The 135,086-nt window shown below is 54.4% G+C and overlaps 8 protein-coding genes and 2 long non-coding RNA genes across 47 annotated transcripts in view; 7 read left to right on the forward strand and 3 right to left on the reverse strand.

Annotated features, from left to right (window-relative positions):
* Window positions 1–495: 495 nt before the first annotated feature.
* Window positions 496–10,605, forward strand: LOC145526567 (SEC14-like protein 6). 4 transcript variants are annotated; one of them, XM_081542545.1, is made up of 12 exons: window positions 496–595; window positions 2,858–2,933; window positions 3,673–3,716; window positions 4,975–5,034; window positions 5,124–5,312; window positions 5,648–5,743; window positions 7,123–7,183; window positions 7,300–7,383; window positions 9,087–9,193; window positions 9,268–9,407; window positions 9,501–9,670; window positions 9,868–10,605. In XM_081542545.1, exons 1-12 carry the CDS (start codon window positions 542–544, stop codon window positions 9,978–9,980), a joined length of 1,194 nt encoding a protein of 397 aa, XP_081398671.1. In that variant the 5' UTR covers window positions 496–541; the 3' UTR covers window positions 9,981–10,605. The 4 variants fall into 4 exon arrangements, with proteins under 4 accessions (XP_081398671.1, XP_081398674.1, XP_081398673.1 ...); XM_081542548.1 differs by lacking the exons at window positions 4,975–5,034; window positions 5,124–5,312 and having other exon boundaries at window positions 542–595; XM_081542547.1 differs by lacking the exons at window positions 496–595; window positions 2,858–2,933; window positions 4,975–5,034 and having other exon boundaries at window positions 3,705–3,716.
* Window positions 10,606–20,091: 9,486 nt separating this feature from the next.
* LOC145526568 (SEC14-like protein 4) lies at window positions 20,092–31,795 on the forward strand. Its single transcript, XM_081542550.1, has 12 exons — window positions 20,092–20,145; window positions 21,562–21,637; window positions 25,223–25,266; window positions 25,571–25,630; window positions 25,758–25,946; window positions 27,532–27,627; window positions 27,951–28,011; window positions 28,916–28,999; window positions 29,322–29,428; window positions 29,503–29,642; window positions 29,735–29,904; window positions 31,656–31,795. Exons 1-12 carry the CDS (start codon window positions 20,092–20,094, stop codon window positions 31,793–31,795), a joined length of 1,221 nt encoding a protein of 406 aa, XP_081398676.1.
* A 7,817-nt stretch (window positions 31,796–39,612) lies between these two features.
* LOC145525141 (SEC14-like protein 3) lies at window positions 39,613–54,116 on the forward strand. Of its 3 annotated transcripts, none has more exons than XM_081537995.1 (12): window positions 39,613–39,754; window positions 45,489–45,564; window positions 45,831–45,874; window positions 45,981–46,040; window positions 47,279–47,467; window positions 48,348–48,443; window positions 49,321–49,381; window positions 50,538–50,621; window positions 51,447–51,553; window positions 51,948–52,087; window positions 52,190–52,359; window positions 53,210–54,116. In XM_081537995.1, the coding sequence occupies exons 3-12, from the start codon at window positions 45,863–45,865 to the stop codon at window positions 53,329–53,331; spliced, it is 1,041 nt and encodes a 346-aa protein (XP_081394121.1). In that variant the 5' UTR covers window positions 39,613–39,754; window positions 45,489–45,564; window positions 45,831–45,862; the 3' UTR covers window positions 53,332–54,116. The 3 variants fall into 3 exon arrangements, with proteins under 3 accessions (XP_081394121.1, XP_081394120.1, XP_081394122.1); XM_081537994.1 differs by lacking the exon at window positions 39,613–39,754 and adding an exon at window positions 44,562–44,615; XM_081537996.1 differs by lacking the exons at window positions 39,613–39,754; window positions 45,981–46,040; window positions 47,279–47,467 and adding an exon at window positions 44,562–44,615.
* A 4,663-nt stretch (window positions 54,117–58,779) lies between these two features.
* On the reverse strand, window positions 58,780–62,046 carry MTFP1 (mitochondrial fission process 1). The gene is made up of 4 exons (XM_081537997.1): window positions 61,853–62,046; window positions 60,950–61,077; window positions 60,361–60,593; window positions 58,780–59,397 (listed from the first exon to the last, which is right to left on the reverse strand). The coding sequence occupies exons 1-4, from the start codon at window positions 61,917–61,919 to the stop codon at window positions 59,325–59,327; spliced, it is 501 nt and encodes a 166-aa protein (XP_081394123.1). The 5' UTR covers window positions 61,920–62,046; the 3' UTR covers window positions 58,780–59,324.
* Window positions 62,047–63,781: 1,735 nt separating this feature from the next.
* Window positions 63,782–77,084, forward strand: LOC145525144 (uncharacterized). The gene is made up of 2 exons (XR_014068034.1): window positions 63,782–64,388; window positions 70,675–77,084. It is a non-coding gene; the product is annotated as an uncharacterized LOC145525144 (long non-coding RNA).
* SEC14L2 (SEC14 like lipid binding 2) lies at window positions 63,843–86,801 on the reverse strand. 2 transcript variants are annotated; one of them, XM_081537992.1, is made up of 12 exons: window positions 86,673–86,801; window positions 84,495–84,570; window positions 79,580–79,623; window positions 79,166–79,225; window positions 78,435–78,623; window positions 75,686–75,781; window positions 75,488–75,548; window positions 75,015–75,098; window positions 71,350–71,456; window positions 71,126–71,265; window positions 70,809–70,978; window positions 63,843–65,438 (listed from the first exon to the last, which is right to left on the reverse strand). In XM_081537992.1, exons 1-12 carry the CDS (start codon window positions 86,724–86,726, stop codon window positions 65,308–65,310), a joined length of 1,212 nt encoding a protein of 403 aa, XP_081394118.1. In that variant the 5' UTR covers window positions 86,727–86,801; the 3' UTR covers window positions 63,843–65,307. The 2 variants fall into 2 exon arrangements, with proteins under 2 accessions (XP_081394118.1, XP_081394119.1); XM_081537993.1 differs by lacking the exons at window positions 78,435–78,623; window positions 79,166–79,225.
* Window positions 86,802–102,397: 15,596 nt separating this feature from the next.
* Window positions 102,398–106,584, forward strand: RNF215 (ring finger protein 215). Of its 2 annotated transcripts, none has more exons than XM_081542581.1 (9): window positions 102,398–102,826; window positions 103,085–103,228; window positions 103,726–103,797; window positions 103,880–103,965; window positions 104,404–104,560; window positions 104,978–105,097; window positions 105,188–105,331; window positions 105,574–105,676; window positions 105,766–106,584. In XM_081542581.1, exons 1-9 carry the CDS (start codon window positions 102,533–102,535, stop codon window positions 105,786–105,788), a joined length of 1,143 nt encoding a protein of 380 aa, XP_081398707.1. In that variant the 5' UTR covers window positions 102,398–102,532; the 3' UTR covers window positions 105,789–106,584. The 2 variants fall into 2 exon arrangements, with proteins under 2 accessions (XP_081398707.1, XP_081398708.1); XM_081542582.1 differs by having other exon boundaries at window positions 102,425–102,769.
* On the reverse strand, window positions 106,495–121,220 carry CCDC157 (coiled-coil domain containing 157). 26 transcript variants are annotated; one of them, XR_014068997.1, is made up of 15 exons: window positions 121,082–121,220; window positions 119,631–119,717; window positions 117,987–118,117; window positions 117,682–117,813; window positions 116,439–116,697; window positions 114,543–114,714; window positions 113,011–113,635; window positions 112,267–112,323; window positions 111,687–111,877; window positions 111,153–111,329; window positions 110,896–111,064; window positions 109,955–110,064; window positions 109,680–109,819; window positions 109,140–109,228; window positions 108,718–109,051 (listed from the first exon to the last, which is right to left on the reverse strand). XR_014068997.1 is itself a non-coding variant. In XM_081542569.1 (15 exons), exons 6-15 carry the CDS (start codon window positions 116,684–116,686, stop codon window positions 108,802–108,804), a joined length of 2,139 nt encoding a protein of 712 aa, XP_081398695.1. In that variant the 5' UTR covers window positions 116,687–116,789; window positions 117,147–117,318; window positions 117,682–117,813; window positions 117,987–118,163; window positions 119,631–119,670; window positions 121,082–121,220; the 3' UTR covers window positions 108,718–108,801. The 26 variants fall into 26 exon arrangements, 22 of the variants coding, with proteins under 22 accessions (XP_081398705.1, XP_081398706.1, XP_081398703.1 ...); XR_014068994.1 differs by having other exon boundaries at window positions 112,246–112,323; XR_014068995.1 differs by having other exon boundaries at window positions 112,246–112,323; window positions 117,987–118,163.
* Window positions 115,114–118,201, forward strand: LOC145526572 (uncharacterized). The gene is made up of 4 exons (XR_014068998.1): window positions 115,114–115,233; window positions 115,848–116,330; window positions 116,514–116,975; window positions 117,129–118,201. It is a non-coding gene; the product is annotated as an uncharacterized LOC145526572 (long non-coding RNA).
* Window positions 121,221–121,318: 98 nt separating the features above from the next.
* Window positions 121,319–135,086, forward strand: part of SF3A1 (splicing factor 3a subunit 1) — an 18,815-nt gene continuing 5,047 nt past the window's right edge. For all 6 annotated transcript variants that reach the window (XR_014068993.1, XR_014068992.1, XM_081542554.1 and 3 more), the window contains exons 1-9: window positions 121,319–121,475; window positions 125,110–125,231; window positions 129,352–129,559; window positions 130,675–130,932; window positions 131,943–132,017; window positions 133,062–133,212; window positions 133,534–133,727; window positions 134,564–134,681; window positions 134,943–135,086. The exon at window positions 134,943–135,086 is cut by the window's right edge and continues 42 nt beyond it. Coding sequence is in view for 4 of the 6 variants with exons in the window: in XM_081542554.1 (XP_081398680.1) it covers window positions 121,413–121,475; window positions 125,110–125,231; window positions 129,352–129,559; window positions 130,675–130,932; window positions 131,943–132,017; window positions 133,062–133,212; window positions 133,534–133,727; window positions 134,564–134,681; window positions 134,943–135,086 (1,333 nt within the window). In the remaining 2 variants the exon portion in view is untranslated. The remainder of the gene's footprint in view (window positions 121,476–125,109; window positions 125,232–129,351; window positions 129,560–130,674; window positions 130,933–131,942; window positions 132,018–133,061; window positions 133,213–133,533; window positions 133,728–134,563; window positions 134,682–134,942) is intronic.

Genomic DNA, 135,086 nt, shown 5'->3' on the forward strand with positions numbered 1-135,086 from the left:
AGCTCCAGGTGACACATCCGCCTGCTGGATCTGGGCCTGGGAAGTCCTCTCCTCACCCCTGAAGCCTCGTGCCCTCAAGGCTGTGATGAATCGTAGGCAGTTGCTCCGGACACATGGGGCGGCCACTGGAGCCCGGGACACACAGTGAGGTTCCAGGCCTCTGTCGGGGGTGAGTGGTGGCCTTCCTGGCTCAAGGAGGCTCCTGCTGGGAACACAGGAGCCGGGGGTGGGGGCCGGGAGGCAGGGTAGAGAGCAGCCCCTGTGTGTCTAACGACAGGCGGTGTCTCCTTTCAACATGCTGTGGGGCAAGCTTCGCTGTCCTTGCCTCACAGGTGAGGATGTGAATCCAAGCCGGTCAGGTCAAGGGTCAGCTCCCTAGGCGCCCGGCAAGGCATGACCTCAGCCAGGAAGAGAGGACAGGCCTGGCAGCAAGGGGTGGGGCTTCTGGGCAGGGGGCATGGCCAGGGCTACCAGCTCGGCAGAAGACGGGTGAGCCTGCACCCAGGACCAGTGAGCCGGACACCACACCGCTGTGGGCAGCATGAGTGGGCAAGTGGGTGACCTGAGCCCCTCGCAGGAGAGGGCACTGGCCCAGGTGAGTGTGGCAGGGGGTGGGGGAGGGGAGAGTCCTATACGGGCCTCGGTTTCTCCTTCTGCCCCAGGAGAGGTGGCCCCCAAGGCCCCTGAGGTCCCTCTGAGTTCTGTAGCCTCAGGTCTCTTCCCAACTCTGAGGGTTTGGAGGCCAGTGCCTACACTTGTTCTGTCCAATAGAAACATCATGTGAACCACTAATGCAGGCCACCTATGTCATTTCAAAATTTCTAAACAGCCACTTTAAAAAAGGGAAAAGAAAGAAGTGAAATCAATTTTGATAATATGTTCTGTTTATTTACTTTTGGCCGGATTGCAGGATCTTAGTTGCCGGACCAGGAATTGGGCCTGGGCCTCGGCAGTGAAAGCCGTGTCCCAACCACTGGACTGCCGGGGAGTTCCCTATAATATGTTTAACCCAATAGAGCCAAGTTGTCACCGTTGCAACATGCAATCAATATAAAAAGGATCGCTGAGACTTTTTTGGTACTAAGTCTTCAGAATCCTGCGTGTGTCTCGTACTCACGGCAGATCTCAATTTAGACTGGCCACGTTTCAAACATTAGCAGCCACTCTATTGGGCCCCCCAGGTGACAGCTGCTGGGGTGGCAGGTCGCAGCCTTAGCTATGACCTGGGGGATGCAGGAACCGGCATGCATTCTCCTTTTAGCTCGTTGGGGTCTTTCCCTCGTGGTTGAACATGGCAAGCGAGGGCTCCAGGCACAGCCGCTCACCTCAGTGGCGTGGAGGGAGTGATGGGGACCACCCATGGAGGCCCTGAATCCTGCCTTCCAAGAACTTTACATCTGAAAGAGGGCAGATTCCAGCTAGGCTGGGAGTGTAAGTCCTCTTACAAGATGACTGGGGTCAAGAATTAGGTCCAGGGACCTCTCTGGCAGTCCTGTGGCTGGGACCCTGTGCTTTTACTGCCGAGGGCCCGGGGTTAGATCCCTGGTCCAGGAACTAGGATCCCACAAGCCCCGTGGCTCGGCCAAAACAAACAAACCAAACAGAATTAGGTCTAGATCTTGGCAGAGCAGGTCATGGGAACCTCAGATTCCACCCCTTGGGGAATGGGTGTACTAGCAGTATCACCTCAGGATGAATCAAGTGGTTAGCTCAGGGCCAAACACTCCCTTGTGCTTCTTTCTTTAAATATGTGTTAAAAAAAATCTTTATTTCCCTGCGTCGGTTCTTAGTTGTGGCATGCTTGGTCTTCGTTGCAGCATGTGTGATCTCATTCTCTGACCAGGGATCAAACCCAGGTCCCCTGCGTTGGGAGCTCGGAGTCTTATCCACTGGACCACCAGGGAAATCCCTTTCTGTGTTTCCGAGGACAGAGGTTATCAGCTCATCTGGGGCTGGGGAGCCCAGAGCTAGTTCTTTGACCCTCCTATTTGGAGTCGAAGGAGACTGAAATGCAGGAAGAGGAGAATGACTCAGGCCAGACAGCACTGGGACTGCTGAGTCCTGGTCCAGATCCATGAGTCCTGAAAGCTGGTTGTGTCTCATAGTCAGTGACATTCACACAGAAGTGGCACCCTCAGCCCTCAGCCCCTGGAGAGGGCTGGGGCCCAGCTAAACTGCCCCAGCACCTCCTGGGGCCTGTCTGCAGAGGGTCTTCTCAGGCTGGGTGGAGTCACCACTCATTCAGACCTGGATGATGGGCTCTGGATCAGATACATGATTTGCCTCTTGCTGTGTGACACTGGGCAAATTGCTCAACTTCTCTGAGTCTAGACTTCATGTTGCTTACCCTCCCACTTGAATTGACCTGGGGGCTCCCTGAGGGTGGAGAGCTGGGCCCTTAAGAGGACCCACCCTGCCCCCATGGGTGCAAGGGAAGAGTCAGGCCTATAAATCTCATTTATTCCACATTTTGGGGAATTCCCTGGCAGGGCCAGAGGTTAGGACTCTGCAATCTCACTACTGAGGGCCTGGGTTCAATCCCTGGTTGGGAACTACGATCCCATGAGCCACATGGTGCAGCCAAAATAAAAAACGAAAAGAAAAAAAAAATCTACATTTCATCCTCTTTGGGCAACTGGTTCATCATTATTGTCCCACTTCCGAAAGGGAGGAAGGGAACTGTTGTGACTTGACCCAGGCCTCTGCTCCCGTAGCACAGGTGGGCCCCCTCTACTCAGACACCCTGTTTTCTGAGGGCAGGCGGGCTCCACAGGCCTGCAGGCACCGGTCCATCCCCTGCGGCCGTGGGGCACTGCGGAGCCCTGCCCACCCGGCTCTCTCCCCGCTCTGCCCTCAGTTCCGGGAGAACGTGCGGGATGTCCTGGCCATCCTGCCCAGCACCGACGACTACTTCCTCCTCCGCTGGCTCCGAGGTGAGGATGGACAGTAACGTGGGATGAAGGCCAAGGGCATACGAGGTCTCTCTTGTCTTGTCACAAGTTGCTGCGAATCACAGGCACTGGAAGCAACCGCAAATATGTATTATCTGTGTACACAGTTTCTGTGTACAATTTTAATCTCTAATCAAATACGTTATTAACAGATATAACCTAAATGAACAAAAATTCATTGGCATCCTCAATGATGTTTGAGAGTGGAAGTGTCTCTTGATTTAAATAATTTCTGGCTCTGTGATTCCACCAGATACGGAGGGTCTGATCTCTTCACATTTTTGGAGCATTAGGAAAAGAACTCTGGGCACAACGGGGTCCCCAAGGTTCTGGCAGTGGCCATGGGCGTGGCAGGGACTCCATGTGCTGTTTCTCTGTACACCTTCTCTTCCTAGCTTTCTCTTGGATAGTGCCTTCTTTCTCTACCTGCCACCACCAAGGCCCGTCCAGGGGCCCACCCACTGCCATCAGCCCAGGGAATCAGGGAGGCAGGAGGTGAGGGGGCCGGGGGGCCCTCCCAGCCCCCCAGGTAGCCACAGCCCAACCCTTCGAAGGCAGCCTCCAGCCCTGGGCACCCAGAACCTGCCTCCCTGAGCTCCTCAACTCCTCCCAGCACCTCCGAGTGGACAGTAGCCCAGAGGCCAGTAACCCACCGAGGGGCCCAAGCTGGGACTCACTGCCCCCAGGAGTCCACAACCACTGCCCTGTCTCCTCCTTGCAGCTCGGAGCTTTGACCTGAAGAAATCAGAGGACATGCTGCGGAAGGTGAGGGCAACACCTCCCCCGGCCCTGTTTCCTGTCCTTTGTGGCATCTTAGCTGCTGGGCCAGGGATTGAACCCGGGCCTTCGGCCATGAAAGCCTGGAGTCCTAACCACTGGACAGCCAGGGAATTCCCTGTCTTTTCTTTTTTCCATCCTTCTTTCTTCTTTCTTTTCCTCTTTCCTTCCTTCCTTCCTTCCTTCCTTGCTGCTGCTGCTGCTGCTAAGTCGTGTCAGTCGTGTCCAACTCTGTGTGACCCCATAGACGGCAGCCCACCAGGCTCCCCCGTCCTTGGGTTTCTCCAGGCAAGAGTACTGGAGTGGGTTGCCATTTCCTTCTCCAGGGCATGAAAGTGAAAAGTGAAAGTGGAGTCGCTCAGTCGTGTCCGACTCAGTGACCCCATGGACTGCAGCCCGCCAGGCTCCTCCGTTCATGGGATTTTCCAGGCAAGAGTACTGGAGTGGGGTGCCGTTGCCTTCTCCATCCTTCCTTGCAATCACCATTTATTGCACCTCAAAGCTGAGCCTCGCTGGTTCTCGCACCGCAGAGAGTGCAGTGGTGGAAAGAGTGAAAAGAAACCAGATAAATAAATAGACAAGGCAATTCCTGAGAGTGGAAATGCAGCCAAGACAGTAAGGCAGAAGGAAGTGAGGGAGGGCAGGAAGGCCTTCCTTCCCGAAGGGCGATGTGCTGGCTCCGGCACGAATGCCCAAAAGGAGGCAGCCGGGTGACGACTGGGGACAGAAGGCAGAGCCGTGCAAAGGCCCGGAAGTGCGGGTGAGCTGGAGTAACCCAGGCGCACAGGAGGTCATGCCCTAGAGAGAAAGGGGAGAGATGCAGCTGTGTGGGTGGCCCAGGCCCATCCCCGGGGACCTGGCTGGCCACCTAGGGAGTCTAGGTTTTTGACTAAGGGTGACTGGAAACTGGGGTTAGGGTTAGTCTGACCCCCGCTTGTGGGGCTCCCTGGGAAGCTGTGTGGGGGCTAGAGCCTGGGGACCAGGAGGGAGGACCCAGGGAGAGGCAGCTACGGATGTGGCCTTCACGTGGTCCTTTCTGAGTCTTTCCCTCCTCATCCGTGTCAGACCCCGTCTCCTCTGTCCCCCTCGCGTCCCCACTCTCAGTTCTGGGTCCATGGAGCCCGGGATGCCCTGGCAGGCCCTCAGTGGTTGCAGGCAGAGGGGCCTGGCTTGGTGTCCCTGGGTCCCTGCAGACCCTTTGGCTCAGGAGGGGTCTTCAGCTGTGCCCCCCACCCCTTGTCTCCAGCACGTGAAGTTCCGGAAGCAACAGGATCTGGACAACATCCTCACGTGGCAGCCCTCAGAGGTGAGCCCCCGGCGCCCTGCCCATCCCAGACCCTGGCTCTCCGTCAAACCCACCCCCCACCACCCAGCCCCGCTCTCTCATGCATCCAGGTGGTCAGACTGTACGAACCCAGTGGCTTCTGCGGCCACGACAGGGAGGGCAGCCCCGTATGGTACCACATCATCAGGGGCCTGGATCTCAAGGGCCTCCTCCTCTCCGTCTCCAAACAAGAGATGCTCAGATTCAACTTCTGGAGCCTGGAGCTGCTCCTGCGAGACTGTGAGCAGCAGAGCCAGGAGGTGGGGGTCCCAGGGCCCCTCCAAGCCCCGTGGGACACCGATATCCAGCCCCCTCCAAGGCAGCCCCCAGCACTGGGTACCCACAACCTGCCTCCCCGAGCTCCTTGGCTCCTCCCAGCTGCTCCAAGTGGACACAGTTCAGGCGACCTGCCTTCTCAGGGGCAGACGAGGGGAGGGCACCCCTTGGGACGGTCCTGTCTCCCTGCACCTGGCTTCCTGGCATGAAACCTCCACGCCAGGTGGAACCAGGATATGCCGGGCCCAGCCCCACCTCCTTTGGGCTGTGGGGGACACGGACCCTCCCGGGGGTCTCACCTCTCAGCATTCCCTTGCAGTTGGGGAAGAAAGTGGAGAAAATCTCGACTGTTTTTGATTTCGAGGGGCTGAGCCTGAGGCATCTGTGGAAGCCAGGAGTGGAGCTTGTCCAGGAGGTGAGGGAACCCCCCAGGGGGCCAGGTGTCCCCTCGCCTGGGTCTCTGCCCCTCGCTTGCTGGCGTGGGCTGTGTGTGGGGAGGTTCTCTAACTCCATCCGTAGTTTCGTGGCTCTTTTTTTTTTTTTAATATTTACGTATTTATTTATTTTGGCTGTCAGATCTTCTTTGTGGCACCCAGACTTCTCTCTAGTTGAGGCTCGTGGGCTTGGTTGCTCTGCAGCACGTGGGATCTTAGTCCCCTGACTCGGGATCCAACCCATGCTCCCTCCCGCGGAAGGTGGATTCTTGCCCACTGGACCACCAGGGAAGACCCTGCAGGGATCCTTTCAAACCCGAAGTCTCTTAGGGCTGTGCCAAGTCACAGTCATCACCCCAATATCACCACCTCACGTCCAGGAGGTCACAACCACAGGGCCTGTCCCCAGGCTGGTCAGGGTCCTCGTGGGTCCTTCCCCTCTCATACTCCCTCCCCGCTCACCCCTCTCTTAACTGGGAGGGGCCCTGAGGAAGGAAGGGAGACCCTGATAAGATCTGCCTTCCCCCAGGGGCAGCCAGCCTGCCTTTTCTTTCTGCTCAATTCAGGATAACAGAGAACCTAAAAATTTTAACATTTCAAGAACCACCAGGAGGGACTTCCCCAGCAGTCCAGTGGTTAAGATTCCATGCTTCCAGTGCAAGGAGCACAGGTTTAATCCCTGGTCGGGAAACTAAGATCCCATAAGCTGTGCATCGAGGTCAAAAAGAAAGAACCACCATGAAAACATACTAAATTGAGAACACCAGACACAAAAGGCCACACATATTCCCTTGATATGAAATACCCAGATTAAGTAAACCCATGAGACAGAAAGCACACTGGTAGTTAACCAGGGCTGCAGGGAGTGGGGAATGGGGTGACTGCTAATGGGTATGGGGTTTCTTTCGGCATGGTGAGACTATTCTGGAACTCGACAGTGGTGATGGTTGCACAACCTCGTGAATACACTGAAGCCACTGAATTGTACACTTTGAAAGGGTGAAATTTATGGTATGTAAATTATATTCCAAATAAGAGAAAAAAAAAAAGCCATGCCTCGCAACTTTGAATTTTATGCTGGAAGCATTTTGTTCCTGAAGCCACATGGAGGGGAACCTTCCAGAGACCTGACTGAGGGGGATTTTTTTTGGTCTGCAGGTGGGTTCATCCCCTGGAAATCTGTCTAGAATTTGCACTACTGCCTTTGGGGGGGCCTGTGACAGGGACCCAATGAACTGGACAGTGGGAGTTCCTCTCGTCTGGGTGGCTTTTGGGGTGTCTGGCGAGGCCTCAGGGGCCTTAAGGGGGGCGGCATTTAGGCTCCTGCAGCTTGTGCACTGACCTGAGTCTGACCCTACAGTTCTTCTCGGCACTTGAGGCAAACTACCCTGAGATTTTGAAGAATTTAATTGTTGTGAAAGGTGAGTGAACCAGTTCCGCATATATATAAGCGGGGGTGGGGGCAGTGCAGGGGACATGGAGGTAACAAGGCAGGGAAAGGAGACCCCGGGAAACCCTGAAACCGTCCCTGTCTCAGCCCCCAAGCTCTTCCCGGTGGCCTTCAACCTGATCAAGCCGTACATCACTGAGGAGACGCGCAGGAAGGTGGTGATCCTTGGAGGTGAGTGGGCAGCTCTCCGCGCCTCTGCAGCCCAGAGCCTGAGCTGAGGGCGGCCCCTCCGCAGACCTGAGGGTTCCCGAATGCAAGGGCACCAGGCTCGGGGGCACAGCTGCTCTGGGGGACCCACTCCCTTAGGCAGCAACTGTTGAGGCCAATGTGTCCACCTGCCGGAGGGCTGAGGGGCCAGGAGGGCTCTGAGAGACCCCTAGAGGCAGCATATGTGAGGACCCCCAATTCCGGATGGAGAGATGTGAATTTGAGGGGTGACTTTGCCTGTTATGAGCTGCTAGTGGGCTGAGTCACTAGCTCTGCCTGGGTCTCAGGTTCCTCAGGCTTCCCCTGTAAAATGGGGAGAATAAGACGCAGGTTTTCCAAATTACATGTGTGCTCAGCGGTCAGTCGTGTCCGACTCTTCGACCCCCTGCACTGTAACCTGTCAGGCTCCTCTGTCCATGGGATTCTCCAGGCAAGAATACAGGAGTGGGGTGCCATGCCCTTCTCTAAGGGATCTTCCCGACCCAGGGATTGAACCCCCATCTCTTGCATTGGCAGGCGGATTCTTTACAACTAGCGCCGCCTGTGAGCTGCAAAGGGCTGAGTCACCTGCTCTGAGTCTCAGATTCCTCAGTTTCCCCCCATAAAATGGGGAGAATAAGACACAGGTTTTCCAAATTACATAGCTGATAAAATTTGGAAATTTAGAAAAATACAGAAATATGTGAAGGAGAGAGAGTAAATCCTGTCACTCAAGGAACTGTTATTAACACGTACTGTCTTTTCATTTTTAAAAATGGGTTCACACCATGTTATACTCTTTTACAACCTACCTTTTTCACATACCATGTGATAAACTTTATTCTATTTTGGTCAAGTCCAAAATTTGGGTTGTTTGTAATTTATTATTATTATTATTTTTTACCATTAGGGGATAGTGAGGAGTGAAGATGCTTATAGATGAATCTTTGTCCGCACCCCTAATTTTTTTTCCATAAAATAATATCCTAGAAATGCAGAGTTCTTCTCCCCTAAAGGAGAATGCACAGGGAAGTCCCTTTCGTTTCTGTGTCCATACTGACCCCAGGGCATGCTGGGTGTTCACCTCTGCTTCCTCCTACTTTGTTCCCATAATGCTCTCATCCCTTTGTGGACCAACCTTGGCTTCTCAGAGCAGTGTTGGGGGAAGGGGGCTGATGCACTTTGCCCCCCAGTTCTGAGAGTGCTGGAGCTGCAGGAGCTGAGGACAGGGACTGACTGGAAGACTGAGTTCAGTCTCCGAGGGAAAGGGAAGCCCAGGGTAGAGCCAGCCTGTTCTCAGCCTCACGTTCCAGGAGACACTGATCTGAGTCCCTGCAACAATGGTGCTCCAGTGGTTAGGCTCAGCGCTTTTTTTGCAGAGGTCTCGGGTTTGATCCCTGGTCAGGGAACTGAGATCCCACAAACTAGGTGGTGTGACCAAAAAAAAAAAAGATGCCTCATGGGCCAACACCTGGACGGACAGGGGAGGGTACCAGGGCTGAAGAGGCAGGAACTGGTCACACAGACACTCTGGACCTAGATCTTCTTGGCTTCTGTCCTGGAGGCACTGAGAGGATGTGGGAAGTAGGGGGAGGCTGTCAGAGGCACAGGATGGCCCTGGGCTTGGCCCCGCTGCCCTGGCTCGAGCCTTCCCGACCCCCAACAGAGCCCCACTTTTGTCCCCACAGGCAACTGGAAGCAGGAGCTGCTGAAATTCATCAGCCCTGACCAGCTGCCCGTGGAGTTCGGGGGGACCATGACCGACCCCGATGGCAACCCCAAGTGCCTGACCAAGGTCTGGTGCCCAGAGGATGGGGAGGGAGGGGAGATGGCCGTGGTGCGGTGCCCACTCACCACCCTCGCCCACAGATCAACTACGGGGGCGATGTGCCCAAGCATTACTACCTGCGCAACCACGTGAGGGTGCAGTACGACCACCAGGCGACCGTGGGCCGAGGCTCCTCCCTGCAGGTGGACAACGAGATCCTGTCCCCGGGCTGTGTGCTCAGGTAGGCACAGTGCCCCACACACACACCTGGGCGTGGTCGGGAGGGGCTCGGAGCCCAGGCAGGTGGCAGTCAGTGGGGCCCTGTCCCCTGCAGGTGGCAGTTTGCGTCAGACGGAGGGGACATTGGCTTCGGGGTTTTCCTGAAGACCAAGATGGGGGAGCGACAGCGGGCCGTGGAGATGACGGAGGTGCTGGCCAGTCAGCGCTACAACGCCCACATGGTGCCCGAAGACGGGAGCCTCACATGCACGGAGGCCGGCGTCTGTGAGTGTTGGCAGGGAATGGATCCTCCTGGACCTGGGGGTGGGGGGCAGGTGCATTGCCGTGCATCAGATCCCATCAGGTAGGGGGCCCTGGTTCCAGGCTCTCAGGTGTGGCAATGGCACCCAGGTCTAGTACCTGCACAGGAGGGGGAGGTCCCAGGTAGGCGTCCTCTCTGAATGTCTGTTCCGTCAACGCAGACGTCCTGAGGTTTGACAACACCTACAGCCTGATCCACTCCAAGCACATCAGCTACACCGTGGAGGTGCTGCTCCCCGACCAAACCTCCCTGGAGAAGATACAGAAATTCTAGACAAGCTGCGCGGTTCCCACACCCTCCTCTGTGGCCTCTGGGTCCGCAGTGAGCTCACAGCCTTCCCTGGCCAGATCCCCTGCAAGCTCCCCAGGGACGGGGATCCTACAGAGCTGGTCTCAGCCCATCTGTCACAGTGGGTCTGCATCTTCGGAACTGCTGGGACGGTGGCGGCCAGCAAAGCAACAGACACTCTCCAGCCCCTGCGACTCAAGCTCTAAACTCCCCGCCGCTTTTCTGCCAACCGATACTGAGTCGTGAGTTCCCGTTCTGAAATATATTGTGTTTTAAAAAAAAAAAAAAAAAGGCGGGGCTTCCCTGATGGCTCAGTGGCAAAGAATCCGCCTGCCAAAGCGGAAGACACAGGTTTGATCCCTGATCCGGGAAGCTCTCACACGCCGCAGAGCAGCTGAACCCGTGCACCGCAACTACGGAGCCCGCGCTCTGGAGTTCAGGAGCCGCAACTACTGAAGCGTGAGCGCCCGAGAGCCCCTGCTCCGGAAGAGAAACCACCACAACGGAAAGCCTGCGCACCGCAACTAGGGAGTGGCCTCCCGCTCGCTGCAACTGGAGAACAGCCCCCGCACAGCAATGAAGACCCAGCACAGCCGAAAATAAATAAATAATAAATGTGAAATATAATATGACCCATAGAACTGGAAACAATTGCCATTGAACAGATAATGCATTACTCATAGTTCCCAAGAGGAGAGGGCATGGATGCCACAGGGGATCACCTGGAGAAACAGGGGGTGTGGGTGGCGGGGGTAGGCGGGTCATGAGATGGCAGGAAGGGGAGGACCTGTGGGCAAAAGTCTTTGTTATGGTTTCCCCGGGAAGGAATGAGTGAGGTGGAGTCATCAGGCCTAAAATTGACTATTTTGAGTGATTTCTGCAGGCTCTGGGGCCGAGGGGTTGTCCCATTTGTCTGGTACCTGGCTCTGGGTACCAGTTGCCCTGAGTCTGAGCCTTATCCAGGAGGAGGTTGGTGTGTGGGCTCCGTATTTGCAAAGCACACTCGTGGGCAACACTCTGTCTTGTTCATTCAGTCAGTCGTGGCCACCTCTTTGCGACCCCATGGACTGCAGCACGTCAGGCTTCCCTATCCTTCATTATCTCTCGGAGCTTGCTCAGACTCATGTCCATCAAGTCGATGATGCCATCCAACTGTCTCACCCTTTGTCGCCCCCTTCTCCTCCTGCCCTCAATCTTTCCTAGCATCAAGGTCTTTGACTCTCTCCCTAGGAGCTGGCTATCCCTGGGAGGGGTGGTCCCTCCAGGGTCAGCAAGGCCCCAGGTGTCAAAGCATCAGAACATAGAAAATAGGAGACATGGTTAATACAGTTATCTAGCAAGCAGCTATGCCACTGCCCATCTGAATACACATTCCTTCCCCATCCAGAAAGAACTCTTGGCTCACACACTCTCCTTCCTAGAGTGAGAGTATCTAAGAATTGGTTCACCCGCTCAGCCTCGACCCTCTCAGGGTCTCCCTCGGTGGTCCAGTGGCTAAGACTCTAACTCCGAATACAGGGTGCCTGGGTTCAATCCCTGGGAAGGGAACTAGATCCTGCATGCTGCAACTGAAGTCCCTGAATCACAACCAAGACCTAATGCTGTTAAAAAAAAAAAAATGCATTTTGTTTCAACAAAGTTGAGTTCAGTTTACGCCAGGCTCTCTTCCCTATTTCAATAGCTAATCCTTAATAAAATCCATCTTTACCTCTTTAACTAGCATTTGACTTTATCTTTGACATTACCGAGCTAGACACGGTCGATACAGGAAGTGTCCATCCTTGTGGAAAGTTCTGCTGAGCGGTGATGTACATCATGGGGTGTACAAGGTGGCCTTCTGAAGAGAGGACCACCAGGGACAGACTTCATCTCCTCAGAAGTCATGCCTCCAGAAAGCCCCACCAATAAGGCAGGCTAGAGAGAAATTGGACCAATGATTAATAAAAATAGGAAAGCATAGGAAGATATTTGAGAAGAAGGAAGGGGGCATTCTAAGTTGTAAACAAATAAACCATGCATAAAAAGTGTGCACTTTCAAAGTTTGATCGAGGTAACAAGTGAAGTTGAACTATTAATAGTAAATTCAGCCTGATAACCATCAGTTCGGGCTTTAATCACCTTGGGAGAAACCCCTAGATATCGGCTACCCAATCCAAAGTTAATTGGCCAATGACTCAAAGCTTTGATACCAAGAAATATCTAAAACATTTTTTACTTTTTCATTTGGATCTACAGAGATTTAAAGTTCCAACAAAACAGTGAAAAACAATTATTGAAATTCAAAGAAGTCAAAGAATACAGTTGTAACCCAAGGTCTACACCAAAGGAAGGTATGGAAACAAATATATGGTTGTTGTTTAGTCACTAAGTCGTGTCCAAGTCTTTTGCAGCCCCATGAACTGTAGCCCATCAGGCTCCTCTGTCCATGGGATTTCCCAGGCATGAATACTGGAGTGGATTGCCCCAACTCAGGGCCTGAACCTGCAACTACTATATTGGCAGGTCCAATACCTGCCAAAGGTATTCTCTGAGACACCAGAGGAGCCCAGGAAACAAGTATAGAAATAATCAATAAAGTAATTTCAAGTGGGATGTCTTTGGAACAAGCTTAAATAAAATTGTAGTAACAATTTCTGGATTCACTGGGCTTCTGTATTTGCTATTCGGGTATTTGAAGTGCTCAAAACCATCAGCTGTAACGAATTTGTAGTTTGCAGGTAGGGTATAATTCCCATGGCTCAGACAGAGAGTAGATCTGTGATAATTCCCCGAGCGAGGCTGTGACAGAGGTCTGCTTCAGTACAGAGTCAAGGCTCTGACCTGCCCCCGCCCTCTGTCTGCTCCTCCGCGCTCCCCGCCCACCTCCACCACAGATCTGTGCAATAGCGTCCTGACCAGTATCGCTTCTCTGAACACCTGCCCTTGCCAGGTCACCCTTCACACCAGGCCGAGGGCTATCTTCCTGCCACAGGAGGAATCACATCCGTGTTTTCTTTGAAAACTTTCAACAGCCACTGCCCACTCTGATAGCTGACAGGCATAGTCCCCAGCGTGGCCTGACCTCAGTCTTTTGAGCCCCTGCCCTTGGAGTATCCCTCTTCCCTCTTGCCTCTGGAGGCTTCTTTATGCAAACGCCTCCATCTAGAACATGTTCCTCCTATTCCTGTCTTAGAGGCCCAACTCAAATACCACTTCCTCTGGGGGACATTCCAAGACCTCCAGGGCCGTGGTCTTGCTCAGACTTCTACTAGAACCCTCCATCTTCAGGCAGCCAGGACAGATATTGGTTAAGGATACAGGACTTGGGTGCAAATAAGGGTTGAAACCCCGGTTCTGGCTCTTAACAGCCTGTGAAGTTCAATCCGGCACGTGTGAAATGGGCACATGGGTCCAAAGATGAGCAGCAAATATGACCCATACCTTCATGGGGCTGACAGTTAAGGGGGTGAGTCAAATATCAAACCAAGCCATGTCTGATGAAAACAATTGTCTGCAAAAGAGGAGCAGGGGTCTGCTGGAGCATTTAGGAGATGGGAAGGAGATGGGGAGGCACAAATAGGCAGTATGGGAGGAGGAGGGAAGGGAAGAGAGCTCAAGTCAGAAGGAATGGCATGTGCAAAGGCCCTGTGGTAGGAGGTAGCAGCAAGAGGAGACAGCTCCATATGCACACTATTTGGTCATTTGTGGTTTGGGAAGGCCAGGTCCCTTTTGTCTTTTGTAGGGGAAGAAAGATAGTTATCCAGTTATGGCCCCAGACTCCTAATCCACCTCTTTCCCTGGTCCCAGGTCTTTGGGGGTAGTTGGTCAGAATCCCCTTGGCCACCTCTCTCTCTCCCAGGCCCTTGTGGCCATCTCCATTTCTAGGGTATGGATGATAGTGGGGGTATGGTCATGTAAGGTCCTGCCTTTCCTGGGGTCACCCTGAGTTGGTTGGGGGAGCCAAGGAGACACTCCCCCAGCTGCTCTAGAGCCTAATCTCCATTTCCCAGGCAGGCCCAGGTGTGAGGCCACCCTGCCCTGGGCATCTGAGTCAGGTGGACCTTCTCTCTCAACCCCTCTACGCAGGGTGACCCAAGCCAAGCTCTACATTCCTGGAGGAACATCCAGTGGCATTTGTCCAGCCTAGACATCCACAGAATGGGATCAGTTTAGCCGTGATGGGGGGAAGAGTGAGCAGGGGCTCCTGGCAGAGCTGATCTCATCCCAACAATGGAGGTGCCCTTCACCGCATGGGCTTCCCTTCAGTTAGCAGGTTACAGATGTGAATGAGGACTGTGAGCAGGACTCCTGTGGCCACTGAGAGATGCCAGGAATTTTAGGAGCAGGTGGGAGGTGGGAGGGAGAGACTCCGCTGTGAGTGGGCAGGGAGGTGAGGAATCGGGGTCCTGTACTGTGACACAGCCATCATCATAGCCCGGCTCCTCAACCCATGGGTCAGGAGCAAAAAGGAAATGAGCCATGTTTCAGAAAGTGGGAGGAGACGGGCACATTACATAAGAGAGTATCTGGCTTCCTGGTGCCCAGGTGGGTAGAATGGAAGTCCTCCATGCTCAGCGATGGCTCAGGCTCAGGGCAGGACACCTGTCCTGCATGGGAAAAACAGGGACTTAACATGTGACCTGGAACCATCCTCGGCAGACAGAGGCTTAGCACTTGGCCCTGCACCAACTGTCTAGGTTCCAATCCTGGCTTTGCTGCTTCCCGACTGTGAGACCTTGGGGGGGGGGGTGGCTTCAGTTTTCTCACCCATAAATGGGAATAATTGTAGTACCAACCTTAGAACGTGTCTGGAGAATTAAATGAGACAACGCTGGACTGTCCAATACAGCAACCACTGTCCACCTGTATTAATTTGCTTGACTACCTCAACAATGTACCCAAACTGAGTGGCTCCAGCAGCGAGATTTATTGTCTCATATATCTGGAGGCTAGAAGGCCAAGATCAAGTAGTCAGCAGGCTTGATTCCTTTGAGGACAGAGAGGAAGAATCTATTCTCTGCTTCTCACCTAGCTTCTGGTGGTTTACTGGCTATCTCTGGTGATCTATGGCTCATTTATAGAAGCATTGCCCCAATCCCTGCCTTCATCTTCACGTGGCATTCTCCCTGCTGGCATGTGTGTACCCAAATTCCCCCTTTTCATAAGGACATTAGTCATATTGGATTAGGGGCCCACATTGCTCCACTCTGACCTCATTTTAACTAATTACATCTGTAAGGACCCTGTTTCCCAATAGGCCACGCTCTTAGATACTTGGAATTAGGATTTCAATGTATGAATGGGGGGGGTGGAGACAATGCAGTCCATAACACTACATGTGGGGAGTTCCCTGGAAGTCCAGCAGTTAGGACTTCTCGCTTTCACTGCCATGGGCCCGGCTTCAGTCTCTGGCTGGGGGACTAAGACCCTGCAAACCATGAGACGTACCCAATAAAACCAAACCGGAACAGACAAGGGCTTCCCTGGTGGCTCAGTGGTAAAGAATCTGCCTGCCAATGTAGGAGACATGGATTTGGTCCCCCGTCCAGGAAGATCCCCCCACCTTATGCCTCGGAGCAACTAGGCCTGTGCTCTAGAGCCTGGGAACTGCAACGACGGAGCCCACACGCCACAACTACTGAAGCCTGCGCCCTAGAGTCCACGCTCAGCATCAAGAGCAGCCACCACAATGAGAAGCCTGCGCACTGCAACAAGGAGTAGCCCCACTCGCTGGAACTGGAGAAAAGCCCACACAGCAAGGAAGACCTAGCACAGCCAAAAATAAATTAATTAATTAATTAAAAATGTAAAAACAAGCAAACAGAAGAACACCGTATGTGGCTGGTCCAGCATTTGAAATGAGGCTGCTTGGAGTTGAAATGTGCTACCCAAAATGAACGCTGGATTTCAAAGACTTTATACAAAAAAAGAAAAGAATGCATGATCAGTTCAGTTCAGTCACTCAGTCGTGTCTGATTCTTTGTGACTGCAGCATGCCAGGCCTCCCTGTCCATCACCATCTCCCGGAGTTTACTCAAACTCATGTCCATCAGGCCAGTGATGCCATCCAACCATCTCATCCTCTGTCGTCCCCTTCTCCTCCTGCCCTCAATCTTTCCCAACATCAGGGTCTTTTCAAATGAGTCAGTTCCTCGTATCAGGTAGCCAAAGTATTGGGAGTTTCAGCATCAGTCCTTCCAATGATTTTTCAGGACTGATCTCCTTTAGGACGGACTGGTTGGATCTCCTTGCAGTCCAAGGGACTCTCAAGAGTCTTCTCCAACACTACAGTTCAAAGCGTCAATTCTTCTGTGCTCAGCTTTCTTTATAGTCCAACTCTCACATCCATACGTGACTACTGGAAAAACCATAACTTTGACTAGACGGACCTTTGTTGGCAAAGTAATGTCTCTGCTTTTTAATATGCTGTCTAGGTTGGTCATAGCTTTTCTTCCAGGGAGCAAGCGTCTTTTAATTTCATGGCTGCAGTCACTATCTGCAGTGATTTTGGAGCCCCAAAAAATAAAGTTTGTCACTGTTTCCATCGTTTCCCCATCTATTTGCCATGAAGTGAAGTGATGGGACCCAATGCCATAACCTTAGTTTTCTGAATGTTGAGTTTTAAGCCAACTTTTTTGGTCTCCTCTTTCACTTTCATCAAGAGGCTCTTTAGTTCCTCTTCGATTTCTCTCACTATTAACTTATTGATGAAATAATGATTTCATTCATTAATCATATTGATTATACACTGAAATGATAATACTTCGGAGGCATTATGTTAAATAAACTATATTATTACAATTAAAATTTTCATGTGTCTACTAAAGAATTTAAAATTACCGATGTGTCTCCCATTACCTATTAGACAGCCTGAACTAATATTTACAAAGCCCTCAGAACAGAGCCTGGCCCACAGAAAACACTGGGAAAGTGTTAGTTAAATAAAGACTTCTCTTCAGAGGTGACTTGTTACCTGTGGCATTTAAAAAATATGACTCCCCAAGGACTGAGAAAAGTTGGGGACAAATCTCTTCTTGTGTCTGGCTTTTCTTTTATTTAGTGGATTTTGTTTTACATTCTGGAAGCATAGGGCATAGGGCTTCCCAAATAGCACAGTGGTAAAGAATCCGCTGCAATGGAGGAGGTGCGGGTTCGATTCCCGGGCTGGGAAGATCCCCTGGAGGAGGAGATGGCAACCCACTCCAGTATTCTTACCTGGAAAATCCCCTGGGCAGAGGAGTCTTGTGGGCTAGAGTCCATGGGGTCGCAAAGAACTGATCACGACTGAGCTCTGAGCACACACAGCACATGGCATTTGTCATATGGTCCTACCTTTTCCAAATTGTTTCACGGTATTTTTTCCGTGTTGTTATAAAGTCTTCATCCATCATATTAAGCACAGTGATTTTCTGAAAAATTGTTTCCGATATTCCTATTAACCACAAACAACTTCAAGCTGGAAATATTTTGTTAGTTAGGATTATTATTGGGTAACGTGGTAAACGATTGAAGAATTCTAATAATAGGTATTGTCTATAGTTTCTAGAAAAGCTGAAATGGATTTGCAGTCCTGACAGCAACATGTGAATGTCTCCATATCACCAACTTATAACGAAATTTATTATTGTTTTTAAAACAATTTTGTGTATGTGTATTTGTGTGTGTTTATTTTGTTTTGTTGATGATTTGTTGGAGGAAAAAGCATATCATTGCTTGTATACATATTCCTTTGGTGACCTGGAGGTTAAGCATTAACCACTTGATTATTGCCTCTGTACATTTTCTCTTCTGATAATTGGTGCCTTGCGTCCTTTGGCCATTCTTATCAATTTGCATGCCTTCTTTATAATGGCGTTTCCCAACCTTTTTTTGAACCAGGGACCAATTTCGTGGAAGATAGTTTTTCCACAGACCCCAGGGGGGTAGGGGGTGGTTTCAGGATGATTCAAGCCCATTACATTTATTGTGCACTTGATTTCTACTGTTATTACATCAGATCCACCACAGATCATCAGGCATTAGATCCCAGAGGTTGGGGACCCCTGCTTTATAAGGATATCAATTTCTGTCCTGTTTTATTTTTTCAAAAATTCACATTAGCCAATATTGACTTAATGCCTTAATTCCATTTCTTGTTTCACGGATTTTTGTATTTTTATATAGTCAAACCAATGGATCGTCCTTTGCGATCTCTGTCATTGTTTTTAAGTGCAGACCATCCCCTTCCAGAACCATGGTAAGCGTCGCTTTTACTTTCTTTTAGCCTTTGGTAATTTCGTTCTTTCTTTTTCCCTTAAGGTTTAAAATCCCACCAGGACAGTACTGCCCAAATGAAATATAATGCAAGCCACAAATGTGAGCCTTACATGTAATTTTAAATTTTCTAGTCATCACATTCTTAAAAAGTAAAAACAGAAAAGACAGAGAGCACAGAGGATTTTTAGGGTAGTGAGTTGTGAACTTATTCTCTATGATACCACGATGGTGAATATCTCATTATACATTTGACCAACCCATAGCATGTACAAAACCAACAGTGAACCCTAACGTAAACTATGGGTGATAACGTTGTAGATTCACTGATTGTAATAAATGTCCTATCTGGTGGGGGGCGTCCACAGTGGGGGAGGCTGTGGGGTGAGGGGACAGGGAGTATATGAAAGCTCTCAATCCTACTTTCTGCTCAATTTTGCTGTGAATACAAAACTGCCCTTAAAAATAGTTTGTTAAATTAAAAAATTATAGATTATTAAAAAGTGAAAAAAATGGTGCAATTAATGTTAACAATATATTAACCCAATATATCAGAAAATATTATTTCAACCTGTAATCTGTATAACAATGAATTAATGAACTATTTCATTTCATTTTGGGGAGTGCTATCTTCAAAATTTGGTGTGCATGTCATAGTTACAGCTCATATGCATTTGCACTAGTGACAAACCATATTCCCAATGCCCGGCCACACGGGGCTGGTGGCCACCAGCTTGGCCAGCGAAGCGCAGAACGTGGTTTGACCCCAAGTAAGGGCAGAGGGTGAAGGTTCCAGTGACCGGATTAACTGCCCTCTTCACCTTCACCTCCCACCTGCTCCTCTCCCTCGAAAATTCCTGCCCAGGCAACCTGGGTTTTCTCACCATCCTCGGTGACCTCTGCCTGGCTCTCAGATGCCGCCCTGGACACCTGTGTCAGCTGCCCAGCACCTTGAGCTTCCCAACCCCTCCACCACCCGCCTGGGGCTGCCATCTGTCCACTGCCACCTCCCACTCCCAGCCTTTGGGCTGAGGAGTTCACCCTGGGGAGGGAGGGTGTATTTTTAACTCTCTACCCCTGCAGGTCATTGCTCTGGTGACAGCCTCAACAGTAATAACTATGATTAGGAGCCCATCTTGGGTTGCCTTATGTAATCCTCCAGACTATCTTTTTTTTTTTTTTTTGGCCAAACCTCAGGGCATGTGGGATCCTAGTTCCCCAACCAGAGATGGAAGGAACCAGCACCCACTGCATCGGCAGAGCGGAGTCTCAACCACCGGACCACCAGGGAAGACCCTCCTCCAGGCTATCTTGAAGGCTGAAACCATTCTGCACTTACAGGAGCTCCTACGGGCTAGGGAGCACTAGCAAGCGTCCAGCCTGTGGTCAAGACCAGGGGAAGGTTGGCAGAAAGGCGTGAGACCGCCTGGAGGGGGTGAACCAATTTATTAAGTTTGTTGGGAAGGGGACCTGGTGTGACCTCCTGAAAGTTGCCCACGTGTCTCTGATGCCCCCCTGTCTTGCCTGTCCCTGGGGACCCTGTGGGAGCCCCTGGGGTGAGGTGGCCTGGAGGTGGGCGGAGCCTGGTGGCCCTCCCCACACCCCCGACCGCCCCTACCTCCGCCTGGAGTCTGTGCTCTGGGATCCCTCTGGGGCAGGTCACCTCCCTGCCCCCATAGGGTGTGCCTTAGCGACTATGGGAAAAGTCCCTGAGCGGAGGCGCAAAGCTGGCGGGACGGGGCGGGGAAGGAGGGGTGCTCTCCAGGCTGTGGGGGCGGGATCAAGATCCGACCCGCCCGGCAAAAACAGGCCAGGCAAGCGGGGCTGGCAGGCTCGCCCTGGGGACACTGGCGCTCAGGGCACCATGAGCGGCCGAGTTGGGGACCTGAGCCCCCAGCAGCAGGAGGCGCTGACCCGGGTGAGGAGCTTCGAGGGCGCCGGGAGGCTTGGGGAGGGGCCGAGCAGCCCCCGGGGCACAGCCGCGGAAGGGGACCTGGAGGGCGCACGTCCAGCGCTTGGCTCCAGCGCACAGGTTGTCCAGAGAGCTGGGCACCCACCTGGGCCGGGAGCCCCCCTCCCTGGGCCTCTCTGCGACTCGGTCCAGCTCTCCACCTCAGCCGGCGCCCGGCCACCGACCGAGTCCTGTCCCTTGAGGAAGGTGGAGGAGGGTGGCCCTGCCTTTTGCACTGAGGCAGCCTTGGGCAGACAGCCGCCCAGGTCTCCTGCCCAGACTGCAACCTTCGTCTGTTTGGTTTCTCTCTGTGGCTTTCTCAATCCCCAGGCCCCAAGCCTTCTCCCTATTTTTTCATTAAAGGGAAATGGGGGGGTGGAGGAGGGGATTGGTGATATCAAGACAGTCCTATGGGACTCACCTGGTAGTGTCTTAACCATGAGGAGGTCTTAGGTGCTGCAGCATTAATTCTGTTTGCCAGGAATTCCTAGGCAATCCAGTGGTTAGGACTCACTGCTGTAGCCTGGGTTCAATCCCTGGTCAGGGAACTAAGATCCCACAACTCTGTGGCTTGGCCAAAACAAAAAAAAAAATCGGTCTACAGATGGCCAGAGACCAGAAGCTGTGGATTCAGGGTGGCAACGGTGGGAGGCAGGACGGATTCACAACCGTTGCTGTTCAGTCCATCAGTCATGCCTGACTCTTTGCGACCCCATGGACTATAACCCACCAGGCTCCTCTGTCCATGGGATTCTCCAGGCAAGAATACTGGAGTGGGTTGCCATTTCCTTCTCCAATAACAACCGTGTATCATACCTTAAGCCTGTGAAACGGCAGTTTCAGACTCTGGAGAGGGTTTCTTTTGAGGCTCCTAGTTGGTGAGCCTCACGCATATCTGGCACCCACCGCAAGCCAGGCCTGAAGCTAAAGGCTTTACCTTCACAAACTCCTTTCACTGGCGCAAATGTATCATTATCCCCCCTTCACAGATGAGGAAACTGAGGCTCAGAGAGGTTAAGCTACTTGCTTCCAAGTCCAGACCCTCATGATGCAATATCCAGGCAATGTCTCCAGAATGTTCTGGTGGGCCTGCATCAGATTCACCAGGGATGTTGGTAAAAACAGAGATGGCATAACCCTCCCTCGAACCTACAGAACAAGGGTCTTGTGGGGCAAAGAACCCCTCAGGTTTGAGAAGGATCCAACTCTTCTGCCATAGTGGCCTGAGGGCTGTCCCATTCCCAGGTTGCAACCTGGTCCGGGCATGTGCTGCTAACTCTGCAGCGTCCCTGGGCAGGACTGACCCGCAGACTGAGGCTGGGAAGGCCTGGGACAGGGTTGGGATTGTGGGAGCGCCTCTGACCGTTATATCCCCTTCCTCAGTTCCGGGGCAACCTTCAGGACCTGCTCCCCACACTGCCCAAGGCTGATGACCACTTCCTCCTGCGCTGGCTCCGAGGTGAGGCCAGCTGGGGTCAGTGAAGGTTGACAGGGTGGCGGGGGGTGGGGTGGGAGTGGCTTCAAGAAAGCGGGTGGGAGATTTGGGGGGACAGCCCTGAAGAGTGGGCTGGAATCTCAGTTCCCGTCCAGATCAGCACAGCACAAAAATCCTACGGCGCCTCAGTTTCTTCATCCATAAAGTGGGCATGAGGCCACCTCCCCAAGGGTTGTTGTGAATTAAATAAGAAGGTGTAGTGCCTGGCATGGGTGGGCAACAGGGTGAGGTGAGGTTAGAGGCAACACCTGGGAAGTTCTCAGGATGACAGGCCTGGCCAGGTCTTGAGTACATACCACTGAACTGTCTTCAGGACTTGCCATTGGGTCTGTCTCCAGGTCCTTGAAGAGAGGGCTGTGTCATTCCCTTAGGGATCTGACACCAAGTGCCCAGTGAACATTCAGGGAGTGGGTGTAATTACAGAGGAGGAATTTCCTCTAGGAATTGCCGCAGTAGTGCAGAATAGTTAGAATGACAGAAACCACCCTAGAACTTAGGGAAAAAAATTCACATTATCTCAGCATACCCCATGGAATGGCTTTTGAGCTTGAGCCAGGAGAGAAGTCAGAAGCCAGGCTGGAGTCAGACAGAGCCGTGATTGCTAGAAGGGTGCCCATACAAGTTGCCTCGCTTTCCTGGTCTCTACCTTCAAGATGCTGTGAGTCAGACCTGAGGGCATGGGCGTACACAGAACCTGCACAGAGGAAGGCCTCCCTTCTGTTCTCTTTCATTTGACTGTTTTTTTTTTTTAATTATTGTTTTTTTACAAACTTTATTTTTTAGAACCATTCTAAAAAGATTTACAGAAAAGTTGTGAAGACAGTACAGAAAGTTCCCATAGGTGCTGCACACTAACATACATACATACGTATGTTTGTGACGATTAATGAACCATTATTGCTATGTGATTAGTAATTAAAATCTGTGTTTTATTTAGATTTGCTTTGTTTTTTTTCCATTCTGGGATCCCATCCAGGACACCACATTCCATTTTCTTGTCCTGTCTCTTTAGGCCCTCTTGGCTGAGGCAGTTTCTATTTCATTTTTAATGTCATTTTAATGTCTTTTTCCCCACCCAAGCTGAAAAGGGAGTTGGAACGGTAGGTTTCTTTTTTTTTTTTTAATTTGGAGTATAATTGCTTTACAATGCTGTGTTAGTTTCTGCTGTACAGCAAAGTGAATCGGTTCTATGTATACATATATCCCCTCCCTCTTGAGCTTGCCTCCCACACGCCCCCCATCCCACACTCTAGGTCATCACAGGGCACCGAGCATCCCACTGGCTGTTTACATGGTGTGTATAGACGTCAGTGCCGCTCTCTCTGTTTGTCCCACCCTCCCCTTCCCCCCGTGTCCACACGTCCGTTCTCTACGTCTGCACCACCAATAGGTTCATCTGGACCATTCTGGGGACGATGGATTTCTTAAAGCCACTTGATACAGCCTCAGACCTCTTTCCTCCTCCTTTGACTCTTTTTGGGTTTAAAAATCAGCTTCTCAGGTACCTCGTGGGTCTTTGATGAAAGAGTGAAGTCGTATGCGCTGTAGGCGGCTGGGTCAGCGGAAGGAAAAGGACCTAAGGTAGGAAGAGGGTGTCAGGCGTCCGACGCCCCCCCTTCACAGAGCAGCAGATCCGCTGATGTGGCTCTGCCCCCCTTAACTTAGTTTTCCTCCCAGCATCACATGCTCTAGACAGGGTCAAAGGCCAGGGCTGAGCTCAGCTGGATGCCGAGTAGCCTTCCTGACCCTCTGAGGCTGGGTCCTTTGTTTTCCTTTGTCCCCATCCCTCGTCTGGGTCCATCTCTCGCTCTTGGATGCCAGCTCCACGAGGGCAGGGACTGTGCCTGCCCGATACTCCCAGTCTGACACATAGTAAAAAAGCTTTGAGGACCCAGTAGCAGTGTCCAAACCACTGTCTATAGGACCAGAAACCATACTCTTGTTCTCAATAGAAAAATCTTCTAGAGACATCTCACAGAGATTTTTTTAAAGCCAATAAAAGAATATCAGGTATGATTATGCACTACCAAATTTGAAAATCTAAATGAAATGGATACATTCCTGGAAGAAGAAAAAGAAAGCCCTCAATAGATCAATAAATATTAAAGACATTAAAACGGTAATAAAAACGTCCCCTCCCCTCCAAACTCAGGCTGCAAATGGCTTTGCAGGTGAATTCCTCCAGTTTTAAGACCAGCTAATTTCTAGGTATACAAATTGTTTGAGTTTTTTTCAAATAGATGAAAAAGTGAGATTTATCTTATGAGGCTTGGGTACGTTTGATTCCCAAGCTAGCTAAGGACAATAAAGGAAAATTCTAGGCTCATTTCACTTACTAATGTAGATGTAAAGAAGTCTAAATAAAATATTACATAACAGAATCCAAGAAGGTATTAAAATTATGCAACAGTATCAAGGAGAGTTTATCTTGGGTATGCAAGAAGAGTTCAACGTCAGAAAACCTAGGGGACTCCCTGGTTGTCCAGTGGTTAGACTTAGAGCTTACACTTCAGGGGTCACTGGTTCGATCCCTAATCAGGACGATCCCACAAGTCACGCAGCCAAAAAGAAAGAAAAGAAAGGAGAACCTATCAGTGTCATTGAACACATTAATAGAGTTAAAGATAAGAAATTATATGGCTATCTCAATGCAGAAAAGGGCATCAGAAAAGGTTCAAATTTTATTTATAAGACAAAAGTCATTCATGACATCCTTTGAATAACTCTTGAAATGATAGTCCCAGATAAACTAAGGCTCAGAGAATGTAAGTGACTCACTCATGATTGCACAGCAAATAAAAGGACAAAACTAGAGTTTAAGCTCAAATCTGACTCCAAAGCCCATGCTCTTACCACTTGTAACACCAGGGGCATCTCTGCTCTTTGGGGGATGTTAAATATTGCAGGCTAGATCAGCTTTAGAGTGAACAAGTTTAAAAGGCCTGGAGGGATTTCTCTGGTGGTCCAGTGGCTAAGTCTCTGAGCTCTTAATGCAGGGGGCCCTGGTTCAATCCCTGATCAGGGAACGAGACCCTACATGCCGCAACTAAGAGTTCACATGCCACAGCTAAATACCCCACATGCCGCAACAAAGACTGAAAAGCCTGTGCTGCCGCTAAGACCCGGCACAGCCAAATAAATAAATATCTTAAAAATAAAGGCCTGTATACTGTATAGCACAGGGAATTATATTCAGTATCCTGTAATAAACCATAATGGAAAAGAATATGACAAAGAATATATATGTATGTATAATTGGATCACTTTGCCGTAGAGCAGAAATTAATACGACATTATACATCAATTATACTTCAATAAAGTTTTTTTTAAAAGGCCTGGAAAATGAAATCAGGGGCCTTCCACAGTCTTCAAGAGGATTAAAGATCCTTGCTTTAAAAAAAAAAAGTTTCCAGACCCTCAATGTATTCCTGGAGCATCAGGAAGGTGTACCCTCCTCACCCCGGGCGCTTATCTCTTTATGAGCTGTCAGAGAATGGCTTATGCTGCATTCTGCCTCCAGCCTCCTCTTACCACGCCTTCTTCTTGCAGCCCGGAACTTTGACCTGCAGAAATCAGAGGACATGCTCCGTAAGGTGAGACCTTGTGCTCACGAGCCTCCTGTCTCCTACGCGTTGCACCCCAGGAATTATCCCCGAGGATTATCGACGAAGGCGGGGGACTCGCGCCCAGTCCTGTTTTGTGTTTCTTCCTTCCCCTTCCAACCCTTTCTGCCTCAGACCCGGGTCCCTCACCGCCCTTGTCCAGGTGTTCTCACCCCCAGTCCTATGTTGGTGGCGCCTGGGGTGGCTCTGGCAGGATCCTGGTGTCCATGGGCAGAGGGGCCTGGCCTGTGACCTCTGGGGCAGGCAGTCTTCGAGTCCAGCCATGTCTCCGCAGCACGTGGAGTTCCGCAAGCAACAGGACCTGGACAACATCCTCGAATGGAAGCCCTCAGAGGTGAGCCCACGCACGGTCTCCCAGGCCACTGCCGCCCCCTTAACTCACCTACCACGTCCAGCCGCCCGAGGGAGCGGGAACCCGGCCTGGTGGGCTGCTTCGAGCCGGGACCTCACCCCATGTCCAGGTGGTCCAGCGGTACGACGCCGGCGGCCTGTGCGGCTATGACTACGAGGGCTGCCCCGTGTGGTTCGACATCATCGGGACCATGGACCCCAGGGGCCTCCTCCTGTCAGCCTCCAAGCAGGAGCTGATCCGGAAGCGCATCAGGGTCTGCGAGCTGCTTTTGCAGGAGTGTGAGCAGCAGAGTCAGAGGGTATGTGAACGGGTAGGGGGCACGTGGTGGCTCCAGTCTGTCTAAAGGGTGGTACCAGGACCGGCGAGGGAGGCGCCCACTCCTCCCTAGCCTTCAGCACGCTGCGCTCCGTTTCTCCTGCAGTCACCCTTGCACGAGCGTCTAACACGTGCGTGCCATTCTCTGCTGGTGTGCACCAAGGGAGGCCAAAGCCCTTCCCCTCTGACCTTGGGTGAGATGCTGACCTTGGTGCTACGAATCCTCTAGCTCTGTTCCCCCGGATCCCTGGGAACAGTGGATGGTCAGCTTTGCTTACAGAAAAGATGCCCCTTGATTGTGTAACTATGAAGCGTGATGGGGGAGCCATTGCTTTGGGCATCCCCCAAAAGCTGGTGACCCTTGAATCTAGGCACATCCCTGGTGCCCCTAGGGAGTTACTACCAAAAAATGTGGGCACGGGGCTTCTAAGCCAAGAAGGACCACACCCGCCTTTGCAGGTCTTCTCCTGGCCCCTGACTCTGTATTTCCTGGTTGCTAGCCTTCAGAGGGAATCTAATGCCAAGTATGGCCGGGTTGGTTTTGTGAGTCTAAGTGTCTAAAGCTGTTATGTCACTGTGGGATATTATGGCTAATATATATATGTCCTCATGGGACTCCACACGAGGACAGGGCCTGCGTCCCCAGCGTCTGGCACAGAGCAGGACACAAAATAGACCCTCCACCGAGATTTGTGGCAGGCCGGAGAGAATTACCTAATGCTGTATGTCATGCCTGGTTTGAACACACGTGTGTTCACACACACGTGTGTTCTCATGTAAGATGGCTCACTTATAGGCTCACAGCAGTGTCTTCCACTTCACAGATGTTCCCAGTTGGACCCAGTAGTGAAGGTGGTGGTGACGCTAGTATCTGTTAAGATTTAACAGGCACTGGCCAAGTGCCAGACACTGGGGTCGGTGCATCCTCACAGCAGATCTCTCAGAGCCTGGAATTATCCCCATCTTACAGAGGAAAAAAGTAAGGCTCAGAGGGATTAAAAACCCACCCAAGGCCTGGTGGCTCAGATGGTAAAGAATCTGCCTGCAATGCAGGGAGACCCAGGTTCTATCCCTGGGTTGGGAAGATCCCCTGGAGGAGGGACTGGCAACCCACTCCAGTATTCCTGCCTGGAGAATCCCATGGACAGAGAAGACTGGTGGGCTGCAGTCCCTGGGCTCGAAGAGTCGGACACGAAGGAGTGACTAACGCTTTCAAGGCCATACAACCCACCAGCAGCAGTTCTGGCTTGGACTCACCTGTGGGGCTGCATCACTGGCTGACAAATATACTACTGTACATGAAGATGCCCAGTGAACAAATGGTGTCTTTAATCACAGTTAACTCATTCCAGGCTACAATGTTGAGCAGTGTGGGAGGGCCACCATGCTAAGGCTCAGAGCTGGCACCTCCTTAGACCCTGGATGGGCTCCGTCTGTTTGGAAAATGCTGTGGGCAGCTGGGGGAGGGGGAAGGACAGTGGAGGGAGGGATCCTTGGGGGCACTCACTGGCCAGGATCTCCTGCCTGGAGCCGTCACCTGACCCGAGTACCTGCTCTGTCCTGTGCAGCTGGGCCGGAGGGTTGACACGGCCGTGATGGTGTTTGACATGGAAGGGCTGAGCCTGAGACACCTGTGGAAGCCAGCGGTGGAGGTTTACCAGCAGGTGAGGTCGGCTTTGGTTCGAGGCCAACAGGGAGCCACACTGCCCACACCAGCTTCCGGTCCATGGAGGAAGGGTCACTTCCCAGGGGCCCCAGACAGCAGCCAGTGAAGCTGACCTGGGGATCCACCCTCCAAGGAGAAAGAGTCTGAACAAGAGCTCCGCTGAGGATGATGGCCATGCTCACGGGGAAGACGGGATGGGCTGCCGGGGTCGGGGAGGGGGGCTCCTGAGGGCTCACGTCTCAGCAGCATCAGAGGCCGCAGAAACCTGGGGGCTGGAGGTGTTGGAAGCTGGCCTCGCTCAGACTCGTCTTGACCCCACAGTTTTTTGCCATTCTGGAAGCAAATTATCCGGAAACAATGAAGAATTTAATTGTTGTTCGAGGTGAGCCCACGATGGGGATGACCTCCTGGGGTGGGAAGGGTGAGGAATGGGGGAGGGAGACAGTGGGGAAGCCGCCCAAACCAGCAACTGTAAAACCGTCCTGGGTGGAGAATGGGTCCTTGTTTATTCATCTCAGTCCTTTGCTGATTCTTTTGGAATATACAAAATCATGCTTCGTGTGCTGCAGCAATGTCAAATACGCCATGTCTCTAAATGTTTACTGTTATTTTCTTTACCAACCTGGATGGGGACTGGTATTAGAGAGTCCATGCACTGAGAATCCATGAAGTAGAAATGGCCCGTGCCTACAATGGCTATATGACAAAGGGCTCACTGCATATGTTCTAGGGTCAGATGATCTGGCTTCCCATCAAGTCTATGGAGCAAATCAAAGTCACCTCATTGAGCCTCAGTTTTCCCATTCTGTAAAATGGGGATACAATGGCACCTTCCCTATAAGATAGTTGTGAGGTTACATGAGATAGTCTGTGGGGAAAGTGTAGCACAGATCCTGGCCCATAGAAAGCACCCAGTAAGCCTGAGTCATCCTGGTGGAACATGAAGTCGAATGCAGATGCCCCCTACTTGCACCCAAGAGGTGCCAAGGCAATGTGGGCAAACCGTAAGTGTGGAAAGGAAGAGGCACCCCTGGGGAATCAACATTGCTGATGCTCTACAACAGGGGAAGAGAAGGCAACCATTTATTGAGTATTTAATTTGATCTCCACTTTTCACTTAGGAGTGCTAAGCCTCAGAGAGGGGGAGTGAGTAGCTGAAGGTCTCACAGCAGGAAATGGCAGCATCTAGGTCTGTCCAACGTCTGTCCCTCCCATACCCTTGGCTGTGACCCTGTGTATCCGGGTCCTCTCTGCTCCAGATTCTTAAGGGAGTTTGTGTGTTCCAGCCCCCAAGCTGTTCCCCGTGGCCTTCAACTTGGTCAAGTCGTTCATGGGTGAGGAGACCCGAAGGAAGATGGTGATTATGGGAGGTGAGTGACCTGGCCTCCCAGCTATGCCACCTCCGCACCTGCCTGGAAGCAAAGGCTGATGCCAGAGGCTCCATTCCTCTGTAGCTCCTTCTCTTTACTCAGGCCCTGACCCTGGCCCAACCCTCAGTGACCTTTGCACACTCATTCAAGGCTCCAGGCCCTAGACGATGGCCTGGGTGGCCATGAAGAGCTCCTGGGTGTTCTCAAGAGTTGGTGCCCAGGAGAGCCAGTGTAGGACACATCAGGTCTCTCCCTGGGCTTGGCCCCACTGCCCTCTGTTGAGCCCCCGACTCCCCATGGCGCCCCACTTTTGTCCGCACAGGCAACTGGAAACAAGAGCTGCCTAAGTTCATCAGCCCCGACCAGCTGCCCATGGAGTTTGGGGGGACCATGACCGACCCTGATGGCAACCCCAAGTGCCTGACCAAGGTCCGGTGCCCAGAGGACGGGGAGGGAGGGGAGATGGCCATGGTGCGGTGCCCGCTCACCACCCTCGCCCACAGATCAACTACGGGGGCGATGTGCCCAAGCATTACTACCTGCGCAACCACGTGAGGGTGCAGTATGACCACCAGGCGACTGTGGGCCGAGGCTCCTCCCTGCAGGTGGACAATGAGATCCTGTTCCCGGGCTGCGTGCTCAGGTAGGCACGGTGCCCCCACACACACCTGGGCGTGGTCAGGAGGGGCCTGGAGCCCAGGCAGGTGGCGGTCAGTGGGGCCCTGTCCCCTGCAGGTGGCAGTACGCGTCGGACGGAGGGGACATCGGCTTCGGGGTTTTCCTGAAGACCAAGATGGGGGAGCGGCAGCGGGCCGGGGAGATGACGGAGGTGCTGGCCAGTCAGCGCTACAACGCCCACATGGTGCCCGAAGACGGGAGCCTCACCTGCACGGAGGCTGGCGTCTGTAAGAGCTACAGGGTTCACTGGCGTCACTCTCCTCCTCATGGCGGAGAAATGATCTGACATCTCTTGCCGGTCTGGCCCCTCTGTTTGCTCCCATTTCCAGCTCTCGGGGTGGGTGTGGGGGTCTGTGCAAGCTCCTAGATACCCCGGATGCCAGGGGCATCAGCTTCAGGTGTTGGATCTGAGGAGAGGCCCCCAGGTGTGGGTACAGGGGCGGAGAGGCGTGGTGGAGCGCAGGGTTCACAGCCCCATGGACTCAGCTCCTGGGAAGACCCCTCACTGCACGCAACAGGCTAAATGAGAGACAGCTGGAAAACAGCCAGGGGCTCAGCATCAGGACTCCCAGCTGCCCGCCTGCGTGGACCGCCCGAGGAGATGACCCTTCCAGGTGTTGGTCCCCCATTCCCAGGCCTCTCGGGCTGGTCTGTGTTGGCAGAAGCGGTGTTGCCCAGGGCCATCGCTGACCTCCCACCTCTGCGGGGAACAGTACTAGGGGAAGGGAGACCCAAGGTTGACGTTCCCTGGAGAAGGAGAATGAATTTCAACCAGGGCCTCCCAGGTGGCACTAGTGGTAAAGAATCCGCCTGCCAATGTAGGAGACATGAGATGGGTTTGATCCCTGGGTCTGGCAGATCCCTTGGAGGAGGAAATGGCAACCCACTCCAGTATTCTTGCCTGGGAAACCCCATGGACTGAGGAGCCTGGCAGTTTTCGGTCCATGGGGTCACAAAGAGTCAGACACAACTGAGGGTCTGAGCCGGTCACGCACAGTTCACTTTTCTGTGCAAAGCAGGGATTAGAAGGGTGCAGACAGAAACCTAGCTGACTCATCAGATCCAGATTCATGTGGGACCTTGGCGGTGAACAAAACGCCTCTAAAAGAGACTTAAGAGGGACTTCCTGGTGGTCCAGTGGTTAGGACTCTGCCCTCCCAATGCAGGGGTCACAGCCCACTACCTGCCTGGGCTCCGGGCCCCTCCCGACGATGCCCAGGTATGGGGGGGCCGCCATGCCTATCTGAGCACACAGCCCTAGAATAGGATCTCATTGTCCACCTGGTTGACAAACTAGGATCCCACATGCTGCACAGCACGACCCAGAAGTTTTTTTTTAAAGTAATAAAAATTTTAGGGACCTCCTAGGTTGTCCAGTGGCTGAGACTCTGCGTTCCCAGTGCAGGAGACCTCGGTTTGATCCCTGGTTGGGGAACTAGATCCTACATGCCACGGAAAAGTCTTCCCATGCCACAGCTAAGACCTGGTGCAGCCAAATAAGTAAAATAGAAATAAATATGTTTTAAAAAAAAATAAAAAAATTTTAAAGACATGAGAAAGTGACTGATGGGGAAAGGAGGGATCCCCTCTGGGTTGGAACATCAGGATAAGGGAATCTCAGTCCCTTCCCTCACTTGCTCTGGAATCATCAGAAGGTCTTACCAACCTCCGTAAGCCTGTTTCCTTATCCATAACATGGGTATGATCGTTCTTTCCGTGGGGCCACTTTGAGGATTCCGGGAGCTGTGAGCACTGATGTGATGCCCATAGGCGGGCTGATGCATGCTGGTGGTTACTATGACTCCTTTGGTTACCACAAGCATCAGCCAAGGAAGCAGTCTGGAGGGATGGGTTGGGAGCCAGGCCGTGGCCGGCCCGCCCGCCTCACCCACAGTCCTTGGGCGGCCCCTTCCCAAGGGCCCCCGGGCGTGCAGGCATGCCGGGCTCGCTCTGCCTGCTTCCTCCTCTGTCTTTGCAGACGTTCTGCGCTTTGACAATACCTACAGCCTGATACACGCCAAGAAGATCAGCTACACCGTAGAGGTGCTGCTGCCCGACAAGGCCTCCGAGGAGAAGATTCAGGACCTCGAGGACTCAAGACAGTCCCCACCGCAGTGAAGACCCCGCCGCCCCTGTGTCCGAGCTCTCCAACCCCTCCGCACCCTGCCCTGTCCCTGCCCTTCCAGGCAGAGGGGTGCTGGAGGGGACCACGGAGAGCCACCCACCTCACCGCACCTCGCCGTCTCAGCTCCTGGGCCCACCTGGCTCGGCGGCCCAGCAGGACGGGGACCCCCGGTGTGTAGATCACTTGAAGATCCTGACGGATACCCCATCCCCCGTTCACAAAGAGAACCCTGAGGATGAGCTGGCGTCCAGGAGGAAAGGCCCTACCTGCAGAAGCTGCCCTTGTGTCCTTCCCGACAAGGTCCCCCCCATCCCAGGGTGCAACCACGCCTGGCCCTGGTTTGGGGGTATGTGCCTGAGCCCCGGCTGCAGGGAGCACTGCTCAGGCCGGAAGAGCAGGGAAGCCCCATTCTCCGCTTGTAGGGGCTCAGCAGGGATGAGCCACAGGGCCGGCTGGAGGCGGCTGGGGAGAGGCATGGGCAGGGCTGGTTGGGGGGGGCTCTCTGTTCTGGCAGAGCATCAGCTCTCTGGGTTGGCTCTACCGCCTTTGGAGGGAAAATCAGAAATAGAGAGTGAGCCCTGGCAGGGACAGCCATCGGGGGAAGAGCCACACTCAGCCTTCCGCAGAGCCGAGTCTCCCGGGAATTCCCAGGGTCCCCCCCAACCCCCACCCGCTGTGATCCAGCTGACCTTCAGCCTGGTTTCTTTCCGGCTCTGAGTGGGGCCAGGACCCAAGCAGAGCTGGAGGGAGATGCAGCGGGCGTGCTGGGGTGCAGAGTGGAGCTGCCATCCCAGGGCGCCCATCCTGGACTCGGACTTGCTCCTTAAGAGAACCGTCAGGCTTTTCCTCCATCTTTGCGTCTCACCAGGGGGACAGCTGCCAACCTTGCTCCTCCTGTGCCCCAAATGCGACTCAGCAGCGGGCCAGTGAAGGCTTTATTCCTCAATGGCTGGCTCTCCCAGGGCTCACAGCCCACAGTCAGGACCACTGCCTGCTGGAAGGACTGCACCCAGCAGGAAGCTGCCAAGCTGACTGTGGCTCTGAGGTTGACTCTAGTTGTCAATGAAGCCATCCACCAGGGCCTGGGCGTGCTGCCCCGCCACCCTTCACCCTGCCCCCTGCCCCTTGCCCCCTGGCTGGGCCAGGCCAGCGGCCCCCAGTACCTCTGAAGACCCGGCCCCAGGTGGCTCGACCCCCGGCTCTGGATCCCTACTCCAGTACTGCTGTCCCACGGGGTGGAATGCTGGCCACTCGGGTGATGTCCCCAGGAGTGAGTGGCCAGACGTCCCTGTGAAAGGGGTCCTTGCTGCCAAGCATTAGCATCCTGGCCACCCAGGCCCTTCCCAGGGACTGCAAGCCTCCTTGAGCCCCACTCTCCAGGTGCTTTGCCAGCAAGAAGCCCGCCTCTGGCCCCTTCCCCACTCTCAAACTCTCTGCTCTCAACTTCCCTAGTTCATAAGAGGTTTCTCGGTTTCCCAGAGCCTGTTTTAGGCAAGGACATAATGAGGCTTGGGAAGGTAGGGTCTTCCAGTGAGCCAGGTGAGGTCCTTTAGGCCCCAGCCCTCCATCCGCCAGGAACGATGGAGCACAGAGTCTGAGCAGGGCCTCTGCTGCTACGCAAAGCAAACTAACTGAGTGAGACTGAATGAGTGCCAGTACTTCCCTGGCGGTCCGGCGGTTAAGACTTCACCCTCCAATGCAGAGGGTGTGAGTTCAATCCCTGATTGGGGAGTTAAAAATCCCACATGCCTCAGGGCTAGAAAAGCAAAACACAAAGCAGAAGCAATGTTGTAACCGATTCAATAAAGACTAAAAAACATAATCATCAAAAAATCTTTAAAAAAAAGAAATGCAAGGCACTCCTGGTCCAACGGAGTGTTTAAATAATTTGGCAAGAAAATTAAAAAAAAAACACACTGCCTCACCATCACCAAGGGGACAGCCTGGGGCCATCAGGAAAAAAGTCACACAGCAGCTCCTGTCCAAGGGCATCCCCACATCCCAGATGTGGGAGGCTTTCCCGTCACCCCAGTTGCACAGGTCACCCTCTGTGCAGCCTCCCAGTTGAAGGGACATCTAGAGCCCTCGAGGTCCTGGTTTCCCGGGGCCATCTTCCCACCGCCCACGGCAGGCTGTGGAGGGCACAGCTGACGGGGGCAGGAGGACCCTATGCCAGGTTTCACTGGGCCCAACTGTCATGACGGAGACTCCCAGTGCCTTCCTGCCACCTTCACGTCCCTCGCCTAAAAACAAGGGGTTTGTGGATATGAACGCTGACCCTGGCCTTTCTAACCACCCAGAGCCAACTGCCTACCCTCAGCACTGCCTCGCGTGGTTTGCTTGCAGGCAGCAAAGACTGCTCTGTCCCAAGCACAGAGGTTTTCCGAGGCTCTGACCACAACGAATTTACACAGACATGGCTGTGAAGCGGGGGTCAGGTGCTGTCACGGTGACTGAATCCGAGAGCTGACCGAGCGCATCTTGTGTTTAGTCATGAGGGCAGCAGTGAATGCAGAGGTGAGAACAGAAACTCCTTACCTGGAGGGGGCGCTTCAGGAGCTAGAGAGGGAGCATGTCTTCAGCAACCTCCATCCCTGTGTCTTAACATTTAAAAAAAAAAAAAAAAGTAGGATGGGGAGGAATTCCCAGTGGTTAGGACACCATGCTGTCATAGCCAAAGGCCTGGGTTCGATTGCTGGCCGGGGAACTAAGATCCTGCATGCTGGGCAGTGCAGCCAAAAAAAAAAAAATCTTTGTTTTAAATAATAAATTTTTAAAAAAGCAAGTAGCCCAGGAAGGAGCTGGTTTACCCGGAGTTTGTTTTCTTGTTCTTTCACTGATCAATGTTTACTGAGTGCCCGGTGCCAGGCACTGCAGGCGTGGGGATCCTGGGGACACTGGACTGATTTGACTCTGCTAATGGGAAGCTCGCCTACAGCGAGGGAGGCAGAAGTGACTCCTATGATTATCAAGTGGGAGGGCGCCATCACGTGGGCTTAGAGGGGCAGGAGCCAAATTCTAGGGGACCCTTGAAGGCACAACTGAGAGACGTGGCAGGGGTCGGGGGGGTGACCAGGTGCGAACGAGCCTTCCAGACGAGGAATGGGGTGAGGGCAGCTGTGGGGTGTTTGAGGCCAGAGGGAAGCCAGAAGGGCTCTTGGGTGACGCTGCTAAAGGCTCTCAGATGTTTGTCATTTCTTTGTAAACAACTGTGTGTGCACATCTGGTAGTTATTAACAAAGCAAAGCCATTTTTTAAGGCAGGTTGCAAAACGGCCCTGTTGTTTGTCAGGAAAGAATGTCAAAATCTTGGCAGGAGGCCACAGATCAGAATTCTTACTCAAAAGGAGGTGGTTGGAAATGCCCAGGCCTCACCTGTCCAGCGGAATGGAGGCGGGGCCTGCCCGTCCCAGCCCGCTCCTTGCTGCAAAGCCACGTGACCTTCCGGGGGTGGGGCCAGGGAGAGGGATACAGGCGAGGGACCTATAGGGTTTTTTTTAATGTAGTTGGAAAGGCTCTTGTGCCCCTCAGATCTCCACTGCTGTCCAGCTCACCTTACAAAAGCCCAGGCTGAAGGGGACACCACTGTGAGACAGTCACAGCTTCACCAGCGCTCGGTGGCACAGCACTCCACAGTTTGCACAGACCCTTTATATGCAACCCTGAAGCACCTAGGAATTATAGCCCATTTTACAGATCAAATAACCAAGACTCAGCGAGGGGGAGAGCCTTGGCCAAGAGCTCCGTGTCCAATGGCAGAGGTGGAGCCAGAACCCCGGTCAGACCCCAGCAGTGGCCCTGCCCTGCCTCTCAGGGGAAGGGAGGGTCCATGTGGGCAGGTGGGCCAGCCTGGGGCAGGGGGCACACAGCGGGACTGAGCGAACAGCTGGGTTCCTGGGGGTGGGGGTGGAGATGCCAAGGGTCTGGACAAAGCTGCTTGGGCATTTATGCCTCTTGGTGGGACGTGACTCCACTCCAGCTCCACTCCACACAACCGGGCGCCAGGCCTGGGCTGAATCTTCACCTCCAGAGGCTGGGGAGAGTGAGGATCAGGGCGGGAAGGGACTTGTCAGGTCAACGAACAACATGAAGAGGAGGAGGGGACTTCCCTGGTGGCCCAGAGGTTAAGAACCCACCTGCCGGTGCAGGGGTCACGGGCTTGATCCCTGGTCCAGGAAGGTCCCACAAGCTGTGGAGCAGACTAAACCTCTTCGCCACACCTACTGAGCCCAAGCTCTGGAGTCTGCAAGCTGCAACTACCGGAGCCCCCGCGCCCTAGGGCCCTTGCTCTACAAGAGAAGCCAACACTCGCTGCAACTAGAGAGAAAGCCTGCACGCAGCAATGAAGACCCGGTGCAGCCAAAAATAATTTTTTTAAATTTTTAGATAAATTAAAAAAAAAAAGAGGAGGAGATGAGATGTGAACCCAGGGCCATCTGTGCAGACAGCACGGAGCGTGATGAGCACACTCTCGGTGGGTGCACTTTGCATCAGGAGGCTTCAGAGAGGAGGCGGCTCCCACAGGCCTGGGCTGCGGGAGCGCTGCGGTGACCGTGGCGACCTCGCCTTCGGCCATCAGAGGGTGGTGTTGGGCCAGCAGGGCCTCTGCCCCGAGGAAGCAGGAACTGGATCCCTGGGCACTCTGCTCAGGAATGCAGCGCCTTTGAGACCCAAGAAGCCAAGCTCACCAGGCCCAGGCTGTTTGGGGCCATCTGCAGAGGCAGAAAGAGGGGGCCCGACCAGGGTTCATGTCCTGGTACTAAGCTTGCTGGCTTGCTTACTGAATACGTCTGGACTCCACCCTCAGCACCATGGCCACTGCCCTGGTCTGGGCCTCTGTCATCTCTTGCTTGGATGTTTAGAATGGAGCCCATGAGTTTCTCAATGCCTCTTCCTGCCGTCTTCCATCCACACTCCACAGGGCAGCCAGAAAAATCTCTGAAATGAAAATCTGATCACATGGTTCCCTGCATAAGCCCTTCACTGGCTACCTGTTTCCCCCCCAAGAGGGGTCACTCTCGGTGGTAGCTAACCAGGCCCTCTGGGACTTGACCACACTGGGCCTTAACCGCATCTCCACCCACCCCAACAACCTGAACTCACCACTTCATCAAGCTCTGTCCTTCCTGCCTTTGCTCAGCCTGGACTTCCTCCCCAATCTTTTTTTTTTTTTTTTGGCCACACCATGCAGCACGCAGGATCTTAGTTCTCTGACCAGGGATCACACCCACGCCGCCTGCATTGGCAGCACAGTCTTAACCACTGGACCACCAGGGAAGTCCATCCCTTCCTGGTCTTGTTCCCTGCACCCTCAAGGCTCCCGGAGCCCTCGTCTGGGAGGCCTTCCCTGGGCCTCTTCCCGCCCCCCAGCAGGGTTCAGGTGCCTTCTCTGTGTTCTTGGAGCGACAGGACCAGTGCTTGTCACGTGGCGGAGTGGTCACCTGTCTCGTGTTGACTCCTATTGACCCCCACCTACACTATCTTGTGTTGATTTTGAGAAATAAACATAGTCTTCCCTGCTTTACAGGGGAGGAAAGTAAGGCTCAGAGGCACGTTCATTTGCTCAGTGATGGTGCCAGGCTTGGAATTTGGGGTGGCAGCCTCCAGAGCCCTGCGTCCCTCTTACCCAACGACCCCCAGAGATTGGGTCATACCAGGAGTACGGCTGGAGGAGGGCAGAACCTGGCAGCGTGATTCAGCCCTCTGGAGAGACCCAAGGAGAGAGTTGGGTGGAGCAGCTGCCAAACAGAGAAGGACCCAGAAAGGATGGGCTCGCTTGGCTATGTCGGTGTCCTGGAGTTGAGGGCAGGCTGGGTGAGCGGCCCAAACATAACCATAAAAGCCAGGTCTGCTGATCACGTATGTGCTGGGAGGTGGTGAAATACCTTACTGGCCTCTTCTAACCGTCCCAGTAAACTTATAAGAAGGGAATTTTGTTAGCTCCAATTTACAGATGAGAAATCTGACACTCAAGCTCACCTACAACATTAGAGGGGAAGCCAAGGTTCAAACTCAGCTGTTTCAGCACCATATAATTTTGAACCACTTGAGGATGACTCGCTCAATGTTAGGAGAGGAATTACAGCTGCTTGGTAGTTTGTTTGCAATCACCCCCAGACTCAGCCTCCTCCACAGCAGTCTTGGGCACTCCTGGTTCCCCAAGAATGGCAATAAAAGCAGAGACCAGTTTGGTATGATCTTGGAACACTCCATGCCCTTAGGGTGCCCCCTGGTATCGTGAGCATGGGTGCTCCAGCTCTGGCCCTGGACAGTGTACAAGCTCCTCCACTTTGCAGCCTCCTTAATAACCCTACTCCATGCTCCTATCACCATAGCAACCCATTCCTATGGTAAGCAGCAAGGGCTTGTTGGCTGAAAACACAAAGGATCAGCTTCATGACATTGGATTCGGCAGCAACGACTTCTTGAAAATGACACTAAACACACAAGTAACAAAAGAAACAACAGATGAACTGGACTTCATTAAAATTTAAAACTTGTGTGGACCTATCAACAGAGTGAAAAGGCAACCCATGAAATGAGAAAATATTTGCAAATCATGTAGCTGATAAGATTAAAGTTCAGAATCTATATAGAACTCCTACAAGTCAATGACAACAACAAACTTCATTTAAAAATGAATAAAAGACTTAAATAGATGTTTCTCCAAAGAAGATACACAAAGGGGCAATGTCTCATGAAAAGACGCTGAACGTTACTGATTATTAGGGAAAGCAAAGCAAAACCACAGTGAAACACCACCTCACACCCCTGAGGATGGCTATTCCCAAACAACAGAGAATGCTAAGTATTGGCGAGGATGTGAAGAAACTGGAATGCTTGTGCATGGCTACTGTGAATGTAAAATGGTGCAGACACCGTGCAGAACAGTATACAGTTCCTCAAAAAATTAAACATAGAATTACGTTATGATCCAGAAATTCTACTTCTGGGTAGAACGGAAAACTGGGGCCTCGAACAGGTATTTGTACACCAGTGCTCATAACAGTTTTATTCATAATAGCCAAAAGGTGGAAACAACCCATGTATGCATTAAGAAATGGATGCATAAGCAAAATGTATTCTGTTCATACCATGGAATATTATTTAACCTTTAAGAAGGAATGAAATTCTGACACATGCTACATGAATGAACCTTCAACGACATTAAACTAAGCAAAAGAAGCCAGACACAAAAAGACAAATACTGTATGATTCTACTCCCAAGAAGCACCTAGAGTAGTCAGATTTGTATAGACAGAAAGCAGGACGGTGGTTGCCACGGTTACTGACCTTTCCAGTCAGGCCCCAACAAGGGTCCTCCTACCTGTTGTCATTCAAGTCAAAAGAATGAGACAGAGTTTAGTTTTGAAAGAAGAAGATTGCATGCATGCTCAGTCCAACTCTTTGCAAACCCATGGACTAAACCTGCCAGGCTCCTCTGTCCATGGAATTTTCCAGGCAAGATTACTGGAGTGGGTTGCCATGTCCTCCCCAGGGGATTTTCCTGACCCAGGGATCAAACCCGCATCTCCTGCATCTCCTGCATTGCCAGGTGGATTATGTACCACTACGCCACCTGGGAAAGCTTTATTTCTTTCATCAAAGAATGGAGAGGTGCAGGCTCAAGCTCTGGAGTCCAGGGTCTCCTGACAGTCCACGGGCAGGGCTGCTTTATAAGGTCGGGGGGAGTGGGTGGAGCTCTGCACAGCCGTGCTGCGCCCAGCTTCAGATCACAGTGCTGGGTGCAGCATCTCTGCACACGGCTCGCTGCTGCCATCTTGAATTGAGTGTCGTGTGCAGCGCTTCTGCACACGGCCCACTGAGCTGAGGGGTCGCTGCAGCCATTTTGCACCAGGAACTCTGGTCTGAAGAGCCGATGCAAGGTCTCTGCATGCAGCCACCTGTTAGCAATTGAAACTAGACTAAGCACAGAGGAAAAGGGAAAAAAAGGTTAGACTTTATTTCATTACCCAAATTCTATTTTAATTTCCCGAGAATTGTTCCTGAGCTTTGCCAGTGACATCAGGGGCTTTGAGGAGAGGAAGCAATGGAAAGTTAATGTTTAATGGGTACAAAGTTTCAATTTGGGAAGATGAAAAAGTTCTGGAGATGGATGGTGGTGATGGCTGCCTGACAGTGTGAATGTACTTAATGCCACGCAACTGCACTCTTAGAAATGGAAAATTTTATGTTAGGCATATTTTACCACAACAGAAAACAAATTTTTTTAAACAGAGACCTAAATATAAGAGCTAAAACTAAATCTTGGGACTTCCCCGGCAGTTCAGTGGTTGGGAATTCGTCTTCCAATGTCAGCAATATGGGTGTGGTCAGGGAGCTGAGATTCCCACATGCTTTGCAGTCAAAAAACCAAAACATCAAACAGAAGCAATATTGTTACAAGTTCAATAAAGACTTTAAAAATGGTCCATATCAAAAAAAAAGGTTGAACATAGAATTACTACCTGCAATTCCACTCCTAAAGATACACCCAAGAGAAGTGAAAATACGTTTTCACAAAAATTTGTACAAAAAATGTTCATAGCAGCAGTATTCATAATACCCAAAAAGTGGAAATAACCCAGATGTCCATCAACTGATGAATGGGTAAGCAAAATGTGGTGTATTCATGCAAAAAAAATATGATTCAGCTATGAAAAGAAACGACATACTGATACCAACTACAATATGGATGAGCCTTGTATACATTATGCTAAGTTAATGAAGCGAGTCAAAAGATCACATACTATATGATTCGATTAATATAAAATATCCAGAATAGGAAAATCTATCGAGATAGAGAGTAGATTAGTAGTTGCTAGAGGCAGGAGCAGGGGTGCAGGAAATGGGGAATGACTGATAGAGGGTACAGTGGTTTTTGAGGTGGGGATAATGAAAATATCCTGCAATTAGGAACTTCCCTGGTAGTCCAGTGGTTGAGAATCCTGCCTCCCAATGCATGAGACTAGGGTCCCATCCCTGGTGGGAGAACTAAGATTCCTTATGCCTCGGGGCAACTAAGCTCATGTGTCGAAAACTACAGAGCCCATGTGCTCTGGAAGCCATGTGCCACTCTAGAGAAAAGTCTGCCAGCTACAAGAAGATCCTGCGTGTGCCAAAGCTGAGAACCCGACTCAACCAAATAGGAAATAAATATTTGTAAACAATATTCTGCAATTAGACAGTGATTGTATAAGATTATACAACCTTGTGAATATACTAATTGTACACTTTAAGAATGGTGAACTTGTATGTGAATTCACACTTTAATAAGAAGGAGGTGAAACTGCCCAGAGGAGAAACAGGGAAAGTAGACCATCCCAGTGTCCTACCCAGAACACCGCTGGGACTGGGGCAAGGTGCCCCTTCCTACCTCCTGCTCCCACAGTTCCCCCTTCATCTATCCTTTTTAGGCCACCCCACCTCACCCCACTGTGTTCTGAACCCCACCCTGGCCTCTTCCCCAGCAACGTTCACCCCATGGTGAGGCTCCCTCACCCCCTGGGCCCCCTCTGTACTCACCCAACTGGTTCTGATGTGATGGCATTTCGCATTTCCTAGTAACCAAGGTCTGGAAGGAGGGGTCCAGGGTGTGGAGCGGGTGGCCCTGTCTACCCCCTGTGGTTGTTGGCTTGTGTCCTGGTTGCTGCCATGGGCCCCTGAGAGCTTGGCAAACTAGGACTTGGAGAAGACAAGTACTATCGGTGGGGGTTCAGGGGGTTCTTTTTCACCGAAGTCTTTGTTTCAAGGTAGGGAAATCTATTCTCCTGGGCTCAGAATACCCTGCAGCCCGAGGTGAGTGGATCCAGGTTTCCTAACACACAATGATTATTCACTTTTATCCAGCACCTCCTACAGGCTGGGTACAACGTTGAGCCCTTTCGGGGAAGGTGCACCCGGGTGGTGGCTCCCGTACAGGTTTCAGAGTCAGACGGGCTTGGGTTCAAATCCTGGCTTCCCATTTCTGGGCTGTGAGTCTTCAGAAAAATTTCTTAATCTCTCTGGTCTTTCATATCCTTAACTGTAAGATGAGGATACTCCTACCTGTTTCCAAGCGGTTTGATAAGGATGTAATGTTCTCAGTGCAGAAATGGGAGATTGAGAGTTCCGTGTAGGCAGGGACCCGATCCACCCTGTTTACTGTAAACACGTGTTTACATCTTGTTTACGGCCCCAGCTCTGCCCTCCCAACACAGCCCAGGTGTGCTTTTCATCTGCCCTGCTCCACACCATGGCTCATGCCGTCTCCTCTACAGGGTGGTGGCGGGGGGTTGCCCTTTCCTCTATCCAATCTCCACTAACTGACATCCTTCCTTTCTTCAAGGTCTGGCTCAGTGCCACCTGCATCCCACTGGGGTGATTTCTGTGCCTGGATCTTCTCCCTATTTGGGGTGGAGCCTCCAGAGCTGAGGCTGAGGGGCGGCCTCCAGTGTGACAACAAAGTGATGAACTACATGGGCTTCTCTCTGGAAAAGATACTAACCTTCTCTCTACCTGAGTTTGCTTGTCTGTAAAATGGACTTAATGATAGTAGCTGCCCAGAAGGGGGCTCTGACGTTTAAATGAGGCGATGCACTTAGTTTGGGGTCTGGCACATAAAAAGCCTTCAATAAACACTGTAGATCTGTGCTAATATGGTAGCCACATGAGGAATCTACAATAAAAATAATCAAAATTTAAGTTAATTAAAACTAACCACTTGCCAGGAAAGATTGAGGGCAGGAGGAGGAGGCAACAGAGGATGACATGGTTGGATGACATCACCGACTCAATGGACATGAGTTTGAGCAAACTCCGAGAGACAGTGAAGGACAGGGACGCCTGGCGTGCTGCAGTCCATGGGGTTGCAAAGAGTCGAACACGACTTAGTGATTGAACAGTAATAACACCCACATTTCACATGTGACAACTGGCTACCAGTGATGTCTGCTAGGAAACCCCCCCAGATACAGAGCATTTCCATTGCTAAATAGTGCTGTCAGTCGTGATGATGATAATATGAATTTGTGGTCTGGAAAAGCAATTAAGGTTATCTCTGATACCCCTCAGCTCTGCATAGCTCACAGGTCCTGGGAGGACCCCCAACTCCTCCTCCTGGCCCTGCCTGCCCAGCCACTGACGTCCCCAGGGGTAACCGGAGACCCTCCCATCAAGAGGATTAGGGGGAGAAAGGAGACTGGTGAGAAACAAGCAGGATTAGGGGCTAATGAGAGGCAGTGGGAGAACCCAGTCTCTGCACGCTGCCCGCCTGGCGGGAAGTGGGTGTGGGTGGCAGCAGAAAGAGGCTGGAATGTGAAGCGGGGAGGGACCAGAGGGTGTAGAATTACCTAACTGCTGCAGAGTGTATGCACCAGGCGCCCTGGACGGAGGGAGATGGCCAAAGACGGCTCCCCTTCAACTGCACCTGATTCTATCAGGGCCCAGAGCAGAGAGGTTTCAGCACTCACCCGCCTCAGCTAAATCGGTCCCAAGATAGCCAAGGCATGGGGACCCGCAGTGTTCTGAGGGTAGGAGAGCCCTGGGAAGAGAGCCTTGGGCTAGCCCAGCTATTGGGTCCGAGGCTAGACCAGGGGAGAGTTTCAGCCCACGTGGACCTGCCTCCCAAGGCCTGGAAGAGGTAGCCACATAGCTATACTGTGATCTCCAGCAGATGCACTCCTGGTTTCCTTACAGACAGTCATGGATAATGTGGCCTCTGCCCTTGGAGCTTCCAATAGCTGGAGGAAAAATTTCTTCGAGGTGCACAACCCTTGACAGTCTCCATGTCTCAGGCAAAAGACAGGGGAACCTTCTGGGTTTCCTTCGTCACTTGGCAGAGTGGTGGGTCACCCCTCACTGATCAGATGTTTAAAACCCCAAGGAGCACCCATACCGCCTCACGGGCATCAGCATGCCCCTCCTCCCCCTTAGGGCCCAGGGAATGGGGGATCTTGGACAAGGCCTCCTGTGTCCTCGTGACCTCAGCCATGAGAAAGGGGATCGGCAGGGCTCGGGGTCCTCAGCCCTTCCCTGTATTGAGGGCACAGGATGGGCACCGCAGGAGAGAATTTGAAAGACAGGAAGGAAAGTCACCATAGGAAAACAAGCCTTTAGCAAGGAAACCTTTTGAGTTCCATTTTTCCTGCCTAGCCTGGCTCCTGTTGAATATGGACACTTGTTGCAAAAAGCCAGGAGCCTCTCACCCCAAAACAGTGACTGACATATTTACTAGACTAAGTCCCTGACTGCCAGCCGGCAGAGCTGGGTAAGGGTGATCTTAGCAGAATGGTGGGTGCAGGGTTTCTTCATTAGTGAGAGGGGGAGACTGAGGGTCGGAGAGGAGGGTGCCTGCAGAGAGCACTCATTGTTTTATTAGTATTTGCCGCCTTCGAAGCAGCACTCGGATTAGTACTCTTTCCCCCTGAAGTTCCCCTGTCCCTGGAGGCCTGGGAGCACTGAGGGGGTTCTCCAGGCACCCAGCCTGGACACCCACACCACAGGAGGCCAGCCTCATTCCCTCCCAGCCTCCTCTCCCTGGCAGGGGACCTCTGACACACCCTCCTTTCCCCACCTGCTCCCCACCCACCCCCAGAACCATCCAGAGCCAAGCATGGGACCTCAGTTAATCCTAATTATGTAATCCAACGGTTGGCCAAGGAGGAGGTGCCCTGGAGCCATGCCCAGGAGTGGGGGCAAAAGACCTGGCTTGGTCAGGGCCACAGAGCAGGCTCGGCCTCTGACTGGAGCAGCCCCCACCCCTCCGGCCTCACCCAGCACCATGAGCGGCCGAGTGGGAGACCTGAATCCCAAGCAGGCAGAGACCCTGGCCAAGGTGAGCTGAGGCAAGGGGCATGGGCCGAGGGGCTGAGGGAGCACGGTGGCCGGAACCCTTCCCCTCTGTTGGGCTCAGCACGTCCTTGACACTGTCTCTTTGCCGTCACCTCACCCGGGGTCAGGTCCTACGGTGCCCGGTGACCGCCCAGTCCAGGGCAGCGGCAGGGGAACAGCACCGTTTGCAGACGATAGGGTAGGTGCCAGACCGAGCCTGGCCACTCATCCAGGGGCCAGACCTGAGAACTTTATCTGACCTGCCCCCTCCCCACCTCCCTGTAGGCGGGAGCTGACGATGCTGAGGCTCTGCCCTCGGACTGTGTTCCGTTCCACCCCCCGGGACTCTGAAAGATGACCTGTCTGTAAGAGCTGAGAGTCGGGGCAGAGTGTGTATGTCATCCCCACAGTCAATGGGGAAGAGGATGCATGATCACTAGCCATGTTTTCACAGAAAATGGGCTGGAAAAAAGAAGCTTTGGGGGGCTAACAAATGAAAAGAACAAAGAATACATTCACACCTCAACCCAGCTACCCGCCAACCCACCTATCTATCTTTTCTTTCATTCCTCCTCTCACCCCGGCCCACCCAACGATCTATCCCTCCTCCGTCCATTCACGCCCCATCTCCTCTGTCCATTCATTGGTTTCCTCTTCATTTTTTTCCATCCATCCATCCATCCTTTCTTCTATTTACTCACCCGTCTAGCCTTCCTTCCATTCACCTCTCCATCCCTCTGTCCACCCATCTTCCATCACCGCAGGCCAGACTGCACTGGAAGAGAAGGAAAGAAACTGAAAAAAAAAAAAAAAATTCACCTAATCTGAGCTCAAGGCTCAGCGTGAACACCTCTTCAACCAGCATCTCTCTTCCCAGTTCCGAGAAAATGTCCAGGACGTGTTGTCTGCCCTGCCCAACCCGGATGACTATTTCCTTCTGCGCTGGCTCCGAGGTGAGGGCAGACGTGGGGGAGGTCAGGACGAGGGGCAGCAAGAGGGACCTGGTACCAACTGCTCCAGAAGGACCCATGGCTCGCAGGATCTGACCGCATCATCTTGCTTCATGTTCAGGTCCCAGAGAGGGGAGGGGACAAGAAAGGAAGGTCCCCTCTAAGGTCCCTGGTGCCCTCCATAGCCCCGCCTCCTGCCCAGGACCAGGACAAGGTGACTGCAAGGCAGCCTCTTTCGCACCTCACCCCTTCCTTCCGTCTTCCCACAGCTCGGAATTTCGACCTGCAGAAATCAGAGGCCATGCTCCGCAAGGTGAGACCTATACCCCTCTGAAAATTTGGTGAGGGCCTTTGTCAGGGGCAATTCCTGCCTCCAGCCTCTACCTCCATCCCCTCCTTACCATGCATCTCCCTTTCAGTACATGGAGTTCCGGAAGACCATGGACATTGACCACATCCTTGAATGGCAGCCCCCCGAGGTGAGCCAGCAGCTCCCCCCTCATCCCCAGTCTTTGACAGACATACCACCCAACAGCCTCAGCATCACTGGGGGCCATGAGTAGAGGGCAGCAAGCCTGAGAGGCCTGTGGAACCCCCGGGAAACTACAGCCAATTCTCCTGTAATAATTATGAATATTTCCTATTAAGATCCAAGCTTGAGTTAAGACTTTACCTGCATGAGCTCATTTAATCCTCGCAAACGCCTGAGGTGGATACAGCTGTGCCCATTGTACGCATGAGGACACTGAGGCCCAGCACTGGTTAAGCAGCCACCCAGAGTCCCACAGCCCCTAGGTGGGGCTGGGATTTGAGCGCAAGCCTCCAAACACAGGCTCTTCAGCAGCACAGTTAGCTCGTGGCTCTGAGCCCTTATCCCCTGGAGCCTTGCTCAAAGCATCCTGTCTAGGTGGGAAAGAAACTTCGCCCACGGAGGAGTCGGGGAGAACAGGCCCATCGTGGTGCCTTAGTTAAACAACAGTCCTAGTTTCATTGGCGGAGCACAAGCTCTGAGTCAGGCAGGCTGCTATGCCAATGTGATCTTGGGGACTTTCCCCAACAGAGGAGGGGGAATGAGGCTCAGAGAGGTGGTGTCACTTGTTCAAGGATGCACAGCAGGGAAGCAGCTGCATTTGTTGTTTGAACCAGGTCTGCTCACTTTCACTATTCATGTTTTTCATCACTAAGCCAAACCCCTCTCCATGGAAAGGGGCATGAGAGACTTTGGGGGGCAGAACTCAGGAGCCCAGAGGCCTCCGGCAGGCCTGGCTGAGTCCTGATTTTGCCCTGTACCTGCCACGAGCAAGGCCCTCCCCTGCAAGCCCCTTGGCTTTCTCACCCAGACAGTAGGGCCACCCTCCAGGGAAGGGAAGGTGCTTGTACTACGGTGTGTGCAGGCTCAGACCACCCAGGGCAGCCTGGTTTGGTGAGGGGGCGGGGTGGGGCGGCGATCTCTGTGCTTGGTTGCTTACTCGTGTCTGACTCTTTGTGACCTCATGGACTGTAGCCCACCAGGCTCCTCTGTCCATGGGATTCTCCAGGCAAGAATACTGGAGTGGTTTAGCCATGCCCTCCTCCAGGGGATCTTCCCAGTCCAGGGGTCGAACCCAGATCTCCTGCATTGCAGGCAGATTCTTTTCCATCTTTTCCACCAGGGAAGCCCAAGGGGGTCTCTGGGAGGTTGCACACTGCCCAGTTCCACGTGTCTGTCCTCGCCCAGGTGATCCAGAAGTACATGCCTGGAGGCCTGTGCGGCTATGACCGTGACGGCTGCCCCGTGTGGTACGACATCATCGGGCCGCTGGACCCCAAGGGCCTGCTCTTCTCGGTCACCAAGCAGGACCTGCTCAAGACCAAGATGAGGGACTGTGAGCGCATCCTGCATGAGTGTGACCTGCAGACCAAGCGGGTGAGGCTGCCCGGGCACGCGGTCCCAGAAGCACACCGGCACCCTCGATGTCATGGTCAGAGGGCTCTGGGCTCACACACCAGTTCTGACCCTTCCCAGCTGTGCCACTTAGGAAAGTCACCTCACCCCTCTCTGAGCCTGTCTCCTCACCTCCAAAACCGACACAATAATAACGGTTGCAGAGATGAATTTAGATAATATGAGTATGTGGCTGGCACCTGGGGTCTCTCAACAACGCTAGCTACTCTGATTCCCTCTGAGTCTTTGCCCTCGCTGTTCCTTCTGTTGGGATGATCCAACCCCCAGCACACACACATTTCCCTCACACCTCCACTGGCTCTGTCCTGTCCATCTTTCAAGGTTCAGACCATCACCTCCTCTGAGGCCCCCATCTGGGTTAACGTTTGTCCCCACACCTTCTGTGCTGTCCGGCTGCGGCTCTCAGCCCAGTACTGTGCTGACCCAGTTGCTTGTCAGTCTCCCCAGACAGACTCTGAACTCTTTAAGGATAAGAACTCTGGATTATTGAGTTACATGCCATACTTTCAGTGCCCGGCTCAAAACAGGTGTTTAATAAATATTAGCTGGACAAACGGAGGGATGAATGGATAAATGAACGGCCGTATGAAGGGATGGATGGGTGATTTGGTGAATAGGTGGGTCAATTAATGGACGGGTGGATAGGCGGATGGAGGGCGGATAGATGATGACTGGGTGACGGACAGTGGATGGACGGATGGTAAATGCAGTCACTGTTTTGTCTGCTCATTCCTCTGAGGACAGAGCAGGCAGCTGGGAGAAGCCCTGGGGGGGTCACGTGCTGAGGCACCATCTCCCAGGTTCTGAGCCTGCACCCTGATCCTTGCTCTTGTCCTCGCAGCTGGGGAGGAAGATTGAGACCATCGTGATGATATTCGACTGCGAGGGGCTGGGGCTGAAGCACTTCTGGAAACCCCTGGTGGAAGTGTACCAGGAGGTGAGCAAAGGCCCCGGGCGTCCCTGCTGGCTTTAACCACCAGCTTGCCCAGCGGTGACCTGGCTGCTTGCTCAGAGCCAGGATCTAGTACCAGGTGGTGGCCTTTGCTGGGCCTCACCACTGCAGCCCGGGCCCATCACTGTGTTTCCCGGAGACTGCACAGAACAGGCCTCGGGAGCAGCACGCACGGACACCGCAGCGGCCAGCTTCCAATGAGCCCTCCCTGCCCTGTCACCTCCGCTCCGTGACACGGGCAAGCCATTCTCTCCGCCCACGCTTCATTGTCCTTGCCTACAAAATGGGGGCACTGATTGTCTGCACTTCCAAGGGACATAGCCATACTTCTGTGAGCTAATACACAAACTGCACACAGCGCGCTTGGCAAACGAGCGTGCGTTCTCACTCGCTCCGTCGTGACCGAGTCTCTGTGACCCCATGGACTGAAGCCCGCTAGGCTCCTCAGTCCTTGGGATTCTCTAGACGAGAATACTGGAATGGGTTGCCATTTCCTACTCCAGGGGACCTCCCCGACCCAGGGATTGAGCCTGCATCTCCTGCATCTGCTGCATTGGCAGACGAATTCTTTGCCACTGTACCACCTGTGAAGCCCCAGTAGTGAACGTTCAATGAATGGTAGCCATCATCATCACTGTACTACTGTTGCTATAAGATTCATTCTAAAGATGGTTATTATTATGTAATTATTATGAGAGTGTGGTCATAATGGTCTGTGGAGAGGTTTCCTCCAGGGACCATGGAAGTGATGGAAAGAAGGAAAACCCTCCACAGCCTTCTGAAACCTCCAAGGGGAGGTTGCAAAGGGACGGGGGTAGAAGAGGAGGTATGGGCTCTGATGGAGTCTTTCTTGGTTCCGCAGTTCTTTGGCCTCCTTGAAGAGAATTACCCAGAAACCCTGAAGTTCATGCTCATTGTGAAAGGTGTGTGGCAGGCGACTGCCCTCCTCTGTGCCTCCAGCTCCTTATCTGAACTCTGAGGACAATAATAGTGCCTTCTTTCCTGGAAGCAGGGAGGCAGGTTGGTTGCTTGGCTGCATGCAAATGACTCAGAGTAAGCGCTCCATAAATGGTAAATCCTATGGTTGGTTTTCCTGCAAAAGGCAGCTCCAACCCCAGCTTGTGCAGGAACACCCCCCCCACCTCTCCTCCCCATGTCTATCTCTCCCTCCTCAAACTGCCTCTGCCATTGGGCAGCGGGTGCAGCCCAGTCTGGCCTTTCCTGCCTCCTGCCTCCTGAACCTCCAGTTATCTTTACGTTCATCCTGCTTTCCTTGGGTTGTCTACTCCTTGAAGGCAAAGCCTTTGATTCTTCACTTCTATTGCATCCCTCACAGGCTTGGGGCCAGGTGGGAACTCAATAGTATTTGGGTAGTTGTTGTTTGGGTGGGTGGATTGATGGAAAGATGGCTGTATGTTGATGGTTGACTGGTTGATTCATTTCTTAGTTTGTTGTCTATTTAACTGACCAGTTGGTTAGCTGACTAGTTGATTGCCTGGTAGTTGACTGCATATACGATTGGCTGGTTGGATAGTTGTTAGTTTGGTAGACTGATTGAGTCACTAGTTAGCATTTTGGTTGGCTGTGAGGGTGAGTGTCTAGTTGGCAGACTGGTTAGTTGGTTTGGCTGGATTGTGGATGGTTAACTGCTGGTTGTTTGGATGGCTGGCTGGTTGGTTATTTGAATGGTTGGCTGACTGGAAAAGGCAGTTGGTTGGGCAGTTAGCTGGTTGTTTAACTGACTGATTGGTTTTCTGATTGATTGACATGTCAGTTGGTTTGGTAGGGTTTGATTATTTGGTAAGGAGGCTAGTTGGTTGGTAGGCTGGTTGATGGGTTGGTGAGAATTGATTGGCTGTTTGTTGGCTGGTCTGCTGGCTGTTTGATACATTGGATGATGGTTGGTTGGGTAGTTGTCTGCTTGTTGTCTTAGCTGGCTGGCTGGTTTGTCAGGTGCAGGGCGTTGAAACTTGCCAAGGTAATTCATGATTCCTCCACGCTGCTGGCTCTAACTGTTATGGGGAGAGCGGCCCGACGGAATTATTTTTTCCCCAATTATACTTGCTTATGTCTCTCCAGCCACCAAACTGTTCCCTGTGGGGTACAACCTCATGAAGCCCTTCTTGAGTGAGGACACTCGCAGGAAAATTGTAGTCTTGGGAAGTAAGTAGTTCCAGCTCCATCCCCCGAACTCTACTCATGAACTTTGGGGTAAGTTGGTCCATCACCCCCATCCAGAGGTCCAAACATCACCTAGAGCCAGAGGCTCCTCCCTCTCAAAAGTGTAGCGGGTCTTGCACTATGGAGTCTATCCAGTTACCTGTGTCTTACTCCCTGCCATGCCTCTTTGGCAACTAAGGCCTCCATGTCTTCCTACTTGTCAATTTCAGTTTGGTTGCTGGTCAACCTCTGGGCTACGGGCCTCAGTTTCTTTATATTAACCTTCCATGGCCACACAGGGGGGATAACTTGGGTTGGTTACAGGGGTGGGGCCATGTGACACCTGAGAATCCAGAACACAGACCTTTGCACAGGGTGTGAAGAACCGTAATGGGCTTTATGGTTGTGATGGTGAAGCAGCAGGGAGGAAGAGGTCCTTTCAAAGGCCCCAGGCTGCCCCTCTCCCACCCAGAGGTCTGACTTGGGTGGGCCATTTGCACACTGCAAGGCCCCCAACATGGTCCTTGTCCTCATTGGGGTCTAAAGTGTCCTTAAGGCAATTAGACAACATTAATCTTGACTACTCATCACTGGGAGACCATCAAACATGGGCAAACCGATCAGCCAGGGAAAACATGTTTCCATAACAATACAATGCCTGAAGACACTTCTACAGCCCAAGGCCTGAAAGGCTGGGGAATCAGCCCTGGCAGCATAAGTCCTACAGGGCTTCCCCCACCCGCCAAGCTCAGGCCCTCCTGGTAGGAATAGGGGGCTGACGGCTCCCCCCCATGCTCAATAGTCACCCTTCAACCCCTCTGCCCACAGGCAACTGGAAGGAAGGATTGCTAAAACTCATCAGTCCTGAGGAACTGCCTGCCCAGTTTGGGGGCACCCTGACCGACCCAGATGGGAACCCCAAATGTTTAACTAAGGTATGAAGAGCCCCAGAACAAGGGAGGGTAGAGGAGTCAAGCCGGGTTCCTTTCTCATCCACTCCTTCATTCCTCCAGTGTCTATGGAGAAACACTTGTGAGCCAGGTACTGAGTTAGCCCCAGCTCTGCCCTAACAGAGCTCTCAGCAGCTGTTCAGGCAAATGAGAAATGGGAGAATTTTGACCCAGAGGGATGAGCTGGGAGAGAAAGTTCCCAGAAGAGGCCCTGACCGAGGCTGGTGGGATACAGAAGGCTTCCCGGGGTGTGGGGGCTGGGGGACAGGATGAGCAGACTACTTCTGGAAGATGGGGAAACGTCTCGGGCAGGAGACACAGCTTGAATGATGTAATGGCTGGGAGCCGGGAACAAGCCCATCCTGCTCTGTGCCCGCAGATCAATTACGGTGGGGAGATCCCCAAGTCCATGTACGTGCGGGACCAGGTGAAGACTCAGTACGAGCACTCGGCGCAGATCAGCCGTGGCTCCTCACACCAGGTGGAGTACGAGATCCTGTTCCCAGGCTGTGTCCTCAGGTAAGGCTCAGGCCACCGCCTGCACCCCAGCCAGACCCTCGCCCCGCGGGGGTCTCTCAGACTCAGCAGCAACCCGTGCTCCTTCCCCTGCCCCCAACACAGGTGGCAGTTCGCGTCGGACGGAGGGGACATCGGCTTCGGGGTTTTCCTGAAGACCAAGATGGGGGAGCGGCAGCGGGCCACGGAGATGACGGAGGTGCTGGCCAGTCAGCGCTACAACGCCCACATGGTGCCCGAAGACGGGAGCCTCACCTGCACGGAGGCCGGCGTCTGTGAGTGTGCCCTGGCTGGGCCCCGGCTCGGGAAGGATGGAGCCACCTGTCCCATGGTTTAGAGAAGGAAACAGAGGCAGTGACCCCCCCAGGGACACACAGCCTAGGTCAGGCCATTCATCCGCAGTCGTTCATCCGGTCCACACGCAAATGCGCCTGCGGTGTGCGGGGAGCCAAACAGGCCTCGGAGGGCTTGAGAGCATCGCAGGTCACAAGCAAGGCTTGATAGGGGGAATGACTGTCTCCAGGGGGAAACCGGGGCTCCAAGAAGTACGTCAACCTCAGAGCCACACAGCTGAGTGTGGCGCCGGGGCTCTAGCTCTGCCTGGTGGTAGCGGCATAACCCTGGGAGAAAACCCTGAAAGTCTCACCAACCCGGAGCCTTGGTTTGCTCACCTGTGGAGCAGAGGTTACGACTCCTGCCTCTCAGAGCGCTTGTAAGGAGGCTTGTAAGTAGGGGGGGCAGGAGGTGTGTGCAGGCCTAGCCCAGCACCCCACTTCATCCTCGGGGGCTGGGAGGCCTCTGACATTCCCCACTGCCCCCCGAGGACACCCCGTCATGTGACTATCCAGGTGCGGAGACAATGGCATGCAGTGGCCATTGTTCTCGTTGCCAGTTGGTGCAACTAAAGCCAGGCTGGGCACGTGCCAGGGGGAGGTCAGGGTCTGTTTACAGGCCCTGCTCAGGAGGGGCAGTTCCCATGGGGAAGAGAACAAGAGTGGGGAGAGCTTGGCCCAGCTTGGCAAACACAACAGGTGGGAAAACAACCTGTTCTCCCCCAAGGCTGGAGCAGGGTGCAGGGAGTATGGAGTCAGGCCCAACTACCCATCTTTCCATCTGTCCTCCCAGATGTCCTGCGCTTTGACAACACCTATAGCTTTGTCCACGCCAAGAAGGTCAGCTTCACAGTGGAGGTGCTGCTCCCGGATGAGGGCATGCAGAAATATGACAAAGAGCTCACCCCTGTCTAGGCAGCTCCCTCACTTCCCAGAGACCCTGACCCTTTGCTTTCTGTCTCTGTATTCTTCTCCCCACCTCCCTCCAAAATTTGCTCAGTAGTCCTCTTGACTCTGACATTAGTCAGAAGAGAAAGGGCTGCCTTGGGGAAAACTCATACGCTCTGGTCAAATCAGGAAAAGTAGGAGAGGCACCACTTTGGAGGATGCTGAGGTTGCAGAAGAGGAAGAAGCAAGGGTAGAAACAAGAGGAGGATGTCCCTGCAGCCCGAGAAATAGAAAAATGCATCTCCTAGCCTTTGTTCTCACTTCTCCTGAGGCATTCGTGTGCTTGAATTTCTTCCCCATGAGTTATCAGCAACTTGGGTCCGAGATGTATCTAAATTCTTTTTACTTCTACCTCTTATATAAGTAAATGCTCAACTAATGTGAAGTTGAATGGAGGTAGGCAGCAAATGGGTGTGCAAGATAAGAAGAAGTCTACAAGGGGAGATTTCAGCACCTCGGACAGGGCCTGGGGGCCGGGATGGTCTCTCCTGAGACTCATGTGACCCAGCCCCCAGATTTCTGGCACCGGCTGCCTCCTGGGGTAGGTAGGAGCTGTCTATAGAAGGCTTTGTCTGACTCAAGACACAGAGCTTTCCCAACCTCTCACTCCCACCCTCGCCACCTCCCCTTGGAACTCACAGCTTATGTTTCAAGCAATTAAAGGCACTTCCCTAAAAGCAAAGGAAGTCACATCTGGCTCTAGCTGCTGCCTGGCAATAATAAAACAAAATAAAATAAAATCACAGCTGTCATTCAGTGAGTTCTCTTGATGTACCTAGACGGTGCCAAGTGCTTTATGAGTTTAGCTCATTTCACTCTCACGCCTGCCCTGGGGTTACATATCACAGCCACATATGCATAAGGAAACTAAGGCTCAGAGAGGTGAAGTCACTCTCCCAACACCACACAGCATCCAAGACCCAGGTGTTTGTTTTGTTTTGTTTTTTTAACTCCAAAGACATTGCTCTTAATTGCTCCATAATACCACCACCTAAGACTCTACTTTTACAGAGAAGAAGGAATATCTTAGATTGTCCAGTGGAAATGTCTTGGATGTCACCCTCTCCATTTCCAGTTTGTGGGCAGAAGAGGATTATGCCCATTGAGCAGTTGGAACAATGGAGACCCCCGATGCTGATTAATCAGGTCATCCAAGGAAACTCACAGCAGAGCAGGAAGGGCTTGTGCTTCAAAGCCCAGCATACAGTTCACTGCTCACATGGCTGCTGAGAAGCATGGCCTCTTGCCATTCACCATGACCCTGGGTGATGCGGGGAGACACCATGGCCCCAGGAGCTTCCTGCTCCGGGGACATGGAGCTGTTGGCTTGAGCCCCAGGTCCTGATACATCTCTTGACATAAGGAGATGAGTTCCACAGAGAACGTGGGTGGGTGGGGACCGAAGGATTTGAGGTTCCTTGGGAATGAGCTGAGAGCCAAGCCTGCTGGGGTGAGCCCTGCCATGGGCAGAAGAGGCCTGAGTCCGAGACCATTCAAGCTAACGTGAAGCAGCAGCTAGTACTTTCCATCTGCACTTAGAGATACATTTTATAGATCAAAAACAGCACTGGCCTCCTTTTCTTCAGTCCATGGGTGGCAGAAATAGGACTGGAGCCAAAGCCTCCCTCCTCCCACCTGCTGCCTCCCACCCTCCCACCACTAATTCCCGTTACTGCAGCAACTTGCCAGAACAGGACAAGACCGCCGACTCTCTGAGCTGGGGGCTGGGGAGAGGGGTGGATAGGAAGGAGGAAGAGAAGAAAGGGTTGTCAGATTTAGAAGAAGAAAAAAAGCAATACTTGGGACATGCTTAAAATGTACTATTTATCTGAAACTAAAATTTAACTGGGTGTCCTTTATTTTATCTGGCCACCCTACAAATAAGGGATGGGGAGGTAGGCAGAGAAGAGGTGGATGGATGGATGCTCTTGGAAGATGGTGGCAGCGCCTGCAGGTGGGGCAAGGATGTGGTGGGAGAGGATGGCTCAGCATCGGGTCTCACTCTTGTCCCCTGAAGGAAAGGCCCCACCCTTAGGCTGCATCAGGGGTGCAGAGGAAGAAGGGGTGAACTCTTTCCACCCTTGGGGCCGAGGCTGCTGTGAGCTGTATTGTCAGATTATCTGCATCTGTCCCAGCTCCTCGACCGCAGTTCACAGACCCCACTGTGGACGGGGCGGGGACTTGCTACCAGGAGGCGGGGGCAGGGGTAGCACAGAGAGCCTAGGCTAGGGCTGCAGCCAAGAGCCAAAAAGGTGCACCTTGGCATCTGCCGATGCCCAGCCATGGCAAACTCACAGCCACAGTCGATGGGCAGCTGCCTCCAGGTGTCCAGTCTCACCCAGGGGCCAGGCGCTTTGTTCTGAGTGTCCAGGAGGTGACATGGGGAGAGAAAGAGACCCTGCTTAGCCTTGGCCAATGGGCACCCCCATTTCAGCTGTGGTCAGCGAGCAGTGTAGCAGCAGGAAGACCGAGGCCTGCAGGCTTCCCACTGTGTGTGAAGGGGGAGACCCAGGCTTTCCGGAGAAGCAAGGCTTGAGCAACCCGCAAAAGCCTCCTGGGGGCAGCCATAATGAGAAGAGACATCGCCCCCTCCCCAGCCTCCTTAAATTGGCCCAGAGCAGGCTGAGGAAGGAACAAGCCTCGCTGGAGGCCACACGTGAGCCCAGGGCATGGCTGAGCTGGGCCAGGCTGAGCGCTTCCATGTTCCCCCACCCTAGGCCTCCCCATCCACCTGCCTGCAATGCCTCCTGATTTTAGAAAAGGCTCTGAAGCCTCCTCACTCACGTGGGATTTAGTGAGAGTAACTGCTGACGGGAGGCTCACCACACGTGGACTTCACTTTCTCATCTATAGGATGATAACGGTGGCACCAGGTACCGAAAAGGTCGTGACAGAGTTTACACAACACAGCGCCTGGCGTGTAGTAAGCGCTCCAGCCATGTTCTCCGTGGGCATCATTTGATGATTCTTGTCCAAGGAGAGGGAGCTGCATGATGATGGGGGGGTGGGGAGGTGGCAGGGAGGGTTCAAGGAGCAGGAACCATTAGAGATGGACCTTGAAGGCTGAGAACAGAGGGAAGTGGGGGTGGGGAGGGCATTCCCAGCAGGTGGCATGACCTGAGCAAAGGCTCAGAGACTGGAGTGCAGGGCAAGGGGTCAGGGGGAGGCAAGAGGTGCAGTGTGTGTCGTGGTGAGAGATGAGACTGCCTCGGCCGGGAGGCTCTGAAATCAGGGCTGGGATGTTCAGACTGCATCCCGGCGACTTCCAGGAGTCATAGAATATACCAGGACACAGAAAGGACTTGGGGGGACCTAACAAGCAGGACCAGATTGGAAGAATGCTCCTTTACGCACTGGGCCTTGAAGGAGTGCCCAAGACTTTCTCGTATAAAAATAAAACCGTGAAAATCACCCTCAGATACACATCTTCGAATCACCATCCAATTATTTCCTCTGAATAAATTCTTAGGACTGGAGTCCCTGAACCGTATAATTGGCATATTTGCTCTGTAAATTACTCATCTGATGGCACAGTCACCAACTGTTTGTCCCTGAAGTGGATGTGTCTCGCCATAGTCATAATAGTGATTCAATAGCCCCCTCTATGAGACTCACTCTGGCCGAATTTGCAAGTCATTTCTCCTGTAACCCTCTCAGCAGCTTCAGAAGGTCGTTACGGAGTATTGTACAGTGAGGGAACCAAGACTCAGAGAGGTTAGGTAACTTGCCCAAGGTCACACAGCCTGTGTGTGAGTCAGCTCTACGTCTGACTCTGCTGGAAGACAGTAGGAAAGGGGGATGGGGGGGTGGGAGGGTTCAAGGGACTCCAACTCCAGGAAACAGAGACCCGAACACAATGTGGTTGCCGAGTAAATAAGCCACATCACAAAACACTCAGCATGGAATCAGGCCTACCGGGAGCGATTCAGTCACATGTATGCTTCTCAATGATCTTGCAAGTGGTTTGAAGCAGCCAAGGTGGGCGGATTGGGAGGTGCTGCCTCCTTGTGGTTGTCCTGAGCATTGCATGAAGCGGCCCCTGGGGGACCTAACTCCCAGCGTGCCCCAGATCAAAGGCCCCCGGCGTGGGAAAGACATCTCCCCCAACCCCACCTGGGGTCTGCCTTAACCTCTCAGGCCCCAGGAAAGCGATTTCCTATCACACTCAGCATCTGCCGCCTCCAGTCTGGCTGACCTCTCTGCCGGTTTCTCCCCCCATCAAACGGGATAACACAAGTTAGTCCAGTCGCTAAGAACTAACTGTCCCCTGTCCCCTGTCCAGGAAAGAGGCAGCTGGAGACAGTGTCTCCCACCTCTAGAGGGCTGGGGTGTTGGGGGAGGTGTTCCAGCTCCATGGGTGCCCACCACCCCAGAGTAGAGTTGCAGATAATTACAGGATGCCTCGTTAAATTTGAATTTCAGATAAACAAGGAAGAACTTTTTCATGCCATATTAGGGACATACTTGTACTAAAGTCTTAGTTGTTGTTTAAACCAAACACATTTAATGGCGCCTCCTGTTACTTTATTTGTTATATCCAGCGACCCTACACTGCAGCATTCAGAGCAGAACCGGCAGGGGCAACGGCCCATTCTCTGCCTGGTGCTCTGGAGCTCTCAGGTCAGCTCTCACAAACTGGTAGGAGTCTGCTAATCCTACCTCACCAAGGGGGCTTCCCTGGTGGCTCAGCTGGTAAAGAACCCATCTCCCAGTGCAGGATACTCGAGACTCAGGCTCAACCCCTGAGTCAGAAAGATCCCCTGGAGAAGGAAATGGCAACGTGCTCCAGTATTCTTGACTGGAAAATCCCATGGACAGAGGAGCCTGGTGGGCTAGTCCACGGGGTCGAAAAGAGTCGGACACGACTGAGCACGTAAACATGCACACACCCACTGAGGGGCCACTGAAACTCCCGCTGGCTTGAAGGCACAGAGCTGATGTGCCCAGGGACCTAGGGGAGCACTGGGGCTGCAGCTTCTAGGACAGATGGAGACCCTGGCCCTAGGAGCTCACATGGGGTGGGGTGGGGCAAGATCACTACAGGCTATCAGCATAGCAGTGGAGGGAGCCCCGAGGAGGCTCCGGAGACAGAGGTTATCTTGGGGGGTGAACTGAGGGAAGACTGGGCTGTAGTCAGGCCCAGGTGGTAACTGCCCAACAGACTCCTCTCCTACTGGTGTATTTTAGGAGACTTGCAAAAAAAGGACAATGCCCATCCCAGAGGAGGCTGGCAGAACCAAGGTGGAATTCCAGGCACGTGCAGGGGACCACTGGTGGGCAGGGAGGTACCAGACAGGCCCACTGCTGGCCACTGTGAGTGGTGCGTTCCCAGAGGCACCAGCCTCCACCTCTGAGGCCCCCAGCCATGCTCTCCCTCACCACGTCCCTGCTCATCCCAACAGAAAAGGAGAAAACTCAACTTCTTCAAGATTTATTGGACTGAGAGCTGTCATGCCTTCCAGCCAGGCCCCAGCAGGACGTGCACCAGGAAGGGGCACAGAACCCGTCCTCAGGGTCCCCGCAGGTGTCCCCCTGTGTGTCTCCAAGTGCCTTGCTGCTCCTCCATCAGGGTGACCTGGCTGAGCCTTTGGGAGTCCTGGGTCCCCAGCTTGCTAAGTGATCTTGGCCATGTTCCTCGCCTTGTCTGGACCTCAGGTGCCTTACCCTCCATGGGAGGATGTTATTGTCCTGTCAAGGGACGGGGCTGGGCCCACTCAGAGTCCAGTCTGGCTCAGTATCACAGATTCCACGGAAGCGGACGGGGTTCAAGTCCTGTCTGTGAGTCACTTCAGCTGCTGCTCTGAGGCCTTTGTCTTCTGGGTTCCGAGCAGCTTAAACCCACTCAGGTGCCAGGGCTTCAGACCCCAGAGAGCGAGGCATCCGCATCCCCTGGCAGGAGGAGGGAGTGGGAACAGGGCAGGGAATGGGCCGACCCACAGGTCAGGGATGGAGGGGGAGGGTCAGGAGGAGCTGGGCTTCTCCACTGAGGGGTAGAGCTTGCGCAGGCTGGAGTCCAGGAGGAAGTCCACCGACCTGTGGAGCAGTGCAGGGTCATGACCCAAGCTGACCGAGGGATGCTAATGTGGGAACGGGAGGCAGGAGACCAGGGCTAGGAAAGGGACTCCTGCACACAGGACACAAGTGCCATCCAGGTGGCAGCCATCACCCTGTTCCTTATCCAGTTGGGAAAACTTGAGGCCCCAAAAGGTAAAAGATTCATGCAGGGCCTCAGGGTCAGCTCTGTTCCCGTGGGGAAAGACTCTTCCTCCCACTCTCTGTTGGTCTGGTTCAGTTGGTCCCATCTCTGGTTCTAAGGGCAGGCACATGACCCAAGCCTGGCCAATCAGAAAATGGAAACTGGCTCAGGGGTGGGCACACAGTCTGGCTGGACCAATGACAGCCTTCCCTGGGATGTTTGCTATCACTATTAAGATGCCTCCTATGGGCTCGCTAAGCTGGTGGGAGGGGAGCTAGGGGTTGCTGGGAGCCATCTCTGCTCCTAGGAAGGGAAAGTGACTAAAGCCAACATGGGGTAGGGTGGGGAGAAGGCCAGCGATGAGACCTACATGCCTAAGAGCATCAGTTGGTCTCTCGGTCCCAAGTAGCATAACCCTGAACTTTTCAGTTACATGAAACAATCGATTCCTATTTTACTTAACCCCGTTTCAGATGGACTTCTGTCACCAAAACTTCTCAAAACCCATCCCTTCCAGGATGCACCTGTTCCTGCCTACCTCTGGTTGTTTTCTAACACTGAGTTTTCTTTCTGGGAACTGACTTGTCCTGTGTCCCATACTCTCAAGGCACCTCCTACCTTTACTGCCGATGTACCTGCCATATGACAAGGGCCTAGACTGTCCTTTCTATCTCAGGAGCCATAAGTGCAGCCCTGCCCCTGCCGCAGTTGTTCTGTGAAAAGTAGGTACACTCCACCCCTCTCAAAGCTCAGCTCTGTCTGTACAGTGGCTGATCCCTGGGGCTGGGGGGTGCACCCACCTGTCGATGGGGTGGATGATGACGGGGATGGCGAGCAGCCCCAGTGCGGTGGTGGTCCACTTGCGGACAGCCATAGGCCAGCGGGTGGCAGTGCTCAGGATGTAGAGGGAGGCTGCACACACGCGGTTGATAGTGAAGCCTGGGATGGCCACAGAGGCCAGAGCCTGCCACACAAAGGTGTCCACCACGGCCACGGTCACCCTGGTGCTGCGGCCTGCCTCGGGGCCCGGTACCTGGTAGGTACAAGAGACACTTGATCCAGCAGGGGCAGAGATGGGAAACCCTGTGGACAGGGGGCATGAGACTGGACCAGGGAGAGGGAAGGGAAGGGGGGGTGGGGACAGAGACACATAAGTGTTGGGTTCTGGACTCTACCAATTCAGGGCTGAGTGTGGACTCACATCCAGGACCAGGGTATAGACTATGTCACCTGAAGGACTGGGGGGCGGGTAGGACTCCTACCTTACAAAGGAGAGGGTACAGAGTGTACCAGGCCAGGTTGTGGGGACTTAACCATGTGCAAGGCTGTGGACTGACCACAAGGGGGCGTGGACCAGGGTGAGGGGTTGAGGGGCAGGTTAACACTCACATCTTTGGCTTTCTTGCCCTTGTCAATGGCATCGGCCAGCACGTAGGAGCTGGACACGCCATAGCTCAGCCACACGACAGCTGCAGGCACCAGGGAGCGGAAGGCCTCCCCCACCTCATTGGCGTAGCCTGGTGAAGAGAGGATATTCAATTCCTGAGCCCTTGGGTTGTTCCACAAGGGGGCACTGGAGCCAGCTGGTTCTTACCTCAGCCTGCTGAGGAGCAGCTGGGTGACTGTAGACAAGGGATCGTACCCCTCTGAGCCTCTGTTTCCCAGCCTATAAAATGGCACCCATGATGCCCACCCCAGCTGTCCTCTTGTGGAAGAGCTGAGCACAGACACCTTTCTCATCACTCACCTGCCTTCACAGACGGGGTTCTAGAAGCATTTGAGCTGGTGGGCATAGAGGCAGTGAGAGAGACTGACTAAGGGCAGCCCCACTGACCAGGCACTCACCACATGCCAGGCCTTTCTGTACCTTATCTCATTCTACCCTTACAACTACCAGGCAATGAGAGAGACCCAGTGTTCATCCCTTTACCCTGAGGAGGAAACAGGCTCAGATCCAGCCAGTGAGGAGCCAAGATGGCAGTCCTAATGCCCTGACTCCACAGCCCGTGGGGGGCATGCCAGAGAGGGGAGCCGGCTCACCTGGTCCTCTGAGCTGGACTGCAGCTATCACCTGGGAGACTGACCAGCAGAAACCGCAAGGGCAGGGCTGGGCAGACCAGAGCTGTGTGACCCTGAGCAAATTCAAAGCCCTCTCTGTGCCCAGTCTCTGCCCTCAGCTTAAAGAGAACTAAGATCCTCCCACCATCTCCAGGTCTCTCACCGGCCTCTAGCAATTCCTGCTTCCCTAGCCACGTGGTGTGGGGGTCGCTGTGCCCCTTGCCCGGAGCTCACCCAGGTACCGCACCCACGTGTCCCGGAAAAGGTCGCGTTCGGCCCCCCGCGAGGGCGGCTCGGACATGGCGCTTCCGCCAGGGTTCCAGCCGCTGCTGCCGGTCCTACCGCCTCGGCTTCCACCAGCACTCCCGTTCGCCGGCGCGGCGGGACCGGCCGAAGGTCCCCGACTGAAGGACAGGTCGTGCCGTCCCGCCAGCAGGGAGCGTCTGCAAATTATCCCGCACACCGGAGCCCCTCTCCCTGGCTTGGGTTTTACAGATTAATTTTCTTCACGGTTTTCTCTGGAGTTGAGAGACTGGCGCCATCCTCTTCCAGCACTGACTGTTGTGTTGGAGCCAAAGAAAGGAGGTTCAAATACTGGATGCTGCGCTGCCCAGCTATGTGGCCTCGGGCAAGAGCCTGTAACCCCTCTGAGCCTCCCTTTATTCATTTGTTACATGAGGAACAGGACAGGTTTACTCCTGGAACGATTTCCAGGATTAATTACATGTCATCGCTGATTGAGTTTACTACCGGCCAGACGGTTGGCTAAAGACTAGATGAATTGCTTCTTTTAAACCTTCCCACCAGCACCGCCCCCCATCCCACTCCATTTTACAGGTGAGGAATGGAGTCAGAAAAAAATAGATCACTTCCCCAGGACAAAAAACGGCTGAGTAGTGAAGCCGGCATTTGATTCCAGGCAGCGCGGCTCCAGTTTCCATGCTCCTAAGGTGAGCTGAGTACCTAAGACAGCGGGGGTGAACGGTGAGAACCCCACTGAGGTGGATGTTTGGACTTTTTTTTTCCGGCTGCGTCGGGGAGTCTGGGATCTTAGTTGCACAACCAGGAATGGGACCCACGACCCTACACTGGAAGTGTGGCAGACTTTTAACCACTGGACCCCCAGCGAAGTCGCTGCTTGAGTTCGTATTGGAGATCCTTCCCCGCAGGGACTGTGCTCTCAAGCACTGGGGTCTCACTAGACTGCCCTTCTTCCGGGAAGGACCTCGAATGAACAATAAAGGAATGAGGCCAGGGAAGCAGAGTTGGGGTACAAGACTTCAGGGAAATGAGCGGGAACAGAATGACAGGAGATGGGGTTATTGATCACTAAAGAGGAAACTCTTCGCCACCTGGACCTCAGTTTACCCACGTGAGGAATAAGTGCACTTCACTAAAGCTCTGTGAATCCCTGGGGGAGGGGGGTTGGGTATCAGCAAACAAAGGCATAGCCTTTAAACACAGGCAGTCCTGGGTTCAAATACCAGTTGTGCCACCTACTGTCAGCTAGGTCTGTAAGAAATGAAAAGTAGCCAACATTTACTGAGCGTACACTTGTATCAGGCTCTCTAAGCGCTCTGCATGTATTATTGTGTCCTTGAATCCTTGCAGTAACGCTAAGAGGTAAGCACCGGGCTGTTGCCTGGTACCCAGGAAATGCTCATTAAAGAATTAGCTTTATTATCATCAAATAAAGATCACAACCTCCCATTGAGAGCCCTGTTTTCAGCCCTGAGCGTCTTTATCATTGTAGGATCGTGTAGGGCAGCCAGGTCAGCAGGATCTTGCAGGAAGCTGGGCTCGGGACCCAAAGGTGATCCCCGGCCCCGGAAACACTGGCAGTGCCTGCGCGGAATTAGGAGACGGTCCCTAATGCCACGTGATCGTCGCTTCTCCGCCACCCTCCCAATCCAGGCCCACCACAAGCTCCGCGCGCGCTCCCCGGATCCGCACTAGTTAGCTGCTCGGAGAAGCCCGAGCGGGGCGGGGCCTCCTCCCTGACCGCGCAGGCAATTGGTGCCCTTAGCAAAGATGGCGGAAGACAGCCCACCGGCCGGGCCAATCTGGGGACGAGCTGGCCGTGGGGGCGCTCACACGAGGGCAGCAGGTGGCTCCTGCGCATGCGCCCCGCATATTGGCGGGCAGTCGCTAGAGTCCTGAGGCGGAACTTTGCCTGAGTGAGGAAGTGTGAGGAGCGAGACAGAGGGCACAGACTTCCGCGCTCTGCGCGCTGAACGTTCTTTATTCACTGGTCACTTTTCCTAACAGAGCGTTGTAAACAAAGGTCGGGATGTCCTCCTGAGGGGTCTGGCTGGGGCCTGTGCGGCCTCGGGGCCTCCTGTCAGCGCCAGCCTCCCCCCTACTGCTCCTTCAGCTTGGCCAGCCGGTCTCCCCAGGCTGGGCCAGGGCCTGGGTTTCTGAGGGGAAGGAATGCCCCAGGCAGTGAGGGCCCGGGCAGGGCGCCTTCCCCGGCTCTGTGCAGCCCAGGGCCTGGTGTTGGTTTGGAAGACGTGGGACTGGGTTAAGGGTCGTGAGCCCGCAGGGTCTGTGACCTGCAGCCCCTGGTAGCCGACCCGCCACTCCGCACCGCGCCCCCCACCCCCCCACCGTGGCCATCCCTGCTTGTCACCGTGGTCGGAGGCGGTGCGGGCCAGCGAGGCTATCTGTGGCTGCCCTGAGTCCCTGCCGTGGAAGCCTCCCCAAGAGGCACCAGGACCCCGCGCACCCACCACAGGCCTCCCAGAAAAGGGACTGCTAAGGCCTGGCTCAGGTCAGTCAGAAAGTGGGCTGTCGGGCACCCTGGGAGATTCAGCGCCCTCACTGTCTCGATCCCATCTGTCACTTTTGGGTGGGGTGCTCAAATGGAGAGTTACTTGATGAAAGGCTGGCAGCACTAAAAATAGGGGTGGAAGCCTCAGAACTCGCACCCACCACCAGCCTCTCTGGCCCTTCCTGGCGCGGGGATCTCGGGAGGTGACTTCCCTGTGCTCTGTTTGCCTCGGAGGACAGTGGCTGGGTACCAGAGCTCACCTCCCAGGAAGCTCTGAGTCACTGACAATCATTAGTAATTAAAGAGGCAGCAGGCGGGACCCAAGGGTTGCTGAGGGAGAGGCCTGCCTCTCACCCTTAAAGGGGAAGATCTGTCCTGATTCAGGCCACTTTCCAAGACCTGGGCAAAGCCAAAAAGATCCCAGCCTTGGAGACAAAGGGCAGAAGAGCCTCAGAACCCCCACCATAACTCTAGGAACTGGCTACCTTGCTATTCCTCATTATGATCTAGATTTACATGTTCATTTGGGAGCAAGTTCTCACCCCCTGCAGCTGGCTTCCCTGAAGTGTTAGGTCTCAGTCTCTCCCCTTTTTCCTAATTTCTTCCCCTCCACCCCATGCTACCTGCCTTCCTGTCTCAGCTGACACTGGACAGGTGAAGCTGGCACAGTTTACAAGGCAGATACTATCTCGGTGCCCAACCCCTGGGACTCCTTAGTAATATGAGAGGCAAGGAGACCCACTCCAGCTACTCTCCCAGTGTTTCTTATTCTCAAATGAAGGCTCCCCAGATCCAGCCCCAAGGTCCTTCTTCTAGCCCAGTTTTTCTGGGTGTCTGAGTGCTGGGGAAATGACCATTACAAGGGGCAGAAACTGACGGGGAGACACTGAGGGAGCCAGGCCTGCTGTGGGGAGAGGCATTACTTTGGGGTGACCACCCCCAACTGTTTCATCTTCTCTTCTGAGGCTTTGTCTGGAAGCAGGACCTCCACGGTGAAACTGACCTTCTTTGCGTGAATGAAACTGTAGGTGTTGTCAAACCGCAGGACATCTGAGGGGAGGCAGAAAGAGACATTCAGGCAGTCCCCACAGAGCTTAGAGACAGCGATTTTTGTTGACTGAGCAAGTCAGTGTGGTAGGTAATGAGGATGAAGGTGGCATAAGCAATGGTCCTTCACCTTCTGATGAAACCCATTCTAGGTGGGTTACAAGATGTTTATGAAGAGGAAAAAAAAAGAACATGCCAAGTGCCAGATAAGTGGCAAAGACAGTCACATCTGTTAACAGCTTGGAAGGAGGGGGCCCTATAGACTGAAATCATGAGAAAGGCTTTTTAAAGGAGTTAGAGCTTGAACTGGGTCTTGAAAGGGGGGAACAGAGTTAGTAGCAGCAGTAGTGGTTAAAATAATGATAGTAATGGTAACGGCTATTCCTGTGACTCAGGAAAGGGTTGGCAATCTGTATTATTCATGATAACTCTTGAGTTCAACATTAGTCTTGTTTTATAGAAAAAGGAAGTCACTATGTCACACAGTGAGGAAAGGATGGAGCTGGAATTTAACCTCTGGTCTGCACTGTTGCCTGACTTGGGCCCTGGAAAGCCCAATCCTGTTCAGTTTCTGAAAAAAGTAAAATAGGCAACCTTTTTTTTAGGCAAACTTTTTGAACCAGAAATTTATCCCACAGAAAGATAAATGGACATTTGTAATCATAAAAGATGAGGAAAACTAAAATGTTCAAAGGAGAACTGCTTTAAAAGTTTTTATTGAAATACTATACTGTATAAAAAGGAGGAGGTGAGCTTCATGAGAATTAACCAGGGAAACTGTTGACAATATATCCTTAGGCCAAAAAAGCAAACTGCAAAACAGTCTGTAGACTGTTTAGAACATTTCTGTTAATATTGGTGAGTGCTTAGCCGCTTAGACATATCCAACTCTGCTACCCTATGGACTGTAGCCCACCAGGCTCCTCAGTCCAGGGGATTCTCCAGGCAGGATTACTGGAGTGGGTTGCCATGCCCTCCTCCAGGGGATCTGCCCAACCCAGGGATTGGACCCACGTCTCCTGCATTGCAGGTGGATTTGTTACCACTGAGCCACCGGGGAAGCCCCTTTTGTTAATATATGTAAAAAAAAAAATTTTTTTTTTGGCTTTGTTACTTGGCCCACCTACACTGACAAGTTTTACAGTGTCAAAATTCCTTCCAATATACACTGAATGACAGATGTTAATTCCTATGAATGTGTATGTGTGGGCACATGTCCTGTATATTATGGAGACATGTAATGCTCCTAAAGGGATGGAAAATATTTGGTAGGATAATTCACAAGACCTGTTAGTGATTTCCTCGGGAGAGAGAAAATGGGCATGCAGTTGGCAGAGAAGGCTTCCAAGCCTTGGCCAACGAACAGACTGCTTTTACTCTAACCCTTCTTTTTTTGAGTTGTTCCGTTCCGGTCAAACACCCCTTCCAAAGAACAGGGTGGGAAAACAAAAACACTAGCTCTGCTCTTTCTGCATCCTTGTCTTCTCTCACTTTTCCCAGCCAAAAAATACCCTGTGTATGTAATCCTGAGACATAATCTTCCCCTTTTCTGCCCCTGGATGAAATGTAGAGTTTAGACCAAGGGTGGACATACCACCCACCCTTTTCTTCATGGTGTGGAGTGAGTAATAATAGTCATCAAGTTTCTCTCTGTGCCCGAATTCTTCAGGACCAACGGTGCCTCTGGAAAGAGGGAAACTTCCTCTCTGCCCTGGATGACAGAGCCTTAGCAACCAGAGTCAGCCATGCTAGAGGAGACGTCTTTGAGCTCCCTGGACCAAGCACCAGGGCTGAGATGACTCTGCCTAGCATGACAGTCTGCCCTCAAAAACAAGGAAGGGGCTGTTCTTAGGCCCAGGCCTGAGGGAAGTGGAGGTCATGAATTGCAGTGGTTCATTTTGACACTAATCATGTACTCACGGACTCGCAGAGGCCCCAGAGATCCTCCAGGCTAGGGCATCTTCACTTTTGTAGGGGAACTGATCTCCTTGAGAATCTGACAGCATACAATTTCAGATCCCACGGAGCCCATCATGGACCCTCTGGGGCAATGGTTCCCAGTAGGAAAGTTACCATTCTGAAGAGAGGTGCTGGGGGTAACTGTAACCTCTCATTCGTGAAAGATTCTCAATTAGTGTCCCTTAATTTCTCTTTTATATTCCAGATTAAAGTGAAAGTGTTAGCTGCTCAGTCATGTCCAATTCTATGCAACCCCCTAGATTGTATGTAGCCCACTAGGCTCCTCTGCCCATACACTTCTCCAGGCAAGAATACTGGAGTGGGTAGCCATTCCCTTCTCCAGGGGATCTTGCCAACCCAGGGATCAAACCCAGATCTACTGCATTGCCAACGGTCTCTTTTTAACGTCTGGGCCACCAAGGAAGCCCTATATTCCAGATAGGAGAGTGTATTGTTTTTTGTTATGTGTGTAGGTGGGTTATAGTATGTATGAATTTCATTTCAGGATAGTAGAGGGGACATTAGATACTGTTATAAAAGGGAGATGGTTGGTCTTTAAGATTTAAAAGCACTGCTCTGGGGAGCCACAGACCCCAGATTAAGATCTGCTCTAGCCTACTCCCCTCATTTTAAGGAAAAAAAGAGCAAAATCCAATTACTTAGAGGCAGTTGCTCAAAACACTTGGAGGGTTACTTGCAAAGCTGGACTCAGAAACCAGGTCTCCTGGTGCCCAGCTGGGCTGTTTAACCTCCCTACATGTTTCAGATCTCTGACCATACCGCACACTCCCGGCGGACAGAGTTCAGATCTTTTTTTTTCTGAATCTTTTTCTTTCCTAGACAAGTACTCTACACTCAGGGCCTCAGGATATATTAGTTGGGAGGAAAACAAAGTGGAATTAGTTCAAACTGAGTATGCTTGGGAAATGACAACCACAGCCCAGGGAGGGTTCGTGGGCTCCCACCACTGGACTCAGAGTTGTACCTTCTCCACTGGGTGGTTATGCTGTACTTTACAGAGGGTTGCCTGGTTTCCCCCAAGGCATCACCTCCCACAGGTGAGCCTGTAACCTAACACTGGGTTCTCACAGGCTCAGCTCTAACCTCGGCCATGGCCCAGGCAACAGCCGACCCCACCTCGCTATCTTTAAACCTGGGCAGGGGGCGTGGATGCTAGGGCTCTGTGCCTGCTGAGAATGGACAATAAAAAGCTCCCAGTCAAGGCCCCACAGGCAGGTAAACACTCCATCTGACAACATATCCACGAGGAACTAAAATTTGGGATTTGCAAACCTAAGCCTGATTATGTTCAAGAGCTCATGGTCGTAGGTGGTACTACAGAGACGTAGTGGGCAGTGATGGAAAAAGGGCTGGGCTCTGCTCCTGGGCTCGGGCCAATCACTTCCCAGGTCTGGGACCCTGCTCTGTCCTCTGTCATGTGATCATCTCACGGGTAGTCTGTGGTCACGAGATCCTGCCCCATTTCTTGCCTGTATCTGACTCTTGGTGTCTACGCACGCTACACTGCGGGAGAGTATACCTCTCTATACCTCAGCTTCCCTGTCCTTTAAAATAAACTCAGGCTTGCGTGGAAGAATTGCTTTATGCTCTGAGGATGACAGTGTCTGGGTTGGTGCTATACCTGATGCCTGATGCTGCACAAGGTATACCGCCTTCTCCCTCAGGACTCGGCGGCTCACTAACAAGCACAGCTCTCCTCCCCAGGGAGCCAGACCACAGAGCATCTGTGAGAAGGGGGCGGTAGAGACTGAGGTTGCCTGGGCTGCGGGGGAGGACACAGGATCTGAGGTTTGGGGCGGTGGTGTGGACAAGTACAGAGACAGAGACATCTGTGGGCTAGTTCAGAACTGGTGGTGTTGCCATGGAAACAGGGCGCAGGGCTTCTCCCCTCTCCGGCACTATCTCCTCCAGGTCTTGCCCTAATAAATAATGGTGGCCACAGTGCGCTGAGTGCCGTATGGCAGGCATGATGGTAAGTGCTGCACAGACCTGATCCCATTTCATCACCAGTTGTCCCCATGAGGTAGAGAACTTGACCCCCACTGCAGCAATCAGGGGACTGAAGCTCAGGGAGGCCAAGTCACTGGCCTAAGGACTAGTCAGTGGTCAAGTCTATCGCAGCTTGATGACAAAGCCCTTACTGTTACTGATTTTCCATGCCTGGCCCCTCGGCTCAGACAGAGAGGAAACTGGAGATTTGAGGGGCGTTTTCTGTGTGTGTATGTGTGATTTTTCTGCCTAGAAATATAGTACATGTTCTTTGTAACATAAACTGTATTTGCAGAACCAGTATAGAAAAAGCAAAAGCCCTCTATAAGCTTCCTTAAGTTTCCAGAGATAACCACCACTAGTATTAGCACAGAATCCCCAGAATTCTTTTGACATTTTTTTTTTTAAGTCAAAGTGAGGATATACCATATATGGTATGTCTCATGCCTTACTTTTTTTTTTTAACATGTTAAGAGTCTGCCTGCAATGCAGTAGACCTGGGTTTGATCCCTGGGTCAGGAAGATCCCCTGGAGAAGGAAATGGCAACCCACTCTTGCCTGGAAAATCCCACGGACAGAGGAGCCTGGTGGGCTACAGTCCCTGGGGTTGCCAAGAGTCGGACACGACTGAGCGACTTCACTTTCGGTTTCAGATATCTTATACGTCCCTTTATTCTCTTTAATGTGATATTGTATTCTACTGTATAGACAGACCATAATTTATTTAATAAAGCCATTTAACTTATTGTCAGTTTCCCAAACTGCTAGAGACATCTGTGTACCTATATCTTTGTGTCCTTGGATGAATATTTCTGTAGGATAAATTTTCAGATGCAGAATTGCTGAGTCAAAGGGAATTTGATCGATATTGCAAAGCTAAGTGAGGTTAAGCACCTTTTCCAATGCCTATTTGCCATTTTTATTCCTCCTGAGTAAACTTCCTGTTCATGTTCTGTGGTCACTTTTTGATCAAGCTGGAGATAAGTGAAGCTCAGCAGAGTCAAGGCCGGGTTCTGCTCACCCTGCAATCCCTGCACCTGCCCAGCCTGTTCTGCCTCCCTGATGTCTGGGGAAGAGGCGTCCCCCAGAAATGTCTGACTGCGGCAGTTACAACCCCAGGGAGACCTGAAACCAGAGCGCAGGCATTCTGAACCCTTGCCATCACCGAGCACTGTGACTCACCTTTACCTGGGAGCATAAGGTCAGAGTCCTACCCTGCTGTTCATCAGCTGGGTCACCTTGAGCCTGCCCTCTCACCCCTCCATCCTAGGTCTCCTCACCTACGCAAGACAGGGTGGAACTGATGGAGTTCTGCTTCTGACGCTAACCGTCTGTGAGCTGGAATCCAGGGAGAAAGAGGGACTCGCAGGCAGACGGCTAGAGCGGGGGCTTTGAGAGACTTACAGATGCCAGGATCGCTGCAGGTGAGGGTCCCGTCCTCGGGCACCAGGTGAGCATTGTACCTCTGGCTGGGCAGCACCTCCCTCATCTCCCCGGCCCGCTGCCGCTCCCCCATCTTGGTCTTCAGGAAAATCCCAAAACCAATGTCCGAACCATCCGACATGAACTGCCACCTGCAGGGGACAACCACCCACTCAGACATGACCCCGTCTGCACGTGCCCTCTCCCAGGTCCTGTCACCAAGGCTTCTCCCAGCCCAGCCCGCCGACCGGCGCCTAGGGCGGCAGGCTCAGGTCTCCTGGGAGGGCCCAGGACCTCACCTGAGGACACAGCCCGGGAAGAGGATCTCATACTCCACTTGGTGGGAGGAGCCACGGGAAATCTGCACGCTGTGCTCATACTGCTGCTTCACCTGGTCCCGCACGTAATACTTCCTGGGGATGTCACCCCCGTAGTTGATCTAGAAGCGGGCACGGAATGAGCTGGAACAAGTGCTGGAGCCAGGCGTTCCCCGGTCACCTCTGGCCCCCAGGCAAGCCCATACCTTGGATTTACATTTGGGGTTTCCATCAGGGTCAGTCATGGTGCCCCCGTACTCCACAGGCAACTGGTCAGGGCTGATATATTTCAGCAAAACCTCCTTCCAGTTTGCTGGCAGGAGAGGGAAGGAAGGAGAAAAAAAAAAAGGATCAGCACTAGGCAGGATTTCATCACAGCCCTGGCAGTGTACACACAGGAGGCAGGACAAAACCCATCTGCCCCTGCACACCTAACACGGGTCTTGGGAGCACAGGACGTGCACACAGCTCTGCAGGGGGTTCGAGAGGCGCCGTCACCCAGAAGACTGCCCTACGCTGTACCAGGAAATGAGAGTGGAGTCATGTCCCCATGGCCTCTGGCCAGCTGGTCAACCTGAGGCAAACCACTCTGCTCTGAGCCTAGGTCCTTCTGCCGCCTTGTAAGATCACGGTGGGAGTGAAGTGAACTAAGCGTCCGAGGAGGTGTCTGTCCTAAACTGTAAAGTGCCCTTTCCTTAGGAGAGTGTATTATCACTCCCAGGAAAGGGATAAAAACGTCTGAAGTGCAAGCAGGAAGGAACAAAGGGAAGGGCATTCCATGAAGAGGGCACAGTACGTGCGTCAGGCAGGAGGGCCCGAGTCAACATGACCTGTTCTGGTTAGACTGATGTGAGGGCCCGACCAGGGGTCATGTGCTCAACCCTGACTGAATGAATACATCACTGTAGACCAACCTCTTAAGAGAGCTCCCTGGGCTTTACCGCAGCCACACTTTCACTTCTGCTCTTGTTTAGGCTGTCTGGCAGCCGGTGATTTTTTTTTTCCCCCCTTATTTTTCTTATTTTAGTAATCAAACCCGTTCCTGGCCAGGAGAGTTGGCCTCAAGTGCAACCAAGGCTGAGATCCACTTCTGTGTCATTTCAGTTTCCTAAACAAGTGTCAGCCAAAGGACAGTATTTTGATCCTGGGAACCTCTCTGTGCTGACTACAGACACCAGACATAGGCAGAAGCTCCGAGTCACAGGGTACCAGCAGCATCCTATGTGGCCGGTGCTGCCTGGAAACCCATGAGCACAGTCTAGGGGCTCCCAGCCCGCAGGTATCTAGACACCTGGGACCAAGCGACTCCGGGGACATGTGCCCGGTCTTGGGGTGCTGCTATCTGTGCTGAGCTGCAGCCTGGGGTGAATTTCTGCCCTCTCTCTGTTGAAGATCTGTGCCTTCCCAGCCCAAGGCAGGTTCGGCTGAAAGGGTTTCAGGTGTGGGTGGGAAACATACTGAGCCTCCTCCGCGGTCCCACTGCCAGGAAACTGAACTGAGCTCACGCTCATGGTGGGTGGCAGCCATAGAAAAGCTGAAACTCATCAGGAGCCTTTCGCTCAGACATTTTCTTCCCCCGGCTCAGCTGGAGGGTTGGAATCCGGCCAGGAGGATTCTTCCCATCTTACAGACAGGAACTGAGGCAACAAGGACAGAGCTCGTTGCGCCAGAGCCAGGACCCACAGCCAGAGGTCCTGTGCCCTCCAGACTGCTTCATGCCACACCCAGGCCTCAGCACACGTTTGAAAAACCTCCACGTTCAACGTGGTGCCTGAAGGTGAACATTCAGAAGCCTTCAGAATTCCGTTCCCCAAGTTCAACTCCACAGGTGGCCTTAAGCCATCCATGAAGCCGATCTACTTTTCTAGGCTTTTCTCCCACCACTCCACGTCATGCTCCAGCCAGAGTCACCCCCCGCTTGTCCCTGGCTGCCTTGATTCCCAACCATCTTCCCTCTTGGCTGTCCCTTGGCCCCTGACGTCCACCTGCTTCCCCGCCAACCACTTCTCCATCTCCCTGGCGGGCTCCTCTTGCTTTGCCTGCCCTCAAGCCTGGATATCCCCCACGCTTCAGCCTCTGTTCCGTGGGCAGTCTCACCTCCTTCTCAAGGTCTTAGCCACTGCCTTTATCTTTGTTGTTGTTCCGCCGCTAAGTCGTGTCCGACTCTTTGCGACCCCATGGACTGCCGCACACCCGGCTTCCCTGTCCTCCACCATCTCCCAGAGTTTGCTCAGATTCATGTCCATTGAGTTGCTGATGCTATTTAACCATCTCATCATCTGTCACCCCCCCTCTCCTTTTGACTTCAATCTTTCCCAGCATCAAGGTCTTTTCCAATGAGTCAGCTCTTTGGATCAGATGGCCAGAGTACTGGAGCTTCAGCATCATTCCTTCCAGTGAATATTCAGGGTTGATGTCCTTCAGGGTTGACCCTCTTCCTGAAAAGTCCCAGAACTCCTGACTGGAATCTGCCCCTAAGCTTCAAGCCCAGGCCTCCCCATCTGTACATCTCACAGTCTCCTCGAATTCAACTTGGGAGCTTTTCCTTCCGGTTGTATTATTCCCCAGTGGAAGTGACTGCAATGCTCAGTCACTCGTGCCAGGCTTCAGGGAGCCATTCTAGATTTATCTTCCTCCCTTCCTACCTCCAGTCAATTGAGTTCCACCTCCTACAGAAGTCTGAAATCCATCCTCTCCTCTCTGTCCCTACCCCCCCCACCCCCGCTTAGACTTTCAACTCCAGGCGCGTGGACTGTGGCCGTGGTGTGCAAAAATGGTATCTCGTCCCTCACAATCAACAGAGAATCAGATCTTGGCACCTACCCCGCCCCCGGATCAGAACTCCTCTCCAGCACCCAGGAGCCTGCAGAGTCACACCCAGCTTCTCAGCACAGTGCCCTGGGTTCTCTGGCACCCAGCTCCCTCCCCAAATCATCTCTTGCCACACCCTGCAGTGCACACTATAGCCACCCTTGCCACAGTGTGCAAAGTCTTTGCTAAGTGCCCTTCTCTGCCCAATGGCTTGCTGCCTCGCTTTATCCAGCCGCCCGACTTACTCCATAGCTCGCAGCCGAGGGAGGCGTTGCCCCCTACCCAGGCTGGGTGGGCTGAGCGCCCCATTCAGTGTTCCCATGGACTCCTCCCTTTTACATGTAACGTCACACACTGCTGTGGTTTTACCCAGGTGGCTCAGTGGTAAAGAATCCACCTGCCAATGCCAGAGACGCAGGAGATGTGGGTTCGATCCCTGGGTTGGAAAGATCCCCTAGACAAGGAAGTGGCAACCCACTCCAGTATTCTTGCCTGGAGAATCCCATGGACAGAGGAGCCTGGCGGGCTGCGGTTCATGGGGTCGCACAGAGGCGGATGCAACTGAGCACACACGCACGCTCACGCTGATACACCTGTTTGTGTCTCCCTTTCCGAGAGGCCACCAGCTCTTTAAGGGACTCTGTCTTCCCTCTGTGGCCTTGACACCTACCTAGTCCAGGGCCGGGCACACAGCAGGTGCCTGTTCAATGAGGCCAGCCCTGCTCCCGTGACCCCCCCTGCTTGGCCGCGTCCAGGGCCTCGTCTCGCTTGTGTCCCAGCTCTCTCTTAAAGGGCCCTCTCCTGTTTCAGTGCAAGCTCACTGAGAATGAGGGCTGGCGTTTCATTCACCTTTGATTTTCCCCAGAATGTTACAGGAAGAGTTCTCATGAAAACAGAGAGGAAGAAGCCCCTGGCAGGGGCCCAGCCTGCTCCCGGGGTCCCACTGTGCCCCAACCACAAGAGGGAGCCTTGGCCCTGGCGGCTCGGGCCTTCCCTCTGACGCCATCCCCGGCGGGGCTGCCGCCACGCAGCCATGGTTCAGAGAGCCTGGGCTACTCACCTCCCAGGACCTGGATCTTCTTACGAGTGTCCTCACTCAGGAAGGGTTTGACGAGGTTGTAGGCCACAGGGAACAGCTTGGGGGCTGCAACAGAGACCAGGCCACGTGAGCCCCGGAGCAGGACCCACTGTGTCCCTAACCACGGCCATCACGGCTCCTGGCGTCGGGCCACACGCTCCCTGGGGCTGTGGAGCCCACCTAGGCAGCCTGCGTGAGGTTCAGCTGTCCCATCTGTACAGGGGGGAATGCTCCAACTTCCTCACCAGGCTGGGAGGCTCGAAAGAGGTAAATACTAAAAGCCATGCGGATTATGAAGCCGTCTGCATAGTCACAGGTCAGTCTTCGGAACGTGTCCTAAGACCGCCACCCCAACCTTTGGCTCATTCTAATTTTATTCTCCCCCGAATCTGTCCCAGTAACGTTTTTGGCCCCTCCTTCCCATTTGGCTTCATCACAGGTAGTTCCTAACTTACCTTTAATGATAAAAAGACGCTTCAGCGTTTCAGGATAATTTTCCTCAAACATGCAAAGAAACTGTGGAAAGAATTCAGCGGGCTCGGAACTCTGTGCCAAGGAGAGAGGCTCTGCTTCCTCCAGCCTCCCCCGCCCCACAGGGCCTCCGAGCACCCCCATCTCTCACCCTCCCACCCCACCCCAGCCCTGGCCCTCACCTCTCCATAGGCCTCCACAGCCGGCTTCCAGAGATGCTTGAGACCCAGGCCCTCGCAGTCATAGATGAGGGTGGTGGTCTCTATCTTCTTCCCCATCTGCAGGGGCACAAGAGCAGAAAGCCACATCACGCGGCCCCGCCCCCATAAACACACACCGAAGGCCACCCTGGTTCAGGGAAAACACTGATTGTACCTTGTACCCATACTGCAACCAGATCCCGGCAGGGCCAGACCTAGGGTTTTCCAAATCAAGATAATTACCCCCAGGCCGGAACTGTGGCCTAGACAAGTCCCCCTTCCCGTCTAGACAGCCCTGTTCTCATCCAGTAAACAACTGGGTAGACGGAGACTACATCCGAGGTCCCTTCTGTTCTGCAGTTTGACCTGGTGGCCACCCCCTTTCCTCTGTGCTCCATGCGGCCACGTATCTCGCAGGCATGGATGCTCTCGGGCCAACGGGAGCCCTAAAGGGACATCCCCGTCTAACGCTTCTCTCCACGCCCAGCTCTACAGGGCCTTGGCACACACTAGGTGCTCAGTGACTGTGGATGACACTGTTGAAATGTCCCCAAACCTATCACATCGTTGCACTGCATGTTTACGACGGCTGAGGAGGAGGGAAGGAGAGAAGACTCTGGCGGCTCCAGCTTGCTCTCCAGTCATTTTCCAGTAAGAGAGTCAGCTGTCCTTCTCTCTGTCTGAATTCTGAGTTAGACAAGCACAGGATCTGAGCTGACGCCAGCGGCACCCAAATAATCGTCCAAGGATAGGGTGGTCCCGACAAAGACTCCACTGGTGCCCAGGCAGCAGGAGAAATGTAATGATAACATAGTATGTTTTTACGAGGCTGAACTCTACTCAATTTAAAGCACTGCCCCTCCTTTCAATGGGTGAGTCACTCTCAGGATGAATGTCACATTGCACTTGAAAATATGTGGGTTATTTTCAAATCTTCTGATACTGATTTCTAACATAATTTCAGGGTGTTAAGAGAACAGACTCTGTCTGATTTCAACACCTTTAGGCCATGAAATTTTTGCCCCTTGTTTTATGTCCCTTTATATGCTCCAGTGTCTCCTGGTTTATAGTCTATGGGAACTTGAATAGAATTCGTATCCTGCTGTTGTGTGAAAACTGTATAAATCTTAATTATGTTGAATTGGTTCATAGTGCTTTTTAGGTCTATAATACCCTTCTCCTTTTCAATTCATTCTATTAATTTTTGAAGAGTCTGATATTGAAATTCCAACTAAAAATCTTAATTTATTTACTTGAAACAATAGTTGTAATATATAGTAAAACTGTATGTAACCTTGTTCTGTACTTTCCAAGTCTCCTGTAAATGTATCATCATACTTTCATAATTTAAAAAATAAGAAAGAAAGAAAAATAAATAAAAGGACTGTCTTTTTTTCTGACTACACCATGCTGAACCTGTATGCAGGTCAGGAAGCAACAGTTAGAACTGGACATGGAACAACAGACTGGTTCCAAACAGGAAAAGGAGTACGTCAAGGCTGTATATTGTCACTCTGCTTATTTAACTTATATGCAGAATACATCATGAGAAATGCTGGGCTGGAAGAAACATAAGCTGGAATCGAGATTGCCGGGAGAAATATCAATAACCTCAGATATGCAGACAACACCACCCTTATGGCAGAAAGTGAAGAAGAACTAAAGAGCCTCTTGATGAAAGTGAGAGAGGAGAGTGAAAAAGTTGGCTTAAAGCTCAACATTCAGAAAACTAAGATCATGGCATCTGGTCCCATCACTTCATGGCAAATAGATGGGGAAACAGTGGAAACAGTGTCAGACTTTATTTTTGGGGGCTCCAAAATCATTGCTGATAGTGATTGCAGCCATGAAATTAAAAGATGCTTACTCCTTGGAAGGAAGGTTATGGCCAACTTTGATAGCATATTTAAAAGCAGAGACATTACTTTGCCAACAAAGGTCCGTCTAGTCATGTATGGATGTGAGAGTTGGACGGTGAAGAAAGCTGAGCGCCGAAGAATTGATGCTTTTGAACTGTGGTGTTGGAGAAGACTCTTGAGAGTCCCTTGGACTGCAAGGAGATCCAACCAGTCCGTCCTAAAGGAGATCAGTCCTGGGTGTTCATTGGAAGGACTGATGTTGAAGCTGAAACTCCAATACTTTGGCCACCTCATGCGAAGAGTTGACTCATTGGAAAAGACCCTAATGCTGGGAAGGATTGGGGGCAGGAGAAGGGGACGACAGAGGATGAGATGGTTGGATGGCATCACTGACTCGATGGACATGGGTTTGGGTAAACTCCGGGAGTTGGTGATGGACAGAGAGGCCTGGCGTGCTGCGATTCATGGGGTTGCAAAGAGTTGGACACGACTGAGCAACTGAACTGAACTGAACTTCCCTGACCAGGGATCGAACCCCCACCCGCCTGCAGTGGAAGCAGGGAGTCTGAACCACTGGACTGCCAGGCAAATCCTGAAGTTCTACCCTTTGTTCTGAGACGACACCCTCCCTATAGTTTGGGGGTTAATTATGGCAATAATAGCTGGTAAGTGTTTTCTCACTCCTAACTTAGAAAAAATGAAATCTGGCAACATAGGTCAGTCCCTAAAACTCTGTGATTTCACTAGTCAATGAAATTCACACATCAGGGCCTAAGCCCTGAGGCTGTGCTTAAAGCCACGTGTGACATCCACGCTCCGGCGTGACCGACTCCACCGGGCAAACCCCTCTTTGGCCATGCTGGCCCCCTCACCTTTTCGCTCTGGCGGACACATTCCTGCAGCAGCAGCTCGCAGTCCCGCATCTTGGTCTTGAGCAAGTCCTGCTTGCTGGCCGAGAGGAGCAGACCCTTGGCGTCCAGGGGACCAATGATGTCGTACCAGATGGGGGAGCCCTCCAAGTCGTAGCCGCACATGCCCCCTGACAGGTACTGCTGGACCACCTGGGCCAAGACAGAGAGGGGGCCCCTGGTCAGCAGGCCCAGGGCAGCCACTCCTCTCCCCGTGTCCAGGGCCTTCCTCTGGATTTACCCTCCCTTGGGTGCCAATGGATACTCATTCAGTGACTCAGCATTGTCCGACCTTTCCTCTGAAGGCCCCAGGCCCACAGTCTCAGGACTGTGGCCCTAACAGACCTCACATGGGGTACTATACTGTACTATAGCAGTCCCTCAGGCATGTCCAACTCTTTGCAACCCCACGGACTGTAGCCCACCAGGTTCCTCTGTCCATGGCATTCTCCATGCAAGAATACTGGAGTGGGTTGCCATTTCCTCCTCCAGGGGATCTTCCCCACTCAGGGATAGAACCCAAGTCTCCTTTGTCGCCTGCATTGCAGGTGGATTCTTTACACGCTGAGCCATCGGTCAACTTTCGGCCTTGTCAGATCTTTCGTCTGAGGGTCCCAGTCCCATGGACGCAGGATACAGGCTGTGGCTGTAACAGACCTCCTCACGTGGGGTGGGGCGGGATAATCTGTCCTCACCTCTGGAGGCTGCCAGCTCGTGATGTTGTCAATGTCCTTTTGCTTCCGGAACTCCACGTGCTGCAAACACATAATCGGGACTTTACAAAAGCAGGGCAGCGGAGGGGGCCGCCCTTAACAGGCATCTGGCAACGGGTGACTGCACGAATGGACCACTGACCACAGGTAAGTCACGAGAAAGCCACTGGCAGCAAGAGAAGGGAAGGCAGTGCCTGCTCCCAAAGTCTCAGCAGCACGGATTGTAATTCCTGCTTGGCCCAGAACCATGAAAGCTCTGTTTCCCTGGAAGGGAATGCACTTTGTCCCCCAGGATAAGGCAGTACCAGCTGTGATCAGTTGTGGGAGGGCTGGACAGAAGTCTGGGCACGGTGTGATTCCAAGGGGCAGGAATGGAAGCAACCAAATGGGTCTCACCTTCCGGAGCATGGCCTCGGATTTCTGCAGGTCGAAGTTTCTTGCTGTAACAGGGAAGCACAGACAGCGGTTAGGCCAGCAGCCTGGGCCCTGAGGACTAAGAGACCGTCCTGCTCCTGTGCTGGGGCCCTGGGGACTCTCAGATCACCCCATATGCGGAGGTGGGGTGAGGACATTCACCAAGGGCTTGGGGAGCACCTCGACCCCTGGGCTTGCAGGGAGAGCAGGTCAAGGCTCAGGGCAGGTGGGAGCAGTCCTGCAGGTTCAGGGTCAAAAGAGTTCTCTTCTAGTGGATGCAATCAAGTGAAGGATCTTATCCTCTCAGGAAAAGCGAACCCTGGACTCCTTTATCATTTAGCCTTCTCCTTCCACAAAGCTAATCTCCTGCAGGGTCTAACACCCAGCGCTGAGAACTTGACCTTGGGTTCAAAGATGAACACAGCTGCCCCGTAATCTGGGGCAGGACTGGCAGTACATTCCAGTAGGATGGGGGTGGCGGTGATGAGCCTCCAGTCATCAAAGGACCCCCGCATACCCCAGGGGGACAGACAGGGCCCTCCTCCTCCCAGGATTCCCAAAAAGTTTCAGAATTATAGTTCCCCTGGGTCAACAGTTCAGTGCCGAAGAACTGATGCTTTTCAACTGTGGTGTTGGAGAAGACTCTTGAGAGTCACTTGGACTGCAAGGAGATCCAACCAGTCCATCCTAAAGGCAATCAGTCCTGAATATTCATTGGAAGGACGGCTGCTGAAGCTGAAGCTCCAATACTTTGGCCCCCTGATGAGAAGAACTTACTCATTGGAAAAGACCCTGATGCTGGGAAAGATTGAAGGCAGGAGGAGAAGGGGATGACAGAGGATGAGATGGTTGGATGGCATCACTGACTCAATGGACATAAGCTTGAGCAAGCTTGGGGAGTTGGTGATGGACAGGGAAGCCTAGTGTGCTGCAGTTCATGGGGTCGCAAAGAGTTGGACACGACTGAGCCACTGAACTGAACTGAACTGGGTCAACTCTATCTCACGCACAAACCTCAACACGCTGTCCTGCTCACAGTTCAACACAAAAACCTCCCTGCCCACCAAGGCCACCTGCTCCCAAACAATCCAGGCGGCCATATGCACTTGGCCCTCACTGTTGTTCTGAGCAGAGACCTTTCTGCAGAGACCCTTCTGCAGAGACCCTCAGAGATGAGGGGGTGCTTCCTCAGCCACGTGACAACCCTTCCAAGCAAATTCTGTGCTGCCACCCTGCGTCCCTGCCTGCCAACGTGCTGCCCATCCGTGGATCCTTTAACCACCCTGCACAGCTTGGTGTCAAGTCCATCCACTTCCTACTGGAGGTTTTCCAGTTCCGCAGTGCCCCTCCTAAAGGGTGTGGGCCAGAGCACAGGTGTTATCTACTCTTCTCCAATTAAGCCTAAGAACTTTCTCGGCAAGAGGCCAGGTCCTTAACTCAAGCGAAACTTCCCGTCAACTGAAACCCCCAAATCCCCCCAAATCCTTTTCACCAGGGCTACTGAGAACCCTCTTAGCCCATAGGCTGAGAGGCGGTTTTCTGGATCTGTCCCTATCCGATTTCATCTTGTTATGGTCAGCCACATTGCGTTTCTTAAAGAGCTTATGAGATCCACATTCTGAGCAATTTTGCCATGTGGCCTATGAACCGCCCCTCCCAGCTCGATGTCCTCTGTGGGTCACATCGACATTCAGATCTGCTGACAGCCCCGGGACATGGGCCAGACAGGCTGCCCTGTGGACCGCCAACGGCCCCTTAATCGCTGCTCTCTGGGAGCGGCCAGGCACATTCCCTGACTCTGCTGCCCTGAAACGCAGTCCACTCTCCTGCACCCAAAGGATGCAACAAGCGATATGTCCAAAGCCACGCCCGTTACTCGGGCTAGACAGGCGCCTGCAGAAATGAGCAGCCTTGGCTCTGGGGAAGTCCCCTCTCGTGGTCCCCTTTCACGTGCCATCATGGCAGTGGGGGGTGGGCAGCTATCAGAGGAATATAATCTGAGTTTGCATCTCAGCCCTTCCACCTTCTTCCTGTTTGACCTCGGACAAGATATTGCAGCATCTCTGGCCAAATCACCCAATGAGCTAAAAACAACTTGGAAGACACAAGGCACCATGCTGTCATGACGGGGGAGCCCAGCCGGACCTGAAAGTGGGAATCCTCCAGGCGAGGGAGGGAACCCCCAACTGTGAGGAGTCATCTTCCTGGGGAACAGGAGTGGTAGTGAATTGTGAGCCTCTTATCTCAGTGAAGCTCTCCAGTTAACGCTTAGGGCTCGGGCCCAATATTCAGGGTCTTCGAGGGCTCTCCCCAAGCTGCCACTGCCCCTGGCAGTATGGACCTGAGGCCTCCCCGGGGCTTCTGCCCCCTGCTCAGGGGGCAGCTTGGGACATGGCTTAGGGCACTGCCAGAGAGATGGGCCTGGGAGCCAGAGTCCTGGGATCTTATTTGATCCCTTCCTAGTCCTGGGAAACGAGGAGGCTCAGCACTGCCCTGCCAGGCTCACAGGTTTCCTCTGCCTCCTGGTTTTATCTTCCCATCTGACCCCCTCCTCACTAGTGTGCCCAGAACTGGGGAGGGGAGGGGGGTGGTTGGGGGGAGAGTGATGTGCGAGGGCTGGAGGGCCAGCAGAAAGCTGAGCCCATGTCAGGGAAGAGCATGGAGGAACCCAGAGCTCACTCACACCTAGGCTAGAGAAAGACATCTGGCTGGCAGGTGCCTTGCAAATGTTTTCTTTAGAATGAAAAGGAGAAAGAAAAAGGGTTTCTTTTAAAAAGGTCGGGGGGGGAGCAGAATTCCCTGGCAGTCCAGTGATTAGGACTCTGAGCTTTCACTGCTGAGGGCTCAGGTTCGATTCCTGGTCAGGGAACTAAGATCCTTGCAGGCTGCACAGCACAGCAAAAAAGGAAAAGAAAATCAAGGGGACAAACACCCTAATTGAAATTCACAGTAGAATCTGACCAGGCCTCAGCTCCTGCCCAGGAAAATTTGGGGCACAAATAAAGTGCAGAGGAGATATGTCCTCGGTTTGAAGAGGCAGAGCTTGGCTTGGCGGAGAGGGGGGTGGACAGCTGTGGCTGAGCCGAGAGGATGCTGGCCTCGGAACCAGAGGCCCGGGGTTTCTGCCCTGATTCTGTTTCGCATTTGCTGTGTGTCCTCAGGTAAGCGCCCTCCCCTCTCTGAGCCTCAATTTTCTCATCTGGCAAATGAGGATGACTGCACTCCTCTATTCCTGCAAAGAGAGGGACAGGGGCTGTCCCAGGACTGGGGGGTTGGGGTGCCTGGGAAACCAGCTGCCGGCCTCTCTTAGATAAGAGAGCTGCGATGCTGTTCACCTCAACAGCTCTCTGCAACCACAATCCCCCCACCTCAAGGTAGCTGGGTGGCGCAGCTGGCCCTTCAGTAAAGGCTGTCGGCCCACTCTCCCCACCCACCCCCTACTAGCTGCAGCCCTTCAGTAAAGGCTGGGCCAGAATATCCTCCAGCTCTGGACTGACTCCATCACCGCCCCCCTTCGCTTCCCCCCACGCTCTCTGAGTGGGCACAGGCAGGGGGCGGTTCACAGCTTTTTGGGGGGGAAAAGGCAAGTGGCACTTTCTGAGGCCCAAAGAGCCCAAGGGGGCTCTCCTGATGGCACGTGTCCCGGGGTGTGGGGAGGCCTGCTAGCAGCCTCTCCAGAGTGCCCCAGCTATTCAGTTCCTGGACTGAAACAGAAAACATGTCTCTCCGCCTGTCCCAAGACTCGTAGGGGACGTATATGTGTGTCTGTGTCTATAAACAACTAATCGGCCGGGGCTTAACTTTAATAGTGGGGGCTACAACATTGTATCCCCACTCCAGTATTCTTGCCTGGAGAATCCCATGGACAGAGGAGCCTGGGCAGGCTGCAGTCCGTGGGGTCACAAGAGTAGTACACAACTTAGCAACTAAACCACCACGATTCTGGGTCCCGATTTAATCTCTGCTAAAATAACACACAGGAATGTTCTCTATTATTTCTATATCGGGTGGTAAAGTTTCTACAAAGGAAGAATAAGAAAAATATGTCACAAGAATTGAGAGAGAGGGTGGCACCTGACTTGAATCACAGAAGAGGAGAAGAAAGAAAAGAAAGATTTCAGGAGTTGCAGGGTGGGGTTGAGTTGGACCCTGATGCTAGCAGAAACATACATTTCACCACCACGTGCACAGCACCGTTATGTCCCATCCTGCAGCAGGCAGGACACCCTATCTCATCCTGCTCTCCCACACAGGAGCCAAGGATAGAGGTTCACCCCTGGCCCAGGTACAGGCCAGGCAGAGCTGGAAGAGATCTCAGGGCTCTAGAGCCAGACGGTGGCTTGAGGGGAGTTTTGTAAACCTAGATCGGGCTGAATCCCATCCACGGTATTCCCCACACACTCTGCCCAACCCTGACGACACATGGGCCTCTGGCAGCAGGCAGCCTGCCGTTCCCACGGAAGGGGCCAGCCTCTCCCACGGCCAAGACTCTGGTTCCGAACTTGGCCAAGCCTCCAACTTCCTACCAGCGTGGGGCGTTTCTCGGCGTTTCCTCAACCTGCTTCCCCACATCCATCGGCAGAGTGTGTTCATCCAGTGGACAGACAGGGCACAGGGCTGGGAGCCAGCCAACCTGGGCTCCGGTCCTCTGCCTGCAGCTCAATGCTGTGCGACTCGGGGCAAGCGACCTCACCTGTCTGAGCCTCAGTGTCATTATCTATCCAACACTATCCAACAGGAGGGTTGAAATTCTAATAGCCAAGAACCCTTTTGGTTCTAAAGGTTGAATCCTCCAGATTCTGAGAGCGCCAGGGGCAGGGTTCCCAGAGGGTGCCGTTTCTGTGACCCAGAGCCAGCCTCTGGCCCAGCCTCCCTCCTGCAGCCCCTCTCCCCTCACCTCGGAGCCAGCGCAGGAGAAAATAGTCGTCTGGATTCGGCAGGGCAGGCAGCACATCCTGGACATTCTCCCGAAACTGCAGGGAGAGGCAGCTAGGTGAGCGGCAGGTCCCACCCTGACCACCCTCTGCCCAGGGCTCTCCATAGAGGCTTTCGCTGGACCCCTGCTCAGTACGGGGCAACAGGCTGAGCACCTGGGCGGCACAGGACCCTGTGTGGGTCGTGCTGGTGGGAGCTGGGCAGCAGGAGGAGGTGGGCAGGAAGTAGGACACCGCCCCGGCCTGGCTGCGGGCACTTACACACTCCTTCGTGCCCGGTGGGCAGACACGTCCCTAGATAACTGTCACAGTAGACAACCTGCGGTGTGCCACCTAAGGGCATCTGTTCACCAAGCATTTCTGGTGCGCCCAGCACTGAACTTGGTACTGATTCACTCTTCACTCAGAGTCCCTAGAGGTATGACTGCTCCCATTTTACAGACGAAGGAATCAGAGCTCAGAGAGTTTAAGTAACGTCCCCAAGGTAATCATCAGAGCTGGTAAGCAAACCCTGGTCTGTCCCAGGCCAGAGCAGGCATGCTTTCCACCACGGTCTCCCCCTTTAGTGATGGAATGCTGAGCAACATGCTGGGGGGAGGAGGGAAGAGTTAGATTCTGACTGGGACCAGGAAGGGGGGGGTCTCATGTGACTTCATATAATAATGGCATTTGAGCTTGAAGGACTCCAAAGGCAGCAATCCAGGTGGAGGGAACAGTTCCAGGCAGAAGCCACAAAGGGGGAAAGGGCAGCGAGTGCCAAACAAGAGCTGGACAGTGACCCCAAGGATGGGCACGCCCACATCCCACTACTCTTGACCCCGGACGTGAGCACGCCCCCACATGCTGTGCTGTCCCCAAGCCTCCTGCTCCCGGTCACTGACCTACGGGGCAGCCACAGAGGGACCAATGAGGACCCACCACCTCTGCCCTCTGCTGGGGTCAGCCAGGGACTCAAACCATCCCAGCCGCCAGACAGCCCCAGGGGCACTGGCGTGCCGCCACCCCTTACCAAGGACCCTCCCCAGCCCCTGATTCCTAGTTTAATCACCATCTAATCCCTTCTCTGCCTGGTTTCCCCTGCAGGTCAGCAGTAATATCTGAAACCTCCCTACCCCCCAGCCTCCTGGGATGGAGAGGCCTGGCCCGGGGCTATGCCTTCATGGGGCTGGTGCCCTGGCCCCACTATTACTGGCAGGAGGCACCTGCCAACCCTCCTCCCCCAGTTTCTCAGCAGTGGAAAAGTGCCCGGTTGTGGAGCCTCCAGACCTTAAGGCTGGACCCAGTCACTTCCAAGAATGGCCACTTTCTCCTGTCCCCAAGGGCAGCTGGTGGGAGAGGGTGGGGCTCCGAAACTGCTGTCCGCTTCCTCTGCCCAGGCACCAAGGCAAAACTAGGCTTACCTCCTTGTCTCCTGAAAAGCATCAGCCCGAGTTCCCAGCCAGGGAGGACGGCGGGCGGCGGGGGCGGGGGGGCGGCTGGGTGGCAGGACAGGGGAGTTGGGGTGGGGGGAGAGGAGCTGGTCTCAGCTCAAACTAACCCCAACTCAGTCTGGCACCGGTAGGATCCCAGGCTTTGCGCCAGCAGGTGCTCCCCCTCCACCATCTCGTCCAAACGCCTCATTTCTTCCCTCAAGGAGCTAGCGGAGAAGGACCGCTTGTGCCCAAGGTCGCAGACAGACTCGGGGCCAGAGCAGAAGCCATCCAAGTCTCCCAAGGAGCCCTCAGGAGGCGGCCCCTTCCATGTGCCACTCACTGCCCCTCTGCCAGAGGAAAACCTCCCGGAAATGGGAGGGAACCTGGGGCCCTGCCCCTGCCCCCGGGGCCCGGCTGCCGGTGCCTGCGAATCAACGTTGCCTTTGTGCACCCCCACAGCTGGCTCCTCGGGCTCCCAAGCAACCACTTCTTTCCCAGGTGGCAGCGCCGAGGACTCGCCCGGGGATGGGGCCGGGGCGGCCAAACTTCCCCGGGTCCCCTCGGCCGGCGGAGGGAGCCAGGGAGTGTAGGGTCGCGGCCGCGGGCAGCTCCGCCAGACGCCCGCGGACCCGCGCTCGCCCCCTCCGCCCAGCCCCTTCCCCGGCCCCCGCCGCCGCCGCCGCCGGAGGAGGAGCCGGCCATCGGCGCCCGGGCCGGGCCGAGGCTCACCTTGGCCAGCGCCTCCTTCTGCTTGGGGCTCAGGTCGCCGACCCTGCCGCTCATCGTGGCTCAGGCTCGGGGCGCGGCGGTTGCCGCAGCAGATGGAGCACCGACGCGTTCGCCGCCGCCGCTGGAGTCGAGTCCCAGCCTTTTGCCCGGGCCGCGGGTGGCGGCCAAGCCCCGCCTCTTAAAGAATCCCAAGGGGCGGAGTAGGGAGCGAGGCGCTGGGCGCGGGAGCATCCGAGGCGGGTCCCCTCCGCCCTCCTGAAGCGGAGACCTGGGCGGGAGGAGCGCGCGGGAGTGCCCACCCGGGGCCGAGGCCGGTGGACCGCAGCGGGGCAGGAAGTCTGGGTTGCAGCCCCAAATTTACCTTTAGCTCACGGTGTGACCTTGGAGGAGACACCTGAGCTTTCTGGGCCGTGTGACCCCATCTGAGTACTATCTAATGATTTCTTGTAAGAGCAGGTCCCCAGGGTGCCAGACTTCTCCTTCCAACCCGGGAGGGAGCTTTCCTGATGCCACTGTCGCGGGGGGGCCAGGTCCCCTAAGACTAGCCATCGCTTCCAGGACAGTGGCTTTTTCTCTCTGGGGCCCCTGCCCTCCTTCTGTCCTGCCATGGATTTGGGGCCGCTGCTGCCAACCCAGTTGGGGGCCTTGCAGGGGTTAACAGCCTTTCCCCTTTCTGCTGTGGGGCAGGCAGTCTGAGGGGTAGGGAAGCCCAGATCTCATCTCCCCACCCAGGGCCCTGTCCTCTGCTCCTGACCTTCTCAGCTTTCTGAGAGGCTCGCAAGGTGCTGGCACCCTCCGCTGGCATGGAGGAGTGCTTCCTCTCTGGGAATCAGAAGATCTTGGGTTTGAATCCTAAATCTTCCCCTTCTTTTTATGAGACTTCAGGGAGCAAGTTCACCTCTGAATCCAAGCCTCTTCGTTCACTAAATGGATTTGGATGATCTGGACCTCGGGTCAGCAGGAGAGGATAAAGCCAGCTAACGTACATAATGCCCTGGTCGCAGTGCTTAGCCCAGGGGTCCCCCCTGTGACCACTGCCCTTATCCTCTCTGCTCAGCCTGCCTTTGCTGCCTGCCTGGCCAGGCTTCGGCCTCAGGGTGGGGATACAGGGTGGACATGGAGGAAGCCACAGTGAAAGCCAATGGCCCAGTGAAGCTTATCTGCTTCCCCTGCCCAGACCCAGGGGCCGGAGTTGTGGGTTCCCTGGGTAGTTGCAAGCCTGACTTGTGGGACAGAAGCCATCTGACCATCTTGCCGTGTCCTCTCCCCATACACTGAAGCCATTTCCTACTTTCCAAGCTCACCAGACTTCCCTCTCTGCCCGGATTCCCCCTCCCCCACACTAATCCTGCCACCAGGGTAGCAGCGGGTCACATGCCTTGGCCATTCTCTCCTCCTACTGCATGCCAGGCCCTGGGTGCTGTTCTGGGGATCCTGAAATGAGCAGGGTGCCATCCTGCACTCCCAAAAGTGAGACACAGGCACCAGAGGTGGTAGTGGTAAAGAACCTGCCTGCCAGTGCAGAAGATGCCAGAGACCCAGGTTTGATCCCTGGGTCAGGAAGATTCCCTGGAGGAGGGCATGGCAACCCACTCCAGTATTCTTGCCTGGAGAATCCCATAGACAGAAGAGCCTGGCAGGCTATGGTCCATAGAGTCACAGAGAGTTTGACACGATTGAAGGGACTTAGCACACACGCACACCCTGATGTCTCGCACTTGGGCCTATTTTCTCGACCACGGATCACTAATACTCAGGCTCCCTTAAGGAACTAGAATACAAGGATGAGATAAATGTCCCAAAGAGAGCCAGCAAGTGCCTGACTTTGGGTTGGAAGCATCCTCGAAGGCTTCGTGGAGGGAGCAGCATTGGACTCGGCCCTAAAAATCTGGGGCAGGGGACTTCCCTGGCGGTCCAGTGGTTGAGAATCTGCCTGCAATGCAGGGGACTTGGATTTGATCCCTGGTAGGGAAACGAAGATCCCACATGCCGTGCAAGCAATTAAGCTTGTGAGCGCTGGAGCCCGTGCACCAGGACTAGAGAGCCCACGTGCCACAATGCAATCCCCATGTGCCACGACTAAGACCTGACACAGCCAAATAAATAAACTTTTAAGTTAAAAGAAAATCTGGGGTGGAAAGAAATGGAAAGGAGATTCATTCCATGCTAGCATGATGGCACAAGCAAAGTTTTGCTGGTAGGTGAGAAGCATGGCTACAACCAGACAGGAGAAGAGAGAAGGACTAAACTGGGAAGCCCAGCAGGACCTTGATGTGGCCTTGCTTAGGGGCATCTGTGCTGTTAGACCATGAGTTCTTGGGAACAGGACCCTGTTTTACTCACCCCTGAATGCCCACAAGCCCCTTCCCCGACACAGCATATTGCACACAGGAGCTGCTCCATAAATGAATACTGAGTGAATGAATGAATGAGTGAATGCAGGAAACATTCTCATGGGCACTGAGCTGGGAGCCCGGGGATGTAGACTTAAACATAGATCATTCAAGGATCAAGCAACTAACTCACCTTATGTAACAGCTGTGGAAACTGAGGCCCAAAAAGGCCGTGGCCTGCCCACAAAGTCATCAGTGGCGCGACTGATGAGGAGAGCTTTGCCCGCTGCCTGGCACATGGAAGGTGCTGAGTTGCACCCTCCCTTTGCTGGCTGGAGTTCACACAGAGAGAGGCCCAGAGCCAAGCCCCTGCCACCTCTGCGCTGTCTCCGGGAGAGTGGGAAGCAGACAGCCCCCAGCTCTCTGGGTTAGAAGGCCGAGGCAGGCCGCGGCAGTCCTCTGAAAGACGCTTGGGAGGACTTCGCTCTGCACCTGGCACGGCCTCCGCTGTGGAGGTGTGCACCCGGGCACAAGGTGAAGGTCTTGGGTCCAGCCTGGTGGCCCAGAGGCCCCCATCCCCACTTCTGCAAGGCGTTTTCAGGCAGTCCTAGTGGGGCAGGAGGTAAATGGGCCTCCTCTCCCCCCAGGGTAAAGAAGTTGGAGATTCATTCCCTATTGACTGAAACTCCAAGACCAGAATAGCGGGACAATTAAAGCAAAGGGGCTGGACTCTGCCCAGACCACATATTTCTCATTCTTGAAGTCAGGAGACCTCCCTGACCACACGTGTGCTGAAAGGCTCCCTGGAGGCCAAAAGGGAGTTATGTCAAGCATATTCTACCCAGACCACTTTTTGGTAGAATCCATCTTGGCTAAGAGATGCGTGCACACACATGGAAGGATCCTGAGATAAACCAAATACGAACTGTGAACCAGGCACATCAAAATGATTGGCCAAAGGAAACCTGGAAGAAATGCCCCATAAAAGTAATTCAAAGTGCCACGAGGGTGCGACTCAGGGACTCTCTCTCTGAGTCTGCCCATGTGTCTATCTATCTACATGTAATGTACTTTATTTTTCCCTCTTAATACTTTACTTGTTTCATTACTTTCCATCTTGGTGAGAATTCTTTTCTGCAAAGCCAAAGGGCCAGGGCTCTTGTCACTGACCACTGGCTTAGTGCCTAGGACCTGGTACTTTCACCTCAGCGACCCAGCTGGGAACCCAATCCCCACTCCATGTCATCGCAGGCCGAGGCCATGCGAGATCACCTGCAGTCCTGCCCTGGCTACAGGCTCATCGGCTTTGGCTCCGGGCAGGGCACAGCCACCTGCCTTGCTGCAGGCCTGGCTGAGATCTTTCTTTAAGACCCTTCCAGGGCCAAGGTGAACTTTTCAGTGAAGGGCCTACTCAAACGAAACTGGAACAACCACTCGTGTTGGTTCAGCACCCTCCAGAGGACAAGGCACTCTCAGAGCTGGCTTGTCATTTAAGCCCAGGATGACCCTCAAAGGTGGGTAGGTCAGGTGACTTCTTGAGGAACCCAAGGGAGAAATCTGGTCATATGAGAGTGTCTATAGCTGTGACTTGAACCCAAGTCTCCAGCTTCTGGGCCAAATGCTCCCAGGTACCCATGAATGTGGACCAGCCTGGGAGCTTCTTGGAGAGGCTGTCCAGGAAAGCACAAGGAAAACATTTACCCCAGCAGCAAACATGACTCAGGTGGTAAAGAATCTGCCCACAATGTGGGAGGCCCAGGTTCGATCCCTGGGTCGGGAAGATCTCCTGGAGGAGGAAATGGCAACCTATTCCAGTGGTCTTGCCTCGAAAATTCGGTGACAGAGGAGCCTGGTGAGCTACAGTCCACGGAGTTGCAAAGAGTCAGACATGACTGAGGGACTAACATTTTTCACTTTTCAGCAGCAGTCTCCAGCCCCAACAAGCCCCCTCTCCCAGGGTGTCTGGATTTACCTACTATGAAGGCCTAAATGAAGTATCCTTCCCAAGCCTTGGGGCTGCCTGTTTCTCCTTTGTCCACTGAAACTTACCTATCTCCAGCCCGCTATCGAATGGCCAGTCTGATCATATAAGTCCTGGACTCAAAATCTGGATTATATATTTATTTATTTATTATATATTTTGTCGGTGTTCAGTCACTCAGTCATGTCTGACTCTTTGCGACCCCATGGACTGCAGCACGCCAGGCTTCCCTGTCCTTCACCAACTCCCAGAGCTTGCTCAAGCTCATGTCCATTGAGTCAATGATGCCATCCAACCATCTCGTATTCTGTTGCCCCCTTCTTCTCCTGCCCTCAATCTTTCCCAGCATCAGGGTATTTTCCAATGAATCGGCTCTTTGAATCAGGTGGCCAAAGTATTGGAGCTTCAGCTTCAGCATCAGCCTTTCCACTGAATATTCAGGACTGATTGCCTTTATGATTAACTAGTTTGATCTCCTTGCTGTCCAAGGGACTCTCAAGAGTCTTCTCCAGCACCACAGTTTGAAAGCATCAGTGTTTCGGCACTCAGCCTTCTTTACAGTCCAACTCTTACATCCATACATGACTACTGGAAAAACCATAGCTTTGACTAGATGGACCTTTGTTAGCAAGGTGATGTCTCTGCTTTTTATTATTTACAAAAATGAAATTCCTCCAGGCTGGTTACTTAGTGAGACTCCCTCTTCCACATCCCCACCTTTTCTCCATCCCCCAATCCCAGTCTGAGTATGTGGCTCCCCTGCTCAAGAATTTGCAATGGCTCCCTAGTGCCTTCCGCAGGGATCAGCCCAACCTCACTGACTTGCAGTCAAGGCCTTACCCCCAGCTCACCCCAGCATTCCCGTGGCCTCGACGGCCGCTCCTCCCCGCCGCACACTTTTGTTTCAGTCAGGGAAGCCCCAAGCTGCTCCTCAGATTTGCCCTCCCGCCTCTTCAGAGTTGCTTTCCCCTCCCGTTTCCCCCTGCCAGGTCCTCCCTGGCCTTCAGAGCCTGATCCAGTCCTGTTTCCAGCAACCTCACCCTGATCCTCCCAGCCCAGCATGACCTCCGCCAACCAGTAGCCCCCTCTCTGCTGGCCTTGACACTGACCGCTTTGTATTGTAGTGGTGACGATGAGGCACAGCCCGGCCCTACAGAAAGAGCCCAGCCTCGCGGGGCAGGCAGGCCCGAGGCGAGATCCAGACCCTGCCTCTTGCCAGCTCTGTGATGGCTGCGCTGGTCCCAGCACGCCCTGCCGACATGGGTGTGCAGACAGCTGAAAAGAAGGCTGCTGGGACCCAGAGCCTGAGGAGGTGGGTGGTAACAGGTTCAGTCTCGAGAGGTAATACCCCGGAGCTGGAAATTCCTCTGGGAGGCTGTTCTGAACCCAGACAGGAGCCCTGGACTGGGAATCCAGAGCCTGGGCTTTAGACCACTTTTTTTTTTTTTTTTTAAATATTTATTTATTTATTTGGCTGCACCGGCTCTTAGTTGCAAGCATGTGGGATTAGTTCCCTGACCGGGGATTGAACCCAGGCCCTCTGCATTGGTAGTGTGGAGTCTTAGCCACTGTACCACCAGGGAAATCCCCTGGTTTTTATTTTATTTACTTATTTTTGGCTGTGCCAGGTCTTCACTGCTGCATGTGGGTTTCTCTAGTTGCCGTGAGTGGGGGGTACTCTTCGCTGTGGGGCGCAGGCTCTAGGCACGCAGGCTTCGGTGGTCCACACTTCAGCGCCCACGCTCGCGGAGAGTGGTCTCAGTCATTGTGGCTCGGGGGCTCTGGAGCACAGGCTCAGTAGCTGTCCCTCAGCCCGTGGGATCTTACCGGACCCGGGATCGAACCCGAGTCTCCCACACTGACAGGCAGATTCTTAACCACTTGACCACCAGGGAAGTCATGTTTTCTTGTTTGTTTGTTTTTTAACTGAAGTATAGTTGATTTACAATGTTGTGCCAATCTCCACTGTACAGCAAAGTGACTCAGTTATATACTTATGTGTATTCTTTGTTTATATTCTTTTTCATTTAGGACTGTGGAGTGAATGTGCTGCAGTGGCCATTCAGCAAGGGGCCTGCTCGGGGCCGTCTGCCCTTGACCTCTGGGCCTCAGATGACCCTTCTCTGAAACAAGGGCCTTGACCGGGAGGTCAGAGGCCCCAGGGTGCCCTGCCCTCTGGTTCTGTGGTGCCAATGGGCAAGGGGTGGTGCGGAGATTGGCATGGTGATTCGCGAGTTGGAGAGAACGGTCCTTTAAACCCTTCAACAAATATTTGTGGAACGCTCTACTTGCAGGGGGCTGGGGCAGCTGGAACTCTCCGGAAAGCCCTTGTGCTTGTGGGAGGCCGTGCAGAAAGGCCCGGACTCTGAGCCTCTGCCAGCCCTGCCACGTGCTGCCTCAAGTCTTCTGACACAAGTGGGGAAAGAATAAACAGATGTGCACCGCCCGGGACAGCAGAGGGGACAGCAGCAGGCTGAGGCCGCTGCGGTGAGGGACTCGCTCCACTACCTGCCCGCTCGCCCCATCCAGGCGGCCCAGGCTCCCGAGTGGAGCTCAGAGCTCAAGCACCTGTCATACCTTGGCTCCACAACCACATATGCAGCAGGAGTGGGGCCAGGCGGGGGACATGTCAGAGGTCCTGCCCCCCGGGGAGTTCCTGGTCCACAGGGAGACAGCCAAGGCAACAGGCCATTCAGTACCGAGCGGTCAGTGCCGCCTTAGCAGGTGCAGACGGGAGGGTCCCTGTCCAATCGGGGTGGGGGGACATCCTAGATTCCCCAGAGCTCCCATGGCTGGGCAGGAGTCGGCCAGTCAGGAGGGAGCAGGAGGTCTGGAGGCCATTTATTCATTCATTCATGCATTCACTCATGTGTGCGTGCTCAGTCGCGTCCCACTCTTTCGTGACCCCATGAACTGTAGCCCGCCAGGCTCCTCTGTCCATGGGATTATCTTGGCAAGAATACTGGAGTGGGTTGCCACTTCCTTTTCCAGGGGATCTTCCGGACCCAGGGATTGAACCTGCATCTCCTGCTTTGGCAGGCAGATTCTCTACCACTGTGCCACCTGGGAAGCCCCGTTCATTCATGCATCTGGTACATATTTAACTGAGCACTGTGCTAATTGTGGAGTAAAAAGATGCCTTCAGGCAACTTACAGTGTTGGAGAGGGGCACACCCTGACTGAGATCAGGCTGTGGAGAAGTGTGTAGGGGGTGGGGGCCACATAAAGAGTCAGGGCTTGGGGGGCGTGGATGTAGGAGGGCCGGCTGTCGGAAAGGACCCTTGAGTGGTGTTGTTCAGTCGCCAAGTCATGTCCGACTCTTTGCGACCCCATGGACTATAGCACGCTAGGCTTCCCTGTCCCTCGCCATCTTCTGGAGTTTGCCCAAGTTCATGTCCATTGCATCAGTGATGCCATGAAACCATCTCATCCTCTGTCGCCCATCTCTGAGTTGGGGTGGGGGGAGCTATTCTGAAATCCTTGAGCTGGTGGGGTGGGGGGGTGGCTGGTCTTTCTCCATCTCAGACCTGGGGTATCCTGGAGGTTGGATGAGAGTAGAATATCCAACAGGGTGAGTTCAGACTGTGGACAAGTGTACCTTCAAAGGTCAGAGGGCCACACAAGGATTTCCCTTGGGGGGAGGGGTACATATCAGGGAGGGGGTGGGCTAAGGAGCCCTCAGGGTCCAGCCACAGCCCTGCCTGGCTGCCCAGAATACAGGATGGCAACGTGTCAATTCCCTCATGGTTTGCTCTCCACCGCCCCCTGCTCTCCCCGTGGACACGCCTCACTGCCTCTCACCCTGCACTGATGCTGCGGGAGCAGAGGCAGCAGCCAGGAGTACTGTGGCCAAACCCAGCTCCTCCGGTGGCAAAGTCACCAGCCCCCTCTGGGTGCCAGTCACTTGAGGAGAAAGCTAATCCTCGCCCATGTCTAGGGCTGCCAAGAGAATTCCGAGCAAAATAATGGCTGGGAAAGTGATGGGTGCACACAGGAGCAGGCTTCTCAGTGCTCTGATCTCTCCTGTATTACTCCTGAAGGCACAGCAGAATGTGAGCAACCCGGCCGTCTGGCTCCTCCCCAGGACCCCACTTCCTCCTCACTTCCGCAGTCCACCTGGGCTTTGCAGAGATATAAATCCTCTCCCCGCCCCACTTCCCACACCCGAGCCCCTGGTAATTAAGTCCCTTACCTTCCTGGGTATCGCCGTCTAATCCCTAAACCCTTTCTCACCAGTCTCCGGTTGTCTCCAGGAGTCAAATCCCTTTAGAATGAGGTGGCCCAGTTAGCTGTGAACCGAGAGGCTGGGGGCAGGAAGCAGGTATTTCAGGGCTCCCAGAGGGGAGGGGTGAGGAGGGGAGGGCAGGAGGGGGTCCTGGAGACCCTGCCCCGGCTCTGGCGCCAGCTGGCGCGAGGCTGGAGGCTTCCCTTGGGAGGAGTGGGCTGTCATTTCTACCCACACCCCTGCATTCAGGTTCTGCTGCCAGGCCCGTTCACCCCCTGCCAATGCCTTTGAGAAGCAGAGCAGCTCGTTCTGCAGCCAGACTACCTGGGTTCAGGTAGGGTCCATCACTGGCTGGGGTTACTCAACCTCGGTGCCTCAATTTCCCTCTGCCAGGTGGCAATGACAATCTTCCTACCTCATGTGGTGCTGATGAGATTAGAGTGAGTTCATGCAATTCTCTTCAACAGTGCCTGGAACATAGGAAATGTATCGGTTGTTTTACTTGAACTTCCTGCTTCTTCCCCCAGATATTTTTGCCATTCGGGTCTTAAAAAAAAAAAAAATTTACACATTTATTTGGCTGCACCAGGTCTCAGTTTCGGCATGTGGGATCCTCGATCTTCCCTGTGGCATTCGAGAATTTTAGCTGTGGCATGTGGGACCTAGTTCCCTGACCAGGGATCGAACCCCGCCCCCTGTATTGGGAAGGCAGAGTCTTAGTCACTGGATCAGCAGGGAAGCCCCTGTCATTCAGGTCTTAACCCACACCACCCTCCTCTTGGAGAGGCCTCTTTCCCTGGCACTGAAGCTGAAGCGGCCCCCAGCCCCAGTCACTCTCTCATGCCATTTTATCTCCTTCGTGTGGCACTTACCACGGTCTGAAATAAGTGGTTATGTTTGACCATCTCTTCTCGAGGGCAGGAGCCATGGCTGGTCATGGTCACAGCTACACGCCCAGTGCCTAGAACCCCACTGGGGTGGCCATCCACTTGTGGGCATGATCCAACACTCTGTCCCCTGAGGACTGGACCCTGACCGTGCTGACCCCCCATGCTGCAGACCCTCCCCTCGACATGTCACACTTTCACGGCCACTCTTCACCTGCCCGGTGTGAGCTCAGGTGAGTCATCACCCCCCACTGGGCATCTGGATGAGTGGAGGGAGGTGGCAAAGAAACCAGGCAACCGAGGAACAGCCTAAGATTTTGCTGAGATGATTCGGTATGTGTTCTGGGGCTCGTGCCTATAACGTGAAGAGACCTGAAGGAACTCTGAGTTCTGAAAATACAGCCCTCCCTGCCACCGTCTAGTCTTCTCTTGTTGCAACTGGCTTTGAAGCCCCCGTCAACTCGGAGGGGAGAAAAAAAAAAGCACAACCTAAAAGTTATGTTTAATTTGGTGGTCAAATCTCAGGACCTAAGTCCAGAACACAGCATTTCAGATAACTCTGAGAAACTGTTCAAAGAGGAAGCAGTGGGGAGCCAAGAGGGACAGGAGCTTTTGTGACAAAGACCAGGTAGTCGGAACATCAGAAGATTACAGTTGATAAAAGAAGCTGGATATCTCAAGTTAAGGAACTTAGCACTTTTCTGCTTCTGGGAAGATGCAAGAGTCTGGGCTCACTGAAATCATTCCTTTGATATGCACCTTGACAATCTGGGGCCAGCAGCCTGTGTGTCCTCATCCCATGGGTGATGAGTTCCTGTGAGCAAGGCTTTGCCCTCCTGGAGGGCTCAGTCACTAGGTCGTGTCCAACTCGTTTGCTACCCCCTAAACTGCAGCCCACCAGACTCCTTTGTTCATGGGATTTCCCAGGCAAGAATACTGGAGTGGGTTGCCATTTCCTCCTCCAGGGGACCGTCCCGACCCAGGGATCCAACCCGCGTCTCCTGCATTGGCAGGTGGATTCTTCACCACTGTGCCGCCCGGGAAGCCCTCCTGAAGGCCCCCTCTGTAAAAACAGCAGAGACCAACACCCAGCCCAGTGTGCCCCACCCCCACCCCAGGTGCTCCCTGGGGACTAGCCTGCCACCTGGTGGCAGCTTCAGCACATTGCCGCTCCTCCATCCCAGGGGCCGACCAGTATTCTGAACATGGATTTGCCCTCGCCATAGCCTGCCAGCACTACCATCCATGGACTCGCGGGAGGCTTGCCCATCTTATGCACAGCCTGGAATCACACTGAAGAATTCATTTCACAGCAGAAGAAGAGCAGCCCATGCCAGCCGCGGCCCCCTCACATACCCCATTCCTGATACCAAGTCTAAATCATTTCCCTGCCCCCACCCCATTAGTGCCTGGGGCAAAACACCCTATGCGCCTCACACTTTGGTTAACAGCTTCATTTCTTCCTCTGTCTCCTTGCAACTTTAGCAGGGGTGAGGAAAGATGAGGGACACGGGGGCCTCTTCCACCCAGTTCACAGTCCAGCCCAGGGCCAGGAAACCTTGTATTCCAAGACACAAGCTGTTTGGGATCACAGTACGCCTGATGAAAGGAGCTCTCCCACCTGCCAACAACTGTTTAGTCCAACTCCCATTTGGGGACCCAGGGCAAGAAAGCTGATCTCGACTGCTCCCCCACAGCCCCCAGCTCCACCCCACCCAGCAGCAGAAGGACTGGACTGGACTGGACTGGCCTGGGCTACACTCTCCCACATTAAGACTGTATCCTCAGTCCTTTGTCTCTTCCAGGATCACCAGGGTTACCCGAGGGAGGGCAGACCGCAGGGTATCAGTGACGGCTCACCATGTTTACAGCAGCCCTCAGGCTCCCACAGATGGAAGGCTAGGATGTGGACATTTGTAGGGAAGCAGAGGTGTGTTCCAGGTGGGGGACGGGCGTGAGCTAAGATCTGCATCTGGGAGGTGTGTGTGTGTTGGGGGACCGTGAGGACCCCCTGCCTTGGGAAGAAGTGTGGGAATAGGGAGTCAGTGGTGGCAACATGGACAGGGAGGCAGTGGAGCCAACAGCCTGATTACAGGCTCTGTCCTTGCAACCTTGTCACTGGGACTGATAGACAGGCTGCGACATTCACAGAATCGGAGAAGCAAGACTCTCCATGGACCGAACAGGGCCTCCACAGTGCATTGCACAACTTAGGAAGAATGATACCTTACAAAAGAAGGTTAGTAACCTATGCGAAGAAGGATGATATAACGAACAATCAGGTGACTTAAAAAGCAGAACACCGAGACTGCTGGGGCCCCAGGGTGCCCCTTCACAATAAAACTCCACACTGGTGATCTGAACTTCGTGTTTCTCATTCGCTTGATTAGAGTTTTGTTACTATACAGCCAGGCCTGCATTATTTTTTTCATTGAAGTGAAATTCACACAACCTAAAATTAACCACTGTAAAGTGAAAAAAATAATTCAGGGATTTCCCTGGAGATCCAGTGGCTCAGACTTCGCATTCCCAATGCAAGGGGCCTGGGTTCGATCCCTGGTCAAGAAACTAAGATCCTGCATGTCCCACGGTGAGGCCAAAAATTAAAATAAGTAAGTAAATGAATAATATTAAAAAAAAAGAGATTATTGGCAAAACAACTGAAATCTTAAGAAAAATCAAAAAAGTAAGAAATTCAGTGGTATTGAGTATATTCACAATGGTGGGCAGCCAGCTTCTCTATTCAGTTTCAAAACCTTTTTGTCAGCCCAGAGGGAAGCCCTGAACCATGAAGCAGTCACATGCCATTTCCCCCTCCCCTCAGCCGTTCATCTGCTTTCCATCTGATTTACCTATTCCGGACACATTATACAATAATGTTAATACATGGCCTCTTGTGTCTGGCTTCTCGAACTTAGCATAATGTTTTCACAGGTCATTCATGTTGTCACGGGTCATTCATGTCACGGGTGTCAGCACCTCATTCCTATTCATGCTGTGCTCAGCGACTCATGACTGAGAGTCGTGTCCGACTCTTTTTGACCCCATGGACTGTAGCCCACCAGGCTCGTGTGTCCATGGAATTTTCCAAGCAAGAATACTGGAGTGGGCTGTCATTTCCTACTCCAGGGGATTTTCCCGTGCCAGGGATTGAACTCAAGCCTCTTGCGTCTCCTGCACTGGCAGGCAGATTCTTTACCACTGCGCCACCCGGGAAGCCCCATTCCTATTTGTGATTAACTAATATTCCATGATATGGACGTATCAAAACTCTTTTCAGTTCAGTCGCTCAGTCGTGTCCCACTCTGCGACCCCATGGACTGCAGCACACCAGGCCTCCCTGTCCATCACCAACTCCCAGAGTTTACTCAAACTCAAGTCCATTGAGTCAGTGATGCCATCCAACCATCTCATCCTCTGTTGTCCCCTTCTCCTCCTGCCTTCAATCTTTCCCAGCATCAGGGTCTTTTCCAATGAGTCAGTTCTGCGCATCAGGTGGCCAAAGTATTGGAGTTTCAGCTTCAGCATCAGTCCTTCCAATGAATATTCAGGACTGATTTCCTTTAGGATTGACTAGCTGGATCTCCTTGCAATCCAAGGAACTCTTAAGAGTCTTCTCCAACACCACAGTTCAAAAGCATCAATTCTCCTGTACTCAGCTTTCTTTATAGTCCAAATCTCACATCCATACATGCTGCTACTGCTACTGCTGCTGCTAAGTTGCTTCAGTAGTGTCCGACTCTGTGCGACCCCATAGACGGCAGCCCACCAGGCTCCCCCGTCCCTGGGATTCTCCAGGCAAGAATACTGGAGTGGGTTGCCATTTCCTTCTCCATTGCATGAAAGGGAAAAGTGAAAGTGAAGTCGCTCAGTCATGTCCGACTCCTAGCGACCCCATGGGTCTGCAGCCTACCAAGCTCCTCCACCCATGGGATTTTCCAGGCAAGAGTACTGGAGTGGGGTGCCATTGCCTTCTCTGATCCATACATGACTACTGGAAAAACCAAGGCTTTGATTAGATGGACATTTGTTAGCAAAGTAATGTCTCTGCTTTTTAATATGCTGTCTAGGTTGGTCATAACTTTTCCTCCAAGGAGCAAGCGTCTTTTAATTTCATTGCTGCAGTCACCATCTGCAATGATTTTGGAACCCCAAAAAATAAAGTCTGTCACTGTTTCCACTGTTTCCCCATCTATTTTCCATGAATTGATGGGACCAGGTGCCATGATCTTAGTTTTCTGAACGTTGAGCTTTAAGCCAACTTTTTCACTCTCCTCTTTCACTTTCATCAAGAGGCTCTTTAGTTCTTCTTCCCTTTCTGCCATAAGGGTGGTGTCACCTGCATATCTGAGGTTTACCCATTTATCCACTGATGGACATTTCAGTTGTGAAACTGAGGGTGATGAGTCAATCCATTTCACCAGCCTTCACTAACCAAGGTCATTTTAAGATGCATGTCCTCTAAGCAGCACATGGTGTAAACAATAAGATGTTCACCCAAGTTGTTTTCTAGAAATGGAGTCAGCTGTGTGGAGTCTGAGCTGAGCCGGTTAAGACTGGATAGGACCACTGACCCTCTACCTGGGCACCTGCTGGGTTTGTGCTTCGAAACCTTTTGATTTCAGAGAGCCGACAGTTCCACCCTCAGATTATGCGATGAACCTGCAGAGGCTTGTAGCTTAGTTATGCCTGCGCGGAATGAAGAATACCGCACTTTTCCCCAATCACCTTTCCCTAGGCTCCCCACCCCCCAGACCACCCTGCTGCTTTATCTTCATCCCATAAATACCCTGAGCCCCTGGCCTTCAGGGAGGCAGACTCAAGACTTGTTCTCCTATTTCTTCACTTGGCTGTCTTACAAATAAACCCTCCTTGCTGCAAACCTGTGTCTCAGCATTTCGCCTTGTGCAACAAGCAAAACAAACCTGTTTCTATCTTTTGGCTGTTGTGAACAATGCTGCTGTGAACGCTGGTGTACCAACATCTGTTCGAGTTCTTGCTTTCAATTCGTTTGGATATACCAAGGAGTGGATCAGAGGGTAATTCTGTGTTTGTTTTTGAGGAACCACCATCCTGATTTCCACAGCAGCTATACCATTTTGCATTTCCACTGTTAGTCCATTTAGAGTTAATTTTTGTATACGGTGCGAGGTAGGAGTCCCATTCTTTTGCATGTGATAGCCAGTTGTCCCAGCACCATTTGTTGAAGAGAATGTTCTTGCCCTCACCGAATGGTCTTGGTGCCCTTGTTGAAAATCAGTTGGCTGTGGATGTCTGGGTCTATTTCTGGACTCCCAATTCCATTCCATGTATCTATATGCCTATCTTGCCCATGCTGTATTTGATTACTGCACCTTTGTCATATGTCATATTCTCTCCAACTAATTCTCCAGGAGCATCTTGGTGGTTCAATGTTGGTGGTTACACAGGTGTCCCCTGCAATATTCTTTCCATTTTTCTGCATGCTTGAAATCTTTCCTAATAAAATATTGGGGAAAAGAATGTCACACCTCCTTAGGACTTTGTTCTTTTATCACGGTACAGTTTTTCAAAAGGCCCAGTTTTCGGACTGAGCCAGCTCCCAGCAGCAGCAACCCCTGGGAGTAAAGGACACGTTTTGGGACCATTCGCACAATTTTCACATTGCTGCAGGCATCAGGACATGCCTTGTCGGGGGTGTGGCAGTGCTGCTCTTCCGTGCCCATTTCAAAGCCCAGGAAAGTGACCGGCCTGAAGACCCAGCCTCCGGGCCCCTCTGAGGCTCTGGGCCCCTGGGGCCGGGAACGCCTGGCACCTCTCTCTGCCCCTCCAGGACTCTTGTCTCAATCTCCCCCCTCCCAATCACCCACCCACCTGCCAGACCAGTCTCTGGTTCATCTCCTGGAGTTCAGTCTGGTAGAGAAGTGGAGAACCCAGCCGACCTTGTGACCGTCAGGCCAGGCCGCTCAAGAGCAAGGATCAGTGTCCAGACCCCCAGAAGTTCCTTGCTGCTGCCCGTCTGGGCCCCTCAGCGTGCCTCGGCCTCCCCGAGTCACCAACTATCTTTCAGCTATCTCTGTCGGTGACCTTTTCTCTGGTCTCTGCCATCAGACAACCCAAAACCGCGAGGGCCACCTCTCTGACTTCCCACCTCCGCGTGGCTGCCGTCGCTCCGCGTTCTCCGCGGCCACCAGGGGGCGCGCGAGGCCCGGCCTGGGTGCCGGCGGCGCCGAGGGCCCGCCCCGCCTCCCGGCGCCCCGCCCTCGGCGCCCCGCCCCGTCCGGCGGCAGCCCCGCCCCGCCCCTCAGCGCCCCGCCCCGTCCGGCGGCAGCCCCGCCCCCGCCCCTCAGCGCCCCGCCCTGTCCGGCTGCGCCCTCGCTCCCGCCGCTCCCCCCCGCCTCCCCGCGCCCGGGACCCCCCGGCGCCCCTGCGTCGTCCATTCGCCGGGTCTCGCCATGGGCCCCGCCGCTCGCCCCGCGCTGAGGTCGCCGCCGCCGCCGTCGCCTCCTCCCTCTCCGCCGCCGTCGCCACTGCTGCTGCTGCTGCCCCTACTGCCGCTCTGGCTGGGCCTGGCCGGGCCGGGGGCCGCGGCGGACGGCGGCGAGCCCGCGGCCGGGGCGGGGCGGGGCGGGGCCCGCGCCGTGCAGGTGGACGTGAGGCTGCCGCGGCAGGACGCGCTGGTGCTACAGGGGGTGAGGATCGGCCCCGAGGCCGACCCGGCGCCCCCGCTGGGCGGCCGCTTGCTGCTGGTGAGCGCCGCTGAGCAGCACGGCCCCCGTCCCGCCGTAGACCCTGCCCCCACATCCGGTCTTCACCCTGGACCAAGCCCTGGCAGCCCAGCGCCCCTTCCCCCGGGCTGCCCAGGCTCCCAGCCTGCCGGCTTCCAGAACCTGAGATCGGGTGCTTTCTCCTGCAAAACTCGTTCCCGAACCCTGGCCTTGCATCCGCTCTGCGTCCGATCCCCTGCCTCCCCGCCCTCCCTCTACCCACGGCCCCTCGCCCCACAGATGGACATCGTGGATGCTGAGCAGGACGCGCCTGTAGAAGGCTGGATTGCGGTGGCATACGTGGGCAAAGAGCAGGAGGCCCAGATTCACCAGGAGAGTCAGGGCGGCGGCCCACAGGGCTATCCCAAGGCTCTGGTTCAGCAGGTGCGGAGTGAGGGGGTGGTGGCGGGGGTGGTGGTATGTGGAAGAGGGGCTGGAGGGAGGGTTTTCAAGGCAATTGCTAGGGCCGGACTACCGGATGGGCCCCTAAGGACCTTCCAGAGAAGCCCTGGGCCTGGGTGGGGCAAGGGACCCCCGGATGTAGACTTGGGTCAGGGTGTTTGGCAGCAGGGAGGTGGCAGGAGACAGAGAGAGTCCGGAAGCTTGACCAGGCTCTGAGAGTATCCGATGGGGAGTTCCTGCGGGGGGCTGGTGGGCAGGCTTGCTCTGCTTGGACCAGGGAAGGCACAGTGCTGTTTGGGTCCCACATTGCGTCTGGGGGTGGGGGGGGAGGAATAAGGGTTTCTGTCCTTGACCTCAAGTTGCTTACAGCTAGTCTGTCCAGGGGAAGTGCTCACCAGGAGCCAAGAACAACTGTGGCCACAGGTGGTGGGGCGGGCGTGTGGGCAGGCTGTGTGCTGACCTCTGGCTCTGCCCTGCAGATGCGGAGGGCACTCTTCCTGGGAGCCTCAGCCCTGCTGCTCCTCGTCCTGAACCACAACGTGGTCCGAGAGGTAAACCAGGTCAGGCTGTGGGGGGGTCTGGGGCTGGGGGGATGGTGACCCGGGCTGCCTGACCTCCCTGTCCCCCCTCTAGCTGGACATTTCCCAGCTTCTGCTCAGGCCAGTGATCGTCCTGCATTATTCCTCCAACGTCACTAAGCTGTTGGAGGCGCTGCTGCAGTGAGTTGGGGTGTGGGCTCCAAAGGATGGGGCTTGGGCCCTAGGGTCCCTGGCTTTGCCATGAGCTCAGGGGTCTTGGGACCAAGCCCTTCCCTGTTCGTCTGAGCCTGTAGTCTCTTGGCCTGAGAAATGGGTGAAGAGACTGGAGGGAGGTGCCAGGGCGTGGAGAGAGGAGGCTGCTTTCTCAGCGGAGGGGATTGGCCTCGCCACGGAGGAAGCCGACTCTTGATGGGCTCTTTGTTGTGCTTGCGGGCCTCCTTGGCCGGCTGTTATGAGACCTGGAGAAACCAGTAGCTGGGACAGGCCTGGGGGCCAAAGTAGAAGGGCTGTTATGGGGTGATACTCAGGGGATCTTCTTCCCACAAGGCTGGGGCTGGTGGGTTTGAGACTCTCCTCTCAAGAGCCCTTCCGTCTGGCGCCTCTGGGTTTCCCTCCCAGGAGGACCCAGGCCACGGCTGAGATCACCAGTGGAGAGTCTCTGTCGGCCAACATCGAGTGGAAGCTGACCCTGTGGACCACCTGTGGCCTCTCTAAGGATGGCTACGGAGGATGGCAGGACTTGGTGTGCCTGGGAGGCAGTCGGGCCCAGGAGCAGGTGGGTACTTGGGGAGCCGGGTACGCACATGCCTTGTCTCAAGTCCTGTGGGCTCCTTCTGTCTGGGTGGGGAGACCACCTCTTGCACCTCCCAGGGCTGCTCTGAGGGTTCAGGGGCCAGGTGGGTGCTCAGTGTGGGTGCCTCACTGGGGTCACGCACAGTCAGCATTAGCTGCTGCTGTTGTCACGTCCCTTTGCTTCTTGGAAGCCTTGACTCCCCTTCGGACTCCTTACCTGGGTTTCACATTTCTCCTGTGAAAGCCAAGAAGGACAGAGGCTTCAGAAGATGAAGCCAGGTGCCTCCCGGGTCAATGATGCCCGTGAACCTCACCTGCCTGGTCCTCAGGGTGAATTTACTGGGGGATGAAGGGGGGTAGGGTGGCCCCAGAGGCCCTGACACCCGGCTCCCCTCCCTAGAAGCCGCTGCAGCAGCTGTGGAACGCCATCCTGCTGGTGGCCATGCTCCTGTGCACAGGCCTCGTGGTGCAGGCTCAGCGGCAAGCGTCCCGGCAGAGCTGGCAGGAGCCTGGAGGCCAGGTGGGAGCCAGCTCCTAGGGGGGCCCGTGGGAGGGGGCCCATGTCCCCAGCGCTGGAAACTGTGCTGCCCTTCCCCTGCCCCCCCCCAAGGTGGAGCTGCTCAAGCGCCAAGTGGTACAGAGGCTGGCATCCCTCAAGACCCGGAGGTGCCGGCTGGGCCGGGCGGCGCAGAGCCCCCCAGAGCCTGGTGCTGAGACCTGCGCTGTGTGTCTGGACTATTTCTGCAACAAGCAAGTTAGTGCCCTGGGCAGAGGTCAGCCGGGGCTGTGATGCCTGCCCTGCTCCCAACCCACCTGGGAAGCGCCCCCATTGGCCTTCTTCCCGTCCCACCAGAGCGCTGGGAAGCAGAATGGGTTGGGGTAGGGAGGCGACGGGCCACAAGGGTTTCGGTTCCCAGCTCAGGTGAGGGCACGGGGCCTGGCACCCCTACCAGAGACCTTCCCTGTGGCCTGAGCCCACGCCCCCCACCCCTGCAGTGGCTCCGGGTGCTGCCCTGTAAGCATGAGTTCCACCGAGACTGCGTGGACCCCTGGCTGATGCTCCAGCAGACCTGCCCGCTGTGCAAATTCAACGTCCTGGGTGAGCACCGAGGGTGGGGGCTCTTGGCCGGCTCCACCTGGTTCCCACCTGACGCCTCCCTCCCGGTTGTCTCTCCTCCTCTCCTGCAGGGAACCGCTACTCCGACGATTAGCTGCCCCGGCTGGGACTCAGCACGCGGGGAAGGGACCCCGCCTGCCTGCGTCCTGGGCGCCTGGAACAGGACAGCAGCAAGGGGGCAGGACAGAAAGCCCTGTGGGTGGGAGGAGGGATGGGGCCTCCCCTGCTCAGGGGCAAAGCGTCCCCACATCCACACCAGGAGGGAGGGACCACCGTCCCCAGCCTGAGGCTGCGCGGCCCGGACCTGGCAGGAAGGGAGGCGGCTTTGGGGCCCTTCTCTGCCATCCTGGGGTGTCTCTGCCTCCTCACAGGCAGCTCCCCAGGACCCCGGCCAGGCATCTGGGGAAGAGGGTGTGGGCAGCGCCCATTTCCAGAGCTCTGGGCGCTCTCTGGCCTGGCTGGCAGGGCATCCTTGAGGGCTGAGGCTGCAGAGGCCAGGTTCTATGCTTATTTATTGGGGGGTGGGTCAGGGGAGGCGCCATCTGGCCTTGGAGGCACCTTAGCCTGACCATCTTTTGGGCACACCTTGGTCAAGGCTATGATGTTGAACCCAGAGGCCCCTGCTGCCTGCTGGTCTCGGGCCTTGGGCACTGGGGACCGTGGGTCCCATGGCCTGTCCAGCTGGGCTCCCATCTGGGACCTGGCTGGGACCAGAGGCCTTAGAAACCATCTAGCCCTGTGCTGCTCCATGGGGCTACAGGTTGCTGACCAGGATACTTGAAGCCACAGGGTAAATGTGGTACATTTTCCAGGGTCATCCATTTTTATTAAAAAAAAAATTGGGAGTTGAGGAGGTTTAATACTAAAATAAACATGGATATATTTTAATATAAGATGTAAAATTTGTGGATATTTTAAGATAAACAAGTCACCTTGGGGGTCTACTGCCTGTGGGAGGTGGACTCTAAAATGCTTCCTAAGGGGCTTCCCTGGTGGCCCAGTGGTTAAGAACCACCTGCCAGTGCAGGCGACACGGGTTCAATCCCTGGTCCAGGAAGATCCCACATGTCTCGGGGCAACTAAGGTGGCGTGCCCTAGAGCCCATGCTCTGCAACAAGAGAAGCCTCCACAATGAGAAGCCCTTGCACTGCAACTGGAGAGTAGCCCCCACTCGCCACAACTAGAGAAAAGCCCACACACAGCAAGGAAGACCCAGTGCAGCCAAAAAAAATAGCCCCTAGGGTGCCCCCCAAAAGTAAAATAGCCCCTAGGGTGCCCCCCAAAGTAAAATAGCCCCTAGGGTGCCCCCCAAAGTAAAATAGCCCCTAGGGTGCCCCCCAAAGTAAAATAGCCCCTAGGGTGCCCCCCAAAAGTAAAATAGCCCCTAGGGTGCCCCCCAAAAGTAAAATAGCCCCTAGGGTGCCCCCCAAAAGTAAAATAGCCCCTAGGGTGCCCCCAAAAGTAAAATAGCCCCTAGGGTGCCCCCAAAAGTAAAATAGCCCCTAGGGTGCACCCCAAAAATAGCCCCTAGGATGCCCCCGGCCCCCACAAACACACCTTGTGTGAGCCTGGAACAGACCCTGACGGAGTCGACTCCCGTGATTAGGTTGTGTTGTATGGCACGGTTGACCTTAATGTGTGGGAAGGTGTCCAGGGAGGCCTGACCTAACCAGGTGAGCCCACTAAAAGCAGAGTGTTTCCTCCAGCTGGTAGAGGAAGAGGAAGTCAGGAGTTTGAAGCGTAGAGGGGATCAGAGCCTGAGTTATTCTCTGTTGCTGACTTGAAGATGGAGGAGCCACGTGGCGAGAAGTTGGATTGCCTTTTGGAGCCAAGAGTGGCCTTGACAGCGGCCAGCGAGGAAATGGACCTCCGTTTCACAGCTGCAGGAGCTGGAATGCGGCCAGCAGTCAGAAGGAGCCTGGAATCTGCCCCAGTCCCTCGCAAAAGGAATGCAGCCTGGCAGATGGCTTTCATTTCGGCCTGATTCTCAGGCCCTGAGCAGAGAACCCAGCCACAGGGGGCCCGGACGTCTGACCTGTGGACCTGTGAACTGCTGAACGGGTGCAGAGCGAAGCCGGGCTGATGGGTTTGCCCCTGGCTCTCGGGGCCCCTGCCTCAGGGAGCCGCCCTGTGAAGGGCCTAGTTTAGCAAGCCTAGGCTCCCTTAGCAAGCCCCCCAGGGTCCACAGAAGCAGGACTTGGGCACACCCCAACCACACCCTGACCACACATGCCCCCTCTTGACCTTTCTCTGTAAACTGAGGTACTCTATTTCTTGGCCTCCTGACCAGGAAAAACTGTCCCAGAAAGCCAAGAGCGCCCCCCACCCCCACCCCAGAAGTCCTCAGCAAGGTCTTAGCACCTGTCCTTCACAGGTGAGGGGGCTCAGGGCAGGCAGGAGACTTCGGGGGGGAAACTGGACTACTGAGGGCTGGAGAGGCTGGAGGCATTGGGGCCGGGGCCCCACGGGACAGGCCTGGGACAGCCAGGCTGGCGGGGGTGTCCCCTCTCTGGCCAGGTAAAGCCTTGCCCTGCCTCCAGTGGCCTCGTGGGGATCCAACCTCCTAGATATAGAGAAAGCCTTTGTCATCTGTGTTTCCTGAAGCTGAGGCATTCCTCAGTAAAAGGAAGGCTGACTTTCTTGGTCCTTCATGTCCCCATCCCTGGGTTTCCAGCTGGGTGGCTCCTGCCCACCTCTGACCCTTTCCTTGCCTCGGGGTCCTCACCGGGCCGTCCCCCTTGCCCTGCACACCCGACTCTGACCTTGCTCTCTGTTGGCGGGGGTCAGTGTGTCTACACTATCCCTTAGCCTTTGCTCTGGGGGGGTCAAAAGACTGCCTTTCACGTGGCCCAGGTGCTAGAAGCTTCCTTCTGCCCTCAGCATGGCCTCGTCCCCTGTTGCCCGTCAGGAGGGAGGCGGGAGGCTCCTGTCCACTGAGGGCATGTGGTGTGCCAGGCCTCTGCCAGCCAGTGACCCACAGGGCTGGGGACTCAGGAGCGGGGAGGAAGGCAGTAAGGCCAAGGTTGCCGTGGGCAGGTGGCCTGGGCTTTATTACATCTGGTGGGTTGCCAGCTGCCTGCCCTGCGGCCTGCCCCCGAACTCGCAGGTTACGTGGGCCGCTCCTGGGGCTGGTGTGCAGGGCTGGCCTGGCCCCTGCTTGGTGACAGTCTCCTCCTCAGCCTGGCCAAGGCCCGGATGGGGTTCTGGGCGCAGTTGGTAGGGTAGGTCGTGTCCTCCGGGGAGGACTTGCCAGGCTGGCTGTGGGGCCGCAGAGGCGGGGATGCCCGGGGCTGGCCCGGCAGGGTCCTGCCCGCACTGGCTGTCCTACTGCCTGGCGGGTGCCGCCTACCTGGGGTCCTGAGGGAAGACCAGACGGCAAGATCCCCCGTGAGCAAGCGGGCTCCCCCCCAGCCACATGCCCCACCTCTGAGAAAGCCTCACTCACCCTGGGGACGTCCTTGGGGCCTCAGCTGGGGGCTCCACTCCCGGGATTCCCTTGCCAGGAGGGGCCCAGAGCTGGTCCTCGGGGATCAACTGCGAAGAAAACCGAGCTCAGCAAGGCCCAGGGCCCCTCTGCACCCAACAGAGAGGGTGCCATAGAGGGCGGGGGCAGGGCAGGGCTTGAACCTATGGCCCACCCCTTCCTCTGAGGGGCAGGTTTCGGAAGCCTCCTGGGGCCTGTCAGCTGTTAAATGTGGGAAGGTTTGCCTTCAGACGAGGCTCCTGGTGCACTTGAAATAAAGATTCAAAGGGCCGGAGGGGGGCTTGGAGCGGGAAGACACGTAACCACCCTTGTGCCTGGCCGAATCGTGGGAGGCTTCACAACAGGCACAGCTGAAGCCATGTGCCGGGAGGGCCCCGCGTGCCGGGAGCTGGGCTGGCGGCAGGTTCCCCGGGGAAGCCCAAGACCTCCGCTGGGTCGGGGGGGCCTCTTCCCAGTCCCCAGGGGTCGGCCCCTCTCGGGCGGGGGAGCCATGCTGCCCACCTTGAGGCCCCCCTGCTGGGCCACCTCCCGGATCTTGGACAGCATGGACCGCAGCCGCCCGTTCTCATCCTGCAGGACCCGGATGCGGATGTTGTTGGCCTGCACCTGCCTCTCCATGTCGTCCGTGACGTTGCCAGAGCCTGTGGGGACGCACACCTAGAACTGCACCCCAGCAGGTCGGCCTCTTGAGCCCAAAGAGACAGCACTTCTGAGGGCAGACGCGCCTTGGGCACAGGGAGGTGGGTGGGGTCGGTGCTGTGGGCCTCCCACCGCACCTTCCTTCTCCTGAGGCCTTGTCCCGGCTCCGTAGCCCCCTGCCTGCTGGGAGGTGACTGCGGCCTTGCAGAATTCGAGAGCTGGGGTGGGGGGCGGGAACTGGACCTCACTGAAGATTTAGCAAATAGGTAAGGAAGTGAAGCTCTTCCGAGGTCACCTGTTTTTGGAGGGCCTGAGAGACAGTGACTTGCCCAAAGTCACGGCCAGCTCCTGGGTTTGAGGGCCAGGAATTCAGCGAGGATGTTCTTTCCTGCTGCTGGGGGGATGGGTGCTCCCCCGACCCCGACTCTGTGAACCAGGCAGCTGCTGCCACTTGTTATCTGTTTCCTGGCTCATCACCTGCCTGTGGGGCGGTCGACAGGGCAGCACGAGGCCCAGCACTCAGAACTGACAACGTACGTGACCAGCTAGATCGCAGTGGATCATCCTGCCAGCTCTGCACCGGATTCACCCAGAGCTCTAGGGGCTAGAGGGGTTGGGACAAGGACCCAGGTGGTCTGGCAGCTGGTCTTCCGAGCTGGATCCCTAGCACTCCCATGCCATGGGGTCCCAGACACTGGACAACTGGGGTCACCATGCCCTTGGAGCTGGCCCCATGGTGTGGTTTGGGGAGATGCCAGGACGGGGGACACAGAAGCCGAGCCAGGACTGGCATGTGACGTGGCACAGGGCACAGGCTACAGAGGCAGCCAGACCAGCGTCTGAACTTGGCTGTGTAACCCTGAGCAGTCACCTCACTGCTGGGCCTCTGTGTCCCTGTCCACACCAGGAGTGCACAACACAAAGCACCCACATGTCATGGGGGCTCTGGAGGCCACACTACTGGACCCCCACCACCACCACCCTCGCTGCAGGCCCCAGTGTCCTGCCCAGAGGAGCCCCCAGCCGCCGGACCACCCCAGGCCCCAGCGTGTCCTCTGCACCGAGCCCGGGTCCCTACTTTGGATCTGGGCCTCCGCAGGCCTGTGCAGGTCCGGGAAGGCCACCAGCAGCCTCTCCCGCTCCCGCAGCTCCACGAGCTCCCGCTCCAGCTCCGAGATGGTCAGCCGCAGGTCCGTGGTCGCCTGCTCCAGGCCTTGCTTCTCCCGCTGCAGGCTCTGCAGCAGCTCCTGGGGGCGGGGCAGGCTCTGTGCTGAGGACCAGCTCTCAGCCCCGCCCCCGGGAGGAGCCGGCCCCGCCCCCCGGGCCGCCCCACACCTGCTGGGCCCGGAGCTGGCACTGCCCCTGCTCCCTCTCGCCCTGCACGCTCTGCAGCTGCTCCTCCACGTGGGCCCGCTGGGCCTCGGCCTCCTCCAGGGTGCTCCGCAGCTCCTCGCGCTCCTGGTCTAGGCTGTCCAGCTGCTGCAGCAGGGCTCGCTGTTTGGCCTGCAGGGACTGAGCCGGGAGTGGGCAGGAGGGAGGCCGTGAGGGACACAGGAGGCGACCGTCCCCAAGCCCACTCCCTTGTGCTGCATCCCATCTGTGCACCTCCATGCAGTGGGAGGCGTGGAGGGCCGAAGGGAGCCCGACCCCGACCAGGGCAAGACTAGGCCACCATGCTTGCAGACCCCGCCCCCTGGAAAGCAGTTGGCCGACTCCCATCAGCCGGGCTCCCCCGACTTCTTTCCAGTCACGGTCTCCACTCAGGAATTCTCCAGAGGTCTCCAGCATGTCCCCCCTCCGTGGAGTTCTGTCTCCCCACAGCCAGTGTTTGTTGTGGAAGCCCGGGCGCTGAGGAGCCCCCAGCCTCACCTCCTGGTGGCGGACCATGCTGTCCACGCGGGCCTTCTCCTTGTCCAGCTCCGTGCTGGCCCAGCGGATCTGCTGGCTGGCCCCGTCCAGCCGCCCCGCCAGCAGCTCCACCTGCTCCTCCAGCTGCCGCACCTGCCGCTCGGCCTCCAACCGGTGCTTGGCCTCCGCCTGCAGCTGCTGGGCCTTGCTCTCTGTAGGATGGAGCGCGTGTGGGAAGGGGCAGGGCCCGGGAGCGCTGGGGACTCCCCGCACGGGTTCTGACCCAGGATGGGACCTGGGAAGGGGGGCGGGGGGGTTGTCACAGCACGTCTCCGGGCCTCGGTGTTTGTCCTCAGTCACACAGTGGGGCTCTGGACCCCGCCCGAAGGTGGGTGCTGGACACAGAAGGCCCTCTCTGGGTGGGAGGTGGCGTCACCCAGCGGTCTGGCCGGTCAGTGCCAGCCTCCTCTGTGGTCGCCTTAGCTTTGCCCTCGAAGCCCGGGAGACAGAGACGGGGGCTGGTGTTCCAGCCACCGAGCACGGGGCTCATGGTGCTGGGCGCCGCGGCGGGACTCCTCACCCACGGCCTGCGTGGACTCACGCTGCTGCTTCAACTCCCCCTCCAGGGTGGCCACCTTCGTCTTGAGGTCACTTGTTTCTGTGGCAGCCATGAGAGAGAGGCCCTTCAGAGGCTCCCTGGGGCCTGGCGGGGGCTTCATGCCCAGTGTGCCCCGTGCCATGGTGGGACACTTGGGAGGGTCTCTGGGGAGGTGCTGGCAGGCCTGGCCCCTCCACCCTGCTTTCTCTTGGGTGGTTGCCACGTGTCTGCACCTCTCTGGGCCTCCATGTCCTCCTGGGGGGCGACAGGGAGGCTCAGGAAGGGTGGCAGCTTGCCCCAGCTCCTCCCTCAGGCTTCACAACCTCCACAGGGGCTGGCCTGCTGTGAGGCCCAAGGCTGTGTCTCTGCCTGACTGCTTCTGCGGAGGCCAGAGGGGCGCCTCTGCCGGCTGGGATTACCAGGGTAGGATGAGCTCCCAGGAATTCCCTTCAGTGACCCACAGGAGTGAGTGTACGAATCCCCTGGCTCCCTCGCCCCTCTGGTGGGACGACTCCTGTTCTCCACCGGCTCCTGCGTTCCCCAGCGGGATGGGGCTCAAGCTGCCGGCAGGGTGACGGGCCTGGTGAGCGCACCCCTTTCCCTATCTTCCGTACTCTGCGTCTCCTGCCCACTCCCAGCCCAAGTTTCTTCCACACCCTTTTTGTTGCAGGGTTGGCTCCCTGGGGAGCCCCTGCACTTGGTAGGTGGCAGGGCCCTGGCGCTGGGGGCCCAGCCTCAGGGGCTGACCTTCGAGCAGCTGCTGCCTCTCACGCTCCCACTGGGCCCGGCGCTGCTCGGCCTCCTCGGCCTGCCGCTGCCGCGCCCCCCGCTCCTGCTGCAGGGCCTGCTCTAGCTCGCCCATCTGCGTCCTCAGTCTGTCCTTCTGGCCCTCGGCCTCCTCCAGCTGGGCCCTGAGGGGCCCCACGAGCTTGCCGAGGCGCGCCAGATCTTTGCTCTGCTCGGCTGCCCAGAGACCCACGGTGGCGGCTGGCAGCGGCCTGCGTCCCATGGTGTCCCGCACCAGCTGCTGGAAGTGGCCCAGCGACGAGGGCAGGTTCTGGCTCTGACACAGGTTGATGACCACCTTGCCCACCTCCTGCAGGCTGCCCTGGACGCTGGTGCACGCGTCACAGGGCACCAGGGCCGTCTCCACGGTCTGGGAGTGGACGCTTCTGGTGTTCTCGGCCGTCCTGCCTGGACACTTCAGAGAGACCCTGACGGGGAGGCTGTCCCGCTCTGGGCAGGCCTGGGGCAGGCCTGGCACTGGGCAGCGGGGCTTGACGAGCTGGGCGGTCACCAGGTCTGGGCTCCCGGCTGGCTCGCCCTTGGCTGTGGGCTTGGAGGTGAGGGTCTCTCCTTGGTTTGCCCTTTCCTGTGGTCAGGTAAAGAAAGGGAAAGCAGCTGAGGGAGACGGGCCTGGGCGGTGACCGGCTCCCTGGGGATTTCTGTGATAGCAGCCTCGCCCGATGCTCAGACCCTCAGATGGTATCTGGCACCAGCGTGAATGAGAGCGCGCCTTCTCCTCTCTGCTGCCTCCGTTACCAAGCCCAGGTCAATGCGGGTACACGCCTGCCACTGGGAGGGTGACACGGTGACAGACACAGCTGCCAGGCGCTGGGCCCTTGCTGGGTGGACTCATCCGTTTGCGTGTCACCAAAGCCACTCTCGGTTTTCGTTTCCTTCCCATTATGGTGACAGTGGTCCTGCCCACAGGTGGTTGTGAAGGTTATGGGGTAACCCAAGACAAATGGGGCTCATGTAAACCCCATCGGGGCTTCCCTGGTGGCTCAGATGGTAAAGAATCTGCCTGCAATGCGGGAGACCCGGGTTCGATCCCTGGGTCTGGAAGATTCCCCTGGAGAAGGGAATGGCTACCCACTCCAGTATTCTTGCCTGGAGAATTCCTATGGAGAGAGGAGCCTGGCGGGCTACAGTCTATGGGGTCACAGAGAGTCGGATGTGACTGAGTGACTAACACTTTCATAATCCCCATTACTCAACCATGCCCTGGGAGGTAAGGACTGTCGTCACTCCCACTGCACAGATGAACAGACTGAGGTTCAGAGTGGGTAGGAGTTTTCCAAAGTCCCACAGTGTAAACTACAGAGCCGGGCGGCCCAAACATGACCCTCAAGGCCTGCGTCGCTAACTTCCAGGATGCGTGGGCTCCAGAGTGGAGCCAGCGGCGGGTGCGGTGTGCACGTGGCAGGCGTGGCGGCTGGGGCTGGTGGGCTGGCGTGAGGGTGACCACAGTTGGGGAAGGGGAGTGGTGGACCCACCTGGAGGGCCGCCTGCTGGCTGAGCATGCCCAGCCTCAGTAGACTGTTCCAGAAGCGTCGTACTGTGAGCCCCACGGACATGCAGGGCCCTGCAGCACGGGCTGGGGGCACAATCTGCCGCAAGGTCAGGTTCTCCAGGTAGCTCTCGCAGCTCTGAAGCAGCAGCAGGAGCCTGCGGGCGGAGACAGTAGGGTTGACTGGGGCAAAGCCTGGTGCCAGTGCGCCCTGGCACCACACGACCAGTGGCCTCCAGCTCTGGAGACTGGCCTGGGCCTCAGGGGCTCAGAGCATCTCACAATATGCTCTGCCCAACCCAAGAGCCACTTCCTCTAGGAAGCCCTCCCTGAAGGCTAAGCTTGGGGCCTCCTCGGGGCCTCCTGGGTGGCAGCACCTCTGCCTTGCTGCTCCCCGCTGGACTGGGAGATCCTGGGAGGCTGGGCTTTGCCTCAGTTGTGTCCTCAGTGCTCAGGAAGTGCTGGGTGAGTGGCTGCCTTACGTCACAGGGCTCAGAGCCGTTACCTCACAGAGGACACAGCTGAGGCCAAGGTGCGGGAGGTCACACACACACCTCAGGGTGAGGGTGCAGGGCAGTGTGCCCTGCGGTTTCCTGATTCTAGTTGTGTGTGTGTTGGGGAGGGCTTCTCCTGTGTGACGAGCTGCTTCTGTGACAGCAGAGACTGGAAGGAGAGAGGTAGGTCCCTCTCCTACCCTGAGTGAGGGGCTAATTGTAAGGTAAAGGGGTGTTTGGGAAGAGACGCAGGCATTTGCATAGGAACCTGGCTGTTTTAAAAGAAGAGGAAGGAACTGTGTTTACAAGACACACCAGGCAGATAAGTGACTTTCAGCTGTTGCAGGTACGAGAGGGCTGTCCAACCCCACCCACCCACCGCCCCAGGCCTTGGGCAGAGAGGGCCCGGAGGAGGGGGTGCTGAGCGCCTCCCAGCCCTGTCCCTTTCTGGCCAAGGTGTCCTCCTCTGTGAATCGTGACAATGAATGAGCAGCTTGGGGGTGGGTGGGGTGGGTGGAGGGTGGCCTAGACAGAGCGGCCAGGCAAGGGGTGGGAAGACAGGTCAGCACCAGCTTCCTAGAAGGCCGATGGGTAGACTGCTCTGTGACGGGCAGGTGGGGCTTGGCTGGCCCAGAAAGGAGTGGGCGGGGCCTTCCCGGGAGGGGGCACAGCAAGGAAGGAGAGTGTGTTCTGGGCTCACACCCCTCCAGCCCCTCATAGGGTCTGAGAAGCGCTTTCACACCCACTGCTCCTCTAGGCCTCTGAGTGGTCACCCTGGGCCTCTTTGTCCCCAGCAGGTCATCCCCAAGCTGCTGGGGTCCCCCCCACCTGTCGGGCCCGTGACCTCGTTAGCATGCAAGGTTTGGAGCATGTGGAGCCTGGGCTGCGGTCCCCAGGGAGTGGAGGCTGATGACCCTGGTAACATGAACGACGCTGTAGAAGCGATGGGGCTGCAGGGGAGTCCAGCGACCTCTTCCCAGCAGGGCCAGGATGTGGACAAGCACACCCGGAGTCTGGTCCCGTGACACACAGACGGGACAGGACAGAGCCTGCGATGGGGACTCTGAGCAGCAGACGTTGCATCCTCAACACGCAGAAACCCTAAGAGGCAGCTGGCGGCAGCTGGAGAAGCAGGTGTCAGAGCCGTGGTGCCACACGGACCGACGGGGTGGCCCGCAACTCCCTGAAGATGGACGGGGAGACACAGCACGACACGACACGAGGAGAGGGCGCTGTGAGGGGCCTGAGCTGACCTGGCCCTGGCTGGCACGCACTCAAAGGTGATGGCTGGCACCGCCGGTGCTGGAGGAGGACCCTGGGGCTGCTGCTGGGGTTTGAGGGGTGGGGGCCAGCATCCTGAGGAGGGCGGGTTGGGGCGAGGCCCTCACCTGTCAATGACCAGCTCCAGCAGCACAGCGTGGGCCAGCTGCGTGAACTCAGGGTCGCCTGGCATGTGGTCGTAGTGCTCCAGCAGGGCCACCATGTCCAGGTCACAGGCCACACGGTCGGGGAACTTCCAGGAGGGGAAGCGCACGGGCCCGGCGCGGGAGAACACGTCGACGATGGTGCCCTGCAGGTCGGTGAGGTCCTTGCGCAGGCTGTCCATGCAGGCCGGGCTGCCCAGCAGGTGCGCCATCCTCCTGGCTCCTGGGGTGGGCAGAGAGCACCCCTATGAGCCAGAGCCGCTTGGCTGCTGCTGGGGGAAGCTTCCGAAAGCCCCAGAAAACCTGAAATCCAACCTTGATGGCGGGGAGAAGTCTGTTGCCTGGCCCCTTCGGGACCCGCTTGTGGGTGACCACACCAGCCTCCCTCTTGTCTGCCCCACTTCATGCCCACACTGCCGAGTCCATCGGTCCACAGCTCCTCTGAGGACCTGTGTGCCAGCCCCCCGCTAAATGCTAGGTGCCTAACAGCTGTGTTCCCAGGTAAGAATACTGGAGTGGGTTGCCATTTCCTCCTCCAGGGGATCTCCCCAACCCAGAGATCGAGCCCGAGTCTCTTGTGTCTCCTGCATCGCAGGCGGATTCTTTACCTCTGAGTCACCGGGGAAGCCCATTTATTTTTATTTATTTATACAGCTGTGCCGGAGGATGTACCTGCAAGCCACCCCTCTCTGCGCAAAACCCTGGACAGGCCGCTGACAACTAAGAGAGAGTTGTAGCTACAGCATGACGGGGAGTGCTGGGCCACTGTCGTCTCCTGCCTGGGCTGCTGCAGCAGCTGCCAGCTGGGCCATGGGCCTACCCACTGGAATCTGTTCTGCTTCTCCTATGGAGATCGGGCCAAGTCTATCTGACCACATTACACTGGCTGGCAGCCCCCCAGGACTCTCTCTGGCCCTGGGGAGAAAGGCCACCTCTGGGTACACCCCTCCCCCGTCCTCTCTCCTCTCCCGTCCCCTCCACTCTGCACACCATCAGCTACAAGCGGCAGCTCTGGTGCGGGCACTCGCTTCTGAACCCGTGCCCATCTGTCTCCTTTGACTCACACCTCCCCCACTGCAGTGTGATCTGGCCACGTGGGTGGGGACCCTAGGGCCTGCCTGCACCCACAGGGGCAGGGAAACCCAGAGGGCCCCAGGGTAGTTCCCGAGGGCCAGCCAGCCTCCCAGAGGACTGGCCCTGTCCTCACCTCTCTACAGGTGTCTGTCCGTGGAGCTGGATGTCTGAGTGTGCCTGGCTCTCAGACTTGCCCGCAGGCTCTGGGGCTCGAGGTCAGACGCTCAGCCAGCTGCCTGGCTTCCCATGTCCAGCCCTTCGGTCCCTGGGAGTAGATTAAGGGAGAGTGAGGGAGTGTGCACTCTGGGAGGGCTTCCTGGGAGGAGGCTGCCGTGGAAGAAGCGGGCTGCCCCAGGCGGGAGGGGCAGCGAGGAGAAGAGCAGGTGGCACTGCTGGCTCTGACCACGGGACCTGCCGTGTGCCACTCCCCAAACCCACCTCCTTTAAACAGATGAGGGAACTGAGGCTCTGGGAAGTTAGGGGGCTAGGCCAAGGTCACTCAGGGAGCTGGCGTTCTTGCATCCAACATCTCTGCTCTGACTTCAGGCGGTGCTACTTCTCGAGCAGCACTGTCCAAAAGAAACACAATGCGAGCCACATGTGGGACTGAAAATTCTATACTCGCCACGTTAAAAAAAAGAAGTAAAAAGAAAGAGGTAAATTAGTTTTAATAACATACATTATTTAACTTAATATACTGAAAGTATCTCTTCAATGTGAAATCAGTATAAAGATATTGTCTCAAAATCCAATGTCTATGTGACATGCACAGCACATCCCAATTTGGACCAGCCCCTATTTTCCAATACAGTACCACATGGGCTGGGGGCTGCTGCACTGGACAGAGCAGGGGTAGGGGGTCAGATTCTGTGTTCAGTAAGCAAAAAAAAATGGTGACTGAGTACCTACTGTGTGCTGGCACTGTCTTTAAAGAATAGGGACAGAGCAGGGCACATAGCCCAGTCCACCAGGAAGCACCGTTTATGTCTCAGGGTCTCTGCAGGGATTAAGTCATGGGTGTATCAGTACTGCAGTTCCACCCACAGCGGGTGTGATATGGGTGGAAATACACACAGGTCACAAATACACACAGGTCAACGTCCCACGTACGTATGTTGCCCCAGTGATGATGGCTCATGAGATATCACCCATGAGATGTTATGTCCCCAAAGGATGAGGCAGAAACAAATGGAAAAACCAACTGAAACATTCCGGGTTTCCTTCCTGGAACTGCAAGAAGGAAATAAATAAAGCAAGAAAGAAATCCCACCATGGGAGGAGGGGTGAGCAAGAAATCCCACTGTGGGAGGAGAGGTTCTCAGGAGGTAAAGCACCTGGAACTCAGGAGCTTGCTTGTGTAGACACAAAGAAACAATAACCTGTTCGCCCTCAAATAACTACAGTGGCTCTCTAAGGCCAGATGTTAGATTCTGGTTCTTTTTAAAAAATATTTATTTATTTTTGACTCTCTAGTTGCAGCATGTGGGCTCAGTAGCTGTGGTGTGTGGGCTCAGCTGCCCCTTGGTATGTGAAATCTTAGTTCCCCCACAAGGGATTAAACCCGCAACCCTTGAACTGGAAGGCAGATTCTTAACCACTGGGCCAGGGAAGGCCCCAGATTCTGATTCTGATGAGCAGCAGCAAATGCCAAGGCAGTAAGAATATACAAGAGGAAAACACAACACTGAAAAAACATCTGAGGTTACCCTACATCATTTCTTTTGAACAGCGGGAATTTGCAGATATAAGCCTGGTCTGAGAAGCACGTGGGTGTGTGTCAAGTGAAGGAGCATTGGATACAAGCTTTCTCCATCATTCCTGAGTCTTGAGTAGAACCCTCAGCCTGAAGCTTCCAACCCTGCCCTGCTTCTGAGGTCACACAAGAGATGGCACTAATTGAGCCACCACTACCCTGGGGTGGGAGCAGCAGGTAACCTTGCTTCTCCATAGGTCCCTCAGCCCAAGGTGGATTTTAACCCACAGAGGAGTGAAGGAACCTTTCCTTCACTCCTGTTCAACATTCAAGTCCCTTCTTTGTCTTGAGCCCTGGGACCCTACCCCTCAGGTAAAGATTATGCCTACCTTCTGACCAGTGGGCTTCCCTGGTGGCTCAGACGTCTGCCTGCAATGCGGGAGATCTGGGTTTGATCCCTGGGTCGGGAAGATCCCCTGGAGAAGGAAATGGCAACCTACTCCAGTACTCTTGCCTGGAAAATCCCATGGACGGAGGAGCCTGGTATGCTACAGTCCATGGGGTTGCAAAGAGTTAGACACGACTGAGCGATTTCACATATCCTGACCAGTGCACCCATGGAAATGCTTTGGAAACTCTAAACCCATCTATATATCAGCGTCAGTCTCTGACTCAGGATTGCTAACTGCCTGGATATCCAGGGGGATACTGAAGGAATCCAGTGAAGACAAAGCAAGTAACTGCACTAGTAGAAGAGTAACAGAGGCCTGGGTTTGGATTCCCACTCTACCATGTAAATTGAGGATGTGAACCTCACTGTTCTCATCTGTAAATGAGTTGCTCTAAGAAATAAATGATGCAATGCATGCAGTGTTTGGCACAGGGTCTGGCTCATGGTACATGTTCAATAAATCCTAACTATCGTTATGCTGCTAAGTCGCTTCAGTCGTGTCCGACTCTGTGCGACCCTACAGATGGCAGCCCACCAGGCTCCGCCGTCCCTAGGATTCTCCAGGCAAGAATACTGGAGTGGGTTGCCATTTCCTTCTCCAGTGCATGAAAGGGAAAAGTTAAAGTGAAGTCGCTCAGTCGTGTCCGACTCTTAGCGACCCCACGGACTATAGCCTACCAGGCTCCTCCGTCCATGGGATTTTCCAGGCAAGAGTACTGGAGTGGGGTGCCATTGCCTTCTCCAACTATCGTTATAGTTCAACGTTAATAGTAACACTAACATAAACCAGCTATGGTGTGACAAAGAGACAAGGAAGGAGACTTGGGAGGGCATCTTTTCCTATCACCCACCCTCACCCCCCCCGCCACACCCCCATTTCATAGGTGAAGAAATTGAAGTCCAGGCAAGGCTTCAGAGCCAGACACATTCTGGAGTTGGGAGGGAGGGGAGAGGGGAAAGGGAGGAGAAGCCCCAGGAGAAGAAGCGACAAGAGGGGGAACGGGGTGTGCTAGGGGGCGGGGAAGTGGTCCGCGGGGACACACGTGCGGACGTGAGGGGTGGAGCCTAAAGAAACCCAGATCTAGGTTTGTCCACCGGTTCGAGAGCGGGACTATGGAAGGCGAGGGTGGAACTGGAAAAGGCAGGACCGCGGGAAAAGGGACCAGTGGGAATTAGGGATTGAGACTTGGGAAGGGGTCTGGAGGACGTGGACCTGAAGTAAAGAGGGGCCTGGAAGAACAGGCAGGCGGAGATTTGGCCAAAGTGGGAGGCCAATGGGAGAGAACCCGGGGCTTAGAAGGCGGGGGTCGGAGGGAGAGGGGACATGGCCTGGCAGAGTAAAGGAGAGGGGGATCCGGGCGTCGGGGCGGGCGATGTAAAAAGTCTCACCGATCTCCGGCGTCGCAGCCTCAGCCCCTGTGTCTGGCGGGTTCACAGAACTGCCCCCAGGCGCTGCTGCGGCTCCGAGGATCCAGTGCAAAACCTAGCCCGGCTCCCCGACCGCTGCCGTGGCAACGGCGTCTTGCTCGCGGGAAGGGCGGGAAGTGGCGTCACGGAGGAGGGGCGTGCCCGGACGTGCGTCAGCCTCGCCCCCTCGGCGACAACTCGGTCGGCCGCCGCCATCTTGAGAGCTTGTCGTACTGTTGGTGCGGGGAAGGCGCTTTGACGCCGCACCGCTCACCTACACCGAGGCGGACTGGCAGCCCTGAGCGTCGCAGTCATGCCGGCCGGACCCGTGCAGGCGGTGCCCCCGCCGCCGCCCGCGGCCACCGAGCCCAAACAGGTAGGGCCATCTCTGCCCCTCCACCCGCCGCTTGAGCAGGCCTGGGCCCTCCCCTCCGACGCGGGCGCTCCTGACTCGTGCAGGAAGGAGCGGCCGTTTAGGAGGACTTGGGGGCACTCCAAGTCCCAGGAGGCAGCGCGCTTCCCGCCCGCCTTCGGGTAGCGGAAGAAGCCTTATGAGAACCGTGGTTCTCAAACTGCGGTCCGCGGACCAGCAGCACCTGGGAGTTGATTAGAAATGCTCGTTTCCCACCCCAGATCTTCTAAAATCAGAATATGCGTTTTAAATAGTATCCCACGGTGATTCATGAAAGTTTGAGAAGCCCTGTTGTAGCGTATCCTCCGGTCTTGTGTGGTTAATTGGGCCCACCGGCCCCCCGCCTTTGCCCCGGAGTCCCTAATTACCCAGCCTGCACGGTACCTCTTTGAATGTTGACTCTCAGCGTTTGTTTTGTGCTTACTCTAAGCCCGGCACCGTGCCAGGCTCCGATGGTAGCCAAAGGAGTGAAGCATAGTTCGTGTTTTATTTAGGGAGTTTACGGACGAGTGGGGAGACGTATGAGAGAATACTTAATAAATATATTTATCGTCTCAGTCTCCATAAATGACAACGGTTTCAGACAGCCCTTAAAAAGATTTCAGTCAGCTAGGGAGGAAAGACCGGTGTCAGTAATTGCAGAGTGATAAACTACGGGTATTAGGAATGAGACAGGAATTCTTTTTTTTAAACTTTAAACTGTTGTTTATTTTGTATTGGAGTATAGTTTATTATCAATGTTGTGGTAATTTCAGGTGAAAAGCAAGGGACTCAGCCATGCATACACATGTATCTATTCTCCCCCAAACCCCACTCCTGTGCAGGCTACCACGTAACTTTGAGTAGAGTTCCTTGTGCTACACAATAAGTCCTTGTTGGTTATCCATTTGGAATACAGCAGTGTGTACATGACCTTCCCAAACTCCCTAACTATTCCTCCCCCCTGGCAACCATAAATTTGTTTTCGAACTGTTAGTCTCTTTTTGTTTTGTAAGTTCATTTGTATCATTTCATTTTAGACTCCGCATATAAGGGATGCCATAGGGTATTTCTCCTTAGTCTGACTTATTTCACTCAGCATGACCCTCTCTGAGTCCATCCATGTTGCTGTACGTGGCATTGTTTCACTCTTTTTAATGGCTGAGTAATACTCCATCGCATATATGTACCACATGTTCTTCGTCCACTCACCTGTTGAGGGTGTTTAGCTTCCATGTCTCGTGCTGTGTGCTGTGCTTAGTTGCTCAGCCATGTCTGACTCTTTGCAACCCCGTGCGCTAGAGTCCACCAGGCTTCTCTGTCCATGGGGATTCTCCAGGCAATACTGAGGTGGGTTGCCATGCCCTCCTCCAGGGGATCTTCCCAACCAACGGATCGAACCCAGGTCTTTTGCATCGCAGGTGGATTCTTTACTGTCTGAGCCACCAGGGAAGCCCAGGAATACTGGAGTGGGTAGCCTATCCCTTCTCCAGGGGATCTTCCCAACCCAGGAATCAACTGGGGTCTCCTGCATTGCAGGCAGATTCCTTACCAGCTGAGCTCCCAGGGAAGCCCTTCCACGTCTTGGCTATTTTAAACAGTGGAGGCAGCAACTCTAATCAACATTGCTTTGATGGGCTAGAGGAGAGGTTAAGGTAGGTGAAGCCCATGGGAGTAAAAGCTAAGTTGTGTTTAGAAAGGTGAATCAGTAGTTCACCAGGTAGGTGATGGGGCAGGCAAATACCATTCTTTATTCATTCACCAAATTTATTTATTGAGCACATCGTGTCTGCTGACCACTGCAAGTACCTTTGTATCCCTGGCATTTTCCCAGTATTTGGGGAAAAATAAGCCAGGTAAAACCACCCAAGTGCAGAGATACCAAGCTCAGAATCAGACGGTGCCTCTGGTCAAGGGTAAAGAAGGTTAAAGCATGAAATTGGGAAAGTGGTATTTAAGACCTGTGTTACTGGAGATTTGAACTTTTCCTAGCAGGCTTTTGGGAGAAGAATAATGGATGTAAGCTGGAGACTGATGTATTTGCATTTCAGAAGTGGAGGTAGACAGTGATGTGAGGAATCACTCGGGGGGAAAGATTGGTCGTATTTAAAAGACGTTGAGGACCTGGCCTACACTGTGGCTGGGGCGTGGGACAGAGGGGACCAGCAAGCTGAAATCATGAAGGGCTGATGCTACAGGCTCTCCCTCTAAACTGATGGCGTTGGAATCCTGGTTCTGCCACGTAGGCCTCCTCATGGAGAGGTCTCCGTTTCTCGGTTTGTCATCTGTAGAATGACAGTAGTAAGAATACTTAACCTCACGGGGCTCTGTAAGTTTATAGATGCTATATGCTTAAAGTGCTTAGAGAAGGATGTGGAACCTACTCTGTGCTTGAGAAATGTTCCTTATCACTGAATGTGGAGGTTGAGGAAAGGATGACTGGAGGCGCGGTTGGCCATCCATGAGGAAAGCGGTTAGAGATGAAAGTGCCCGGGACTGTGGGCTCTTACAGCTCTCTGCCACGAGAGAGTGTCGGGGGGCATTGGTGTGGGCAGGATGGTGCGGCCTAGAGGTGCTGGGGAAGTGGAGGACGTGCTCTCAGTGCCTGACTGAGGACAGTGAGAGTCTGAAAAGAGGACAGAATTTGGGGGACGCCTCACATTATAGGGCAGGGGGTGAAACGGGAGCCAGGAGGGAGACTGGGGTGGAACGGTGGGCAAGAGAGACAGGTGAGGATAGGGCCCGGGAGGTGACGATCTTGTGATGGGGTGGTCACTGGTCGCACGATCAGATAACCACAGTAGCTGGCCGTAGGCTGTCTTTCTTGACTTTGGCAAGAGCCCTTGACATGAATGGGGATCAGATGGGAGGTGAGGAAGTGGGGGCGACAAGACTGAGGGAACCCGGGCTGTTGAGCTACCAGAGAAAGGCAGGGAGAAGGTGGTAGCAGTCAGGAACGTGAGGGCGGTGGAGAAACTGGTTTTCTAAAATGAGAGACTTGATCCCTTGTTAGAGGAAGAAGCTGGTGAGGAAAGAGTATTGGAACTTACAAGGCAGTTAATGCTGAGTATTCCAGTGGTTTCACAAACCTCTTGAACGTTGAATGGTGGTTTAGAGCGTGGAATGAATGTAGAAGGAAAGGGCATTCAAGGCAGGAGTGGCCAGCAAGGAGTTTCCCATTTCTTTGTTCAGCAGACAGTGGTCAAATATTCTATATTAGGCACATCCAAGGGTGTGGGGATACAGACATGGCCTTCTGGATTCTGGAACATGGTTTCTCAGAATGTGGTCAGATCCACATCCCATCGTTCCCCCCTGCCCGCACATCTGAATCACCTGGACGCTTGGTAAAAATGCAGATTCCCAGTGTCACAGGGATGGTCCGGCCTGGGGGAGCCAGGGAGGCTGCTCTTTTCTTCGGTTCCTGGAAGAGTCCCCTGCAAGCCCAGAGCAGTTGAGAGAAATGGTTCTTCTGGAGCAGAGGTTCCTAACTCCAGGAAGTTGTGATGAATTGAACGGGAGAGCGTCTGTGTTCTCAGTAATATCCTAGAGGAATTTAATGGTGGGCATCCGACACCAAGCCAGAAACTTTAAGGCCTTCCTTTTCCTGTTTTCACAGCCAACAGAAGAAGAAGCATCTTCAAAGGAGGATTCTACCCCTTCCAAGCCCGTGGTGGGTATTATTTACCCTCCTCCGGAGGTCAGGAACATCGTTGACAAGACTGCCAGCTTTGTGGCCAGGTAACGTAGCTGCTCGTGCTCACGTGGGTCACAGGTGGGTTTTAGCACAAGAACTGAATTCTCACAAGGGTAACACCTGGGTTTTTAGAGTGGCATTGTTGGCTTAGGCCTGTCAGCTCGTCGGAGACCACAGTATGGTATGAGGTTGGCTGTGGGCAGGACTGGCATCTCTAACACGGTCTGGCAATGGCAGAGGACAGGCCCACCCAGCTCCAGCATCACCAAGAACCTGTGCTTCCTAACCTGGCCTGAGGAAATGCCTGGAGGCTGTTTTGTCAGAGATGTGTGTCTGTGTCTGAGCTGCTGGCCTGAGGAAGACAGAACAGGGAGTGGATCATTCTCACGGAGCAAGGCCTGCATTCCCGACCCATCTGCAGAATGGAATAACATGCCCCCTGCAGAGTTACTGTGAGGCCGGAGGGAGGGTGCATCGTGTAGCTCTCTGCTCAGATGGCGTGGAAGTCAGCTGGATTTCCTCTTGTCCCTCCCCATTATACTTGAGCAACCCACGCTTCCTCAGATGGAGTCTCCTTGATGGCCACTTGACTCCAAAGGTCAACCATCCCTGGATCAGGGCATTTCGAGTATTCCTTTGGCAGCCAGCAGCCTACGTCCAGCCTTCAGATCTTTTGTTCGTTCTCAACAATTTCTCTTAACTTTTGAATTGGTTGTCACTGTTTAGAAATGAGATTGCACCATGAGACTGGATTTCTAGCTTCTCTTGATGAATTGGACAGTTCCCCTTGCATGGAAATGGTAGCCAGCCTTGAGCAGACTGCTGCCCTCAGTCAGGGCCTGTGCTCTCCAGAGAACCACACCTTGACCCCGGGACAGCGTCCCCACCTAGGAGTGGGCTAGCTTTGGTTCAAGGCAAAAACATCATTGAGTAGATGGGTCCTTCCTTTCTCAGCCTCCTTATACAGTGAAACATAGAAGGAGGTTCCTCTGGTTGATGTCTTTCACTGTGTCAGGCTCCATGTAGATTAACCTTCCACATTTCCGAGGCTTTGATTAACCTGGATACTGGGTTAAAATGGCTCTGTACCTGATTAAACATTATCAGGCCATGTCTGATTTAGGGCAGCAGGGATTGCATTCATAACTTGAATATCTCATAGCAGCACTCATTCTTCCCCTTTTCCCCAGATATTCTGAAGACAATAAACAGGAAAAAGGTGTTAAGGACGAATCACCACAGTCTCACAACCAGAATAGTTTCTACCAGCTGTTTTCACTTTTTCCTGTTTCCTCCTGGGCCTTGGCATTCTTTTTTAGATGCTTGTAGTACTAGTAGAGATACTTTCACATCCTGCTTTTTCCCATTGGCCCTGTGCTGTGAGCATTTTCTTGGGTTGCCCCTAGTCTCCTGATGCTGCGTGGTGCTCTCTGGAGAATATGCACCGTGTTGAGGCGTTGCGCCTTCCTTGACCTGGAAGGTCAGGGACTCCTCTGTGTCTTCCTTGGAGGTTGTTACCAGCATTTCAGTTTGGCGCATAAAGCTGGGAGGAAGTCTCTGAGCATTTTCCTTCCCTTTTTGAATGTTTTCCTAGAAGAACACTCTGTGGGACATTGCTTGCCGAAAGAACATTTTTAAAGATTTCTTAAACATTTTGCCAAATAGCTTTCCATTAATTTTGTGCCAGCTTCAGAAATAAGAATTCTTTCCAAGTTCCCTTAATAATAAATTTGTACGTCTGCATCTCTAGATCTTGACTTTGTGATGCTTGCCTTGTGAGTGCTCAGTCGCTCAGTTGTGTCTGACTCTTTGCAACCCCCTGGGCTGTAGCCCACGAGGCTCCTCTGTCCATGGGATTTTCCAGGCAAGAAGACTGGAGCAGGTTGGCATGCCCTACTCCAGGGGACCTTCCTGAACCAGGGATTGAACTCATGGCTCCTGCCGTGTCTCCTACATTGCAGGTGGATTCTTTACCACTGTGCCACCTGGGAAGCCCCGATTGCCTTGTAGGCGTTTCTGAAATCTGTGGATTTGCTTTTGTTAGTGTTGCAATGAAGGGGCACATCAGCTTCTCAGGCTGGGTTAAAGCAAACACCCAGGACCCTCTGCTTTACTTGTGTAGGGTTCACGTGTACTGATTGAGTAAAATTCACCAGCCCAGTGTGGTTTTCCAACAGGAGTTTTTTTCTCTCTAGGTTTGGTCTTCCCTTCCCTGCATTTTCCTGTCAAGAAACTGAAGTGGAAATTACCCTTAAAAAGTCCCACCAGCTAGGTTGAGTCAGACTCATGTATTTTTTCCTGCTGAAATCTATTCCTTATGTTAGAGAATATGATTCTAAACTTAACATTAAGCTAATTTATAGCAACAGAGTAGCTTGGAATAAGCATGCCTGCCTTCTCATCATTTTATATTTCAGATTGTTACCAGATGTGAGGTTATGGCTTAGGAGGTGGTAGTAGAGGAGACAACCAGAGCCCCTTGTTTTAGCAGCCCTTTGGGTGGTGGCCTGGTTTAGCCGTATTTAAGTGGACATTGACCTTGTGTGTTTCACATTATTTTAAGGTGGGGGGAATGCTTCGTCCTGGAGCATGGGGTTTCAGCTGGACTAACACACAGACCTTGTGGTGTTAGTCATGCTGCCGAGTGTGACCAGAACTTGAGGAGGAGCTAGCCGGGATGCCGATGACCGCGGCCGCCAAGGTGGCTAAAGTGGGGCACAGCGTCACCTGCACCCTGCCTCCTCTTCAGCTGACCGGGCCAGGGCGTGGAGGTCTGAAGAGAGGGGGTGGCCTGGCCAGAGGAGTGAGGGAGGCCCCGCAGACATCTCCTGGCTCCCACATCATCTCTTCTGTTTGTAGGGCAGCCCCTTCCAGCCTTCAGAGCAGTAACAGACCCTGGGGTGTTCAGGCCTGTGTGGTTCAATAGACTTTGGCTTCTCATTCACTACTTCAGTTTTCTCAGTACTCCAGAGTAGAGAGAGAAGGTGGTATTTAGCCATATTTTACACATGGGAAATTGAGTCAAAGAGACGTTCAGTAACTGGTAAGTGAGTAGTGAACCCAAAACTTGAACATGTATGTATCTTGTATCCTTAAGGTGAGTGCACTTTTTGACTGATATGGGTATTGTGGATGTGTGACACCTTGAAATATTACTCTTGGGACTCTTTATTAAAAAAATCAGGGTTCCCTATACATCATGAGAGGGATGATTTTCATTCTGAAGGTTTAAAGGTGTACACACTGGGGACATAGGGTGTGTGTGTGTGGGAAACTCTTCCAGAGAGACAGGGGCCTCCCTGCCGTCACTGCTCCCTGTCTCATGGGTGTGCCTTAGGCAGCAGCATGGACCCTGGGCCTTGGAGAGCAGTGTTTTCCTGTATGAGTCTCACCCGGTAGTAAAGGAGGTGATTTTAGCCAGTACTTGGACAAGGCGTTAAATCCTGTTGTCCTTATTTTCATTTTTTTTTTCCATCCTTGTTAGCTGGAGGACAGCATCTCAGTTTAGTGTTAAGATATCCTCAACATCTCCCAAGTACTCCGTCATCCTGCTTTTGAACTAAGAGAACTGGATTCAGTCTCAGCAAACTTTGAACTGAACTTGAACCATGCTGCTTTGATTTCATTGTATTGACTCGTATGACTGCCTTTTGTTAGCAAACCCATATGACTTTTATTTGAAGTAGTAACATATGCCTTCCTCCCCCTGTTGCCCCTTCCCCCTGCAGCACCCCCACTGCCGCCCCCTCGGATCCCTCTGCAGTGCAATGGGAACATGTGGAGTCCTAACCCCTAGATGCCAGAGGATTCCCATGCCTTCCTTTTAAAGTACTTTTCTTTAAAGTGAATACATTTTGTTAAAAGAGCAGTAGTGAGATGGTTTTGGGGATGGTGAGACTGGCGGAAGTGCTGCAGGAATGACGGAGCTCTGAGGCCCTGGGGTTGCTGAGGCCTGCACGGGCTGAAGGAGGGGGGTTTGCTGGCCACTGACGCCAGGAGTCTCGGGGAGGTGCTCTGCTGTGCCAAGGAGGGGCCAGTTTGAGTGATGGGTGGTGGCTTGAGTGGGTGGCTTGGTGGCAAGAATGGGACTTGAGTGAGCCGTATTCTGGTCTGAGCACTTGAAAGGTTGCAGTATTGATGCTTCTCTTTTTGCCCTTTTTCTAGAAATGGACCTGAATTTGAAGCGAGGATACGACAGAATGAGATCAACAACCCCAAGTTCAACTTCCTGAACCCCAATGACCCTTACCACGCCTACTACCGCCACAAGGTCAGCGAGTTCAAGGAGGGCAAGGCTCAGGAGCCCTCGGCAGCCATCCCCAAGGTCATGCAGCAGCAGCAGCAGGCCTCCCAGCAGCAGCTGCCCCAGAAGGTGGGAGCCAGCCCCGCGCCTCGCTGCCCCAGGGCAGAGAAAGGGGAGACGATGAACTATTGCCCACACCTCACAGCCACGCGGGCAGAAACGTGAGGTCTCTGTCCGCATCTTACAGAGGTGGATGCTGAAGCTCACACAGCAGAGGGTTGCCAACAGTTGGCGTTGGCTGAATGCGGCCTGTTCAGCTCTGTGCTCGGTGCTTTGGGGGCCTTGTCTCACTGGCGCCTCACGGGCTGCGTGAGGAGGCCAGTAAAATGACCCTTTTTCAGATGAGGACTCTGAGGCTCAGGGAAGCCCAGTTTACGCAGGACCATGGAGTCAGGACCCTCAAGTCCAGGCTCCCAGTCCTGCTCCTTGCCTTGACCGTGGCGTCAGGGCAGCGCCACCGCGTGGCCTGTGGACCCCTTCTTGTGTGTCCCTCTCTCCCGTCTCGCCTTCCCAGGGCCCCTCTGTGTGGCCTGCCCTCAGGCCCCTGTAGCACTGGGGACGACTCGGGCTGTCAGTGAGGACACATCTTGCCTCCTGTGTAGACCTGGACTGGTCCTTTCTCTTTGCTCCCTCCCGAGCCATGGTGGCAAAGGCTGCCCCTTGTGTTCCAGTGGGAAATAAAGGTTGGAGAAGGTTCTGAGACCTTGCGATGCCGTTGACTACTCCCGGCGCCTCAGGCACCCTCAGTTTCCTCCTCTATAGAAAGAATTCACAGTACTCGGTGTGTCCACCTTGTGGTTCGTGCAGAGGTCGAGGTGGGGGGGAAGTGGTGGTCCTCTGCACACGTGTAGGGCTTCCTGCATCTCTGTTGACCTTGGCTGGGATTTAATACACTATTCCTGTTGGATCTTCTGCCACCCAGTTTTGGTCCTCAGTTTCAGGGCAGCAGTGGAGATGCAGAGAGACACAGTCCTCACTCAGAGTTCTCATTCAGAGAGTTGAGGCCACACTTGGCCGAGACATCGCTGCTGCTCTTTGAGTTGGGCTTCTCTCCCACCACGTGCTGGGCGCGTGCCTGGGATCAACAGGAATACCGAGCCATGCCGTCCTCCGGTGCGTGCCCGCCCCGTCTCTGGAGCCAGTCCATCCCTTGCCTCTCGCCTCACATTCCCTTTGCATCTTAGGTTCAAGCCCAAGTGATACAAGAGACCATTGTGCCCAAAGAGCCCCCTCCCGAGTTTGAGTTCATCGCAGACCCCCCTTCCATCTCAGCCTTCGACCTGGATGTGGTGAAGCTGACGGCTCAGTTTGTGGCCAGGAATGGGCGCCAGTTTCTGACCCAGCTGATGCAGAAAGAGCAGCGCAACTACCAGTTTGACTTCCTTCGCCCGCAGCACAGCCTTTTCAACTACTTCACGAAGCTGGTGGAGCAGTACACCAAGGTGCCTGGGCAGGCAGGGCCGGGGTAGGGCCCCAGAGGGAAGCGCGTTACCACCCGTGCTCCGTCCGCTCTGTCCGCAGGGAGCCCGCTCCCCTGTGGGGCCTGAACAGTCGTTCAAGTCACCAGAGCCAGGGGTTATAATTACAGTATCAATTTTAAGTGAGCCCTGGGTTAATTTCCCCTAGTGGGCTGCTTCCAGGGTTAACTGCTTCCTGTTCCCTCTCCCTCGGAACGTGGGCATGGATATCGAGCACTCTAACCTGGGGGCACTGGTGTGTCTCTGGACCTGGAAACTCCAGGAACAGATCTATTCCTGGGGAAGGGGGCAGGGAGGGTGGAGTGGGGCTGAGCTGCTTTGCCAGTGAGGGTGGATGCAGTTGGGCCAGTTGGAAAGAGTGGCGATTTTACATGAAGCTACCATTTGTTCTCTCAGCAAATAAGCTTTGAGTATCAGGCGCTATTCCAAGCTCTGGATATGTAGCAGTGAACTGAAAATAGAAATCTCTTGTCTTTGTGGAGACTGGTCTAGCGAGGGGGCAACAAGCAAGTACACTGTTGGTGTGTGTCAGATGGTGATAAACACCATGGATAAAATGCTACAGAGAAAGCAGGGCATGGAAGTCCAGGGAGGGGGAACCTGTGGGCTGCAGTCTTCAGCATGGTCACTGGGTACCCTGGGGGGCGTGTGCAGAAACCTAAGGGCAGATCCGCCCCCGGGGGCAGTCACTGCATGCTGATGGTGTGCATGGTGATCTGGTGCTTTTGGTTACTTCCTGCTAATCCTCGCAGCCTTTTAAGTTAACAGTGCCACCTTTAAGTGGTGGTGTCACCGTTTTGTAGAAGCAAACCAAGTTACAGAGGTTAAGTAACTTGCCCAGGGTTGCCCAGCCAAGTGAAGCTGAGGTTGGTCCCGTAATCCCGTGCTCTCCTTTCTCCTCCACAGGCCCGGGAAGGCCACTCTGTCCCGTGTCCTGTTGCACTAATGGTTGCTTTAACTCTTGTGTGTTTCAGATCTTGATTCCACCCAAAGGCTTATTTACTAAGCTCAAGAAAGAGGCAGAGAACCCCCGGGAAGTTTTGGACCAGGTGAACTGAATTTCTTCCTTTCTTTCTTTTTAATAGTCTTGTTTGTTTGTTTGTGGCCGTGCGGGGCTGTCGTTGCTCTGTGTGGGCTTCCTCTGGTTGTGGTGAGTGGGGGCTACTCAGTGCAGTGTGTGGGCTTCTCGTGTTGTGGAGCACAGGCTCTGGGCACGTGGCCTTCAGTAGGTATAGCACGTGGGCTCCATAGTTGTGGCTCGTGGGCCCTCAAGCGCTCGGGCTTAGTTGCTCTGAGGCATGTGGAATCTTCTCAGATCAGGGTTCCGACCCATGTCCCCTGCATTGGCAGGCGGATTCTTATCCACTGTGTCACCAGGGAAGTCCAAAACTGAATTTCTTATAACCAGTTACTGACAGCACAAATTACGGTGTGTGGGTTCTGTTGTGTGTTTGGAAATGGTCTCTGAATCGGCACCTAGCTGTGCTCCAGGCACAGTCATGGTGGGAAGAAGGGCCTTGAGGCTGCAAAGACCAAAGAAACCTGGGTTCTCTTTCCCCAAGTTGCCGCTCTTCTCTCCACTTCTCTTGGTCTCCTGTTTTCTTCTCTTGCTAGAAACCAGCTCTTGAATGGGTTCTCGGGCAACAACTGCCTTTTGAAGTCCAGTTTTCAGAGCCAGGAGACCAGCCATGTTGATGCTGGCGGTTCTGGGAGGCTGCTTTGAAGCCTTCTGTTTTGCAGGCTGTCAGGCTGCCGTGGCTCTTGTGGGCACGTGGTTGTCACACAGACTTCCTGGGAGGGAGGAGTTTGCTCACCACCTGCCAACTCAAGCAGAAAACTTTGAGGTTCTAACAGAGAGCTGCCCTTGGGGCCCAGAGGTCTCCGTGGCATTCAGATTTTCATCCTCTCCAGACTCTGGACCTAGCTGAAACCAGATGCAGATTCCATAGTCTGCTCCAGGAAGTCCCCCTGGTGGGCAGAGCAGCCTCCTGTTCTGAAGGAGACGCTGGCTCTGGTGAAGGCCCTGGAGGTGACAGCCTCCTCGGGAACAGACCCTGATCCAGCTCAGCACCGCGCCGTTCCCCTTCCTTCAGGTGTGTTACCGCGTGGAGTGGGCCAAGTTCCAGGAGCGTGAGAGGAAGAAAGAAGAGGAGGAGAAGGAGAAGGAGCGGGTTGCCTACGCTCAGATCGACTGGCATGACTTCGTGGTGGTGGAAACGGTGGACTTCCAACCCAATGAGCAAGGTCGGTCTGTGACTCCTGTTAGCGGAGCCAGGAGCTCGGCGCCATCATCCTGGGGGAGCTTGCCAAGCTGTCCCCAGGGAACGGGAGGATCCCGTGGAGGGTTCTGTCTCCTCTCTGTTTCCGGAAGACTTCAGTTCTCCCGCGTTGCCGCACAGTTCAACAGATACCATTGTGCCCGACCCTGGGTGGGCCTCTGGAGGTGGGAGAGAGACCAGGCGGCCCCAGCCCGCGAGAGCCGATGGCGTGGGGAGGGCCGCTCGACAGGCCTCTGATGGGAGCGTCTGCGGAGCCCTCCCTCGACTCCTGCTCGCCCTCTTTCAGGGAACTTCCCCCCGCCCACCACCCCGGAGGAGCTGGGGGCCCGGATCCTCATTCAGGAGCGCTACGAGAAGTTTGGGGAGAGCGAGGAGGTCGAGATGGAGGTTGAATCTGATGAGGAGGACGAGAAACAGGAGAAGGCAGAAGAGCCTCCGTCCCAGCTGGACCAGGACACCCAAGTGCAAGACATGGACGAGGTGCTCCTGGGGGGCCTGGGGCTGACTCGTCCCTGGGGCCCAAGGGCAAGGGGGTGCGCTGCTCTGTTAGAGTGAGTGGGCCAGCCCCCTCGAGAACCCTGAGAGGAGGCGTGGGTTCTGAATAAGGCATCCCTCTTTCCAGCTTGGGCAACAAAGATTCCTTCATAGGCAACGCTCCGCGAGCTGCTTCAGCCTGTTTGGTGACCTTCCTCTGCCCAGAGGTCCTGCTCGCTCCCGCCCCCAGGCTGGCTCTCCGGAGGGAACCCTCTAAGCCGCATGCTTGGATGCTTTTGAGTCTAGGCGCAAACAGTCAGCAGTTTCCAGACTTTTTCTGAGTGTAGCTTGTGCTTCCTCTGGCGCCTCTGCCCCTTCGAGCCAGGCCTCCCCACAGGCTTAGTCTCAGGGCCAAGCCGCTTTCCTCCCCTCGGAAAGAATTTGTGTGCAGCCTGAGAAGAAAGGCCCACGTGTCTGTGGGAATTGACTTTTTCTCTCCCTCCCAGCATTGCTCCTTGCGCGGCTCACATTGAGCGCTGCCTTGCCCCCCGTGGCCCTCCCCAGCACGTTAAGTGCCCTTGGCCTCCTGGGACTGCCTGGTGCCAGCTGCTGGAAATGCCTGGGCAGAGTGTCAGCACCACGGCCCCCAGCGCTCCCATTCATGCTGTGAGGAAGCTGCTTGGCCTGCTGCCGGCTGGCCTCAGCTGCCCGGGGAGCTCAGCACAGGGATGCTGGCTGGCAGGGGCCTCGGCTGCTTGCCACCCTGAGAGCTGCCGGGGCTCAGCTGCAGGGAGGTAGCTTCTCACTCTTGCTCTGAGTCATGCCACTGCCTTGCTTTTCAGGGTTCAGATGATGAAGAAGAAGGGCAGAAAGTGCCCCCACCTCCGGAGACACCTATGCCACCTCCTCTGCCCCCAACTCCAGACCAGGTCATTGTCCGGAAGGACTATGACCCAAAAGGTGGGTTCTGTTTTTTTTTCCTGCTTCGTGTTTCTCAGACCTGTGTTTATTTCCAGGATGGCTAGAGGGGGCTTGTCATAAGGCATTGATAGCCCCTGTGTCCTGGGCCTCACGACAGGGCATGGGACTTAGTTGTCTCTGGTGCCCTGGCACAGTGCACAGGGCCTGGTACAGCATGGCACTGAGTGGATGGCACACGAATGAAACAGCACCCTCTTCTGCCCCAAGTGTTTTCACTCGGCTGTCTCTGTTGCCTTTCAGCTTCCAAGCCCCTGCCTCCAGCCCCCGCTCCCGATGAGTATCTTGTGTCCCCCATCACTGGGGAGAAGATTCCTGCCAGCAAGATGCAGGAGCACATGCGCATTGGGCTTCTCGACCCCCGTTGGCTGGAGCAGCGGGATCGCT

The sequence above is a fragment of the Giraffa tippelskirchi genome, chromosome 11, assembly GCF_054371585.1.
Source record: "Giraffa tippelskirchi isolate mGirTip1 chromosome 11, T2T-mGirTip1v1.2.pri, whole genome shotgun sequence".
Lineage (NCBI taxonomy): Eukaryota > Metazoa > Chordata > Mammalia > Artiodactyla > Giraffidae > Giraffa > Giraffa tippelskirchi.

Excerpts from the sequence above, each read along its gene's own strand:
- SEC14L2 (XM_081537992.1), bottom strand. The coding sequence starts at position 86,726 with ATGAGCGGCAGGGTCGGCGACCTGAGCCCCAAGCAGAAGGAGGCGCTG. Across the intron at positions 75,782-78,434 it reads GTGTCCGCCAGAGCGAAAAG|ATGGGGAAGAAGATAGAGAC; the intron begins GTGAGGGGGCCA and ends GTGCCCCTGCAG. Across the intron at positions 71,457-75,014 it reads GAAGATCCAGGTCCTGGGAG|CAAACTGGAAGGAGGTTTTG; the intron begins GTGAGTAGCCCA and ends CTCTCCTGCCAG.
- CCDC157 (XM_081542563.1), bottom strand. The coding sequence starts at position 116,686 with ATGGCGCACCTGCTGGGCAGCCCGGCCTGCATGGACAGCCTGCGCAAG. Across the intron at positions 113,636-114,542 it reads GCCAGCAGGCGGCCCTCCAG|GAAAGGGCAAACCAAGGAGA; the intron begins GTGGGTCCACCA and ends ACCTGACCACAG. Across the intron at positions 112,324-113,010 it reads GAGGCAGCAGCTGCTCGAAG|AAACAAGTGACCTCAAGACG; the intron begins GTCAGCCCCTGA and ends TGGCTGCCACAG.
- MTFP1 (XM_081537997.1), bottom strand. The coding sequence starts at position 61,919 with ATGTCCGAGCCGCCCTCGCGGGGGGCCGAACGCGACCTTTTCCGGGAC. Across the intron at positions 61,078-61,852 it reads CACGTGGGTGCGGTACCTGG|GCTACGCCAATGAGGTGGGG; the intron begins GTGAGCTCCGGG and ends TCTCTTCACCAG. Across the intron at positions 59,398-60,360 it reads ATCATCCACCCCATCGACAG|GTCGGTGGACTTCCTCCTGG; the intron begins GTGGGTGCACCC and ends ACTGCTCCACAG.
- LOC145526568 (XM_081542550.1), top strand. The coding sequence starts at position 20,092 with ATGAGCGGCCGAGTTGGGGACCTGAGCCCCCAGCAGCAGGAGGCGCTG. Across the intron at positions 20,146-21,561 it reads AGCAGGAGGCGCTGACCCGG|TTCCGGGGCAACCTTCAGGA; the intron begins GTGAGGAGCTTC and ends CCCCTTCCTCAG. Across the intron at positions 29,429-29,502 it reads ACCCCAAGTGCCTGACCAAG|ATCAACTACGGGGGCGATGT; the intron begins GTCCGGTGCCCA and ends CCTCGCCCACAG.
- LOC145526567 (XM_081542545.1), top strand. The coding sequence starts at position 542 with ATGAGTGGGCAAGTGGGTGACCTGAGCCCCTCGCAGGAGAGGGCACTG. Across the intron at positions 7,184-7,299 it reads GAATTTAATTGTTGTGAAAG|CCCCCAAGCTCTTCCCGGTG; the intron begins GTGAGTGAACCA and ends TCCCTGTCTCAG. Across the intron at positions 9,194-9,267 it reads ACCCCAAGTGCCTGACCAAG|ATCAACTACGGGGGCGATGT; the intron begins GTCTGGTGCCCA and ends CCTCGCCCACAG.
- LOC145525141 (XM_081537994.1), top strand. The coding sequence starts at position 44,562 with ATGAGCGGCCGAGTGGGAGACCTGAATCCCAAGCAGGCAGAGACCCTG. Across the intron at positions 46,041-47,278 it reads TTGAATGGCAGCCCCCCGAG|GTGATCCAGAAGTACATGCC; the intron begins GTGAGCCAGCAG and ends GTCCTCGCCCAG. Across the intron at positions 51,554-51,947 it reads ACCCCAAATGTTTAACTAAG|ATCAATTACGGTGGGGAGAT; the intron begins GTATGAAGAGCC and ends CTGTGCCCGCAG.
- RNF215 (XM_081542581.1), top strand. The coding sequence starts at position 102,533 with ATGGGCCCCGCCGCTCGCCCCGCGCTGAGGTCGCCGCCGCCGCCGTCG. Across the intron at positions 103,229-103,725 it reads CCAAGGCTCTGGTTCAGCAG|ATGCGGAGGGCACTCTTCCT; the intron begins GTGCGGAGTGAG and ends TCTGCCCTGCAG. Across the intron at positions 105,332-105,573 it reads ACTATTTCTGCAACAAGCAA|TGGCTCCGGGTGCTGCCCTG; the intron begins GTTAGTGCCCTG and ends CCACCCCTGCAG.